At 40.4% G+C, this 125,870-nt stretch overlaps 4 protein-coding genes across 4 annotated transcripts in view; all 4 read left to right on the top strand.

The window, feature by feature from the left end:
• The first annotated feature begins 4,673 nt into the window (after positions 1-4,673).
• On the top strand, positions 4,674-72,579 carry AP-2mu (adaptor protein complex 2, mu subunit). The gene is made up of 12 exons (XM_071662986.1): positions 4,674-4,785; positions 15,844-16,030; positions 19,108-19,191; positions 19,720-19,798; positions 22,921-23,036; positions 24,704-24,806; positions 29,414-29,527; positions 30,915-31,059; positions 37,991-38,126; positions 41,573-41,670; positions 48,722-48,833; positions 72,276-72,579. The coding sequence occupies exons 2-12, from the start codon at positions 15,854-15,856 to the stop codon at positions 72,408-72,410; spliced, it is 1,299 nt and encodes a 432-aa protein (XP_071519087.1). The 5' UTR covers positions 4,674-4,785; positions 15,844-15,853; the 3' UTR covers positions 72,411-72,579.
• Positions 72,580-83,124: 10,545 nt separating this feature from the next.
• On the top strand, positions 83,125-90,179 carry Inx2 (innexin 2). Its single transcript, XM_071662984.1, has 5 exons — positions 83,125-83,623; positions 87,824-88,065; positions 88,341-88,562; positions 88,698-88,873; positions 89,011-90,179. Exons 1-5 carry the CDS (start codon positions 83,255-83,257, stop codon positions 89,088-89,090), a joined length of 1,089 nt encoding a protein of 362 aa, XP_071519085.1. The 5' UTR covers positions 83,125-83,254; the 3' UTR covers positions 89,091-90,179.
• Positions 90,180-98,747: 8,568 nt separating this feature from the next.
• On the top strand, positions 98,748-103,611 carry LOC139749249 (innexin inx2-like). The gene is made up of 5 exons (XM_071662983.1): positions 98,748-99,226; positions 100,478-100,719; positions 101,225-101,446; positions 101,801-101,976; positions 102,591-103,611. The coding sequence occupies exons 1-5, from the start codon at positions 98,858-98,860 to the stop codon at positions 102,668-102,670; spliced, it is 1,089 nt and encodes a 362-aa protein (XP_071519084.1). The 5' UTR covers positions 98,748-98,857; the 3' UTR covers positions 102,671-103,611.
• Positions 103,612-118,353: 14,742 nt separating this feature from the next.
• The window catches only part of LOC139749248 (innexin inx2-like), a 104,992-nt gene continuing 97,475 nt past the window's right edge, over positions 118,354-125,870 (top strand). The window contains exons 1-2 of the mRNA XM_071662979.1: positions 118,354-118,470; positions 123,445-124,036. The gene's annotated coding sequence lies outside the window, so the exon portion shown is untranslated. The remainder of the gene's footprint in view (positions 118,471-123,444; positions 124,037-125,870) is intronic.

Genomic DNA, 125,870 nt, shown 5'->3' with positions numbered 1-125,870 from the left:
TTTTGATTTTGTTAGGTAATCATAACTACAATAGAGCATATGAAATAATTATTATTATGTTTTGTTTTGATGCTAAATGTTTCCTTTCGTCACTAAATTATGTACAATTATTCAATTAGTTATGTACTGATTATACCATATGAAAAAGTAAATGTTTTATTTTTTTCTGCTGTAAATTGTTTTAATTTACCTTACCAATGTACAGCTTGTCGTGCATAACTATGATTAATAATATTATTTCATTATATACTTCTTACGTATGTTACCTGATGGTCACGGCTTATGTCGCTAAAGGTGGAGGAGCGTATCTCAGTTTTTTCTCATGTTGTAGGCACTTGTGTAAGCACTGTAGCAGTTCATCAAAAGTGTCCAAGAAAGTTGAAAATATTTAAACAATTCTACATCATTCCCTCTTAGTCCTTCATTCAGTATGATAAATGCTCCCAGTGTTTGTCAATTAATAGGTTGTATACAGTGGATTCTCCACTGTAGTCTTTTCTTTTTCCTTAAATACAAGAGGTACAGGGCTTTCAGACACTGCCAGCGATCCATTTCCTACTGTTGCAGGGTACACACTGGTGAGCTGTCCAGGTAGGGTCTGCCACCGGAGGTATGATGGACCGGCAGGTACCGTCATACCATCGGCACTGAACCATGGCCGGCCACGGCGAGAAACCGGAGTGTAAAAGATGTATAAACAGACCATACGGGCCAACTAAAGACTATGTGGAATAATGTACATTGCCGACTGTGGCAAACTTAAGTTGGTATCAATAACTGTTATAGTATAGGGAGCAAAGCCCTTCATTACGTTAGAAGAGTTAAAAGTCTCCATCTATTACACCACACACGATATATGAGAGGTTAGGTTCTACTCTTATCAATTTCTGCAACTTGCTATATCTGGAATTCATTGCAGTCGACATATCATTTGTTAACGACTCAGGCAAATGATAGTCATGGAACCATCACACATATACAGGAAAATTACTTGATAATTAACAAAGATAATACCATAATGCCATGTGACATTCATTTTTTCATTCATTTCAAGCTAGAACTTTCAGTTTTCTAAATTGTTTCTTACATTTTTCATATGTATATATATGTATGTGTGTGTGTGTGTGTGTATATGTGCGTATGTATGTGTATGTGTGTGTATGTGTATATGTATATATATATGTATATTATCCCTGGGGATAGGGGTGAAAGAATACTTCCAACGTATTCCTCGCGTGTCGTAGAAAGCGACTAGAGGGGACGGGAGCGGGGGGCCAGAAATCCTCCCCTCCTTGTATTAACTTTCTAAAATGGGAAACAGAAGAAGGAGTCACGCGGGGAGTGCTCATCCTCCTCGAAGGCTCAGAGTGGGGTGCCTAAATGTGTGTGGATGTAACCAAGATGTGAAAAAAGGAGAGATAGGTAGTATGTTTGAGGAAAGGAACCTGGATGTTTTGGCTCTGAGTGAAACGAAGCTCAAGGGTAAAGGGGAAGAGTGGTTTGGGAATGTCTGGGGAGTAAAGTCAGGGGTTAGTGAGAGGACAAGAGCAAGGGAAGGAGTAGCAATACTCCTGAAACAGGAGTTGTGGGCGTATGTGATAGAATGTAAGAAAGTAAATTCTCGATTAATATGGGTAAAACTGAAAGTTGATGGAGAGAGGTGGGTGATTATTGGTGCATATGCACCCGGGCATGAGAAGAAAGATCATGAGAGGCAAGTGTTTTGGGAGCAGCTGAATGAGTGTGTTAGTGGTTTTGATGCACGAGACCGGGTTATAGTGATGGGTGATTTGAATGCAAAGGTGAGTAATGTGACAGTTGAGGGAATAATTGGTATACATGGGGTGTTCAGTGTTGTAAATGGAAATGGTGAAGAGCTTGTAGATTTATGTGCTGAAAAAGGACTGATGATTGGGAATACCTGGTTTAAAAAGTGAGATATACATAAGTATACTTATGTAAGTAGGAGAGATGGCCAGAGAGCGTTATTGGATTACGTGTTAATTGACAGGCGTGCGAAAGAGAGACTTTTGGATGTTAATGTGCTGAGAGGTGCAACTGGAGGGATGTCTGATCACTATCTTGTGGAGGCTAAGGTGAAGATTTGTATGGGTTTTCAGAAAAGAAGAGTGAATGTTGGGGTGAAGAGGGTGGTGAGAGTAAGTGAGCTTGGGAAGGAGACCTGTGTGAGGAAGTACCAGGAGAGACTGAGTACAGAATGGAAAAAGGTGAGAACAATGGAAGTAAGGGGAGTGGGGGAGGAATGGGATGTATTTAGGGAATCAGTGATGGATTGCGCAAAAGATGCTTGTGGCATGAGAAGAGTGGGAGGTGGGTTGATTAGAAAGGGTAGTGAGTGGTGGGATGAAGAAGTAAGAGTATTAGTGAAAGAGAAGAGAGAGGCATTTGGACGATTTTTGCAGGAAAAAAATGCAATTGAGTGGGAGATGTATAAAAGAAAGAGACAGGAGGTCAAGAGAAAGGTGCAAGAGGTGAAAAAAAGGGCAAATGAGAGTTGGGGTGAGAGAGTATCATTAAATTTTAGGGAGAATAAAAAGATGTTCTGGAAGGAGGTAAATAAAGTGCGTAAGACAAGGGAGCAAATGGGAACTTCAGTGAAGGGCGCAAATGGGGAGGTGATAACAAGTAGTGGTGATGTGAGAAGGAGATGGAGTGAGTATTTTGAAGGTTTGCTGAATGTGTTTGATGATAGAGTGGCAGATATAGAGTGTTTTGGTCGAGGTGGTGTGCAAAGTGAGAGGGTTAGGGAAAATGATTTGGTAAACAGAGAAGAGGTAGTGAAAGCTTTGCGGAAGATGAAAGCCGGCAAGGCAGCAGGTTTGGATGGTATTGCAGTGGAATTTATTAAAAAAGGGGGTGACTGTATTGTTGACTGGTTGGTAAGGTTATTTAATGTATGTATGACTCATGGTGAGGTGCCTGAGGATTGGCGGAATGCGTGCATAGTGCCATTGTACAAAGGCAAAGGGGATAAGAGTGAGTGCTCAAATTACAGAGGTATAAGTTTGTTGAGTATTCCTGGTAAATTATATGGGAGGGTATTGATTGAGAGGGTGAAGGCATGTATAGAGCATCAGATTGGGGAAGAGCAGTGTGGTTTCAGAAGTGGTAGAGGATGTGTGGATCAGGTGTTTGCTTTGAAGAATGTATGTGAGAAATACTTAGAAAAGCAAATGGATTTGTATGTAGCATTTATGGATCTGGAGAAGGCATATGATAGAGTTGATAGAGATGCTCTGTGGAAGGTATTAAGAATATATGGTGTGGGAGGAAAGTTGTTAAAAGCAGTGAAAAGTTTTTATCGAGGATGTAAGGCATGTGTACGTGTAGGAAGAGAGGAAAGTGATTGGTTCTCAGTGAATGTAGGTTTGCGGCAGGGGTGTGTGATGTCTCCATGGTTGTTTAATTTGTTTATGGATGGGGTTGTTAGGGAGGTAAATGCAAGAGTTATGGAAAGAGGGGCAAGTATGAAGTCTGTTGGGGATGAGAGAGCTTGGGAAGTGAGTCAGTTGTTGTTCGCTGATGATACAGCGCTGGTGGCTGATTCATGTGAGAAACTGCAGAAGCTGGTGACTGAGTTTGGTAAAGGGTGTGGAAGAAGAAAGTTAAGAGTGAATGTGAATAAGAGCAAGGTTATTAGGTACAGTAGGGTTGAGGGTCAAGTCAATTGGGAGGTGAGTTTGAATGGAGAAAAACTGGAGGAAGTGTAGTGTTTTAGATATCTGGGAGTGGATCTGGCAGTGGATGGAACCATGGAAGCGGAAGTGGATCATAGGGTGGGGGAGGGGGCGAAAATTCTGGGGGCCTTGAAGAATGTGTGGAAGTCAAGAACATTATCTCGGAAAGCAAAAATGGGTATGTTTGAAGGAATAGTGGTTCCAACAATGTTGTATGGTTGCGAGGCGTGGGCTATGGATAGAGTTGTGCGCAGGAGGATGGATGTGCTGGAAATGAGATGTTTGAGGACAATGTGTGGTGTGAGGTGGTTTGATCGAGTGAGTAACGTAAGGGTAAGAGAGATGTGTGGAAATAAAAAGAGCGTGGTTGAGAGAGCAGAAGAGGGTGTTTTGAAGTGGTTTGGGCACATGGAGAGAATGAGTGAGGAAAGATTGACCAAGAGGATATATGTGTCGGAGGTTGAGGGAACGAGGAGAAGAGGGAGACCAAATTGGAGGTGGAAAGATGGAGTGAAAAAGATTTTGTGTGATCGGGGCCTGAACATGCAGGAGGGTGAAAGGAGGGCAAGGAATAGAGTGAATTGGAGCGATGTGGTATACCGGGGTTTACGTGCTGTCAGTGGATTGAATCAAGGCATGTGAAGCGTCTGGGGTAAACCATGGAAAGCTGTGTAGGTATGTATATTTGCGTGTGTGGACGTATGTATATACATGTGTGTGGGGGGGGGGTTGGGCTATTTCTTTTGTCTGTTTCCTTGCGCTACCTCGCAAACGCGGGAGACAGCGACAAAGTATAATAAAAAATAAAAAAAAATACCATAATGCGTGAGAATGACTTCTTTAAAATCATGATCAAGGTATCATTAGAATGAAAAGACAATAATATCAAAATAAGAATTTAAAGTGATGGCTTAGAAGTTTATCTATTTCTATCAAATCATCACTTATTAAGATAATTTGTTTTTTATTTACAAGAAAATGTTAAGTGGATCTTGGTTGAGGCGTGGTCGCCGCTGGTCCAAGATTGATCCGCCCCCTAGTTGACCCAGGACATGACTGTCTGACATATTTTGATCAATTAATCACGGTAAGTTGAAACCCATGGTTATGACTTTCGAGCATAGAAAAGGAAGATGCATGATTTACAATTATCGTAAGGATTTGGTAGATTTCCTTTGACAAAAGAGTAGAAAATGATTTGGGCATCGGTGTTTACATCAGTCTTGTGGAAAGGTTTGCCTTAGACTGTCATTATATTCTTAGTTAAGGGTGAGATGAAGGCGTGCAAATAATTTCTGGTAATTTGTAGGCCGATGCTGATGCAGAAAGATGAAATGTTCTTTTGTTTATACCGGTACCTCCTACTCATGAGTGGACGGGAATTTCCAGATGGCCGTGAAGGTTGTAGGGAGAGGATTTTATCATTATTACTTATTGCCAAATGGCTTAGATTTTATATGAAGCCGGCCAGGTCTTTCAAACCATTGCCTTTCCCTTCTCAGTACATTAATGCTCATTATTATGGTAATTATTAAAAGGACGCGGGATCCAGATTGGATTTATTTACATCCCATTTACAGTGGTTTTCATGATTTACTATCACGAGAAAACAGCATAATATGCCGGTTGTAATTTTTTACCCTATACTATGACAGCAAATAACTCGATGGTAAGGAGGACTTTAAAGTTAGGGTAAGTTGAGGTAGATTAACATACAAATGAGTGAAATTCTTGTAAAACCAACAGAACCCATGAAAAACTCACTTTGTAGGAAAAGGTAGTGATATATCTTAATTTTCGTTGTCACAGTAATAGTAAGGTTATTGTCGTGAGCGGTGTCCTTTCACATGAAGTATGTATACTTGAATGTAATTGTAAAATTTTACTTTAGGGTCATCACAGAAGAATCTAGGTCGAGGTAATTTAGCTCTACATTGTACTTATATATTTGGTTGTTGAGTGATTTTGTTCTATAATGCTTTTGTAGAAGGTAGGTAATGTGTCGATCAGATCTTTGTGGTGAAAATGACTGGAAAGTATCAAGTGAAAGGTAAGATGTATGCAGCATTTATGGATCTGGAGAAAGTGTATGACAGAGTTAAGTGGAATGCTTTATGTGATATGTAAGAGTGGATTGAGTGTTGAGTGAAATTTTTGGTATACATATGAGTGTAAGGCAGGGCTGTGTGATGTCACAGCGGTTTTTAATATATATATGGGTGGAGTGATAGGGGAGGTGAAAGCAAGCTAGGGTAAAGGGGTGCTGAGATGGAGTGTGGTGATGAGGTATGGTTGATGCTGTTGTTTGCTGAGTGTGAAGAGAAGTTGCAGAAGGTTTAAAGTGTGATTTATGATGTGTGTAAGCTTAGTTGATTGAAGGTAAAAGCGAGTAAAAGTAAAGTAGGTTTTGCAGAATCCTAGTGTACAAGTGTACAAAACTTTGTTTTGGATAAGGAAGGAAAAGACTGGTGGAGGTGTGAGAATTTAAGTATTTTGAAGCTATCTTAAATTAGTAAGGTGAGATGTAAGAAGAGGTAAGGTAGAGATCATTACAGGGTAAAAGAGTTGTTTGGTCCCTTAAAAGAATAATGAAGAGTAGAGGTGTAAGTATGGAAGTGAAGAAAGAATTAAGAGAGTGTAGTCCACCTAATCCAAGCTATGGAGCTGAAACATGGACATGGAATGAGTTACAGAGGTTAAGAATCCAGATTGTGGAAATAAGCTGTTTAAGTGGGGCATGTGGTATGAGTTGACAGAACGAAGAAAGAGAATGAAGGTGTATGAAAGATGTGGTATGGCAGGGAATGCAAAGTGTAGAGTGGTAGAGTAGGTAAAATGTAGTATTATGAGGTGGTTTGAGTAAATGGAAAGAATGCAAGACTGGGAGTTTACAAGGAGAGTTTATGACAGTACAGTTAAAGGGGTTGATGTGAGAGGAAGACCACCAGTGACATGGGGAAATAGAGTAGAAGAGTTCTGGGGGGAGAGAAATGATGGAAGAACATTTGGAATGGTGTATAAAAGGGAGGCATTTAAGGATGGGAATAAGGTGTGGCTACCTTCATGTTGCATTTTCCAGGGGGAATGGGCATCAGAGATATTGGTAGGCAGACAATTATACAAGTGTGCATTTTAGTCCACTTCTAACACTTAACTCACTATAGCTATTTTTCATCTTTAATTCATTATATGTGTTTAGCTACTTAGATTGGATTAGGATGTTGATTTTAAACTTATAAAATCTTGCATTACTTAGTTTGTGGAAGATTCCTAATAGTAATGACATACTTGGAAGATCTCAGATTTTATTTAGTTTACATACCTGCTTCTTAGTTTGTACTCTTCAATCTGAGTATAATTTTGCTTCTTTTCTTTTTACTGTTAATTACAAACATCTATTTTCTTCAGAGAACTGGAGGAAATTAGAAGCTCCACTTAATTTAAGTCAGAACTGCCATATATGGCTAATAAAGAAGTGTAATTTATGTAAGTATTGTTTCTGGGATAGCTATAGATAAATTATTAGAAATTTTAAATATAATAGATAATTGCTTCATTTACCTACCTTTCTCAAGTTGGGACTTTTGATTTGATAACAGGTAACAAGGAAAAAGTCCTTCATTATACACTATCATTCATTTTACATTGGAACATTATTGTCAGCATCAGGTTGGTCAGATACCATACCAACATCCCCCAATGTTCATTTTTAAGATTGATTCTTAGGGGAGAATGAATACTTCCCACGCATTCCTCATGTGTCGTAGAAGGCGACTAAAGGGGACGGGAGCAGTGGGCTAGAATCCCTCCCCTCCTTGTATTTTACTTTCCAAAAGGGGAAACAGAAGAAGGAGTCATGCGGGGAGTGCTCATCCTCCTTGAAGGCTCAGATTGGGGTGTCTAAATGTGTGTGGATCCAGCAAGTATGAGTTATGTATATGTGTGTGTATATATATATATATATATATATATATATATATATATATATATATATATATATATATATTTATTTATTTATTTTGCATTGTCGCTGTCTCCTGCGTTTGCAAGGTAGCGCAAGGAAACAGACGAAAGAAATGTCCCAACCCACCCCCATACACAATGTATATACATGCACGTCCACACACGCAAATATACATAGCTATACATCTCAATGTGCACATATATATACACACACAGACACATACATATATACCCATGCACACAATTCACACTGTCTGCCTTTTTTCATTCCCACCGCCACCTCGCCACACATGGAATACCATCCCCCTCCCCCCTCGTGTGTGAGGTAGCACTAGGAAAAGACAACAGAGGCCCCATTCGTTCACACTCAGTCTCTAGCTGTCATGCAATAATGCTCGAAACCACAGCTCCCTTTCCACATCCAGGCCCCACACAACTTTCCATGGTTTACCCCAGACGCTTCACATGCCCTGATTCAATCCACTGACAGCACGTCAACCCCGGTATACCACATCGATCCAATTCACTCTATTCCTTGCCCTCCTTTCACCCTCCTGCATGTTCAGGCCCCGATCACACAAAATCTTTTTCACTCCATCTTTCCACCTCCAATTTGGTCTCCCACTTCTCGTTCCCTCCACCTCCGACACATATATCCTCTTGGTCAATCTTTCCTCACTCATTCTCTCTCATGTGCCCAAACCATTTCAAAACACCCTCTTCTGCTCTCTCAACCACGCTCTTTTTATTTCCACACATCTTTCTTACCCTTACATTACTTACTCGATCAAACCACCTCACACCACACATTGTCCTCAAACATCTCATTTCCAGCACATCCACCCTCCTGCGCACAACCCTATCCATAGCCCATGCCTCGCAACCATACAACATTGTTGGAACCACTATTCCTTCAAACATACCCATTTTTGCTTTCCGAGATAATGTTCTTGACTTCCACACATTCTTCAAGGCTCCCAGGATTTTTGCCCCCTCCCCCACCCTATGATTCACTTCCGCTTCCATGGTTCCATCCACTGCCAGATCCACTCCCAGATATCTAAAACACTTTACTTCCTCCAGTTTTTCTCCATTCAAACTTACCTCCCAATTGACTTGACCCTCAACCCTACTGTACCTAATAACCTTGCTCTTATTCACATTTACTCTCAACTTTCTTCTTTCACACACTTTACCAAACTCAGTCACCAGCTTCTGCAGTTTCTCACATGAATCCGCCACCAGCGCTGTATCATCAGCGAACGACAACTGACTCACTTCCCAAGCTCTCTCATCCCCAACAGACTTCATACTTGCCCCTCTTTCCAAAACTCTTGTATTCACCTCCCTAACAACCCCATCCATAAACAAATTAAACAACTATGGAGACATCACACACCCCTGCCGCAAACCTACATTCACTGAGAACCAATCACTTTCCTCTCTTCCTACACGTACACATGCCTTACATCCTCGATAAAAACTTTTCACTGCTTCTAACAACTTGCCTCCCACACCATATATTCTTAATACCTTCAACAGAGCATCTCTATCAACTCTATCATATGCCTTCTCCAGATACATAAATGCTACATACAAATCCATTTGCTTTTCTAAGTATTTCTCATACATTCTTCAAAGCAAACACCTGATCCACACATCCTCTACCACTTCTAAAACCACACTGCTCTTCCTCAGTCTGATGCTCTGTACATGCCTTCACCCTCTCAATCAATACCCTCCCATATAATTTACCAGGAATACTCAACAAACTTATACCTCTGTAATTTGAGCACTCACTCTTATCCCCTTTGCCTTTGTACAATGGCACTATGCACGCATTCCGCCAATCCTCAGGCACCTCACCATGAATCATACATACATTAAATAACCTTACCAACCAGTCAACAATACAGTCACTCCCTTTTTTGATAAATTCCACTGCAATACCATCCAAACCTGCTGCCTTGCCGGCTTTCATCTTCCACAAAGCTTTTACTACCTCTTCTCTGTTTACCAAATCATTTTCCCTAACCCTCTCACTTTGCACACCACCTCTACCAAAACACCCTATATCTGCCACTCTATCATCAAACACATTCAACAAACCTTCAAATTACTCACTCCATCTCCTCACATCACCACTACTTGTTATCACCTCCCCATTTGCGCCCCTCACTGAAGTTCCCATTTGCTCCCTTGTCTTACGCACTTTATTTACCTCCTTCCAGAACATCTTTTTATTCTCCCTAAAATTTAATGATACTCTCTCACCCCAACTCTCATTTGGCCTTTTTTTCACCTCTGTTGAGGATGAGAGAGCTTGGGAAGTGAGTCAGTTGTTGTTCGCTGATGATACAGCACTGGTGGCTGATTCATGTGAGAAACTGCAGAAGCTGGTGACTGAGTTTGGTAAAGTGTGTGAAAGAAGAAAGTTAAGAGTAAATGTGAATAAGAGCAAGGTTATTAGGTACAGTAGGGTTGAGGGTCAAGTCAATTGGGAGGTGAGTTTGAATGGAGAAAAACTGGAGGAAGTGAAGTGTTTTAGATATCTGGGAGTGGATCTGGCAGCGGATGGAACCATGGAAGCGGAAGTGGATCATAGGGTGGGGGAGGGGGCGAATATTCTGGGAGCCTTGAAGAATATGTGGAAGTCGAGAACATTATCTTGGAAAGCAAAAATGGGTATGTTTGAAGGAATAGTGGTTCCAACAATGTTGTATGGTTGCGAGGCGTGGGCTATGGATAGAGTTGTGCGCAGGAGGATGGATGTGCTGGAAATGAGATGTTTGAGGACAATGTGTGGTGTGAGGTGGTTTGATCGAGTGAGTAACGTAAGGGTAAGAGAGATGTGTGGAAATAAAAAGAGCGTGGTTGAGAGAGCAGAAGAGGGTGTTTTGAAGTGGTTTGGGCACATGGAGAGAATGAGTGAGGAAAGATTGACCAAGAGGATATATGTGTCGGAGGTGGAGGGAACGAGGAGAAGAGGGAGACCAAATTGGAGGTGGAAAGATGGAGTGAAAAAGATTTTGTGTGATCGGGGCCTGAACATGCAGGAGGGTGAAAGGAGGGCAAGGAATAGAGTGAATTGGAGCGATGTGGTATACCGGGGTTGACGTGCTGTCAGTGGATTGAATCGGGGCATGTGAAGCGTCTGGGGTAAACCATGGAAAGCTGTGTAGGTATGTATATTTGCGTGTGTGGACGTATGTATATACATTTGTATGGGGGTGGGTTGGGCCATTTCTTTCGTCTGTTTCCTTGCGCTACCTCGCAAACGCGGGAGACAGCGGCAAAAAAAAAAAAAAAACATAAGTATACGAATGTAAGTAGGAGAGATGGCCAGAGAGCATTATTGGATTACGTATTAATTGATAGGCGTGCGAAAGAGAGACTTATGGATGTTAATGTGCTGAGAGGTGCAACTGGAAGGATGTCTGATCATTATCTTGTGGAGGTGAAGGTGAAGATTTGTGGAGGTTTTTCAGAAAAGAAGAGAGAATGTTGGGGTGAAGAGAGTGGTGAGAGTAAGTGAGCCTGGGAAGGAGACTTGTGTGAGGAAGTTCTGGGAGAGACTGAGTACAGAATGGAAAAAGGTGAGAACAAAGGAGGTAAGGGGAGTGGGGGAGGAATGGGATGTATTTAGGGAAACAGTGATGGCTTGCACAAAAGATGCTTGTGGCATGAGAAGCATGGGAGGTGGGCAGATTAGAAAGGGTAGTGAGTGGTGGGATGAAGTAAGATTATTAGTGAAAGAGAAGAGAGGCATTTGGACGATTTTCGCAGGGAAATAATGCAAATGACTGGGAGATGTATAAAAGAAGAGGCAGGAGGTCAAGAGAAAGGTGCAAGAGGTGAAAAAGAGGGCAAATGAGAGTTGGGGTGAGAGAGTATCATTAAATTTTAGGGAGAATAAAAAGATGTTTTGGAAGGAGGTAAATAAAGTGCGTAAGACAAGGGAACAAATGGGAACTTCAGTGAAGGGGGCTAATGGGGAGGTGATAACAAGTAGTGGTGATGTGAGAAGGAGATGGAGTGAGTATTTTGAAGGTTTGTTGAATGTGTTTGATGATTGAGTGGCAGATATAGGGTGTTTTTGGTCGAGGTGGTGTGTAAAGTGAGAGGGTTAAGGAGGATGATTTAGTAAACAGAGAAGAGGTAGTAAAAGCTTTGCAGAAGATGAAAGCCGGCAAGGCAGCGGGTTGGGATGGCATTGCAGTGGAATTTATTAAAGAAGGGGGTGACTGTATTGTTGACTGGTTGGTAAGGTTATTTAATGTATGTATGACTCATGGTGAGGTGCCTGAGGATTGGCGGAATGCTTGCATAGTGCCATTGTACAAAGGCAAAGGGGACAAAGATGAGTGCTCAAATTACAGAGGTATAAGTTTGTTGAGTATTTCTGGTAAATTCTATGGGAGGGTATTGATTGAGAGGGTGAAGGCATGTACAGAGCATCAGATTGGGGAAGAGCAGTGTGGTTTTAGAAGTGGTAGAGGATGTGTGGATCAGGTGTTTGCTTTGAAGAATGTATGTGAGAAATACTTGGAAAAGCAAATGGATTTGTATGTAGCATTTATGGATCTGGAGAAGGCATTTGATAGAGTTGATAGAGATGCTCTGTGGAAGGTATTAAGAATATATGGTGCGGGAGGCAAGTTGTTAGAAGCAGTGAAAAGTTTTTATCGAGGATATAAGGCATGTGTACGTGTAGGAAGAGAGGAAAGTGATTGGTTCTCAGTGAATGTAGGTTTGCGGCAGGGGTGTGTGATGTCTCCATGGTTGTTTAATTTGTTTATGGATGGGGTTGTTAGGGAGGTGACTGCAAGGATTTGGAAAGAGGGGCAAGTATGCAGTCTGTTGTGGATGAGAGAGCTTGGGAAGTGAGTCAGTTGTTGTTCGCTGATGATACAGCACTTGTTGCTGATTCATGTGAGAAACTGCAGAAGGTGGTGACTGAGTTTGGTAAAGTGTGTGAAAGAAGAAAGTTGAGAGTAAGTGTGAATAAGAGCAAGGTACAGTAGGGTCAATTGGGAGGTAAGTTTGAATGGAGAAAAACTGGAGGAAGTGAAGTGTTTTAGATATCTGGGAGTGGATTTGGCGGCGGATGAAACCATGGAAGCGAAAGTGAATCATAGGGTGGGGAAGGGGGCAAAAATTCTGGGAGCCTTGAAGAATGTATGGAAGTCGAGAATATTATCTCGGAAAGCAAAAATGGGTATGTTTGAAAGAATGGTGGTTCCAACAATGTTGTATGGTTGGGAGGCGTCGGCTATGGATAGAGTTGTGCGGAGGAGGGTGGATGTGCTTTAAATGAGATGTTTGAGGACAATATGTGGTGTGAGGTGGTTTGATCGATTAAGTAATGAAAGGGTAAGAGAGATGTGTGGTAATAAAAAGAGTGTGGTTGAGAGAGCAGAAGAAGGTGTTTTGAAATGGTTTGGTCACATGGAGAGAATGAGTGAGGAAAGATTGACAAAAAGGATATATATGTCAGAGTTGGAGGGAACGAGGAGAAGTGGGAGACCAAATTGGAGGTGGAAAGATGGGGTGAAAAAGATTTTGAGTGATCGAGGCCTGAACATGCAGGAGGGTGAAAGGCGTGCAAGGAATAGAGTGAATTGGAATGATGTGGCATACCGGGGTCGACATGCTGTCAATGGATTGAACCAGGGCATGTGAAGCGTCTGGGGTAAACTATGGAAAGTTGTGTGGGGCCTGGATGTGGAAAGGGAGCTGTGGTTTCGGTGCATTATTACATGACAGCTAGAGACTAAGTGTGAACGAATGGGGCCTTTGTTCTCTTCCTAGCGCTACTTCGTGCACATGAGGGGGGAGGGGTTTGTTACTTCATGTGTGGCAGGGTGGCGATGGGAATGAATAAATGCAGACAGTATGAATTATGTACATGTGTATATATGTATATGTCTTTGTGTGTATATATATGTATACTTTGATATGTATAGGTATGTATATATGCGTGTGTGGACGTGTATGTATATACATGTGTATGTGGGTCATTGGGCCATTCTTTTGTCTGTTTCCTTGCGCTACCTCACAAACGCGGGAGACAGCGACAAAGCAAAATAAATGAATAAATAAATAAATATGTCTGTGCATGTATATATATGTATACATTGAAATGTATAGGTATGTATATGTGCGTGTGTGGACGTGTATGTATATACATGTTTACGTGGGTGGGTTTGGCCATTCTTTCGTCTGTTTCCTTGCGCTACCTTGCTAACGTGGGAGACAGCGACAATGTATAATAAAAAATGATAATAAATATGTTTTTGAGGTACAGAAATACAGTGCAAATGTGCATCATAATGATTTATACATATTTGTACTACAGGTGCACCCCCACTTTTCTGGCACTCTTGGTTCCAAAGCTTTGCTGGATTAACCATTTGCCAGACCAACCGTGGTCATGTAATAATAATTCATTAACACACCTCTAACCCACTAATTATACATCTCCCATGTGTCTAAATTGTACCATGGACTGCTAGAAATTTAAATTACACAAATATTAAATGTTTGAGCACCATAAGATGGTAAGTCTGTCCTTAGATTGTTTGAATCCTGTGGGGTCTTCTTCGTCTTCTGTTAGTGTTTTCCTTGGTGTACATCATCAGAATAATGTGATTTCATCTGCATTATACACCTGCTCAGGACTGAGGTGCTCATCAGCTATGAGTTTCGCAAATTTGTCCACATAATCGGCAGCTCCTTTGTGGTTTGCAGACCGCTTTTCTCTGCACAGTTTATTCATGGAAATTCCTTGACACTTCTTGAATCTTTGAAGCCATTCACTAGTCATACTCATGTTGTAATTTAAGTTCTTTATGATGCAACTTAGCCTGGTCCATTGTCATACTACCTGACAAGTCCACTCCATCACTCTGACGCTGTAGAAACCATTCCATCATCACTCGAGCTAAGTACACTTACCATCTTTCATAGTTTTTCTAATCATCATTTGCTCCTTGGAATCGCTGTATGCAAAGAATTTCAATATTTTCTCCCTTTGCTTCTTTATATCATAAACAGTTGACCCAATACTGTAGATGTCACTCAGCATACACCCCGAAACACCATGGTCTATTTTTTCAACAGTTCTACTCTATCTGGGATTGATATGGACTGATGTTTACGTTTGACACCACGATTGACACTCTCATGTATCTTCGAAGCCATAGCTAGGGTTAAATCTAAGCAAAATAAGCTAAGAATCTCGCAGGATTTTGGTATCACCACCAACAAGTGCTGTTTAAAGAATGTAGATAAGCGTGCCCTACACACAACGCCGTATGTGGCTGCCCATTAAGCTAGTTTGGTGGCCGCGGTAATTTCAAGTTCCTTCACGTAATTTTTTCTGGACTAAAGGGGGTGCTGAACCATCAGTTGCCAGAAATTCAGTGGTGCACCTGTATTAACAGTAGTGTATAACATCTCTGGGATGATGATTGTTAATTGTTAGTCTGTATTATGATATATTCAGGGAGACTTTGTTTGGCAAAATTGGCTCATAGTTGAAAAGTTCTCATCGTAACCTTAATGCATCAACAAATAACTTGAATATTTTTCACTCATTTATAATGATTACTTGTCCTTGGGGACTGAGGAGAAAGAACACTGCCTAGGTATTCCCTGTGTGTCGTAGAAGGAAACTAAGAGTGGCAGGAATGAGTGGCTGCAAATCCTCCCTTGCTGTATTACTTTCCAAATGAAGGAACAGAGCAAGGAGCCAAGTAAGGATTTTTCCCTCTGAGGCCTAATTGTCTGTTCTTGGTGGTAACTAGCTCAAGCAGGAAATGGCGAGTGTATATGAAAAAATGATTATTGTCACAATGACTCTGAAGGATGCTGTTTGTAAGTATTAATGATTTTCATGATGACATTATTTCGAGACATAGTATAGTATCTTAAAGAATTTGCATTTCAAGGAATTTAGTTAATCATTTTGTAAATTGGTCATGCAATCTATGGACTGATAATTTTCGCTTCACAGCCAATTGATTAGTGAGGATATTGGTATGGCTGGTAATTAAAACTGTAGGTATATAAATGGAAAATTAACATTAGATGAATGAATATGTACATGAATTGGTACTATCTAATGTGCCATCTAATGACCTTGTTTTATGTATGCTGCATTTTCATTATTTATTTTCAGGGCCTCCAGGATGTTGGGTGGTCTGTTTATATATAACCATAAGGGGGAGGTGCTTATTTCTCGAGTATATCGGGATGATATTGGTCGCAATGCAGTGGATGCATTCAGAGTGAATGTGATCCATGCTCGGCAGCAAGTGCGCTCCCCAGTTACCAACATTGCACGTACTAGTTTTTTCCACATAAAGGTGAGTCTGTTGCAGGATTATAGTTTGCACCACGTGTTTGAATGTTAAACTGTTTTTATCAATTTTGAGATGTAATGTGTACATTCATGACTTTCATGTATAACTTTAAGTGAACATCATCTTAGTCTTTGATTTTCATCTGAGAAACGGGTCTAAAATTTTCACTCAACACCTGAGCATTTTGTTGCTCTGAAAATACTAGAGAGGGAGGAATAAAGTATAGATAGTTTAGAATTCTTTGATTTCACCATGTACTAAAAATTTTGTTCCACTTGATTTAAAAATGTACTTAGTGATTGCAGCATTGTTGTTGGTTAACTAGTTCAGTGCTATGATCAGAATTAATATAGCAAGTTTGAGGATTACTTATAATGGGAAGAGGCCTCAAAAAGCTTTGTACAGGGGTTATTTTCTGCAAAAACCCCATACAAAATCATATAGCAAATCACTAAACCCAGGACCCTTGCTACACCTGCCGATCCTCGCTGAAGTTTTGGTGCACTTTCTACTGCACATATCTGCTCTGTAGTGAACTTTGACTGCATAAAAAGAGGGACAGGTGGAAGTAGCTTCCTTGCAGAATTGTCAAATCACTGGGTGTGCAGTAGTAAAAAGTGCATTACTATCCAGGAATAGTGTTCACCATCTGTAATATGCAGCTACTTCATTAGATTTTGGCAGTCAGATATGGCCTTATCTTATTAAGTTTCATAGTGTTTGCTATGTGAAATTAACTCATACTTGGCTAAGCAAATGGTCTCTATTTCATAGTTATTGTAATATACTGATTTATTTCACGTAAGTGTCGTAGATGCTATCCTGACGGACTTAAGTTGTGGATGACTGTTCACTTTGTTCTTCTGTCTATTTATTTATCTATCTATCTTCAGGTACTCCCCTATGTATGGTGGTTCGTCTAACGATTTTTTTTCTTTATGATGGTGCGATAGCGATATGTGTTCAGTAGAAATCATACTTTGAATTTTGATCTTTTCCTGGGCTAGCGATATGCGGTGTGATACTCTCGTGATGCTGAACAGCTGTAGCGAGCCAAAGCTTCCAGTCATCCATGTAATTATGTATGTAAACATCCTTTACAGTGTGCTGTGTTGCCACCATTTTTTTGATTTTGTGTTTTGTACTTTTGAATCCCATCATGTTTACAAGACGCCCCTGTGTCTCCTGCTTCTGGTGTTAAGAAGAGGAAGGCAGTTACTCGAGGTGAAATTAAAGTATGAGGTGGCAAGCCAGTGATGGCCATCGCACTTGAGTTAGGACTTTAGCAATAGACCATCTCAACCATCTTAAAGGATAAGAAGCGAATCAATGATGCAGCAAAGTCTTCAGCATTGGTTAAATCTACTGTCATCATGAGGAAAAGAACTGGGCCAATTGATATGGAAAAATTCACTTATGTGGATGGAAGACCAGATACAGAAGCACTTACTGCTTAGCCTATCGATGATCCAGGCTAAGGCAAGAAGTCTTTTCAATACACTAGAATGGAGTGCCGATGATCCTACATATTTGCAAATGTTTACAGCATGTCATGGGTGGTCCTAACCCTTCAAAAGGTGTCATAATTTTCATAATGTTTAGGTTAGCAGTGAGGCAGCAAGTGCCAATACTGAGATGCAGAAGCTTTTAAGGAAGAGCTAAGCTGCCTGTGATAATTGTAGATGTGAAATGTAAGTGTTCTGAGAAGGTTTAAGGTAAGGTAGGCTAAGCTCTAATGTTCAAGAGGTTAGATATACAGTATTGAATTATTAAATGTATTTTCGACTGTGGTTTCGATGCATTACACATGACAGCTAGAGACTGAGTGTGAACGAATGTGGCCTTTTTTTTTTTTCTTTTTGTGGCGCTACCTCACTGGAGGTTGGGGGGTGGATGCTGTTTCTTGTGTGGTGGGGTGGCGACGGGAATGGATGGAGGCAGCAAGTGTGAATATGCACATGTGTATCTATGTATATATCTGTGTATATATATGTATGTATACATTGAAATGTATATGTATGTATATGTACATATGTGGGCATTTATGTATATAAATGTGCATGTGGGTGGGTTGGGCCATTCTTTGTCTGTTTCCTTGCACTACCTCTCTAATTCGGGAGATGGCGATTAGGTATAATAAAAAAAATTTCAACTTGCAATATTTTCAACTTACAGTGGGTTTATTGGAATGTAATCCCATCATAGATTTGGGAGCACCTGTATATCTCTGATGCCTGTTCCTAACTTGAACTCCCACAAGAGGGTGGCCATGGCAATAGTCTCCATGACTAGTGAGTTCCAGTGCCACTTCTTAGCATTTCGTGCCTCACCCTTGACATGCTGTTGGCAGAGGGCAACTCAAGTACAGTGTTTGTTGAGGCTCCTACCTAATGTTCCTACTGACTACTAAGTAATGCCCCTGCCTAATGTTCTTACCTACTACTATCTATTGTTTATACCTAATGCTCCTGCCTAAATCTTCATACCTAATACTCCTATCTATTGCTCCTACCACTTTTCCAAGGGGCAGGGATAGTGCACAGTGCTCACCACAGGAATATCTATAGCTACAAAGAATGAGCTGTGTGAGTTCACTGTTGTCATGTATGACAAGGAGAGATTGTAAGTTTGTGGACAGATCGCCAGTAGTTTAACTGTGAGTGTAGCAGAAAGAAAAAAGATACCTGGGTCAGAGGAATGCAACTTGACAACCACTGAAGTGCTGGCTCACTACGCAGCTGTCACTAACCCTCCTGATACTTAGGCGAGTGGTCATGGTAATAATACCAGGTTGTTAGCTGCCTACTAATTATTGTGTAGTGTAGTTCATTGTTCTGAGGTGGTGTATGCTGTCTCTTTTGTCATAGGCACATTTCTGGACACCTGTATACCTTTCTGTATCATGCAGTTCATTTCACACAGTGTAAGCAGAGTGTTTGTCTTTTAAATTTGATGGTGGTTGTATGCTTCAAGTGACTCAATGTTGTGGTTTTGTCAGCCAGACATGAAATTTTACAATGTTTTTGTTGGTTTTGCCAAGTGAATTTGTGCCATACATTTCCTATTTTGGATCATTTCAGCGTGCCAACATTTGGGTTGCTGCAGTCACCAAGCAAAATGTTAATGCCTCACAAGTGTTTGAGTTCCTCCTCAAAATGCTTGAGGTAAGATTGAACAAGTATAAAAAAATGACTTTTTTTTTTAACAAAGTTCATAGCTCTAGAATTAAAGATAACCAAGAGATGTCAAGAATTGATACAAATAAGATGCAGTAAACAAATACAGATAAACTTCACAAGGGAATGTGTTAATGAGATAGTTTATGGGGTTGGGATTTATTTTTTGAGGGAATATTTACCTAGAAAAAGAATGAATTGATTGCAGAACATATTCTGGTGTGCAGGAAGTATCCATGTGGAACATGTTCTGGTCAATAGGGAGTATCCATGCACATCATATTTTGGTCTGCAGGGAGTATCCATGTAGAACATATTCAAATGTGCAGGGACTATCTATGTAGAGCATATTCTAATCTGCAGGAAGTATCCATGCAGAACATATTCTCATCTGCAGGGAGTATCCATGCATAAAATATTATTTGGGAAAGCTGTGTTTAGCAAGGTAATGTGGGATGATTTCTTGATTAAGTTTCCAGATTTTCCCTGATTTATTATTGTTATTTATTCCAACAGGTGATGAGCAGCTATTTTGGCAAGATATCTGAAGAGAATGTGAAAAATAACTTTGTGCTTATCTATGAACTACTTGATGGTAAGTTTTTGGTGACATGGCATTTGCATAATTGGGCTTGTCAAAAGATTTGTGCATTTTTATATAGCCTTTTATCATTTCTTGTCATACAGGTTGTGCTTGAATCTGGTTTATATTTTGTGTGCATTGAATAATGTTACCCATTTAGTGAAGGGAAACATTGTTTTGATATTGTTTCTTCTGATTTTTTTTCTTTTTTACCTCCTGTACATTTATATCTGGATGACAAATTTATTATTGCTGGAGTTATTGATATGGAGCTTGGTTCCTGGATGCATTGCCATGTGAATGTTTGTTATGCATTGTTTTGAGGTTGCTCTGACTCTGGAAACCAAGATGATTATTATGGTACAGTAAAACCTCTGTTATCTGAAATGCTTAGGGACTTTGGGCATTTTAGATAAAGAAAATTCCAGTTATTTGAGTTTTATTTCTAATGATTTTGATAATTCAGAAATTGCCCATCCCTCTCTGTATGTGGGAGTTATGTTCAGCAAAGATCTCACACTAAGAGAAATCGCATATATCATTGGTGGATTCTCCTGTTACCTTCAAGTTATGTACCTTTTGATATTGAATAAACTTATCTAGGCATCCTTTACTTATTTGAAATGGCTCTGGCTCAATCACATTGTCTTCTTCTCAAGCTCTGTATAATGACAGCATTTTCTCCATCTTCTCCATAAGTAGATTTCTATTCCTTGTGGTTACATTGGTAGACATTGAAGTTGAGTGGACCACAGCACTTCAAAATTTTATTTGTATTGTTTTTCTTGCTGATTTTAGAATCACTCAGGCAGTAAGCATGCCAAAGTGCTAATACTCCTGCATCAGCTAATGTTTCTAGCCTTGATTCTGAGCTCAATGAGGTTTTCTTCTATTTAATTGCTGGTTTTGGGGATGGAGACAATTTTGTTAGACATTTGTATGCCATATTCACAGACAAACACAGAGGGATGGAGGACAACCACATTTGCAGGTATAACTGAATTGCACAAATAGCACAGATCTGCACGACATTGTTAACTGTGAGACTGACCTGCTGGCAGGAATGTTGTTGCTCCACCCGTGACCTGTGCTTTACTCTGCTAACCCTCACTAAAATTTGTGGGCACTTTCTACCGTGTGGATGCTCCCTCACCAGCATCAGTGTGTCATAAGACTTCTATTTTCATTTTTAAGGTCACAGAGTTCTTTTTTCCATTTACCTGCTGATTCTGGGGTAGGAGAATGTGTTGCTGGACTTTTGAATGCCATATTTGCAAACACAAACTCAGGAAGTTGTAGGAAAATCACAGCAGGTATAATCAAATTGCACAATGGTGGTAATTGAGAGACTGACAGTCCACTTCATTGCATGTGCAAGTCAGCACACAACAACACTATACCAGAAATACTGTGCTATAGAGCACATGGGAGATGATAAACAATTGCCAGTGCCGCAAAACATCAAGTGGTGAGTACACTAATCATTGTGGTTCACTTGGGATTTGAAATATTTTTATGTATCTTTTTTTATTTCTTATTTATTTCATATTGGAAGGTTGCCAACCTGAATTATAAAGCTTGAAGCTTGTGAACATTTCATTGCCTCAAATTATGGATAAAAGAGGTTTTCCTTTACATTGTTAACTTGTCTAGTCCATAATTTATTTTACTATTAAAATGAGGGGGGAGGGAGATGGTATTCCATGTGTGGCGAGGTGGCGATGGGAATGAATAAAGGCAGACAGTGTGAATTGTGTGCATGGGTATATATGTATGTGTTTGTGTGTGTATATATATGTGTACATTGAGATGTATAGGTATGTATATTTGCGTGTGTGGCCGTGTATGTATATACATGTGTATGGGGGTGGGTTGGGCCATTTCTTTCGTCTGTTTCCTTACGCTACCTCGCAGACGTGGGAGACAGCGACAAAGCAAAAAAAAAAAAAATAAAATTGTCGTCATAGACTACCATAAGGAATGTGGCATCCTGCTCATTGCCAGCTCTACTGGACTTGGGTAGAGGATACTGGTTTGCTTTTACCAAGTAAATTCTCTTAATGATTGCAGCATGCCAGAATGATAAGTGCAGCTTGCCTGTATAATAGGTGCAGCATGTCTGTGTGGAAGGAGTAGCTCTCCCATAAGACAAGTACAGCATGCCTGTTTGATAAGTACATCATGTCTATATGTATATAGGAATGAAGTTAATTGTAACTGTTAGACATCAGTGCATTGTTGTGTGAAGATATGTCTTCACATTTTGAGGCAGTGTGAACTTGGTTTCAAGGTCATGGTCAAGGAACTTAAGTTTTATGGAATGAGTAATTAGCCTAATACTTTTATCATTAGCAGTTTAATGTTCTAACGTGTTGGCCAAATCTCACAGCTGTGCTGGCCATTGACATTAGTTGTCTTGAAGAATTTCACCTGCGTGCTATTTGATTATGCAGGTTGTGTTGCAAAAAGTTGGATTTTATGTTGCATGGTTTATGAAGGTTTTTCATCACTAAGGATGTTACATGCTTAAGGCTCAGTGAGGCAGGTAGGTGGAAGGTAAGCCACTCTTTATGTGTTCCAATTTCTGTGTAGGAAGAGTCTTCCAGGTAATCAATCAATTAATCAATATGTAATTTATTTTCTGTTAAGGATTCTTGTTTGGATTATGAGCTTCATGGTCAGTGTACTAAAACTGACTACATAATTTTAGGCTATGAAATATCATTAATAACATAAGTTTTTCAGGAATCTTGATGCTACATTTTTTATAGCATTTTAGTAAGTTAAGAGGAACATTATGTAAGTGTAGAGTAGATAAACATTCTTCAGCTTGTTTTACCTTTGTGCAGTGTTGTCTTTTGTGTAGTACAGGGATTGAGCACTGTGGTTCTTTTGATAGTGATTTGCGTTTGAAAGGATGTTTCGTTGCATGGCTGTTTGAGCTTCAGGATGGATCTTCAGATTATCATCAGTTTGTCCTCACTGAATTGAGGGAATATTTTCATTTATTATAACATCAAGTTTGAGGTTTGAGTTTAAGATTATACAGATTTCATCCCTATGTTATGTATTGAAATGACATTGATTCACATTTTCATTTATCATTTTGTAACAAAGTATGCCCTATGTTACAGAGATCCTTGATTTTGGATATCCCCAGAACACTGACACAGGAGTTCTCAAGACATTTATTACTCAACAAGGTATCAAAACAGCCAGTAAAGAGGAGCAGTCACAGATTACTTCCCAGGTAATTTGCCTCATGCTCTCAACTGTATAGTAAAAGATTTTTACTCATAATGTGTTCATTACACTGTATTAATTACTGTTTAATGACAGTTGTAACAATGCCTAGCTTGAATTATATTATCTTTGGTCCTCTGTTGTACCTTCTTTATTTGTTTTTTCTTTCAAATGTCTTTCAAGGCCTTTTACTCTTTAAGTAACCAATTGCTTGTCTTTTCATTTATTCAGTTTTGAAGTTTTGTTTTTTCTCCCAGACCATCTGTTATTTTATAAGAATTTAGGAAGGGATTTTTGCACTAAGGTAGGTTAAGAAGTGGCACTGGAGTTCACCACTTATGGAGACTTGCTGTGGACACCCTTTTGAGGGAGTTCGTCTTGGGATTGGGCTTTAGAGATATAGATACATAGATAAATGAGTAGGTGGTTGAGAGAAAGATGTATTCTGTATTAATGTATTAGAAAAAACATATGATATAGTGGACAGGAAGTTTTTGTAAAGTTTTGAGTACATGGTGTATATGGAAGACTTATGAATGCTATTAAAATCTTTTATTCAGGAACTAGTGCGTATTTGAGTTAGTCGTTGTTTGAAGCAGATAAGGTCACATTTGGGGTCATGTAATGTCGCTGTGATTTTTTTATGTTTCTTTGGTTGGGATATTACATAAAAGTAATTAGGATGATAGTAGTATACTTTTGTATCATGATTGAAGAGAAGGGAAGTTACTCCTATGATTCCCTATTTGTAATGAACAAAGAGGGAGTTTTACACTCATGGGGCCTCTTCTCTTGAACAGTCTCTATCATGCAACCTCTTATATTTCTTTATGTTGTGTTCATTAACCAAGTTTTGTCTCTCTATTCCATTCATCTGCTATTCTCATTCTGTAGAATTACTTCTTCACATCTCTTTAACAAAATCATGTTTAGTTTCATGTTATGTCCTTTGGCAGTTTTATTTATACATTGCTTGAAGAACTGCTCAGTATGTCATCAAGTTGTTTTGTGAACTTAGAGGATGTGATGAGGCCATCCCACCCTCTTCTCTCTTTGAAAGTGGGTAAATTTAAAGCCTTTAGTCTTTCCTTGAAATTCTGCAGCCTTAAATTTGGTACCATTTTTATTGATGTCTTCTGAACCACCTCTGATTATCTCTTTTTCCTTTTTTAGCTAAGGTGACTAAACTTGAGAAGCATATTGTAGTTTTGGCCATACATGAAGGTGCCATTGCCGTGCTAGCTGAAACAAAGATGTTGGGTTCATTGTTTTGTCACTTTGGTTATATCTGGAGGTAGTGGATGCAGAAAGTACATAATTTTGAAAGATATGGATGGTCACTGTTTATTTTCCTTTTGAATGGTAAAGAATTAGAAGTTATGCATCTGTTGAAGGTAATTAGGAGTGAAATCTAGGAAGTGATAAAGCTAAAGTTGAGAACAAAGACTTGAAAGGAAGAAAAATTGAATGTGTATTGAACTTTTTGGTAAACTGAAATGATGTGAGAAGAGTGTGCAAGAAAATTACATGAGAAAATAATTCCAACTATGATTGATTAAAGATAAGAGCAGTAGAGATAGATACCTCTTGAAGTATAGGAGAACTGGTAAAGTGTTTTGGTGATTATTTAGGTATACAAATTTTGGACTTGTGCTGACATGATTTTTACAACAGGTGACAGGACAGATTGGATGGCGCAGAGAGGGCATCAAATACCGACGCAATGAACTCTTCCTTGATGTTATTGAATATGTTAACTTGCTGATGTCTCCTCAAGGTAAGAGTTCCTCAGATTTGCTCTGGTTTTGTTTTAGAGAAATTTCTTTCCTCTTTCAGCAATATGACAGAGTTGCATTCACTTACCTCCAACCCATGTGTTAATGTTTGGCCTGACTTTGTTCTGGCTAGGTCTCCTTTCTCTGGCCATGAATGTACTTGCTGCTAAAGGGTGAGATAGCTTTCTGGAAGTTATCATGTTTGTATTTCTGTGTTCTCATAGGCATATCAAATGAACTTAGTCTCAGTAAAACAGCTGTGTGCATATTGAAAAATTTAGGAACTGCCTTTATTGGTGTGAATGACATTGTTTTTTCTGCCACATTAGACATAAATAAGTAAACCAAGAGGCTCATTGAAGGCTCAGGATGAGGTTGAGGTTTATGAAAAGAAGGGATAAATATGATTATGTTTAGTGAGGGAAACATGATTATTTTGGCTCTGAATTTTTTTTTTTTTTTTTTTGAAGTTGAGATGACACAGGCAGCTGAGGCCCTAATCAAGGCTATCCCATTAATGCTATATCTTTATTTATTTAATTTATTATACTTGATTGCTGTCTGCCATGTCAGTGAGGTAGCACCAGGAAACTGACCAAGAATGACCCATCCACTCATGTACAAATACATATACATAAACACCCATATACACTCTTTATTTTTTTTTATATTATTATACTTAGTCGCTGTCTCCTGCATTAGCAAGGTAGCGCAAGGAAACAGACAAAAGAACAGCCCAACCCACCCACATACACATGTATATACATAAATGCCTGCACATGCACTTATACATACCTATACATTTCAACGTATACATACATATACATACATTGACATATACATATATACACGTACATATTCATACTTGCTGCCTTCACCTATTCCCGTCGCCAACTCGCCACACATGGGATAGCACCCCCCTCCCCTTTTGCACATGTGAGGTAGCGCTAGGAAAAGACAACAGAGGCCACATTTGCTCACACCTAGTCTCTAGCTGTCATGTATAATGCACTGAAACCACAGCTCCCTCTCCACATCCAGGCCCCACCAAACTTTCCGTGGTTTACCCCAGATGCTTCACATGCCCTGGTTCAATCCATTCCCAGCATATCGACCCCGGTATACCACATTGTCCCAGTTCACTTTATTCCTTGCATGCGTTTCACCCTCCTGTATGCTCAGGCCCTGATCGCTCAAAATCTTTTTCACTCCATCCTTCCACCTTATACATAGATATACACATCAGCATATACACGTATACATACATACACATACATATATACATATGCACATATTCATACTTATTGCCTTCATCCATTCCTAGTGCTATGTTGCCCCACAGGAAACTGCATCGCTTCTCCCTGCTTCAGTGAGGTAGTGCCAGGAAAACCGACAAAAAAAGGCCGCACTCATTCACACTCAGTCTCTAGCTGTCATGGGTAATGCACCGAAACCACAGCTCCCTGTCCACATCCAGGCCTCACAGTCCTTTCCATGGTTTGCCCCAGATGATTCACATGCCCTGGTTCAATCCATTGACAACCTGTCAATTCCAGTATACCACATTGTTCCAGTTCACTCTGTTTCTTGCATGCCTCTCACCCTCTTTATGTTCAGACCACAGTTACTCAGAATCTTTTTCACTCCATCCTTCCACCTCCAATTTGGTCTTCTTCTTGTTCCCTCTACCTTTGACACGTATATCCTCATTGTCAACCTTTCCTTGCCCATTCTCTCCATATGTCCACACCATTTCAGGACACCCTCTTCTGCTCTTTCAACCACACACTTTTTATTTCCACACATCTCTCTTACCCTTTCATTACTTATTTGATCAAACCACCTCACACCACATATTGTCCTCAGACATTTAATTTCCAACACATCCACCTTCTTCTGTACAACCCTATCCATAGCCCATGCCTCGCAACCATATGATATTGTTGGAACTACCATTCCTTCGAACATACTCATGTTTGTTCTCCGAGATATCTTTCTCTCCTCCCACACATTCTTCATTGCTTCCAGAACCTTTGCCCCCTTCCCCACCCTGTGACTCACCTCCCCCTCCATGGTTCCACTCACTGCTAAGTCCACTCCCAGATATCTAAAACAATTCACTTCCTTCAATTTTTCTACTTTTATACTTACATCCCAATTAATCTTGCTCTTATTAACATTCACTCTCAACTTTCTCCTTTCACACGCTTTTCCAAACTCAGTCACCAACTTCTGCAGTTCCTCATTCAAATCAGCCTCCAGTGCTGTATCATAGGTGAACAACAACTGACTTGCTTCCCAGGCCCTCTCATCCCCAACAGACTGTATACTTGCCCCTTTCTCCAAAATTCTTGCATTTACCTCCCCAACCACCCCATCCATAAACACATTAAACAACCATGGGGACATCACGCACCCCTGCCGCAAAGCAACATTCACTGGGAACCAATCACTTTCCTCTTTTCCTACTCATACACATGCTGTACATCCATGGTAAGGACATTTCACTGCTTCTAGCAACTTACCTCCCACACCATATACTCTTAAAACCTTACACAAAGCATCTTTATCAACCCATATCATATACCTTCTCCAGATCCATAAAGGCTACATACAAAACCATCTGTTTTTCTAAATATTTCTCACATACATTCTTCAAAGCAAACACCTGATCCACACATCCTCTACCACTTCTGAAACCACACTGCTCTTCCCCAATCTGATGCTTTGTACATACCTTGACCCTCTCAATCAATACCCTCCCATATAATTTCCCAGGAATACTCAACAAACTTATACCTCTGTAATTTGAATACTCTCCATTATCCCCTTTGCCTTTGTACAGTGGCACTATGCATGCATTCCGCCAATCTTCAGGCACTGCCATGAACCATACATACATCGAATATCCTCACCAACCAATCAACAACATAGTCACCCCCTTTTTTAATAAATTCCACAGCAATACCCTTGAAACCTCTTTCCAAAACATCTTTTTATTCTCCCTAAAATTTAATGATACTTGCTCACACCAACTCTCATTTGCCCTCTTTTTCACCTCTTGCACCTTTCTCTTGACCTCTTGCTGCTTTCTTTTATACATCTCCCAGTCATTTGCACTACTTCCCTGCAAAAATAGTCCAAACACCTCTCTCTTCTCTTTCACTAACAATCTTCTTCATCCCTCTACTCACAACCATTTCTAATCTGCCCACCTCCCCCACATTTCTCATGCCACATGCATCTTTTGCACAAGCCATCACTGCTTCCCTAAATTCATCCAATTCCTCCCCCACTCCCCTCTTGTCATTTGCTCTCACCTTTTGTCTTTCTACTCTCAATCTTTCCTGGTACTTCCTCACACAAGTCTCCTTTCCCAGCTCACTCACTCTCACCACTCTCTTCTCCCATACTTTATATCTTCTTTTCTGAAAACCTCTACAGATCTTCACCTTCGCCTCCACAAGATAATGATCAGACATCCCTCCAGCTGCCCCCTCAGCACATTAAGATCCAAAAGTCCCTCTTTTACAAGCCTATCAATTAACACTTAATCCAACAACACCCTTTGACCCTCTCTCCTACTCACATACTTATACTTATGTATATCTCTCTTTTTACACCAGGTATTCCTAATCACCAGTCCTTAGGGCCTCAGTTGCCTGTGTTGTTTCAGCTAATATAAAAAAAAGAAAAAAGAATTATATTCTTCCAGTCTTTTACCTATACTTCTGTATTACTAATCATGTTGGAAATGAAAAATTGCATCATTTTATGCCTATGTTGAGGTGACACAAGTTGAAGACTGTCTGTCAGAACAAGGATGAGTATGTTTTGACAGTGTTGTATGAATGTGACTTAAGTCATGAATGCTAATAAAGGAAGAGAGTGAATGTGTTAGAAATTAAATGCTTCAGGAAGATATGTGGTTTGAGGTGATTCATCGGGAATGACACACGAAAAGGTGTGGTACTAAGCGCAGTCTGATTATATGGGCTGACCATGGTGTGCTGAAATGATTCACACATGAATGGGTGAAGGAAAGTGTTCTAGGAGTATACATGTGTTGGAATGGATGGAACAAGGGGAAGAGGAAGATCAAGGTTGGAGTGAAGGATGCTTTAGGGTATTGGGGCCTGATCATTCAGAAGGACAAGTGACATGCATAGTATAAATTGGATTTTTAGGGTATTGAGGAAGCAACAAGCTGTCATTGGGCTGAAGGGAGACATTTAAAACTTTCATTGCATTCCAGAGTAGTCTGTAGGCCTTGACTGTGGATGTTATGCTCTGGTTTTGTTACATTATTCATGATATTATTCATGATAGCTGGAGTTTAGATGTGTGTGGGAAAGGCAGGTAGATGAATTATATTTGTCATGTTTAAGTTCAGCTTCATAGGCATTGTGGTATAGTTGAGCATGCTTCTGATATGTTTTTCAAAGTGCAGACATTTGTCTTTAATAGAACCAATTTCTGACTACAAATACAAGATTTTCAGCTGTACATGTTAAGTATCACTGAATATACAGGCCAAGAACACCATTCATATGTTTTTCTTTGCCTGTCTTTAATCCACATGTTTATTAATGCCAGATTTGATCTTCAGGTCAGGTTTTGTCAGCTCATGTGGCAGGAAAGGTAGTTATGAAGAGTTACCTGTCTGGCATGCCAGAGTGCAAGTTTGGTATCAATGACAAAATTGTCATGGATGCTAAGAAAGGTAAGTGGATCCCTGGCATTGTTTTCTTAGCTATCTCTTAGTTGCAGCACCTATGACTAGGAAGTCTCACTCTAATGTATGGAAAGGTGTGTATTAAAAGAATGCTGGTGAGTTTGTAGATTATAGAGACACTAATAGGTTCAAATGTGTCATGAGAAGAGTTTATGTAATTAGAAATGAAAAAGTGTGTGCGCATACTTACATTAAAAAGACATAGTAAATGTATACAAGGTTAAAAGATGGGGAGACATGAGTGTAAAACTATTTTCCTGTTGCACACAAATAGTAATCACACACACCAGTTTGGGTCAGGTACTTATTTATCCGACAGGCCCAAGTGGAGGATGAATAGGTGAGTTGGTTTGTGGGCCAATGGCCTGACTCAGGATTTGAACCTGGGGAGACTGACCTCTGTATCGGCGATGCTAACTGCTACATGAGTTTATGTGAGCAATACAGACAACAAGGGGCTTGATGGGCCCACGACTAAGGTTGTCTGGTAAAAGAAAAAACTATTTTGATTAAAGAAAATGGTAAAAGAAAAAACTATTCTAATTAAAGAAAATGTAATTCCTCACGTAATTTTTTTTTAAGCTATTACTGACTCCCCGTTGGTGCACATTAGCCCTCTAGTGTCCCCGTTACCTCTGTCATTTATACAGTTTCTTCTGGTGTTTTTCTCAGAGCATACCCAAGTTTATAAAATATTTGTCTGAGCAACTTTTGTAGGTATTTTTAGTCTTAGCATTCACTACGTCTGATGGTGCTCAACACACCTGTAGGAAAAGGAAAAGAAGTTTTTCCCACATCAGTACCACTTCTTTTGACATTGAGTTTTATTCCATTTGTACTGGTAACTGTATTTCTTTTGTATTTCGAAAAGATGTGTGTGATTTACCTTATCAAACTTGTTCAGAATTTTGAACTATTTCACATAACTTTTTTTTTGTATTGTATGGGAGGGAATTATATGCTCGTGAGGCCCTAGACACTGAATATTCTGTACTATCATATAACTCATTCTGTTCCATTCATCCACCACTCTTATACCATGAAAATACTTCTATACATCTTTTAGAGTAAGTTTCTGGATGCTTCGTCCCTGCATGTCTCAAAGAACTGGTCACTGTCCACATCATTGATTAGTTTTTAAGACTTAAAGGTTTTTATCAGGTGTATGTGTGTATGTGTCTACTTGTGATCTTTTTTTTTTGTGCAAGCACTGGCATCCATGTGCAAACTTACTTGGGCAAGAGTTCATGCTTAATCATATCATACCTGTCATAATTTAGTTCTTCTTTCTGACTATTTTTACTTCATCTGTCTGGATTTTTAACCAGGTTTTTTTAAACATTGTTATATGACATAATTATCTTGGCTGTTATAGGTTCATCTGATGAATCGCAAAGATCTGGAAAAACAAGCATTGCAATCGATGACTGTCAGTTCCATCAGTGTGTTAAACTGTCAAAGTTTGAAACAGAGCACTCAATATCTTTTGTTCCCCCAGATGGGGAATTTGAACTCATGAGGTAAGTGACAGTAAAACTCAGAATATTGTACTTGGACTATATAAAGATCAGATTACCATGAATATGACCGGTTAGGACACTTTCAGGCATGAAATGAGTGAATTGCAAACATTTTAGCTTCTCAGTGATATAGATTTGTATGCAACACAATGTTAGATTGGCATCCTTGGTTGCCGGTAGAAGCACTTTCATCTTAAAAGTTTATAGAGACAACTTTATTTCCTGTAAAGCCCCACTTTTGTGTTGAAAAAAGTTAGAAAATTGAATATCTTGCCTTGTCCAGGCAAGCATATTTGTATGAATTATGAAAGAAACTTAAAATCATGATTAAGATAGATGCTACCACACTTACCTCAGGATACAGAGAATAAGTGAGGAGCACTGCTTGACATCGACACCACCTGTACTCTTTCATAGATAGTTCTCCTTCACTTTTGGTATCTAGCTCACCCATAGTAAGTTCTTAGTTGATAACTAGTTGTAATGTCAGATCTAACCTCTAGTTTAGAGGGAGTCTGATGTTTCCTGTATGTGTGGCCAGGGTATTGATAACTCACTGAACCCATTTGTGTTGTAATTCTTGGATATAGAATTCATATTCATTGAATATATAGAGAAGGGTGGATTTGTTGAAAATCGAATGTTTGAGGACAGTATGCGATATGAGTTGAATTGATCGAATACAAATGATGGGGAAGAGAGAGATGTGGTAGTAAGAAGAGTATGTTTGAGGGTTCGCTGAAATGGTTGGACATTTGGAGAGAATAAGTAAGGAGAGGCTAAATAAGAAGGTATACATGTCAGAAGTTGAGGGAACAGGGAGAAGGAGGAACTGAGAAGGAGTTGTAAGGATGGAGTGAAAAAAGCTTTAAGTGATTGAGGCCTGAACATGCAGGAGGATATGAGATATGCATGGGATGGAGTGATATGGTGTATTGGGAAGACATGTCTAGTAGATTGGACCTGGGCATGTGAAGCAGTTAGGGGAAACCAAGGAAACATTTGTAGGGCTTGGCTGTGGATTGGGGAGCCTTTGATTTTGGTGCACTACACTTGAAAGCGGGAGAGTGGATATGAGTGAATGAGCCCATTCTTCATCTGTAATTGGCACTACCTTGCTAAGCAAGAAATGATGCACAGTAGCTAGATAAACTCCTCCTTGCTAAGCTGGATCATCATTTTTTTTTTAATTTTCCAAAAACAAAGCAATAGAAAAATTTCATATGTGTACTAATGAAAGCCAGAGAATCAAAAATTGCTGACATAGGTGGTGGTTTTTGACACATCTTAAATGCTAGGAATTGATTCTGCTCTGGGTAGTTCCGTTAGACCTGCACTTTGCCTACTTTCAAAGTCTGATGTACTGAGAAAGTTAAGATGGCTGAACTTTGTTACCAACCATTCCCATCTACAAAAGGGTGCATGTATATGATGAAAATATATTCCTGCCCATGTCTGTCTCCCTTTTTGTGTTGATATTGTGCTGATTAAGGGCACTTCATATATCCCTTACTTCTGCAGTCTGCCTTTCCTCTCTCTGCTTTCTACTGTTCTGCTGTTAAGCTTCTTGACTAGCTTATCTGCTATTCATTATGTATGACCATACCATCCTAAAAAGACTTATAGCCCTGTGCCTTTTATAATGACTTCCTCCAAAACACAGTCCCACATCATGATTCATTCTGTCTATCCTTCTAAATTCAACTCTGTTGCCCAATTTTTTGCTTTTGTAACCTATATATACTTGGGTTTCACAGCCAGACATCAGTGTTGGGACCAGTATTTCTTCATGCCTGCTTCAAGTACACTTTACTGTGAATTTAGTGTTGTTCACTGGAGCTTTCAGTTTCACTGGAGCTTTCTACTTTGTCTTCAAGTTTTCCTCTGTTCTAATCAGTAGTCAGAATGATATGTTTCTCTTTTGTAAGAGATGGGCTATATACTTTTGAGTGAAAATTTATTATTATATTTTTTTTATTTTGCTTTGTCGCTGTCTCCTGCGTTTGCGAGGTAGCGCAAGTAAACAGACGAAAGAAATGGCCCAACCCACCCCCATACTCATGTCTATACATACACGTCCACACATGCAAATATACATACCTATACATCTCAATGTACACATATATATACACACACAGACACATACATGTATAGACATGCACACAATTCACACTGTCTGCCTTTATTCATTCCCATCGCCACCTCGCCACACATGGAATACCATCCCCCTCCCCCCTCATGTGTGCAAGGTAGCGCTAGGAAAAGACAACAAAGGCCCCATTCGTTCACACTCAGTCTCTAGCTGTCATGCAATAATGCCCGAAACCACAGCTCCCTTTCTACATCCAGGCCCCACACAACTTTCCATGGTTTACCCCAGACGCTTCACATGCCCTGATTCAATCCACTGACAGCATGTCAACCACGGTATACCACATCGATCCAATTCACTCTATTCCTTGCCCGCCTTTCACCCTCCTGCATGTTCAGGCCCCGATCACTCAAAATCTTTTTCACTCCATCTTTCCACCTCCAATTTGGTCTCCCACTTCTCCTCGTTCCCTCCACCTCCGACACATATATCCTCTTGGTCAGTCTTTCCACACTCATTCTCTCCATGTGCCCAAACCATTTAAAAACACCCTCTTCTGCTCTCTCAACCACGCTCTTTTTATTTCCACACATCTCTCTTACCCATACATTACTTACTCGATCAAACCACCTCACACCACACATTGTCCTCAAACATCTCATTTCCAGCACATCCACCCTCCTGCGCACAACTCTATCCATAGCCCACGCCTCGCAACCATACAACATTGTTGGAACCACTATTCCTTCAAACATACCCATTTTTGCTTTCCGAGCTAATGTTCTCGACTTCCACACATTCTTCAAGGCTCCCAGGATTTTTGCCCCCTCCCCCACCCTATGATTCACTTCCGCTTCCATGGTTCCATCTGCTGCCAGATCCACTCCCAGATATCTAAAACACTTTACTTCCTCCAGTTTTTCTCCATTCAAACTTACCTCCCAATTGACTTGACCCTCAACCCTACTGTACCTAATAACCTCGCTCTTATTCACATTTACTTTTAACTTTCTTCTTTCACACACTTTACCAAACTCCGTCACCAGTTTTTGCAGTTTCTCACATGAATCAGCCACCAGCGCTGTATCATCAGCGAACAACAACTGACTCGCTTCCCAAGCTCTCTCATCCACAACAGACTTCATACTTGCCCCTCTTTCCAAAACTCTTGCATTCACCTCCCTAACAACCCCATCCATAAACAGATTAAACAACCATGGAGACATCACACACCCCTGCCGCAAACCTACATTCACTGAGAACCAATCACTTTCCTCTCTTTCTACATGCACACATGCCTTACATCCTCGATAAAAATTTTTCACTGCTTCTAACAACTTGCCTCCCACACCATATATTCTTAATACCTTCCACAGAGCATCTCTATCAACTCTATCATATGCCTTCTCCAGATCCATAAATGGTACATACAAATCCATTTGCTTTTCAAAGTGAAAATTTATGATGTAAAAAAGAGGATTTCTCACCCCCAGTAAGTTAAGTAACCCAAAATGAATTGGTTAGAGTACATGTCCATGGAGCAAATCTTAGAAAAATAGCTTAGCATGTCAGATTCTTAGCCAGAGAATTTATGATAGGTCAGTGGATGAGTGTCAAGTGATAGAATGTCACGGGGAAAAATTCTTTGTAAAAAACATTAGTCTGCCTTCCACTCAAGTATTTCCTTTTATATCCAAGACTGAGTGAAACTCCATTTTAATCTTTTTATTTTGAAGCAGTTGGTGCCCATGCACCTGGGCATGAGAAGAAAGATCATGAAAGGCAAGTGTTTTGGTAGCAGCTGAGTGAGTGTGTTAATAGTTTTGATGCATGAGACCGGGTTATAGTGATGGGTGATTTGAATGCAAAGATGAGTAATGTGGCAGTTTAGGGAATAATTGGTGTACATGGGGTGTTCAGTGTTTTAAATGGAAATGATGAAGAGCTTGTAGATTTGTTTGCTGAAAAAGGACTGGTGATTGGGAATACCTGGTTTTAAAAGAGAGACATGCATAAGTATACGTATGTAAGTAGGAGAGATGGCCAGAGAGCGTTATTGGATTATGTGTTAATTGATAGGCTCGTGAAAGAGAGACTTTTGGATGTTAATGTGCTGAGAGGTGCAACTGGAGGGATGTCTGATCATTATCTTGTGTAGGTGAAGGTGAAGATTTGTAGAGGTTTTCAGAAAAGAAGAGAGAATGTTGGGTGAAGAGAGTGGTGAGAGTAAGTGAGCTTGGGAAGGAGACTTGTGTGAGGAAGTACCAGGAGAGACTGGAGAGACTGGGTGCAGAATGGAAAAAGGTGAGAGCAAAGGATACAAGGGGAGTGGGTGAGGAATGGGATGTATTTAGGGAAGAAGTGATGACTTGCGCAGAAGATGCTTGTAGCATGAAAAGCGTGTGAGGTGGGCAGATTAGAAAGGGTAGTGAGTGGTGGGATGAAGAAGTAAGATTGTTAGTGAAAGAGAAGAAAGAGGCATTTTGATGATTTTGCAGGGAAATAGTGCAAATGACAGGGAGATGTATAAAAGAAAGAGGCAGGAGGTCAAGAGAAAGGTGCAAGAGGTGAAAAAGAGGGCAAATGAGAGTTGGGGTGAGTTAGTATCATTAAATTTTAGGGAGAATAAAAAGATGTTTTGGGAAGAGGTAAATAAAGTGTGTAATATGAGAACAAATGGGAACATCGGTTAAGGGGGCTAATGGGGAGGTAATAACAGGTAAGTGGTGATGTGAGGAGATGGAATGAGTATTTTGAAGGTTTGTTGAATGTGTTTGATGATAGAGTGGCAGATATAGGGTGTTTTGGTCGAGGTGGTGTGCGAAGTGAGAGAGGTTGGGAGAATGATTTGGTAAACAGAGAAGTAGTAGTAAAAGCTTTGCGGAAGATGAAAGCTGGCAAGGCGGTGGGTTTGGATGGTATTGCAGTGGAATTTGTTAGAAAAGGGGGTGACTGTGTTGTTGACTGGTTGGTAAAGATATGTAATGTATGACTCATGGTGAATGACTCATGGTGAGGTGCCTGGGGATTGGCGGAATGCATGCATAGTGCCATTGTACAAAAGCAAAGGGGATAAAGGTGAATGTTCAAATTACATAGGTATAAGTTTGTTGAGTATTCCTGGGAAATTATATTGGAGGGTATTGATTGAGAGGGTGAAGGCATGTACAGAGCATCAGATTGGGGAAGAGCAGTGTGGTTTCAGAAGTGGTAGAGGATGTGTGGATCAGGTGTTTGCTTTGAAGAATGTATGTGAGAAATACTTAGAAAAGCAATTGGAGTTGTAGGCATATGATAAGAGTTGATAGAGATGCTTTGTGGAAGGTATTAAGAATATATGGTGTGGGATGCAAGTTGCTTGAAGCAGTGAAAAGTTTTTATCGAGGATGTAAGGCAGGTATACGAGTAGGAAGAGAGGAAAGTGATTGGTTCTCAGTGGATGTCGGTTTGCGGCAGGGATGCGTGATGTCTCCATGGTTGTTTAATTTGTTTATGGATGGGTTTGTTAGGGAGGTGAATGGAAGAGTTTTGGAGAGAGGGGGCAAGTTTGCAGTCTGTTGTGGATGTGGGGGCTTGGGAAGTGAGTTAGTTGTTCGCTGATGATGCAGCTCTGGTGGCTGATTCGGGTGAGATACTACAGAACCTGGTGATTGAATTTGGTAAAGTGTGTGAAAGAAGAAAGTTGAAAGTAAATGTGATTAAGATCAAGGTTATTAGGTACAATTGCGAGGTAAGTTTGAATGGAGAAAAACTGGAAGTGAAGTGTTTTAGATATCTGGGAGTGGATTTGGCAGTGGATGGAACCATTGAAGCGGAAGTGAGTCAAAGGGTGGGGGAGGGGGCAAAAGTTCTGGGAGCGTTGAAAAATGTGTGAAAGGTGAGAGCATTATCTGGGAAAGCAAAAATGGGTATGTTTGAAGGAATAGTGGTTCCACCAATGTTATGGTTGCGAGGCATGGGCTATAGATAGGGTTGTGTGGAGGAGGGTGGATGTGTTGGAAATGAGATGTTTGAGGACAATATGTGGTGTGAGGCAGTTTGATTGAGTAAGTAATGAAAGGGTAAGAGAGATGTGTGGTAATAAAAAGAGTGTAGTTGAGAGAGCAGAAGAGGATGTTTTGAAATGGTTTGGTCTCATGGAGAGAATGAGTGAGGAAAGATTGACAAAGAGGATATATATCAGAGGTGGAGGGAACGAGGAGAAGTGGTAGACCACATTGGAGATGGAAGGATGGAGTGAAAAAGATTTTGAGCGATCGGGGCCTGAACATGCAGGAGGGTAAAAGGCATTCAAGGAATAGAGTGAATTGGAACGATGTGCAGTCGGTAGATTGAATCAGGGCATGTGAAGCGTCTGGGGTAAACCATGGAACGTTTTGTGGGGCCTGGATGTGGAAAGGGAGCTGTGGTTTCAGTGCATTATACATGACAGCTAGAGACTGAGTGTGAACGAATGTGGCCTTTGTTGTCTTTTCCTAGTGCTACCTCACGTGCATGTGGGGGGATGGGGTTGTCATTTCATGTGTGGTGGGGTGGCGACAGGAATGAATAAAAGTAGCAATTATGAATTATGTACATGTGTATATATGTATATGTCTGTATGTATACATATGTATACGTTGAAATGTATGGATATGTATATGTGCGTGTGGACGTGTATGTATATACATGTGTATGTGGATGGGTTGGGTCATTCTTTTGTCTGTTTTCTTGCGTGACCTTGCTAATGCGGGAGACAGTGACAAAATTTAATAAAGATATAAATAGATATAATTTTGAAGCAGTCCACTGCAGTCCATCCTTTATTAAGACTACATTTTATTGGCATTTTCTCAAAAGGTACCGTACAACAAAAGACATCTCCTTGCCATTCAGGGTTATCCCTTTGGTACGTGAGGTTGGACGCACAAAAATGGAAGTGAAGGTTGTCATTAAGAGCAACTTCAAGCCCTCACTGTTGGCACAGAAAATAGAGGTAGGTTTGGTAAGGAATTATAGTTTAGCTTGTACACTCCATCTCTTACTGATGTTTTGATTTTGGTGACTACACAGTGTGCAAGCCTCTGTTGTTGATAAAACTCAGTTTAAAAAGGCAAGCTTTTAAAAGATTGAAATTTTTGCTTACATTGCCTGATTATTGCTGTCCAGTAAATCCCAGCCATGATCTTTCATGCTTTTCATGAGTAGGCCTCAGTTTTCAAACACTTTTTTTGCCATCTATTTTTTTCTGTTAATACATACTTTACTAATCTAACCTTTTAAAGATTTCTGTTTTCAGATGTTAGTGTTCAGTCAGAAAATGTTATTGATGTACATTTTGGGTATTTTTCTCACTAGTTGTTAGTATATGTAGGCACATATGCTCTGGGATAAGTGGAGACTTGTAGTGGCCACCTCATTGATGGAATTTTATGCAGGGAACAGGTTTCAGAAGTATAGTTAGATAGATAGTTATTACACAGTTCCCCCTTTTCAAAAATTGGTTGAACTAGGTAGTAGTTGGTAGGCAGTCAATGACCATGGAGGTGTATTACCAGTCAACCCGCCTAGGTATTGGGAGGATTAGTGATCGCTGCTTAGTGAGCCAGAACTTTAGTTGTCAAGTTGCTCTCCTCTGACCCAGGTAGCTGTCTTTTCTTTCTGCCTCTCCCACATGTGGACTGCTGGCATTCTGTCCACAAACATACAAGCTACCCTTGTCATACATTCACCTGATAACACTTAACTCGTACAACTTATTCTTTGTGACTAGATATTCCTGTGGTGAGCACCATGCACTAGCCATGCCTTTTGGCACAGTGGTGAAGCAGTAGATAGAAACAGTAGGTAGGAACATTTAGGCAGGAGTATTAGGTAGAAACTTTTGGTAGTAGTACTCGGTAGGAGCATTAGGTAGTAGTAGCCAGTAGGAACATTAGGTATGAGCCTCTGCATGCACTGCACTAGAGTTGCCCTCTGCCAGTGGTCTGTTAAGGGTGAGTCACTAAAGGCTAAGAAGCGCCACTGGACTTTACTGGTTATGAAGACTTTATTGCCATTGCTGCCACCTTGAGGGAGTTCCAATTGGAACAGACATCAGAGATATAGATAGATAGGTAATAAATTGGTTGATGCAGCCCTCATTATTTGGTTTTTCACTTTTTTATTTAATGATTGATTGAACATGCTCAGCTGTTCAAACATGTTTTGAATGATTATTAAGGGAAGATTTAAGATGGGTATGTTTGAAGGAATAGTAGTTCCAACAATATTATGTGGTTGTGAGGCAATGTGTTGGAAATGAAATGTTTGAGAGCAATATGTGGTGTGAGGTAGTTTGATCGAGTAAGTAATGAAAGGGTAAGAGATATGTGTGGAAATAAACAGTATGGCTGAAAGAGCAGAAGAGGGCTTGTTGAAATGGTTTAGACATATGGAGAGAATGAATGAGGAAAGGTTGACAAAGAGGATATATGTGACAGGTTAAGGGAAAAAAGGAAAGTGGGAGACTAAATTGGAGGTTGAAGGATGGATTGGAAAAGATTTTGAGCAATTGGGGCCTGAACATACAGGAGGGTGAGAGGCATGCAAGGAATAGTGAATTGGAACGATGTGGTATACTAGGGTGGATGTGCTGTCAATGCACAGAGCCAGGGCATGTGAAACATCTGGTGTAAACCATGGAAAGGTCTGTGGGGCCTGGATGTGGATAGCTGTGGTTTCAGTGCATTACACATGACAGCTAGAGACTGAGTGCATGTATATGTTGATATGAATATATAAATGTCTGTGTATGGGCATTTATGTATATATATATATAAACCCCTGGGGATAGGGGAGAAAGAATACTTCCCACTTATTCCCTGCGTGTCGTAGAAGGCGACTAAAAGGGAAGGGAGCGGGGGGTTGGAAATCCTCCCCTCTTGTGTTTTTTTTTTTTTTTCCAAAAGAAGGAACAGAGAAGGGGGCCAGATGAGGATATTCCCTCAAAGGCCCAGTCCTCTGTTCTTAACGCTACCTCGCTAATGCGGGAAATGGCGAATAGTAAAATATAAGAATGAAGATATATATTTTTATACATATTTGCCTTTTCCTGCATTAGTGAGGTAGCATTAAGAACAGAGGGCTGAGCCTAAGAGGAAATATCCTCACTTGGGCCCCTTCTCTGTTACCTTTGGAAAAATTATAACGAGGGGAGGATTCCCAGCCCCCCGCTCCCTCCTCTTTTAGTTGCCTTTTGCAGCACACAGGGAATACGTGGAAAGTATTCTTCTCGCTGGAGGGAGGGGATGCTATTTCATGTGTGGCGGGGTGGCGAGGGGAATGGATGAAGGTAGTAAGTATGAATATGTACATGTGTATATATGTATATGTCTGTGTACATATATGTATGCATATGTGCATGTATGGGTGTTTATGTATATATATGTGTATATGAGTGGTTGGGCCATTCTTCGTTTGTTTTCTTCTTTGTTACATATACTTTAAATGTATGCATTATTCTCTCTTGGTTCATTTTTAGACACTATCATCAGACAGCAGCACACATAAAATCTTATCAGGTCCTTCAAAAGTTATCTTATACCCTATTTTGGAAGCTTCTCATATAGTTTCCAGAAGATTCTCCACAAAGACCCCAGTAGATTCTTGTTCCTCTAGCAGATTTTTATTGTTGCTCTTAGTAGAGTCCCTTGAGAACTTTTGGTAAATTTTTTTTTTTTTTTTTTTTTCCCCCCCAAAAAAGAAGGAACAGAGAAGAGGTCCAGGTGAGGATATTCCCTCAAAGGCCCAGTCCTCTGTTCTTAACGCTACCTCGCTATCGCGGGAAATAGCGAATAGTATGAAAAAAAAAAAAAACTAAGCAGACTCCTCAGAGTTCTTCAAGAAGGTTACTGTGAGACTGTAGTAGATTCCTTTTATTACTTTCTGTAAAGTGCTTTGGTTGTTTGGAGTAAATTCTTATTGTTAGTTCTAGCAGGCCTTGCTGAGTACTTTTAGCAGATTCGTCCTGTTGCTCCCAATAGACTGGTTTGAGTGTTTAGATGAAACTCTTATTATTCTTAGCAGACCCTGTTGAGTGCTTTTAGCAGCTTCTTCAGGTTACTCTTCTTGATATGCCCAGTATACTACTTTGTTTCCAGTAGGTTCGTCTTTGTTTTTGTGGCAGTCTCATCTGTGTTCCTCCTGAAGGTTCCTCAGAATGTTGACTTCACAAACTGTGGAATGCTGTTGGATGAGCATGGTGTTTTGGAATGTTTTGGTTTGAATGTAATGGTTTAGGTAATATATTGATGAAAAAGTACTTTTAAAGCCTGTAAATGTCAGATTATTATAAACAAGTTTGTTATAATACAGGAAGAAGACTCCTGTAGCAGATCTAGTTTTTTAACAGAATTATCTTTTCTGCTCTTGACTATTTAGAGATGATTTTTTCTTTATCAGGTGCGGATTCCAACTCCTCTCAACACATCAGGCGTCCAACTAATATGTATGAAAGGGAAAGCCAAGTATAAAGCATCAGAAAATGCTATTGTGTGGAAGTAAGTGATTCAGTTTGTATAATCACTATGTTTTTCCTGAGCTTGATCTGCTTTTTCATAAGAGTCTTTAATAAGCTCCATGTTTCATACTGTAACTGCTCAAGGATAATTATAAAAAAAATACTGTAGAAATTTGATACATTCTTGTTGGTATGTACACAGCCAGTTTTCTCTAAAGTTTTGGCAGTTTGACAGTTTGCACATGGAAGGCATCCTACCTAGACAGTGACCATCCCTCCCTGAGATGGCTGGCCTGTGAAATTCACTTATCAGGAAGTTGGAAAATGTGTTATTGTGTCAAGTGCTGAACAGCAGCAGAAACTAGCATTTGAAATGTCAGTGATGTAAATCTGTTTGTGGAACAAGGTTGTAAGCCACTGTCTTGCAACCCTCTTACACATTTAGAACAGCTAGTAGGCTTTGTGAGACTTAGCACTGCAGATAGTTCCCACAGTAATAGAAATTTAAGTATTTGATTAATGAAAATGTGTTGACAATATGAGCCAAGATGTGCTTCTTGGAGAAAAGAACTTGGCCTAGACGTTTACTTCTGCTTTTTAGTAAGCTGCTTTTCAGGTGTACTAACTGCCCAGAGATTTTATGTTTAGATTGGCCAGGTATCTGATATCAGATGGCAAGGGCAGGGCAATAAACTTTTTTCACTGACTGACCTCTTTTGTAGTTGGTGAATCATGCCTAAAATAACTTGCAGAGCTGTTCTGACCTATAGGTGTTAATGTTTGTGTAAATACTTATATGTTATGTTTTCAGAAGACCTTTGGTTGTGTTTGTTTTTTCATTTCAGTTGTACTTTTCTATTTGAGCAGTTATCTTTCTCTTCCTCACATATCTCAATATAACTCAGATGTTTTTTCTAAGTGTTATGACCTGTCCCTTTTTAAAAGGTAGGGTTTTCCTCCTCAAAAAATCTTCAATTATTCTTACTCTCTTGCCTTTGGCAAAAATGAAAAGCTTGCACACCAATGAAGCAAGTATTACTTAGTTTCATTGAGAAAGAGAATGAAATAGTATAAGAATTCTTTTGGAGTCATACATAAGTGGAGTAGTAAAAGGACAGCAGCATGAAAATACTAAAGCAGGTACTGAGATGGTGACCCAAACAGGGTGTGTCAGAATGGTTTGAATTGTGTATATGGACATGAGTGAAGAAAGAATGACAAAGAGATTGAATATGTAAGAAGTGGAGGAGGCAAAGGGAGGAGGAAGACTGAGGAAGTAATGGAAGGATGGAGTGAAGAAGGCGTTGGGGGTAGCGGGACTTGAACATTCAAGATGGTGATAGGGATGCATTGGCTAGCAAAAATTAGATAATTTTGGTGTGTGGGGTAGGTGTTGTGCTATCATTGGGTTTAACCAGTTTGTTCACTTCCTCCTGAGGCTACCTTATTAAGATAGGAAATGCAGTTAGGTATATAAAATCTTTATTATATCATTATTGTTTTTTTTTTTTCCAAAGGAAGGAACAGAGAAGGGGGCTGGATGAGGATGTTTCCTCAGAGGCCCAGTCCTCTGTTCTTAACGCTACCTCGCTGACGCGGGAAATGGCGAATAGTATGAAAGAAAAAGATTCTTTTTTTTTTTTTGTCGCTGTCTCCCGCGTTTGCGAGGTAGCGCAAGGAAACAGACGAAAGAAATGGCCCAACCCACCCCCATACACATGTATATACATACGTCCACACACGCAAATATACATACCTACACAGCTTTCCATGGTTTACCCCAGATGCTTCACATGCCCTGATTCAATCCACTGACAGCACGTCAACCCCGGTATACCACATCGATCCAATTCACTCTATTCCTTGCCCTCCTTTCACCCTCCTGCATGTTCAGGCCCCGATCACACAAAATCTTTTTCACTTCATCTTTCCACCTCCAATTTGGTCTCCCACTTCTCCTCGTTCCCTCCACCTCTGACACATATATCCTCTTGGTCAATCTTTCCTCACTCATTCTCTCCATGTGCCCAAACCATTTCAAAACACCCTCTTCTGCTCTCTCAACCACGCTCTTTTTATTTCCACACATCTCTCATACCTTTACCACACATTGTCCTCAGACATCTCATCTCCAGCACATTATTTGTATTTATTATACTTGATCGCTGTTTCCTGTGTCAGCAAGGTAGTGCCTGGAAACAGGCAAAGAATGGCCCATCCACTCATATACATATATATCTAGGGAGGTGAATGTAAGAGTTTTGGAGAGAAGTGCAAGTATGCATTTTATTGTAGATGAGAGGGCTTGGAAAGTGAGTCAGTTGTTGTTCACTGATGATACAGCAGTGGTGGCTGATTCGGGTGAGAAACTGCAGAAGCTGGTGACTGAGTTTGGTAAAGTGTGTGAAAGAAGAAAGCTGAGAGTAAATGTGAATAAGAGCAAGGTTATTAGGTTCACTAGGGTTGAGGGACAAGTCAGTTGGGAGGTAAGTTTGAATGGAGAAAAACTTGAAGAAGTAAAGTGTTTTAGATATCTGGGCATGGATTTAGCAGCGGATGGAACCATGGATGCGGAAGTGAGTCACAGGTTGGGGGGGGGTCTAGGAGCATTGAAGAACGTGTGGAAGGCGAGAACATTATTTCAGAGAGCAAAAATGGGTATGTTTGAAGGAATAGTGGTTCCAACGATGGTATATGGTTGTGAGGCATGGGCTATAGATAGGGTTGTGTGGAGGAGGATGAATGTGTTGGAAATGAGATGTGTGAGGACAATATGTGGTGTGAGGTGGTTTGATCGAGTAAGTAATGAAAGGGAAAGAGAGATGTGTGGTAATAAAAAGAGTGGTTGAGAGAGCAGAGGAGGGTGTATTGAAATGGTTTGGTCACATGGAGAGAATGAGTGAGGGAAGATTGACAAAAGAGGATATATGTGTCAGAGGTGGAGGGAACGAGGAGTGGGAGACCAAACTGGAGGTGGAAAGATGGAGTGAAAAAGATTTTGAGCAATCGGGGCCTGAGCATACAGGAGGGTGAAAGGCATGCAAGGAATAGACTGAAGTGGAACAATGTGGTATGCCGGGGTGGATGTGCTGTCAACTGATTGAACCAGGGCATGTGAAGCATTTGGGGTAAATCATGGAAAGTTTTGTGGAGCCTGGATGTGGAAAGGGAGCTGTGGTTTTGGTGCATTACACATGACAGGTAGAGACTGAGTGTGAACAAATGTGGCCTTTGTTGTCTTTTCCTAGTGCTACCTCATGTGCACGCTGGGGGAGAGGGGTGCCATTTCATGTGTGGTGGGGTGGCGACGGGAATGGATGAAATCAGCAAGTATGAATGTGTACATGTGTATATATGTATACATATATGGATATGTCTGTGTAAATATGTATACATATATGGATATGTCTGTGTATATACACATGTATGTACATAAACACCCACACATGCACATATAATATATTCCTATACATTTCAGCATATACATACATAGACATATACACATATACATAGACATATACTCATGTACATATTCATAATTGCTGCTTTTATTCATCCCTGTCACCACCCTGCCACTCATGAAATTGCACACACACACCGCGAGTGTGCGAGGTAGCGCTAGGAAAAGACAACAAAGGCCACATTCGTTCACACTCAGTCTCTTGCTGTCATGTGTAATGCACTGAAACCACAGCTCCCTTTCCACATCCAGGCCCCACAAAACTTTCCATGATTTACCCCAAATGCTTCACATGCCCTGGTTCAATCCATTGACAGCACGTTGTCCCCATTATACCACATCGTTCCAATTCACTCTATTCCTTGCACGCCTTTCACCCTCCTGTATGTTCAGGCCCCGATTGCTCAAAATCTTTTTCACTCCATCGTTCCACCTCCAATTTGGTCTCCCACTTCTCATTCCCTCCACCTCTGACACATATATCCTTTTTTGTCAATCTTTCCTCACTCATTCTCTCCATGTGACCAAACCATTTCAATGTACTCTCTTCTGCTCTCTCACCCACACTCTTTTTAATACCACTTATCTCTCTTAACTTTTTATTATTGACTCGATCAAACCACCTCACACCGCATAGTCCTCAAACATCTCATTTCCAACACATCCACCCTCCTTTGCACAACCCTATCTATAGCCCATGCCTCGCAATCATATAATACCATTATTGGAACTACTATTCCTTCAAACATGCCCATTTTTGCTCTCCAAGATAATGTTCTCGCCTTCCACACATTCTGCAACACTCTCAGAACCTTTGCTTCCTCCCCCACCCTGTGGCTCTCTTCCGCTTCCATGTTCCATCTGCTGCTAAATCCACTCCCAGATATCTAAAACACTTCACTTCATCAAGTTTTTTCCATTCAAACTTGCCTCTTAATTGACCTCAACCCTACTGAACCTAATGACCTTGCTCTTATTCATATTTACTCTCAAATTTCTTCTTTCACAAACTTTACCAAACTCAGTCACCAGCTTCTGCAGTTTCTCACCCAAATCAGCCACCAGCACTGTCATCAGCGAACAACAACTGACTCGCTTCCCAAGCCCTGTCCTCCACAACAGACTGCATACTTGCCCCTTTCCAAAACTCTTGCATTCACCTCCCTAACAACCCCATCCATAAACAAATTAAACAACCATGGAGACATCATGCACCCTGCCACAAACCAACATTCACTGGGAACCAATCACTTTCCTCTCTTCCTTTTTCTTTCTTTCTTTTAAACTATTCGCCATTTCCCGCATTAGCGAGGTAGCATTAAGAACAGAGGACTGGGCCTTTGAGGGAATACCCTCACCTGGCCCAATTCTCTGTTCCCTCTTATGGAAAATTAAACTGCAGAAGCTGGTGACTGAGTTTGGTAAAGTGTGTGGAAGAAGAAAGTTAAGAGTAAATGTGAATAAGAGCAAGGTTATTAGGTACAGTAGGGTTGAGGGTCAAGTCAATTGGGAGGTGAGTTTGAATGGAGAAAAACTGGAGGAAGTGAAGTGATTTAGATATCTGGGAGTGGATCTGGCAGCGGATGGAACCATGGAAGCGGAAGTGGATCATAGGGTGGGGGAGGGGGCGAAAATTCTGGGGGCCTTGAAGAATGTGTGGAAGTCGAGAACATTATCTCGGAAAGCAAAAATGGGTATGTTTGAAGGAATAGTCGTTCCAACAATGTTGTATGGTTGCGAGGCGTGGGCTATGGATAGAGTTGTGCGCAGGAGGATGGATGTGCTGGAAATGAGATGTTTGAGGACAATGTGTGGTGTGAGGTGGTTTGATCGAGTGAGTAACGTAAGGGTAAGAGAGATGTGTGGAAATAAAAAGAGCGTGGTTGAGAGAGCAGAAGAGGGTGTTTTGAAGTGGTTTGGGCACATGGAGAGGATGAGTGAGGAAAGATTGACCAAGAGGATATATGTGTCGGAGGTGGAGGGAGCAAGGAGAAGAGGGAGACCAAATTGGAGGTGGAAAGATGGAGTGAAAAAGATTTTGTGTGATCGGGGCCTGAACATGCAGGAGGGTGAAAGGAGGGCAAGGAATAGAGTGAATTGGAGCGATGTGGTATACCGGGGTTGACGTGCTGTCAGTGGATTGAATCAAGGCATGTGAAGCGTCTGGGGTAAACCATGGAAAGCTGTGTAGGTATGTATATTTGCGTGTGTGGACGTATGTATATACATGTGTATGGGGGGGGTTGGGCCATTTCTTTCGTCTGTTTCCTTGCGCTACCTTGCAAACGCGGGAGACAGCGACAAAGTATAAAAAAAAAAAAAATTATTATTATTATTATTATTATTATTATTATTATTATTATTAGTATTATGATTATAAGTGACATATAACTTATGTTGGAAAGAGGGGCAAGTATGAAGTCTGTTGTGGATGAGAGAGCTTGGGAAGTGAGTCAGTTGTTGTTCGCTGATGATACAGCGCTGGTGGCTGATTCATGTGAGAAACTGCAGAAGCTGGTGACTGAGTTTGGTAAAGTGTGTGAAAGAAGAAAGTTAAGAGTAAATGTGAATAAGAGCAAGGTTATTAGGTACAGTAGGGTTGAGGGTCAAGTCAATTGGGAGGTAAGTTTGAATGGAGAAAAACTGGAGGAAGTAAAGTGTTTTAGATATCTGGGAGTGGATCTGGCAGTGGATGGAACCATGGAAGTGGAAGTGGATCATAGGGTGGGGGAGGGGGCGAAAATCGTGGGAGCCTTGAAGAATGTGTGGAAGTCGAGAACATTATCTCGGAAAGCAAAAATGGGTATGTTTGAAGGAATAGTGGTTCCAACAATGTTGTATGGTTGCGAGGCGTGGGCTATGGATAGAGTTGTGCGCAGGAGGATGGATGTGCTGGAAATGAGATGTTTGAGGACAATGTGTGGTGTGAGGTGGTTTGATCGAGTATGTAACGTAAGGGTAAGAGAGATGTGTGGAAATAAAAAGAGCATGGTTGAGAGAGCAGAAGAGGGTGTTTTGAAATGGTTTGGGCACATGGAGAGAAGGAGTGAGGAAAGATTGACCAAGAGGATATATGTGTCGGAGGTGGAGGGAACGAGGAGAAGTGGGAGACCAAATTGGAGGTGGAAAGATGGAGTGAAAAAGATTTTGTGTGATCGGGGCCTGAACATGCAGGAGGGTGAAAGGAGGGCAAGGAATAGAGTGAATTGGATCGATGTGGTATACCGGGGTTGACGTGCTGTCAGTGGATTGAATCAGGGCATGTGAAGCGTCTGGGGTAAACCATGGAAAGCTGTGTAGGTATGTATATTTGCGTGTGTGGACGTGAATGTATATACATGTGTATGGGGGTGGGTTGGGCCATTTCTTTCGTCTGTTTCCTTGCGCTACCTCACAAACGCGGGAGACAGTGACAAAGCAAAAAAAAAAATAACTTTCATTGTTTATTTATTAAATTTTTTAATGTCTAGTATAAAATACTTCATGGCAGTCAACATTCAGAAATGTTGAGTAGATTTGAATTCAAGACATTGTTACTAATGGTGCCGAGCATTGTGTAAGAGTAGTCAAGAAGGTGAAGTTATTAAGGAGAAAATTTTGTATTATCAGCTATTTTGCTTTTTGCCTTCAGGATAAAGCGAATGGGTGGAATGAAGGAATCTCAAATTTCTGCTGAAATAGAGTTGCTGCAAACAGATACTAAGAAAAAGTGGACCAGACCTCCTATCTCAATGAATTTCGAGGTAAGAGCTTTTATTTAGCTGAATATCTGCATGGCAAGCATATATTACCTTTGAAACTTATGTTCACGTTTTAAGGTTTTAGTTAGATGTGGGAGTACTTAAGTCTTGTGTAATGTCCCCATGGCAATTTTGTTTTTATGATGAAGCATTATGTGAAATGGGCTAATATGACTTGTTTAAACCATAATGTCCTTGGAGTATAAACCATATTATGACAGAATGGAGGAATAGTAACAGCTGTTATGTTTAGATAATGCAATCTGTTGTAACAGTGTCGGCATATGAGGTGTGTAGAATGTTTAAGAATTTTAAGTAAGTGTCCTTGGATATGTTTAGAATAAATGTGAATTTTATGAATAATTTTTGTTTGAAAGACATTGACTTTGTCACTGTAATATGTTGAATAATGAAGGATTTAAAATGAATAGGCTTGGGTATTTGGATGTAGTGTAAGAGAATGTAGGTGGGAAGACACAAGGTAAGTTTATAATAAAGTGAGAAAGAAGAGGGGCTTAAGATTCTTTATTAATTGGAAAAAGTTTTGTATGAATTGCTAGAAGACTCCTTGATGGAATGTATTTTCCAAGTTTTCTTTATGGATGTAAAACTTTCCCTTTGTTATGTTTACCACATTACTAGAACACTGCAGAACTCACTGGTGTGCAAGTTTTCATGGAATTATGAGAATGAGTATGGTAAATTTAAAATTAAGTCAAGAAAGTTTGATAAAAGTTACTTGGATGAACATTTGGTGAGATGGTGCTCCCCTTGTAGAACTTGTATTACATAGATTGCTGTTGAAGCTTTATGACAGATTAGTTTGAACTTTGAAAGGATTGAGATCATTAGTGTCTGTTCACCTTTTTTTTGATGCCTCTCCCGACTGGAACTCCCTCAAGGGGTTGGCCATGGCAATAGAATCTCCGTAACTAGTAAACTCCAGTGCAGCTTCTTAGCCTTTAGTGCCTCACCTTAATAGGCTACTGCCAGAGGGCAACTCCATTGCAGGGTTTGGAGAGGCTCCAACGTATTGTTGTTACAGACTACTACATAATGCTCTTGCCTAATTTTCCTACCTAATACTTCTACCTGATGCTCCTGCTTGAATATTCCTACTACTTCCTCCATCTACTGCTCCTACTGTTTTGCCAAAAAGCAGATCTAGTGCAGGAAAATCTAGAGTGTCGAAGAATGAGCTGTGTGAGTTACATAATGTCAAGTGTTGTGCATGACAAGATGTATGTTTCTGGACAAAATGCCAGTGGTCCATATGTAGGTGAGGCAGAAAGAAAAGACAGCTACCTGGATCAGACAAGAGCAGCTTGATAGCCTCTGAAGTGCTGGCTCACTATGCAGCTGTCACTAGCGCAACTGATACCCAGGTGGGTAGTACTGGTTATATGCCTCTCTTGTTGTTGGCTGCCTACCAACCACTACCCACTAAATCAATAGTGTTTCAGTTGATATTGACATATGTGTACAAAAAAGGTTATGTCATGAGTATACTTAGAGAGGATTATATTGTTCAGAATGAGGATATGTAAGCAGTAATCATAGCTTTTTTGACATTGTCTGTTTAGTAGAAACTCCAGGACGTGACTTCTAATTTCTAATAAGAATTTCTTTGGATTGTAGAGGAGTAATGTGTTGTTAAATGCATTTTTCATTTGCAATCATTAGCTTCTATGACAAGAAATTTAACTGTGAAACTCTGCAACAAATGAGTCTCTCAGTGCCTTAGCACACTGGCCCATCTTTACTAAGTCAATCAAATATGATTAATGTTGTACAAAAATCTATAATTATAGTTTTACTGTAATTGTTATAGATTAGTGTGAAAAATTATAATGACATCTTCTATGTGTATTTTAACTTTTTTTCTCTTGGAAAAACTCCTTTTCTGTTAGGTGACTTGCATCGATTGTATATTGTCATTGCCCTTCTTGATACTTGAATAGCATGTGGTTTCAGGATGTCCCATCATATGATGTCTGTTTAGCCACCTTATTATTATGCATCTTTGCTTTTTCTTTTTATATTACTGTCCTGCTTCGGAGGAGTGGGTTTATACATGATTGCATATATCTGTTTGCCTCTTTGTTTCTTTGAACCATTTTGTTTTTAAAATTTTCAGAAACAATGTAACACGGGATCTTTTATTTTCATGTCGCCTTTGCTTAACTTGCTGAGTTTAGTGAGGCAAATTTTTTTTTTTTAATTTTCCAAAAGAAGGAACAGAGAATTGGGCCAGGTGAGGGTATTCCCTCAAGGCCCAGTCCTCTGTTCTTAACGCTACCTCGCTAATGCGGGAAATGGCGAATAGTTTGAAAGAAAGAAAAGAAGAAAGAAATGTAGGAAGCACTGTAAACCAAATTACTTTTTTGAAAGCCATGGAATTTCATTTTACATATGGGAAGCTATTTATATTTTCGGATATAAACCAAACTGTGTCACATTATTCTGAAAATGTTCTACTTACGGTAAACACTGTCCTAAAAAAAATGCTAAAGATGTCTTAGCAACCATACAATAACATAAGCTCTTAAGATTTGTTTTGTATGTTTTGCATGGCATTTGGGGATTATAGTACAGCAGTTTTATTGTGGTGAGAGTAGTGTGCTTATGGTGAGCACAGGTAAAAAAAAAAATTGTTAGGTTTCTCAGCAGCATACAGCAAAGGATCATAAAGTTTGGTATGTAGCCTTAGCATGACATTTTATGTTAGCATGAAAAATGTATTGCATCATGTAAAGAATATATTACACTCATAGTAAGTGCTGTCACCAGAGTTTGGGTGACTTTCTTAGAAGCCATGCAATAGCAAGTTTTTTAATGTGGTGTATCTTTTAGTGCACCAAGTTTTAGAGCTAGTTAAAACTGAGGTGTGACACATGTAAGCACTTAAGAGCATGGTAACCTCTGACTTGAGTGAGGAGGTGGGTATTAGAAAGCTGATAGCGTAGTTTTTGTTCAGTTTTAGTTTAACTGTATAATTCTTTTAGTATGGGGCTAGAAGTCCTCCCCTTCTATGTTTTTGCTTTCTTGGGGTAGGTGCAGAGGAGGGAGCCAAGTGCAAATATTGGGGTTTAATTCTGCTCTTCCTGACATTATCTCTCTTGGGAAAGAATCGAGTCTTAAGTGCAGTGTTATATTTTATTATATACTTGATTGCCGTTTCTTGCATCAGCGAGGTAGCGCCAGGAAATAGATGAAGAATAATCCACCCACTCGTATACACACACAAATATATATTCTTTTTATACTGTTTGCCATTTTCCGCTTTAGCGAGGTAGCGTTAAGAACAGAGGACTGAGCCTTTGAGGGAATATCCTCACTTTGCCCCCTTCTCTGTCCCTTCTTTTGGAAAATTACAAACGAGAAGGGAGGATTTCCAGCCCCCTGCTCCCTCCCCTTTTTGTCGCCCTTTATGACACGCAGGGAATAGGTGGGAAGTTTCTTTCTCCCCTATCCCCAGGGATATATATATATAAATGCTCATACATGCACATATATATACATACATATACATATCAATATGTACATACATGCTCAGACACATATATATATTTTTTTTATTTTTTATTTTGCTTTGTCGCAGTCTCCCGCGTTAGCGAGGTAGCGCAAGGAAACAGACGAAAGAATGGCCCAACCCGCCCACATACACATGTATATACATACACGTCCACACACGCAAATATACATACCTATACATCTCAGTGTACACATACATATACACACACAGACATATATATATATACACATGTACATAATTCATACTGTCTGCCTTTATTTGTTCCCATCGCCACCCCGCCACACATGGAATAACAACCTCCTCCCCCCTCGTGTGTGAGGTAGCGCTAGGAAAAGACACCAAAGGCCCCATTCGTTCACACTCAGTCTCTAGCTGTCATGTAATAATATACCGAAACCACAGCTCCCTTTCCACATCCAGGCCCCACAGAACTTTCCATGGTTTACCCCAGACGCTTCACATGCCCTGGTTCAATCCATTGACAGCACGTCGACCCCGGTATACCACATCGTTCCAATTCACTCTGTTCCTTGCACGCCTTTCACCCTCCTGCATGTTCAGGCCCCGATCACTCAAAATATTTTTCACTCCATCTTTCCACCTCCAATTTGGTCTCCCACTTCTCCTCGTTCCCTACACCTCTGACACATATATCCTCTTGGTCAATCTTTCCTCACTCATTCTCTCCATGTGACCAATCATTTCAAAACACCCTCTTCTGCTCTCTCAACCACACTCTTTATTTCCACACATCTCTCTCGCCCTTACATTACTTACTCGATCAAACCACCTCACACCACATATTGTCCTCAAAATCTCATTTCCAGCACATCCACCCTCCTGCGCACAACTCTATCCATAGCCCACGCCTCGCAACCATACAACATTGTTGGAACCACTATTCCTTCAAACATACCCATTTTTGCTTTCCGAGATAATGTTCTCGACTTCCAAACATTCTTCAAGGCTCCCAGAATTTTCACCCCCTCCCCCACCCTATGATTCACTTCCACTTCCATGGTTCCATCCACTGCCAGATCCACTCCCAGATATCTAAAACACTTCCTCCAGTTTTTCTCCATTCAAACTTACCTCCCAATTGACTTGACCCTCAACCCTACTGTACCTAATAACCTTGCTCTTATTCACATTTACTCTTAAATTTCTTCTTTCACACACTTTACCAAACTCAGTCACCAGCTTCTGCAGTTTCTCACATGAATCAGCCACCAGCGCTGTATCATCAGCGAACAACAACTGACTCACTTCCCAAGCTCTCTCATCCCCAACAGACTGCATACTTGCCCCACTTTCCAAAACTCATGCATTCACCTCCCTAACAACCCCATCCATAAACAAATTAAACAACCATGGAGACATCACACACCCCTGCCACGAACCAATCTTTTTCCTCTCTTCCTACACGTACACATGCCTTACATCCTCGATAAAAACTTTTCACTGCTTCTAACAACTTGCCTCCCACACCATATATTCTTAATACCTTCCACAGAGCATCTATATCAACTCTATCATATGCCTTCTCCAGATCCATAAATGGTACATACAAATCCATTTGCTTTTCTAAGTATTTCTCAAGATACATTCTTCAAAGCAAACACCTGATCCACATATCCTCTACCACTTCTGAAACCACACTGCTCTTCCCCAATCTGATGCTCTGTACATGCCTTCACCCTCTCAATCAATACCCTCCCATAGAATTTACCAGGAATACTCAACAAACTTATACCTCTGTAATTTGAGCACTCACTCTTATCCCCTTTGCCTTTGTACAATGGCACTATGCAAGCATTCCGCCAATCCTCAGGCACCTCACCATGAATCATACATACATTAAATAACCTTAGCAACCAGTCAACAATACAGTCACCCCCTTTTTTAATAAATTCCACTGCAATACCATCCAAACCTGCTGCCTTGCCGGCTTTCATCTTCCGCAAAGCTTTTACTACCTCTTCTCTGTTTAGCAAATCATTTTCCCTAACCCTCTCACTTTGCACACCACCTCGACCAAAAACACCCTATATCTGGCACTCTATCATCACACACATTCAACAAACCTTCAAAATATCCACTCCATCTCCTCACATCACCACTACTTGTTATCACCTCCCCATTAGCCCTCTTCACTAAAGTTCCCATTTGCTCCCTTGTCTTACGCACTTTATTTACCTCCTTCCAAAACATCTTTTTATTCTCCCTAAAATTTAATGATACTCTCTCACCCCAACTCTCATTTGCCCTCTTTTTCACCTCTTGCACCTTTCTCTTGACCTCCTGCCTCTTTCTTTTATACATCTCCCACTCATTTGCATTTTTTCCCTGCAAAAATCGTCCAAATGCCTCTCTCTCCTCTTTCACTAATAATCTTACTTCTTCATCCCACCACTCAATACCCTTTCTAATCAACCCACTTCCTACACTTCTCATGCCACAAGCATCTTTTGCGCAAGCCATCACTGCTTCCCTAAATACATCCCATTCCTCCCCCACTCCCCTTACCTACTTTGTTCTCACCTTTTTCCATTCTGTACTCAGTCTCTTCTGGTACTTCCTCACACAAGTCTCCTTCCCAAGCTCACTTCCTCTCACCACTCTCTTCACCCCAACATTCTCTCTTCTTTTCTGAAAACCCCTACAAATCTTCACCTTCACCTCCACAAGATAAATGATCAGACATCCCTCCAGTTGCAACTCTCAGCACATTAACATCCAAAAGTATCTTTCGTGCACCTATCAATTAACACGTAATCCAATAAAGCTCTCTGGCCATCTCTCCTACTTACATACGTATACTTATGTATATCTCGCTTTTTAAACCAGGTATTCCCAATCACCAGTCCTTTTTCAGCACATAAATCTACAAGCTCTTCACCATTTCCATTTACAACACTGAACACCCCACGTATACCAATTATTCCCTCAACTGCCACATTACTCACCTTTGTATTCAAATCACCCATCACCATAACCCGGTCTTGTGCATCAAAACCACTAACACACTCATTCAGCTGCTCCCAACACATTTGCCTCTCATGATCGTTCTTCTCATGCCCAGGTGCATATGCACCAGTAATCACCCATCTCTCTCCATCAACTTTCAGTTTTGCCCATATCAATCTAGAATTTACTTTCTTACATTATATCACATACTCCCACCACTCCTGTTTCAGGAGTAGTGCTACTCGTTCCATTGCTCTTGTCCTCTCACAAACCCCTGACTTTACTCCCAAGACATTCCCAAACCACTCTTCCCCTTTACCCTTGAGCTTCGTTTCACTAAGAGCCAAAACATTCAGGTTCCTTTCCTCAAACATACTACCTATCTCTCCTTTTTTCTCATCTTGGTTACATCCACACACATTTAGACACCCCAATCTGAGCCTTCGAGGAGGATGAGCACTCCCTGCATGACTCCTTCTTCTGTTTCCCCTTTTAGAAAGTTAAAAAATTTCTCCCCTGTCCCCTATATATATATATATTTTTTCTGCTTTGTCGCTGTCTCCCGCGTTTGCGAGGTAGCGCAAGGAAACAGATGAAAGAAATGGCCCAACCCACCCCCATACACGTGTATATACATACACGTCCACACACGCAAATATACATACCTACACAGCTTTCCATGGTTTATCCCAGACGCTTCACATGCCCTGATTCAATCCACTGACAGCACGTCAACCCCGGTATACCACATCGATCCAATTCACTCTATTCCTTGCCCTCCTTTCACCCTCCTGCATGTTCAGGCCCTGATCACACAAAATCTTTTTCACTCCATCTTTCCACCTCCAATTTGGTCTCCCACTTCTCCTTGTTCCCTCCACCTCCGACACATATGTCCTCTTGGTCAATCTTTCCTCACTCATTCTCTCCATGTGCCCAAAAAATTTCAAAACACCCTCTTCTGCTCTCTCAACCACGCTCTTTTTATTTCCACACATCTCTCTTACCCTTACATTACTTACTTGATCAAACCACCTCACACCACACATTGTCCTCAAACATCTCATTTCCAGCACATCCACCCTCCTGCGCACAACTCTATCCATAGCCCACGCCTCGCAACCATACAACATTGTTGGAACCACTATTCCTTCAAACATACCCATTTTTGCTTTCCGAGATAATGTTCTCCACTTCCACACATTCTTCAAGGCTCCCAGGATTTTCGCCCCCTCCCCCACCCTATGATTCACTTCCGCTTCCATGGTTCCATCCGCTGCCAGATCCTTTCCCAGATATCTAAAACACTTTACTTCCTCCAGTTTTTCTCCATTCACACTTACATCCCAATTGACTTGACCCTCAACCCTACTGTACCTAATAACCTTGCTCTTATTCACATTTACTTTTAACTTTCTTCTTTCACACACTTTACCAAACTCAGTCACCAGCTTCTGCAGTTTCTCACATGAATCAGCCACCAGCGCTGTATCATCAGCGAACAACAACTGATTCACTTCCCAAGCTCTCTCATCCACAACAGACTTCATACTTGCCCCTCTTTCCAAAACACTTGCATTCACCTCCCTAACAACCCCATCCATAAACAAATTAAACAACCATGGAGACATCACACACCCCTGCCGCAAACCTACATTCACTGAGAACCAATCACTTTCCTCTCTTCCTACACGTACACATGCCTTACATCCTCGATAAAAACTTTTCACTGCTTCTAACAACTTGCCTCCCACACCATATATTCTTAATACCTTCCACAGAGCATCTCTATCAACTCTATCATATGCCTTCTCCAGATCCATAAAGGCTACATACAAATCCATTTGCTTTAAGTATTTCTCGCATACATTCTTCAAAGCAAACACCTGATCCACACATCCTCTACCACTTCTGAAACCACACTGCTCTTCCCCAATCTGATGCTCTGTACATGCCTTCACCCTCTCAATCAATACCCTCCCATATATATATATCTTTTCTTTCTTTCAAACTATATATATATATATATATATATATATATATATATATATATATATATATATATATATATATATATATATGGTGTGGGAGGAAAGTTGTTAGAAGCAGTGAAAAGTTTTTATCGAGGATGTAAGGCATGTGTACGTGTAGGAAGAGAGGAAAGTGATTGGTTCTCAGTGAATGTAGGTTTGCGGCAGGGGTGTGTGATGTCTCCATGGTTGTTTAATTTGTTTATGGATGGGGTTGTCAGGGAGGTAAATGCAAGAGTTTTGGAAAGAGGGGCAAGTATGAAGTCTGTTGGGGATGAGAGAGCTTGGGAAGTGAGTCAGTTGTTGTTTGCTGATGATACAGCGCTGGTGGCTGATTCATGTGAGAAACTGCAGAAGCTGGTGACTGAGTTTGGTAAAGTGTGTGGAAGAAGAAAGTTAAGAGTAAATGTGAATAAGATCAAGGTTATTAGGTACAGTAGGGTTGAGGGTCAAGTCAATTGGGAGGTAAGTTTGAATGGAGAAAAACTGGAGGAAGTGAAGTGTTTTAGATATCTGGGAGTGGATCTGGCAGCGGATGGAACCATGGAAGCGGAAGTGGATCATAGGGTGGGGGAGGGGGCGAAAATTCTGGGGGCCTTGAAGAATGTGTGGAAGTCGAGAACATTATCTCGGAAAGCAAAATTGGGTATGTTTGAAGGAATAGTGGTTCCAACAATGTTGTATGGTTGCGAGGCGTGGGCTATGGATAGAGTTGTGCGCAGGAGGATGGATGTGCTGGAAATGAGATGTTTGAGGACAATGTGTGGTGTGAGGTGGTTTGATCGAGTGAGTAACGTAAGGGTAAGAGAGATGTGTGGAAATAAAATGAGCGTGGTTGAGAGAGCAGAAGAGGGTGTTTTGAAGTGGTTTGGGCACATGGAGAGAATGAGTGAGGAAAGATTGACCAAGAGGATATATGTGTCGGAGGTGGAGGGAACGAGGAGAAGAGGGAGACCAAATTGGAGGTGGAAAGATGGAGTGAAAAAGATTTTGTGTGATCGGGGCCTGAACATGCAGGAGGGTGAAAGGAGGGCAAGGAATAGAGTGAATTGGAGCGATGTGGTATACCGGGGTTGACGTGCTGTCAGTGGATTGAATCAAGGCATGTGAAGCGTCTGGGGTAAACCATGGAAAGCTGTGTAGGTGTGTATATTTGCGTGTGTGGACGTATGTATATACATGTGTATGGGGGTGGGTTGGGCCATTTCTTTCGTCTGTTTCCTTGCGCTACCTCGCAAACGCGGGAGCCAGCGACAAAGTATAATAAAAAAAAAATATATATATATATATATATATATATATATATATATATATATATATATATATATATATATATATATATATATTTCCCTGGGGATAGGGGAGAAAGAATACTTCCCACGTATTCCCTGCGTGTCGTAGAAGGCGACTAAAAGGGAAGGGAGCGGGGGCTGGAAATGCTCCCCTCTCGTTTTTTTTTTTTTTTTTTTTTTTTTCAATTTTTTTTTTTTTTTTTTTTTCTTCAAAAAGAAGTAACAGAGAAGAGGTCCAGGTGAGGATATTCCCTCAAAGGCCCAGTCCTCTGTTCTTAACGCTACCTCGCTATCGCGGGAAATAGCGAATAGTATATATATATAATTTTTTTTTTCAAACTATTCGCCATTTCCTGCGTTAGCGAGGTAGCGTTAAGAACAGAGGACTGGGCCTTTGAGGGAATATCCTCACATGGCCCCCTTCTCTGTTCCTTCTTTTGGAAAATTAAGAAAAAAATGAGAGGGGAGGATTTCCAGCCCCCCGCTCCCTCCCCTTTTATTCGCCTTCTACGACACGCAGGGAATATGTGGGAAGTATTCTTTCTCCCTATATATCCCCTATATATTATTATTATTATTATTATTATTATTTTGCTTTGTCGTTTTCTCCTGCGCCTGCGAGGTAGCGTAAGGAAACAGACGAAAGAAATGGCCCAACCCACTCCCACACACACACGTCCACACACGCAAACATACACACCCACGCATCCCAACGTACACACATATATACACACACAGACATACACATATACACACATGCACACAATTCACACTGTCTGCCCCTACTCACCCCCATCGCCACCCCGCCACACACGGAATAACATCCCCCTCCCCCTTCATGTGCGCGAGGCAGCGCCAGGAAAAGACAACAAAGGCCCCATTCGCTCACATTCAGTCTCCAGCTGTCATGCAACAATGCCCGAAACCACAGCTCCCTTTCCACATCCAGACCCCACAGAACTTTCCATGGTTTACCCCAGGTGCTTCACATGCCCCGTTTCAATCAATTGACAGCACGTCGACCCCAATATACCACATCAATCCAATTCACTGTATTCCTTGCCCGTGTTTCACCCTCCTGCATGTTCAGGCCCCGATCACTCAAAGTCTTTTTCACACCATCTTTCCACCTCCAATTTGGTCTCCCACTTCTCCTCGTTCCCTCCACCTCCAACACATATATCCTCTTGGTCAATCTTTCCTCACTCATTCTCTCCATGTGCCCAAACCATTTCAAAACACCCTCTTCTGCTCTCTCAACCACGCTCTTTTTATTTCCACACATCTCTCTTACCCTTACATTACTTACTGGATCAAACCACTTCACACCACAAATTGTCCTCAAACATCTCATTTCCAGCACATCCACCCTCCTGCGCATAACTCTATCCATAGCCCACGCCTCGCAACCGTAAAACATTGTTGGAACCACTATTCCTTCAAACATAGCCATTTTTGCTTTCGGAGATAATGTTCTCGACTTCCACACATTCTTCAAGGCTCCCAGGATTTTCGCCCCCTCCCCCACCCTATGATTTACTTTCGCTTCCATGGTTCCATCCGCTGCCAGATCCACTCCCAGATATCTAAAACACTTTACTTCCTCCAGTTTTTCTCCATTCAAATTACCTCCCAATTGACATGACCTCAACCCTACTGTACATATATATACTAGTTTGGGTAAAGTGTGTGAAGAAGAAGTTAAGAGTAAATGTGAATAAGCGCAAGGTTATAGGTACAGTAGGGTTGGAGGGTCAATTCAATCGGTGAGGCTGAGTTTTGAATGGGAGAAAACTGGAGGAAGTGAAGTGTTTTTGAAATCTGGGGAGGATCTGGCAGCGGAATTTGGGGGAACCATGGAAGCGGAAGTGGATCATAGGGTGGGGGAAGGGCGAAAATTCTGGGGGAGCCTTGAAGAATGTGTGGAAGTCGACGAACATTATCTGGAAAGCAAATATGAGGTATGTTTGAAGGATAGTGGTTCCAACAATGTCTGTATGGTTGTTTCCGAGGAGTTGGACTATGTGATAGAGTGTGCGCAGGAGGATGGATGTGCTGGAAATGAGAGGTTGGAGGACATTGTGTGGTGTGAGGTGGTTTGATCGATTAAGTAACGTACGGGTAAGAGAGATGTGTGGAAATAAAATGAGCGTGGTTGAGAGAGCAGAAGAGGGTGTTTTGAAGTGGTTTGGGCACATGGAGAGAATGAGTGAGGAAAGATTGACCAAGAGGATATATGTGTCGGAGGTGGAGGGAACGAGGAGAAGAGGGAGACCAAATTGGAGGTGGAAAGATGGAGTGAAAAAGATTTTGTGTGATCGGGGCCTGAACATGCAGGAGGGTGAAAGGAGGGCAAGGAATAGAGTGAATTGGAGCGATGTGGTATACCGGGGTTGACGTGCTGTCAGTGGATTGAATCAAGGCATGTGAAGCGTCTGGGGTAAACCATGGAAAGCTGTGTAGGTGTGTATATTTGCGTGTGTGGACGTATGTATATACATGTGTATGGGGGGGGGTTGGGCCATTTCTTTCGTCTGTTTCCTTGCGCTACCTCGCAAACGCGGGAGCCAGCGACAAAGTATAATAAAAAAAAAAATATATATATATATATATATATATGAGAGGGGAGGATTTCCAGCCCCCCGCTCCCTCCCCTTTTATTCGCCTTCTATGACACGCAGGGAATATGTGGGAAGTATTCTTTCTCCCTATATATCCCCTATATATTATTATTATTATTATTATTACTATTTTGCTTTGTCGTTTTCTCCTGCGCCTGCGAGGTAGCGTAAGGAAACAGACGAAAGAAATGGCCCAACCCACTCCCACACACACACGTCCACACACGCAAACATACACACCCACGCATCCCAACGTACACACATATATACACACACAGACATACACATATACACACATGCACACAATTCACACTGTCTGCCCCTACTCACCCCCATCGCCACCCCGCCACACACGGAATAACATCCCCCTCCCCCTTCATGTGCGCGAGGCAGCGCCAGGAAAAGACAACAAAGGCCCCATTCGCTCACATTCAGTCTCCAGCTGTCATGCAACAATGCCCGAAACCACAGCTCCCTTTCCACATCCAGACCCCACAGAACTTTCCATGGTTTACCCCAGGTGCTTCACATGCCCCGTTTCAATCAATTGACAGCACGTCGACCCCAATATACCACATCAATCCAATTCACTGTATTCCTTGCCCGTGTTTCACCCTCCTGCATGTTCAGGCCCCGATCACTCAAAGTCTTTTTCACACCATCTTTCCACCTCCAATTTGGTCTCCCACTTCTCCTCGTTCCCTCCACCTCCAACACATATATCCTCTTGGTCAATCTTTCCTCACTCATTCTCTCCATGTGCCCAAACCATTTCAAAACACCCTCTTCTGCTCTCTCAACCACGCTCTTTTTATTTCCACACATCTCTCTTACCCTTACATTACTTACTGGATCAAACCACTTCACACCACAAATTGTCCTCAAACATCTCATTTCCAGCACATCCACCCTCCTGCGCATAACTCTATCCATAGCCCACGCCTCGCAACCGTAAAACATTGTTGGAACCACTATTCCTTCAAACATAGCCATTTTTGCTTTCGGAGATAATGTTCTCGACTTCCACACATTCTTCAAGGCTCCCAGGATTTTCGCCCCCTCCCCCACCCTATGATTTACTTTCGCTTCCATGGTTCCATCCGCTGCCAGATCCACTCCCAGATATCTAAAACACTTTACTTCCTCCAGTTTTTCTCCATTCAAACTTACCTCCCAATTGACTTGACCCTCAACCCTACTGTACATATATATACTGAGTTTGGTAAAGTGTGTGAAAGAAGAAAGTTAAGAGTAAATGTGAATAAGAGCAAGGTTATTAGGTACAGTAGGGTTGAGGGTCAATTCAATCGGGAGGTGAGTTTGAATGGAGAAAAACTGGAGGAAGTGAAGTGTTTTAGATATCTGGGAGTGGATCTGGCAGCGGATGGAACCATGGAAGCGAAAGTAAATCATAGGGTGGGGGAGGGGGCGAAAATCCTGGGAGCCTTGAAGAATGTGTGGAAGTCGAGAACATTATCTCCGAAAGCAAAAATGGCTATGTTTGAAGGAATAGTGGTTCCAACAATGTTTTACGGTTGCGAGGCGTGGGCTATGGATAGAGTTATGCGCAGGAGGGTGGATGTGCTGGAAATGAGATGTTTGAGGACAATTTGTGGTGTGAAGTGGTTTGATCCAGTAAGTAATGTAAGGGTAAGAGAGATGTGTGGAAATAAAAAGAGCGTGGTTGAGAGAGCAGAAGAGGGTGTTTTGAAATGGTTTGGTCACATGGAGAGAATGAGTGAGGAAAGATTGACCAAGAGGATATATGTGTCGGAGGTGGAGGGAACGAGAAGAGGGAGACCAAATTGGAGGTGGAAAGATGGAGTGAAAAAGATTTTGTGTGATCGGGGCCTGAACATGCAGGAGGGTGAAAGGAGGGCAAGGAATAGAGTGAATTGGATCGATGTGGTATACCGGGGTTGACGTGCTGTCAGTGGATTGAATCAAGGCATGTGAAGCGTCTGGGGTAAACCATGGAAAGCTGTGTAGGTATGTATATTTGCTTGTGTGGACGTATGTATATACATGTGTATGGGGGGGGTTGGGCCATTTCTTTCGTCTGTTTCCTTGCGCTACCTCGCAAACGCGGGAGACAGCGACAAAGTATAATAAAAAAAAAAAATTATATATATATATATATATATATATTTTTTTTTTTTTTTTTTTTTTATATACTTTGTCGCTGTGTCCCGCGTTTGCGAGGTAGCGCAAGGAAACAGACGAAAGAAATGGCCCAACCCCCCCCCATACACATGTACATACACACGTCCACACACGCAAATATACATACCTACACAGCTTTCCATGGTTTACCCCAGACGCTTCACATGCCTTGCTTCAATCCACTGACAGCACGTCAACCCCTGTATACCACATGACTCCAATTCACTCTATTTCTTGCCCTCCTTTCACCCTCCTGCATGTTCAGGCCCCGATCACACAAAATCTTTTTCACTCCATCTTTCCACCTCCAATTTGGTCTCCCTCTTCTCCTCGTTCCCTCCACCTCCGACACATATATCCTCTTGGTCAATCTCTCCTCACTCATTCTCTCCATGTGCCCAAACCATTTCAAAACACCCTCTTCTGCTCTCTCAACCACGCTCTTTTTATTTCCACACATCTCTCTTACCCTTACGTTACTTACTCGATCAAACCACCTCACACCACACATTGTCCTCAAACATCTCATTTCCAGCACATCCATCCTCCTGCGCACATCTCTATCCATAGCCCACGCCTCGCAACCATACAGCATTGTTGGAACCACTATTCCCTCAAACATACCCATTTTTGCTTTCCGAGATAATGTTCTCGACTTCCACACATTTTTCAAGGCTCCCAAAATTTTCGCCCCCTCCCCCACCCTATGATCCACTTCCGCTTCCATGGTTCCATCCGCTGACAGATCCACTCCCAGATATCTAAAACACTTCACTTCCTCCAGTTTTTCTCCATTCAAACTCACCTCCCAATTGACTTGACCCTCACCCCTACTGTACCTAATAACCTTGCTCTTATTCACATTTACTCTCAACTTTCTTCTTCCACACACTTTACCAAACTCAGTCACCAGCTTCTGCAGTTTCTCACATGAATCAGCCACCAGCGCTGTATCATCAGCGAACAACAATTGACTCACTTCCCAAGCTCTCTCATCCCCAACAGACTTCATACTTGCCCCTCTTTCCAGGACTCTTGCATTTACCTCCTTTACAACCCCATCCATAAACAAATTAAACAACCATGGAGACATCACACACCCCTGCCGCAAACCTACATTCACTGAGAACCAATCACTTTCCTCTCTTCCTACACGTACACATGCCTTACATCCTCGATAAAAACTTTTCACTGCTTCTAACAACTTGCCTCCCACACCATATATTCTTAATACCTTCCACAGAGCATCTCTATCAACTCTATCATATGCCTTCTCCAGATCCATAAATGCTACATACAAATCCATTTGCTTTTCTAAGTATTTCTCACATACACTCTTCAAAGCAAACACCTGATCCACACATCCTCTACCACTTCTGAAACCGCACTGCTCTTCCCCAATCTGATGCTCTGTACATGCCTTCACCCTCTCAATCAATACCCTCCCATATAATTTACCAGGAATACTCAACAAACTTATACCTCTATAATTTGAGCACTCACTCTTATCCCCTTTGCCTTTGTACAATGGCACTATGCACGCATTCCGCCAATCCTCAGGCACCTCACCATGAGTCATACATACATTAAATAACCTTACCAACCAGTCAACAATACAGTCACCCCCTTTCTTAATAAATTCCACTGCAATACCATCCAAACCTGCTGCCTTGCCGGCTTTCATCTTCCGCAAAGCTTTTACTACCTCTTCTCTGTTTACCAAATCATTTTCCCTAACCCTCTCACTTTGCACACCACCTCGACCAAAACACCCTATATCTGCCACTCTGTCATCAGACACATTCAACAAACCTTCAAAATACTCATTCCATCTCCTTCTCACATCACCGCTACTTGTTATATATATACTTGTTATATATATATATATATTTATATATACTAAGAGTATAAGTGTGTCGGAGGTGGAGGGAACGAGGAGAAGTGGGAGACCAAATTGGAGGTGGAAAGATGGAGTGAAAAAGATTTTGTGTGATCGGGGCCTGAACATGCAGGAGGGTGAAAGGAGGGCAAGGAATAGAGTGAATTGGATCGATGTGGTATACCGAGGTTGACGTGCTGTCAGTGGATTGAATCAGGGCATGTGAAGCGTCTGGGGTAAACCATGGAAAGCTGTGTAGGTATGTATATTTGCGTGTGTGGACGTATGTATATACATGTGTATGGGGGTGGGTTCGGCCATTTCTTTCGTCTGTTTCCTTGCACTACCTCGCAAACGCAGGAGACAGCGACAAAGCAAAAAAAATATATATATATATATATATATATATATATATATATATATATATATATATATATATATATATATATATATAATATTATCCCTGGGGTTAGGGGAGAAAGAATACTTCCCACGTATTCCCTGCATGTCGTAGAAGGTGACTAAAAGGGAAGGGAGCGGGGGGCTGGAAATCCTCCCCTCTCATTTTTTTTTTTAATTTTCCAAAAGAAGGAACAGAGAAGGGGGCCAGGTGAGGATATTCCCTCAAAGGCCTAGTCCTCTGTTCTTAACGCTACCTCGCTAATGCGGGAAATGGCGAATAGTATGAAAGAAAAGAAAGAAAATATATATATATATATATATATATATATATATATATATATATATATATATATATATATATCTTTCTTTCAAACTATTCGCCATTTCCTGCATTAGCAAGGTAGCATTAAGAACAGAGGACTGGGCCTCTGAGGGAATATCCTCACCTGGCCTCGTTCTCTGTTCCTTCTTTTGGAAAATTAAAAAAAAACGAGAGGGGAGGATTTCCAGCCCCCCGCTCCCTCCCCTTTTAGTCGCCTGCTATGACACGCAGGGAATACGTGGGAAGTATTCTTTCTCCCCTATCCCCAGGGATAATATATATATTTTTATTTTTTTTTTTTTAAATTGCATTGCCGCTGTCTCCCATGTTAGCGAGGTAGCACAAGGAAACAGACAAAAGAATGGCCCAACCCACCCACATACACATGTATATACATACACGTCCACACATGCAAATGTACATACCTATACATCTCAACGTATACATATATATACACACGCAGGCATATACATATATACCCATGTACATAATTCATACTGTCTACCTTTATTCATTCCCATCGCTACCCTGCCACACATGAAATAACAACCCCCTCCCCCTTCATGTGTGCGAGGTAGCGCTAGGAAAAGACAGCAAAGGCCACATTCCTTCACACTCAGTCTCTAGCCATCGTGTAATAATGCACCGAAACCACAGCTCCCTTTCCACATCCAGGCCCCACAGAACTTTCCATAGTTTATCCCAGATACTTCACATGCCCTGGTTCAATCCATTGACAGCATGTCAATCCAGGTATACCACATCATTCCAATTCACTCTATTCCTTGCACGTCTTTCACCCTCCTGTATGTTCAGGCCCGATTGCTCAAAATCTTTTTCACTGCATCCTTCCACCTCCAATTTGGTCTCCCGCTTCTCCTTCTTCCCTCCACCTCTGACACACTTATACTCTTAGTAAATTTTTCCTCATTCTCTACATGTGTCCAGACCATTTTAACACCCACTTCTCCTCTCTCAACCACACACTTTTTATTACCACACCTCTGTCTTACCCTTTCATTACTTACTCGATCAAACTACCTCACACCACATATTGTCCTCAAACATTTCGTTTCCAACACATCCACTCTCCTCTGCACAGCCTTATCTATAGCCCATTCCTTGCATCCATATAACGTTTTTGGAACCACTTTTCCTTCAAACATACCCATTTTTGTTCTCTGAGATAACATTCTCGCCTTCTTCACACTTTTCAACGCTCCCAGAACCTTCCCTCCCTCCTCCACCCTGTGACTCGCCTCCGCTTTCATGGTTTCATCTGCTGCTAAGTCCACTCCCAGATATTTAAAACACCTCACTTCCTCCAGTTTTTCTCCGTTCAAACTTACCTCCCAATTTGCTTGTCCCACAACCCTAAGCGGTCGTCCTCAAAACGGTTTATAAGATAAGATATGAATAGTAATTAGATGATGTAGTTAGGAATATACATGAAGGGAAGAGTTTCTTTAATGGGTAATACAGCCATTTACATGAAAAAAATGTTTGAAAGGATGTAAACTTTTCTGTTACCCATTTGGATAGGTAATCATAGAAAAGATGCTGCTAAAATGCTGTTTACAGAAATTTATGTTCTTAAAAGTATGTAAGAGACATTAGAAATGCACGATTGAGTATTAAAGATTGAAAAATTATGATAAGTTGTAATGGTAGGAAAGATATATTTAGATGATAGGCTGTTGGTAAAAGAATTGGTAAATGAAGAACTTGGAATGATGATCGGGATATGGATATACCGAACAAGTCAGAATCGTACCAGAACATGCTTACTGATGATGCCAGAGTTGACAGAAACATGAACAGGGGTCAAAAAATGTTGCAAAGAGACTTTTAGAAAAATTGAGCAGTTCAGTTTTGACCACCATATGTGAAAAATGACATGAATGGAATAGAATACATTGGTGAGCTATCATGATGATTTACACTGTGACTGAGAAGCAAATCCCATCAGAGCTGGCTATACAACATAATTAAACTTAATTAGCATAGAAAAAACAAGATTAAGAAATGACTTAATACAGGTAATGAGAATTATCAAAGCTTTATTAATCTCATTCTGTGTAGGTACTAAAGGCAAGATGTGTCTGATGTCACTTGAAGTAATGGTTATAAACTTGTGGGCACATGATTTACTTTGAATGAGGCAAAGCCTTTCAACTCAGTTGCTAGTTTATAGAATAATATGCTTATAAGCTTAGTTACAGATACTTAGCTTCACATCTGTAGCTTATATTTATGCATCACTAGTTATATATGCAGTGTATAGCTATATTGCTTGAGTCTTTCTTTTTTGCTCTTACCAGACTAATCTGTAGGTGTCTGATTTCTTCTATTACAACCAACCTTAGAAGGACCAAATGGTCGGATGCTATGTGAAAAGATCCCTGCCTAGTGCACTAGTGAGTAATAACACCAAAGTGAAGTGTTGTTATGGGGGAATATTTCATCAATGTGCAACATGTTAGAATGAGATAGCCACAGCTTTAATCAACCAATAAAGCATAAGATGTTTGGAAAACCCTAGAAAAACTGGTAAATTTAAGATATAGAAAGTTAGTATTGCTTGGGAAGGACAGTGTAAGGAGATTTGGTATGATGAAGGTTTTGTTTAATGTAAAGAAATTATTAGTGTCCTAGAAGATTTTGGAAGCTAGGATGATGCTGTTCGCTGATAATTATTTATAGCCAAGTGAATGAAAGAAATCCAAACTGTGCTGAAGAATGAAACTGTATTAGAAGAAATTGAGTAACAAGATAAAGCAAGATTTTTTTTTCAGATGTAATTGTCTAGGTAACCATTGTTGGATGCTACTGAAGTCTGTGTTGTTTAACAGTACAGTGAGTAGTGGAGTGCAGGCACGTGAAATGAATTTTGAGAGTTGCAGAGTGTAGTAATTAGATGGATTGAGGAATTAGTTTATCACAAAGAGCTGAAGTTTAGTAAAAGTAATGGTAGATAATGGAAGCAGGAGTACTGAGGTACTAGGAAGACATAGAAGGACTGACTTAAGTAATGAGTTTGAGTGAGGCAAGTAGAAGTCAGATGGTGGCATTAGGTAATGACTGACTTAAGTAATGAGTTTAAGTGAGGCAAGTAGAAGCCAGAGGGTGACATTAGGTTATGTAGCAAGACAAGGCGAGAAATCAAGTCTTAAGAATATGTGGTTGAAGGAATTATTGAAATATACTGTGATATAGTATGTGCAGGAGGTTTGCATGTGGTAGTATGGATGACCATTGTGGCCCCTTTGACTATTGTCCTCTTGCTTTGACACTTCCATTTCCAAAGTCTTTGAATCCCTCCTCAACTTCAAACACCTTGAAAATCAGTCTTCTCTCTCATCACCTTAAAGTGAGATCCACTGGTGATATTTTTGCCTATCTTACTAATGCCCTTGACATACCTAAGGCTTTTCACAGGGTGTGGCATTGGGGGTCTCATTTATGAGCTCCCCTCTTTTGGTTTCCCTCCCTCACTTTGCTCTTTCATAACTAGCTTCCTCTCTGGCTGGTTTATCTCTGTGGTTGTTGATAGATCAGCCTCCCCCCCTTTTCTCCATCATCAGCAGTGTCCCTCAAGGTTCTGTCTTGTCCCCTCCACTTTTTCTCCTTTTTTTCAACTATTTCCTGTTTACAAATAATCCATTGCACTTGTATCCTTCAGTTCTGCTATCTCTTCTCTCACTCGATCTGTATCTTGTCTTGGCACAGCCTCCTCAATAAACTCAGAGTTGGACAGGATATCTTGGTGGGGTACACTAAATCTTGTTACATTTAATGCCTCCAAGACCCAGTTTTTACCAATCTCTCAGTTGAAACTCCTCACAACTCTTTTCTCTCCTTTGCCGGTTCTGTAATCCACATTTTGACTCAATGAACGTACTTGGCATTACTGAATCATCCACTCTTTCTTGGAAACCCCACATTATTGGAATAGCTAAGTTTGCCTTTAAGAAACTGGGTGTCCTGTATAGATGTCGAGACTTCTTTTCTTCTGGACAGTTGCTCCGTTTATACAAGGGATTGATTTGTCCTTGTATGAGTTACTGCTCTCCTATTTAGGGTGGTTCTAGCTCTGCATCCATGCTTGACAGAGTTGAGTCAAAAGCAGTCTGACATATAAACTGTCCCAGACTAACTTCCACACTTGACCTGCTTGCTTTACTTTGCAGTGTTGGTTCATTTTCCCTCTTCTGTAGGTATTACTTTGGTTTTTGCTCCTAGCAAGTGCCGTCATCACTTGCTAGACCACGCAATATTCAGCAAGCTGCTGCATCACGTGATTATTGTGTGGCCATCAGCTGCTCAAGGGTGGGCCATTTGGATACCTGCTTCTTTCCCAACATGTCAGTGCTTTGAAACTCTGTCTCCTCTCATGTCTTTCCCAATAACTATGACCTGGCACATTTCAAAAGACAGGTTTTTAACTTTCTCAAAAATTCATAATTACTTTCCCTTGTCTTGATGTGGACTTTCGTCCCTGACTGGAGGCTTCAACATAAAAAAAAAAAAAGTCAAAGAACTGTTGCTGTAGTATTATGTTCATGTTATATTGAATTTAGTTTTAAGAACTGTAGCCATAATATTTGGGCTTATTTTAGATTTATAATGTGGCACTATATGAGAAACTCAAATGTTAAGATTTGATTTCATGATAAAGATATATGTATCCTTTGCAGTAATGAAAAACTTGTGAAATTAAAAATGTCTAATTTTGAATAATAGAACCTGTTAAGTTTGGTTTTCGAGTACTGGAAACCTTCTCTGTTATAGTCAGGTCAGCCAGTTTTTGTATTATTTTACCTCTTCAGACCCCACATAGATATGCATAAATGATATGCACCTGGCACACATGACGTATTTTGAGGTCACAGTTTTAGTTGTCTTAAATATGCATTTTCACTTAAGTAGAGTATGACCATTTCACAAAGGAGCAAAAATTGAAAAAGCAACAGATACAACTGTGATATTAAGACCTTGCATAGAAGAACCTGAATACTAAAAAGGTAGGCCATATTTGACAGTAATCTCAAAGACAGAGGAATGGATCATATCAGAAGAATTACTCCATTTGAACTGAAATTTTATGTCTGTAGTATGTTACCTTCATCAGCATTCAAAGCCAGGGGGTAGTGCATGTATATCACAAATATTTTTGTAGTTGACCATTTCCACTGCTTCATCTTACATGTGTTAGAGAGTTCTTTGCATTGGATACGATAAAGGTTAAAGAGAACTTAGTTATGAATTTGCTTGCAATAAGAATTTTAAGTCTAACTCAAGAAATATATATGCAAGGGTTAAAATACATGGGAAGTAGGATTGAAGAAAAAGTTAACAAGGATCAGTAAAAAGAAGAGAATAAAAAGTTTATATTCCCATATCAGTCTTTCTTTCCTAAACTTTGCTTTTTTCATTTCAGCAACTCTAAGCTTTGCTTCTAGGGTTTTGGACCTAGATGTGGGAATTGTTGGAAACCAAATGTATGAGGGTTTCAGATGTGACCATCATGCTTTGAATGCAGGAAGGGAAACAGAGTGAAGGTTAAATATAATTACATTGTAATGTAGATTAAATTAATCTGCAAATGCAGTGCTGTTCTTTGCAAAGAAAAGGTTTATTGTCTAGAATGATGTCATTGATTCCACTGTGTTTTCTTTATTCTCTTTCTCACCAGTGCACAGTGTAGTTTGCATACAGATTGAGACTGTGATGAAAATTTCTTTACTCTCTGCACAAACTTTTCCCCCCATTTGACTGAGATTTTTTTTGTTTTACTAGGATCATTCCAAAGAACTAGCAGTTTTTTAATATATGATGAGGATCATGCTTGTGTTGTATGCAAAGGAATAGCAATTATTTTAATATTTGATGCAATTGATGTTGAATTAAAGCTTGCTTATTATTTTATCATGTATGGTTTTATGACAGTCCCTAGTGCCACAAGTCATTTGTAGCATGTGCCCAAAATAATGATAGTGTAGTTGGTGTAAATGTAGAAATGTTCTCGCATCTCTCCTCACTCTAGGTAATTGCCAGCACTACCTTGTGGAACACAAAGGGCTACAGAGAATAATGGTGATGTAATTGGTTTTCATTCTATTGCTAGTGCTACAGCATTTATATTCAATGTCGGAAAGGAGCAAGCTAAAAAGTTGCTCACAGTACTTTTGAATTATTTTGCTAATATGAAGTATTTTTTTTCCTCCCCAAAAGGTGCCGTTTGCTCCATCAGGCTTCAAGGTTCGCTACCTGAAGGTGTTTGAATCGAAGCTTAACTACTCTGACCATGACGTAATCAAATGGGTTCGTTACATCGGCCGTTCGGGACTCTACGAGACCAGATGCTAATGCCTTGTAACTCATTTCATATGAGTGTTTTTACTCATGGCATAACAGTATTGTTCTTAATGTCTGATATGTAAAGATATGATTCAGGGGAAATTTCCTAGACTGGCCTTATTTTCTTGATGAAATATATTACTATGAAGTTGCTTTGAATAAATGATGTAAGATGAAGTAAGAACTAATTTTAAAGTGACCAGGTATTTATGAGAAAACAGTAGGAAAGTTGTATATATATAAACGAATATATATATATATATATATATATATATATATATATATATATATATATATATATATATATATATATATATATACATATATATATATATATATATATATATATATTTTTTTTTTTCATACTATCCGCCATTTCCCGCGACAGCGAGGTAGCGTTAAGAACAGAGGACTGGGCCTTTGAGGAAATATCCTCACCTGGCCCTCTTCTCTGTTCCTTCTTTTGAAAAATTAAAAAAAAAAAAAATATATATATATAAACGAATATATATATATATATATATATATATATATATATATATATATATATATATATATATATATATATATATTTTTTTTTTCATACTATTCGCCATTTCCCGCGATAACGAGGTAGCGTTAAGAACAGAGGACTGGGCCTTTGAGGGAATACCCTCACCTGGCCCCCTTCTCTGTTCCTTCTTTTGGAAAATTAAAATAAAAAATGAGAGGGGAGGATTTCCAGCCCCCCGCTCCCTTCCCTTTTAGTCGCCTTCTACGACACGCAGGGAATATGTGGGAAGTATTCTTTCTCCCCTATCCCCAGGGATAATATATATATATATATATATATATATATATATATATATATATATATATATATATATATATCCCTGGGGATAGGGGAGAAAGAATACTTCCCACGTATTCCCTGCGTGTCGTAGAAGGCGACTAAAAGGGGAGGGAGCGGGGGGCTGGAAATCTTCCCCTCTCTTTTTATATATATATATATATATATATATATATATATATATATATATATATATATATATCCCTTGGGATAGGGGAGAAAGAATACTTCCCACGTATTCCCTGCGTGTCGTAGAAGGCGACTAAAAGGGGAGGGAGCGGGGGGCTGGAAATCTTCCCCTCTCTTTTTTTTTTTTTTAATTTTCCAAAACAAGGAACAGAGAAGGGGGCCAGGTGAGGATATTCCCTCCAAGGCCCAGTCCTCTGTTCTTAACGCTACCTCGCTAACGCGGGAAATGGCGAATAGTTTGAAAGAAAAGAAAATATATATATATATATATATATATATATATATATATATATATATATATATATATATATATATATATATATATATATATGGTACATGGTTACACCTCAAGTGATAAATCAACTTTGCTGAGGCTGGAACATCAGCAGTGTAAAAAATGAGTACAGTCTCGTTTAGGAACTTGATACCTCAAATGAGTCCATTGCTTCTACTTGAAGTGCAGCATTGAAGCTGCAGGAACCTCGTGAAAGGAGTCCTGAGGTTATATATTTGTATATATTAATATTATTATTATTATACAAACCAAGGACACAGTTTATGGTGCATCTGCAACTTTAAGGCTGCATTCGATGGAGGAGCAGGGAAATAATGGCTTGGTTTGAATTGAGGTCCTTGAAGAGACTCTGTCCATTGACAATGATATAGCCTTGGCTTAGGTGACTACTTGCTTCTGGTGTAGCCACATGAAAGTGGGTTTCTGGCAGTATATATGTATGTATATGCTCCCAGTATATAGGTGAGTTATCAGATTGTTTAAATATAATGGATGTGAAAGGTTTTAGTGACATTCCCATTTTGGATGCCAGCAGTTATGCAGCCTGCACTTACATCACCCAGTGCTTACTCTAGTGAAGGATGATTCTTATCTTGCCGACGATACTTAGTGTAACTATTAATTGGTAAGAAGAGATCAGTTGTGTTCATGGATTGATATTACAGTAATATTGAAATTAGTTTGCAGATATAAGAATTTGTTTCTGTGTTGCATGTATATAATATTTTGAAGTCTGTTTAGTAATTAAATTTTATTTGTCTGTAGGTTTATATTCTATTTTACCATTATAGTTTAGACATAGTGACTTTTTATAATGAATGACATTCCTTGTTCTTGTTTGTATTTTGTTGTTGCATCGCTCCATTTCCTTCTGATAGAGTACTACAGACTTACTGTTAAAATGCAGGGAATCTTTATCTTCCATTGTTAATCATTATGTTGAACTTTTCACTTGGAGAGCTGATAAAGTCTGAGGGTTGGCCAATGGTAATAGTAAATCCTTGGAGCAGTGTAAAGCTCTTATTTGTTCATAGTCAACACTAGACAACTGAGTTTGAAATTACATTAAGCTGCAGTACCTGGTTATCAGCATTAAGGCTACTTACAACTTGGCAAAAAAAATTTCACTATGATCAGATGCTTTCTTAGTCATAGGACTACTCTAACCCTTGAGTTGTTGCATGGACTTATAACTTTTTAACCATTGGAATTAAAAGTTACCTCCCTTTTCCTTTCCTTGGGAGTTATGGCACCTTGGTTGAGCTTACACCAGAGTAACTGCCTTGCTTAGCATGGAGTGAGGTATCATTAACCATAACTCAGCCTGTTATGAAGTGGAAGTTTTGACTACCATTATTTGACCCTATTTTGTTGGCCAGGCAATTATCGTTTATTTCTGATTTTTCTTCTGTGTTGATAGGATTTTAAAATCTTTTTCTCTGGTTTATGAGTAATTAACTCTGATTCTGATTGGTTGTAATTGATGCACTATGGGTATATATTTGAGTGAATTGAGTGGATATAGATATTGTAATTGACATTTTAATCTTGAAAATTTTGTCCCATCATATTCAGTCATACAAGGCCCTATTTTATAGGAAATGCAAAGTTGCATGGTTCTTGCCTGGTCAGCATGAATTTTGCAGTAATGTTGAGTTCCGATCGGCCGATGTTGTGCACCCATTTGATGACGTCGTGGTGCAGGTTTGTAATGGCAATTTATACCTAAGCTATCCCAATACACAAGCATGGGTTAGCATTGCCTGACTACAGCTGATAATGTTATGTAACCATCTGCCTCAGATGCTGCTGCTGCTACTGCTGGTATAGCTGTAGACAACAAATGTACTCATGAAGTCACTCATGTCTTTTATTATGACCTTTATGGGTGTGTTGAAATCTGCCTTACCGTAAAGAAAGATATTTGCAGTATATTAAAGATGTTGAGGGTATTTAGGTGCCTGTTTAGCAATATTAATTATAGCTGATACAGGTATTGAAAGAAATTGATATGAGAATGCTTGTGAGGACTTATTTCAAAGAATTTGGGGTATAAAGTACTGAATGGGCTACCTCCATCTAATTGCCTAAATTCTGCATCACATCCAGTTATATTGTCAAAAAGTGGAGACCCTCTTACCATGATCAGTTGTCAATGGTATATTCAATCTAAATGTATCTAGATGGAAATACCTTTGTCCAATTTACATGGGTTGAACAAATGTAAGTACCTTTTATGGAATTAATTTTGTAGAATTCGGGGTTCCCAACCTCACAGACTAATGATTGAGGAGAAAGTTTCCAAATTGCCTGGGGTTAGGCCTGCTACCATATGACAATTGATTTATAATGAGGACTTCACGTGTGAAGTCACTGGACAGTAAATGATTAGTTTCAAGTTCTTGTTGCATATGGATGTGATACTGACAAGTTCAGTAATGTAATGGCAGTGAAAAACCTTGTGGAGACAGAGAAGATTGGTACCTTGTGTCTGTTAGAATAACTGGGTTTGGAGAACAGTGAATGACACCTTGTGTAGAACATGAAATTTAAATGCAAAAAAATGTTTGTAGTTGCATACATGTAAATTGAAGTAAATTCTTATTATGAGAAGGTATTATTGAATGAACACGATCGTTACATTTTGTGTAGGCAAGGGGAAAGAGAGATAAAATATGAATGCTGAAGGGATAAATGAAATAAAGGAAAACTGGTGTGGCTAAATGAATGCAGAACTTAAGGAGCCTGCTATATTCATGCCATTGATGCATAATTTTGGAAGAAAACTGGTTGTTAATTAGCAAGCATAAGTGGTCATCTAAGTAATGTTCTTTTGAAAAGAGAAGTTGTTAACTGAAGTTGGTCAGAAAAAGGAATAATGTGATTTTGGGAAAATCTTTTACTGAGATAAGGAACTGAACAGTGACATCAAATGTAGGACATAATTGCAAATGAGAAAATTTCAGCTATATAACTACATCTAGCTGTTTCTCATGATATGCTTGTGAATAATATTTGGCGGATGGCCTGTAGTTTATTCGATCTTGTGTTTAAGCAAACTTGCAAGCAGGCATGTGAAGGAAGAGATGCAAGACTAACATGTAGTCACGATTTTTTTCCTGTGTAAGACTAACAATGTAGCCACAAATTTTTTTTTTTTTTTTTTTGTCTCCAACGTAGTTTTCCACATACAGTAAGTAAATGTGCTCATTGCTTTTACATTTGCCTGTCCTTAGCAGAATGCTTACAGACTAACCTTAATAAGTATGTATATGCAACCTAACTTATCCTAGAATTACGTATGCGTATCACTTTTCATTTGCAATTAATGTCCTTGTACTGGGTTTGCAAATCTTGTTCAGTAGAAAACTCCGATTCCCGCCACTGTTCTCTACGGCCGAGAATGAGGTCGCGATATGTTTATAAGGTTTTCCATTTAGGTTGATTTTCTAAATTAAAAACTTCATTCGTTTCTTTGCGGTGAAGAGGTGGAAAAATCCTTCTAGAAAGCTATTCCGGATGGGAAGTTAAAGGAAATGGTGGTTGGTCCCTCTGGCGGGTGTAAATAATTTCAGTATTTATTAGTGACACTAGGTCCCCATCCCTTTCGGTGGTATTGAATGGAGTGGATGGATTGTTTACATAAGATGTAGCTACTAATGTCACCTTAGGAAGTAGTTTTCTCAGAAATATATCTGAATTACCGACAGCTTTTGTCAAATATTTCTGAACTACCGGCAGCTGTATCATGCTTTTACCTTTCACGCAGAAGTTCCAAGTTCAGGCTCAGCTGCTACTTTGAGTAAGAGGGATGACCACAACAAACAGCATAGTACCATTACTAACGATACGTATAGTGCCAGAAGAACAAAAGGATTACAAACGTTAGGAAGGCAACTGACGACTACCAAACATGAGTGACTGCCGCCATAGACCATGGTCTAGGTTGGCCATTCAAGGTGAGGTTACGAACTTTTACTTGTCTCGATCAGTTACACGGAAAAACGCGCCTGTAAAGCTGGTAGACTTACATTTTTAGAATTTAACTATATCCACTGTATAGCATGGCCTAGTTTGGGTATGAGTTGGGTGGCCTGAAAAAAAAAATTGTATGAGCGGTCAAGAGGGTAAATTTGCACTTGATTATTGGGCAACATAAATCGCGGCGAAATTAGCTATCAAACACTTAAAAGTCACAACAAATTAGCATACATATACGTAGTCAGTCTACGGATCATAGTGGAAAGGTGTCCTGTTAATGAAATCTACAGATATGAATGCTATTCCGATTTTTCTTGTTCAGGTGATCGTGGGGAAGGATGAAAAGAAAAACTTCCTAGCGTTGTTTTCGTTGTCTGTGTTTACCCTAAGGATGTATATAATCCCATGTCACGTCATGCGGAAAAAATAATTCCCTGTTATAAAGAGCTGGAAGGTTTATTATACTGACGGTACAAGTGAAGCATGAGGCAGGTCCGGCCAGGTGCATAAGCTGGCCGACGGGCGGACGTGAGGATTAGCACTTGATCAACCCATGCACCTCCGGCTCTCATTCTTTCTTTACATATCTGAACCATTTGTCGTTGATTGATTGCCACAAAAAATGTTAAAAGATATACCCACGTATCCATTTCCAGTCTCTACATCTGTTATAACTTCATAAACACACGCATTCTCAGTCGTCCACAAATAAATACTCCCACCTACACTCGGTCACTTTTCACACACACCAGTGACTATAAACACCCTTGTCCTCAGCAAAGACATGCCTTTAAACGTCAAAAACACACACACACACACATTAAGCACCATGTTTAAACTCCACGTATTATACAAACAGAGGTAATGGTCATGAAGCAATGTTGACATGTCGAACGTGCTCTGTTAGTACCATGAACCAGGCGTGCTTCAAGGGAAGCATGCATCTTGGGTTCCGTTATATACTGTCATTCCCAGCGTTGCTCATTTCGCCTTGCACAGCTTTAAAACCTACCCACCCACCGGGATAACTGCAGTTAACAAAATTAATGAGACGACTACAGATAAATATATTATAATCTAGACAAGGAGTTGAAAATGTAAATTAATTTAAGCAAGGTGTTCCTGCTTGCGTATGCAGAAAAAATATTATGGAGAGAATTGATAACAGTACGTTTGAAAGAAATGTTTTAAATAAATTTCGTCACAGAAACAAAAAGCGATTAACTAGAATTTGACAGCACATTCAATCCGAAATTTAAGGTCGTTGAAATACCAGATGCCATCCGTAGAATGTCCTGCATAGTACTTGCATTCAGCAAAGGACGCTCGAGATAAAGCCGTCAAGCATTAGTCTACTGTTCTGAAGAACAAGACAAAAAAAGGTGGCCCCCAAAATTTCCTTCAACCCGAGCGGGCGCTTCATGAGAACGGCCAGCATTTGTTCAAGATTTGATGAAAATTTACTGTTGACAAGCTTTTTCAGCAATGTTACTAGATTAATACACTTTATACGCCTTTCTGTTCTTGTTAAAGTAAATCCACTGTTTGGTATGACTGTGAAAAGTTGAATTATACTTATGATTCCTGTTCATCTTTTGAATGAAGTATTTTATTCAACCCTCACGCCGACAACTACTTTAAATACTTATTGTATGCTATGTAGTACCATGTTACTAATTCACCTATGTGCGGTTCTTCACAATATGTCAAGTTTCATTTGACTGTCAAACAGAGACCCATATTACGATCACTGGAACCTCATTGTGGATTTTTTAATACTGTAATACTAATATCGTTTTGGAATTAGAATTCTTATTAACTTTGTTTTGGCAGTATGACATTAGGAGACCAAAATATTAGAACGTTCTGGAGAAACTACTTAAAAAATATTTGTTGTTGCGAATGATAGTTCTTCATCACGAGAAGGTCGTTAAACGAATTACATACTATACCTAAACTTTTTTATCTATACAAATAGGACTGAGCAGTTGCTACAAAATAAAACTGTAGCTGGGAACGAGTCTCGCTTTACTCTCTTAGATTTCCTGTTTCCTTTGCAAGTTTAATGTCAGAAATTACAGTTACAGGAAGGTCACAGCGTACAGTACTTTAGGTTAATATATCGTAATTCTGGTATCCAGTTCAGTTAATTTTATGTATAGTCTCCGTTTTTGATTCTGGAGCGATTGCTTTAAACACTAAGATTTTTAAGATGTTAGAAATAAGATTCTGTCTCTATGATACTTATGCTATCAGGATGTTGCTGGGGCAGTTTAGCTTTATTTATGTTAAGGGTCCGTCACGAATGAATTTTGAAGCAAAGGACTGGTTTTCACATCAAACTGGGAGTTATCGAACTGCTTTGAACTCAACTGTCACATAAGCATGCAGAGACAGTAGATGACAGTAAACTTACAAATGAACCTCCCAAAATGTGAGAGTAGTATTCCATACAAGGACGGATCAGTCCTCTATGTAAATGGATCAACTGTTCCGAAACGAATAAAAGCTAGTTTATGATACCAGCACATTTTCTAAACCGCAAATGTTGACCATTCAATTACAAACCAAATGAATATTAAAGACATTCATCTGAACGCCATAATGTAAGACGTAAGATTTATCACATGCAAATAGTTCTTTTTCACTCTATAGGGACTCCTGCTTTGACTTAAGGAATCTTCCTCCAGGATGCAAGTTATGTTTTACAAAACTGACATTTCATTTCCATAGAACACTGTTGTGGATTGAACTTGCAGACTATTTCAGATGTACTGAGGTACTATTTTCGTACGCTGAGAAAAATAATCAATTTGATCATCATCAACAAAGGGCCATCAAGTCATAATCAGTATGAAATATCAAATTTAAAGATGTCAATTAAACAAACATTGAATAATGTTGAGATTTACAATCAGCTAAAATAACTCATTAATGGTGCACATAGTTTCCGCTGTTTGGAAAAGCCCCTGCTTGGCTTCTCTTCTATTTCTTTTTTTTTGAGATATCAGCTTATGCTAAAACTTTATTAACTTTTAATTTGTCTCCTGGGACAAATGTTCTTATCTATGACTAAGACATCCGGTTAAAGTGCAAATGACATATTTCACTTAACGCACGTTTTTCAGAACTATGGCATACCTCTTATCTTCCTTATATATGCCCTTGCAGTCTTAAAGAAAATGCAAATTGAATATTCTGGTAAGGCTATTGTAAATGCAACATAAATGTGGTTATAGTAACCGACTATTGTACTATAAAAAAAACAACACATTACTGGATCACCTGCCAGTAAAACCCCTTGCAGGCTTGATTTTCATATTCCCGAAAATCGAACCGCTGATTAAACTGTATCTAGATCCAGACTATCCCTTCTGTGAAACTAGACCACATAACTATCATCAGGACTACGTTCTTTAACCTCTCGTAGGAACACACCCTCTCACCTCCTGTAGGACCTAACCTATCTGGCCTTCGTAAGGCTAAATCCATATGTTCTTTCGAAGGACTATATATTCTAGCCCTCTGATATCTTGCAACACTTGACCGTTAGATCTGATTCTCTACGACATAGTTTCTTATTGTATGTCTCGAACTAACCTCTCGTAGGATTTGCATGGCTGACGGACCCGGCAGGAGTGAAAGTTGGATTCGCTTGGTTGGTCCGAGACAAAGGTCACTCACTTGGACCGCTTCTCCTGCGTGGTCCTAAACCCAACCAAATCACTATAAGTAAACAAATGGTCAAGACAGCATGATCAAGTGATGGTGATAATGACATGGATATGGTAATACCGCAACAATATGAAAACTTGCAACAGGAACAAGTAAAACCACACCTCATATTAATCTGCAATAACTACAACCATTTTTACTTTACCTTTTACTCCCGCAGAAAATAAAAGCAACTAATATTGATAACGATTAAAAATAACGTAGTAAAGCACTATGTCGTCACTGTTATTGTCATTAACATTACAAACTATTAAGCTATGAATTACTGAAAATTTTTGCAAGCGACTGAGTGTTTTTCATCACAACAGCATCCTTAACATCTTAAACTTTTTGAACTATGCTTTATACATCTTTATCTTTCCGTGTATGCCTCAGTGACACATGTTGCTTGGTGCATATCAAACTCACTAGCAACAATACTATAGAGCTGGAAAACTGAACCATACATAATTAGGTAACTTAGTTTTTTAACCCCTTGAACACGGTAGTACGACCACTGAACATGACCTTTGACCACGCTGTAATGTCCTTGAGCATGACGATACGACCCATGAGCACGGTACAAACCTTGAGCATCACAATACGAACCCTGGACACGACGGTACGACCCTTGTATTATTATCTACAGTTACCTTAAGATCATAGCGTCGTACTTAAGGATGTGATCGTTGTGCTAAAGAGGTTAGTACTGAGTCTAATGTTCATGTTCTTTGTGTATCTGTAGGAACAACAGTCGCCACCCTAGTGTAGACAAAGCAACAGCACTCGAAGCTTACTGGAATAAGTTTGTTATACACGACAGGAGAACCAGGGGTGACTAGCAAAATGAAGAACATGTATACAAGTTACAGGTGTTGTAAGGATGGATGCCATTACATTAATTTGGAAGGAAAAGACGATGCCGGCTGGAATACGTTTTTAATGGAGAATGGTTGTATTCTTACGCATCAAGGGCCGTAAACTTATTCGACTTGTGCATGAATGGCATCTCATTAAGAAAATGCAAACATGTTTTCGAAAATGGACAAAATTTCGATTAAAATATGCAAGACAACTAGGCATGCGAATCAAATCATTCTAATGATAACAATATTGATAAATAATGATAATAATAATAATAATAATGTGTATTTTTCATATCGTGGGAAAAGGATACGTTCTTATGTTGCATTCAAGTTATCAGAAAATACAGGACAAAGTAGATGGAGCGGGAGTAAGGTCGTGAATTACACTTAAGCAAGCCTAATGGCGATGAAGTGTTGCCATACCCGTCCCTTCACTTATGTATTATCTTATCTCACGTATATACTACTTTGGTGATTCCAATACACTCAGTGTGATAACGAATCATGACTAACCAGGCATATGTTCTATGAAAGTTGTTGAATATATGGAACATATGGTAATAAAACCCCTACCGGCTTGTCCAGGATATGCCACTGGGCGCCACCCGTAGAGAAGATGGTTGTCATACACAGTATGTAACTTCCTCCTTATGTCGTGTCTTTTACTACCTTGCATGCTGGCAGATCTATGAACATCAGACCAAGACACGGCTACAATTCCTGCAGAACCTGCATTTAAAGGCAACATTCCTCTGTTATATAGTTGCTACATTGGGCCGGCAGACCGTGTTCTTCCGAGGTTTCGGGAACGGCCCTGATGGGTTAAGGGAGGCCGTGCGAGGCTAGAACAGCTGACCAGCTGACGGGAGTGTGGCATCAACCCTGACGGGGTGCAGTTGTAGTGCAGCGCTCCGCTCCGTAATAGTGACATATATATACTTACTGGTACTTTGAGCGTAATACTACAGAAACCAACAAGATGTATGATGTTTTTGGCTCCATTCGGGGTCTATTGAAGATAGACTCCGTCAGTATAGACAATAACATTTTCCGGTTGCACTACAAGGGGACAATGTTCTTGTTGGTGGCGTTCAGTTTATTGATAACGCAGAAACAATACTTCGGCGATCCCATCGACTGTATAGTGGAAGGAGTCGACAGCGGTATCATGGATACCTACTGCTGGATCCACTCTACCTTCACCATTCCTGCCTTAACTGGAGCTAAGGTGGGTGAAGAGGTCCCTCACCCGGGCGTAGCATCTCGTGACAAACATGGCCCAGACGACCAATATACGACTCGGCATCATAAGTACTACCAGTGGGTTACGCTCTTCCTGTACCTTCAGGTGAGTTCCCTAGGTATTTTAACGTTTGTAGGAAACATAGAAATTGGCTGGTTCAGAGGCGGCATACTGCTGGTTGTGGTATTGTCGCCATCTCTCTCTTGGGGTGTGTTTGGATTGCACAGTAGTGGGCAATTATTTCTTGATGATTTCATGCAATATTGCACATTAATTGAAATTGACAAACTGAAAGATTTGCTGTACTTGGTGATTCATTATTCAACGGTTACATAATGTGTCCAATTTCGGAGTGATTTTATTTAGGAAATTCCGTTATCCTAGTTAGAAATTTGTAGTTTAATTAGTGATTGTAAGTCATTTTGTGTCTAGAATTTACTTGTGAAAATATCCTGGTTAAGGTAGGTACAGTTATGACAGGCCATGTCTGTAATCAAGTATGTTATTTACAGCATTCATCTTGAAACTGATACTAAAAGTTTTATTGTACATAGAGGGTAAGTTATACGAAATTAATAGATGGTTATGTCGGATCAATACCTACAAGGTATTTAACGTATGCTAGTGCATAGGTGCACCTTATTTGCATTGGGGTTCGTAATATTGTGGAGTGCCTTTGTATTGGAAGTACAAAAATTCCTTGGGTTAAGAAAACGTTAAGCTTATTTGAAAACTTCTCGTTTATATAGTATGAACATGAAGGCGAAAACGCTAAACTTGGATCAAATCTAACTCAGCAGTACTCAAATTAATGTACTCGTCAGTTATCCTGGTTAGATTGAAACGCTTATACTATTTCGTTATTTAATAGTATGCTCTAAATATTTTTAGATTTTTTCATTTGTAGTTCATAAGTGTTTTGAGAAATTTAGATTATGATGACGCGTGTGAACTTTATTTGTTCACACTTTGAAAACGAGGAGGATCCTAGAGGTCGATCCCGGAATGCATGCCACTCTGGTTGCAATTGTATTTCCCCAGTGTAGGTAAAAAGAAAAGATGCCCGTCAGTTATAGTTCTTCATATTGGATTATTCACTCCTGTCTTTGAATGTTACTAGTTTATCTCTATAGGTTAGTTTCTTAGGGGATGCCAGCCGATTATACTGCACCAATTTGTGTATGCCTGCCTCATTTATTGAGTAAGCCTTTCGTATTAGACAAAACAAGCTCATGGACATATAAGCGTGTTTTGTTCAGTAGGTATGGAAAAGTATCGTATTTGAGTATTGTGTTGTGTATTACGTGTGGTCTTGCTGTAACAATGTCTTTTTTACATTATATACGGAAATATAGTAATTGAAAGTGTATTCCCTTGCGCATTAATCTCGAGAGGGTTTTTGTTTCACTATGTATGCACATGGTGGTGTAAACACAAAGAAAATTTTATTTTCCCACATAAGTTTGCGTGTTTAGTGTAATTTAGGTCACTTAGTAGAGGTAAAGATGAATACTTATTTATATGCTTTAATGTACGTATGCAAACTGCAAGTGAGCATGTTAGTCACTTTTGGGTGCTTGGATAAGTTTGTATACATTTGATGCAGGTTTAATAATCTTTAACTGCCAATGTGACAACTGATGTTTCCTGTGATCAGTCATCAACATTTGTATTTGTTTATATGTGTATTTATACTAGTACACAATGTTGTTCGTAAACGCTGTTTGTGTATGTGGTAAGGCACTCTTGCCTACTCAGGACTGACTGATTTGCACGCACATTTTCTTGCGTTTTCATTTATTTCCATGTTATATATTTTAATTGATGGGATGCATCAGTGGTAGTGTACTTCGTTTGTATGGTACAAAGTGGAGGGGCTGAAAGAGAATTGGTTTCAAAGGTTGTAGAAAAATTGAACTATTTGGAAGTTTTCCGTATTGATCAGAATACCGGATGCCGAAGAATGTTGTAATACTAGCACAGTGCAAAGATTACTTTTTAGTTTATTAGAAAATGATTAGTACTTCTGAAATTAAAGAACAAGTGGTTTGGCAGCAGCTGTGTATGGAGGTATATTCTTAACGTTGTCAGCTCTGGAACCAGCATCCACTGACTCCGACGCGACTATTGTTCAGAATGCTCATATGGGATGGGAAGTCATGTATTATAGATATATTTGTCTACGTATGTGCAGTGCTGATGATTAGCTTCTTGAATAGTGTGATATATTCAGAGAAAGGCAAGTCGTAATTAGGAATATTCAGCAACTGATTTAGGCCCATTGGAGCAATAGATTCACTGAGAAAACTGACAAACGTGCTTACAGAAGCAGATCTTAATGACTGCTAACTGAGGTTACCTTCCCTTTCTTTCCAAACCGAACTTAATTCATTTTTTTTATTATAGGAAAGGTTTTGCTTTTATTGTATACATTAAAAGCGTGGCCTTCACGAATAACTAGAGATGTATGATTCGTGAGTTCGTGAAGTATAGTCTTAAATATTTAAGAGTTACGTATGTGGGGACATGTTATCCTTAGGTAAAACTGAACCAGCGTGACCTTTTCATTAGTCCTTTTTTTTTTCTTACCCTGAAAACCATACATGACTTGTAGGACTTTCAGCCAAGTTATGGAAGGGGGACAGAAGACTCCTTTGTTAGCTAACTATCCTATGGCTGGCTTTGTAATGCCTTCATATATATAGCCCCACTCTGAGTTGGAATATTTTCGGCCTTTGGCTGCAGGTAAAGCGGTTATTTGATTATCATATACAATAATTTTTCATGACTTCGGGCGGCGTTGCACCAAGATCGAATGATTTTATGGGTTAGGTCAAAGGCCATGTTCTCTACATCCGTATCTTAGTGTATACCTTGGATACTGCATGCTGATGGTGCTTTGCTGCATGTCCTGAGTCCATCATCATTGCATCCTACTGACCCAGCTTAGGGTTTATGGCATTTGCTGACTGAAATTTTTCTCACAGAATCATTAATATAACCATTGGTTAAATTAGAATGAGGTAAAACTCCATATCTTGTTCAGTCTAGGAAAACTGGCGCAAGAAAGCATCATCGAAAATTTCTCCACCACGCTTTCCTGCTCAGACCAGATCAAAAACTTGGTCAGTTGAGAACTGCTATTGTGTTGGTGTCAGTAGCACTGGATGTTATACGTTTAGAACTCCAGAAGACTATCGTCAGTCCAGGATGAATGTTGCCATATAAAATCTGATGATTGTCGAGATGTGCTACACGGTAATTGTGTTATAATAGATAAAAAAGTACCGGTTGTGTTTTTATAAAGCATAATAGTGTAACCATAGTGGCCATTATTTTATGTAAGTAGATTACACAGCATTTTTCCAATTGGAAACAAGCTGATGATAGTATGTAAAAGGACTTGGCGTGTTGAAGAATTATGGAAGTACGCTGGATGACTTTTTTTTTTTTTGTCAAGCTGGTAACAGTACTGGTAAAGGAAATTCAACGAAAACTTTAAAGCAAAAGCAATGAGGCAGTGTCTTGTATCTCTGAAGGAATATTAACCGTCAGAGGCTAACAATGGCGACACACGGCTACCTAATAACTAAACCTCTACCATGTTAAATCCTGTTGGTTGGAGAACTGTGTAAGATTTATTGCTTTAGATTTAAGGCTTGTCGTGTGTGTGAATATTCAACTTGTAGGAAATTGTCAGTTCGCTGCTTGCAAGTAGTAGAAACTACAACTTTTCAGGTAGAGAACGGGAATCTAGCAAGATACATATCGACAGTATTTAGTAAATATATAATATACCCAAATAAAATTCTGGAGGGTACGTTGGCCTTTAAGCCCCTGCAGCCTTAAACAGCCTCCTGATAAGATAGGTGAAAATAATTTTATGCCACATATCGAGCAAAAATAATTTTATGCCACATATCGAGCTGTAGAGGGAGATGATCCACTGAGAGTACGTATGATAAGGTCTGGGAGAAAACTGATTTCCACTGGTAGCTTCTGGCGTGTACTACACAGAATTTGGGTATGACTCGCTATCATTGTTAAATATTTACAATTCTCTCATCTTGGGTAAAAGGTGACCTGTACTGAAGGGATGTTTAGTCTTGAATGATCTTTAGCTTATTTACTCATATGTATCCGTGGTAGTGGGTAGTTTCAGCTTTTTTCTTGCTTATTAGACTGAATTATTTTTTGGAATGTCTGCTGTGGTTTGACACATTGCTTTAAGTTTTGATGGCGACATGAATACTGTTAACGTTCATGTATAGTTTGTGACAAAAGTATATTTTTCTTCCATGTTAGGCCATTATGTTCTACATCCCCCGGTACCTGTGGAAGATATGGGAAGGCGGCAAGGTCAAGATGTTGGTGATGCAGCTTAACTCTCCCATCCTAGACGACGAGGTGAAACGGGACAGGAAGGCCATGTTGGTTGACTACTTCAGCGTCAACCTTCACAACCACAATTTTTATGCATTTAGGTTCTTTGTGTGTGAGGTACTAAACTTCGTGAATGTTATCGGCCAGATCTACTTCACCGACAGGTTAGCTTGGGATATGATATAGTTTATCATTATTAAACGGCGATTGACTTATTTCAAGGAAGTTAAGTTGTTTTTTTGTGTAATTAGTAGTAAACATTTTCTGGTTTCTCTGCAGTAATTATCTTGGAAAGTAACAGTTTGTAATTAACAGAATTTTCATTGAGGGAGGAATATCTTTCTTTGTTCTGTATATAGTAGAAAACACGAACTTTGAATATAATTTTCAAGTGTTTGACATTTGTCGTGTTTATTTGTTTGAAATTATATTTCCAAAGATTCTTGGGTTACGAGTTCACGACCTATGGCACTCGTGTCATTGAATTCAGTGAGCAAGAGCTGGGCTCCCGGCACGATCCGATGGATGAGGTATTCCCCAAGGTAGCCAAATGCACCTTCCACAAGTATGGTGCTTCAGGCACAGTCGAGAGGCATGACGGTCTGTGTGTGCTGCCTCTCAACATCTTCAATGAGAAGATCTACATCTTCCTGTGGTTTTGGTAAGACCTTTGATGTATTTTTATTACATGTTAGATTCTTGCATTTGTGTGCTTTGGTACTAGAACTCTACCAAAATTTCAGATTATATGCCTTACGAAAAGTTTAATGTGCTATAAACATTGTATTATGTGCAGGTTCATCATCGTAGCTGTGATATCCGGGGTTGGTCTTCTTTATCGCTTGGCCACCTTCACCCCAGCCTTCCGACAGATCCTTCTTCGCACTCGCTCCCGCCTTGCTTCTTCCGATAATGTGGAAGCTATCTCCCGGAAGTGTCAGATTGGCGACTGGTTCGTTCTTTATCAGTTAGGTGAGTTGCCACTTGCTGCGTTTTGATGATTCTTGGCTACGTTTCATAGTTGACTTATTTTAGCTGGTATTTGTGGTAAGACCTAACATAGATTTAAATTTAATGTGTATTTGAAAGTTGCTCTGCCTTTGTTACAGCAAAGAACATGGATCCCTTGATCTACAAGGAGTTCATCACTGATCTGGCTAACAAACTTCAAGGAAAGGGCCCTGTCTAAAGTATTCCTACCGTGAATACCACAGTAGGCACACCCTAGAGCTTACCTGTAGATTTGTCTAAAGTGACAGTGAACCATGACAAGGGGAACTGCCAACCGGACGTGGGACCCCTAAAAGATCCCTTTCATGGATTCTGAGGATGCCAAATTTGCTCATGGCTTATGTATAGATCTTTGATGTTTGTGTTGTGGAAGAGGAAATGAATTTTTGATATTTTGTTCACAAATCTGTAAATGGTGCATGATAAGTATTTGAAATACTCAGGAAGGTGCACATTATTGCCGAAGGTAGTCACAAAATATTTCTCAGTAATTGACGTCTCAAAGCTCTGATCTCTTCCATTTATGTTCTTTTCGTTATATTTATTTTTTGCATTTGTAATTGATATTGTTATGGCGAGATAAGCAATATGCAGACTTTTATTAAGCATTCCCTGTATAGCAATATATATATATATATTTTTTTTTTTTTATTTGTGGGGGTTTGTGTGCGGGTAGAAATGATAACAGCACTGGGAGAATACCATTGCTTACTGGGTTTAATTCACTTCATGGTCTTCCATATTCCTTCCACAGTGATTTTTTTTTTTTTTTTTTTTTTTTTTTTTTGTAGATTGGCTTTTGCGAGTCCTGAGTGAAGGTAGTTGAACTCTTACCGCACGTAATAAAGCGAGCCATCTTAAGTCAGGATTGCCATTTGCCAGTCTAGTCAACCAGCTCTTTCATTTCAAAACAAGAGTTCCTCTCAGCCGTACAGTGTGTTCCCTAGTAATGCTGGTTTTGTGGGACCAATTGTTGTAGCAAATAGTTTAGAAATTATTTCTACTTAGTAAGATAGTTGTGATGGCCATTATTATATAAGGATTAGTTTATTTAAAAGACTGTCAAGAACGCAAGGATTTAACCATATTGGACGCATGTAAATTATATTTTTTAGACATTTTGTTGAGTGGAAGTGTATATGACGCACTTTTCATGTAATTATAAGTTTTTACGTGCAGCTATATGTAGGTAGGGCACTAAGTTGACCATGCTCGTGCCTTATGTATATGGTTTGTATAAATGATCCCCAAATAAAAACATCCCGTACTAATGTTTTTCCTTTACCTAAAGTAAGTGACGGCAAGTCCAACTACGCAGCAATTGTTATCGTTGTTGAAATTATGGATGAAATAGTGATTTTTAACGGATTTGTATTTGTTACAGGATTATAAAATCAAGCAAGGAGAAACTACATTATATATGCTTTCAAAGACGGTGATTTTTTTGATTTTGAGGGCAAAGTGTGTGGTGTAAGAAGTGGAGTACTGGGCGCTGGCTAAATGACGCACATAAGGTAAACTAAAGTGTTTTTCCATGTGTTGTCCACACGAGATATCAGCCAGGGTAAGTCAAAATGGTTTTGAGAAATTGTGATTTTTCACTGATATTGAAAATAGCTTAAAATTCATGTACTACATCTGTGATTATATGGTGCCAAACTATACTAAATTCGATGAACATATGACAACTGCAGTCAAAATGTTGATCGATACTATCATGATTTTCCAGGCAATTGTTACTGTGGTTTGTGTTGCATTCCTGTGGCATTCGTGACTACCATTGTGTGTGTAATTAGAAACTGATCACATCAAAACCTTGCATAAGCCCTCGTGTCATAGTGACCACTTTGTAAGTTGTGTTCTGTTCCCCTATCCCTGAGGATAGGGGGGAAAGAGTACTTCCCATGCATTCCTCACGTGTCGTAGAAGGCAACTAAAGGGAACGGGAGCGGGGGGCTGGAAACCCTCCCCTCCTTGTATCTTAACTTTCTAAAAGGGGAAACAGGAGTCACGCGGGGAATGCTCATCCTCCTCGAAGGCTCAGATTGGGGTGTCTAAATGTGAGTGGATGTAACCAAGATGAGAAAAAAGGAGAGATAGGTAGTATGTTTGAGGAAAGGAACCTGGATGTTTGGCTCTTGAGTGAAACGAAGCTCAAGGGTAAAGGGGAAGAGTGGTTTGGGAATGTCTTGGTAGTAAAGTCAGGGGTTAGTGAGAGGACAAGAGCAAGGGAAGGAGTAGCACTACTGAAACAGGCGTGGTGGGAGTATGTGATAAAGAGTGTAAGAAAGTAAACTCTAGATTGATATGGATAAAACTGAAAGTGGATGGAGAGAGATGGGTGATTATTGGTGCATATGCACCTGAGCATAAGAAAGATCATGAGGCAAGTGTTTTGGGAGCAGCTGAGTGAGTGTGTTAGTAGTTTTGATGCAGGAGACTGGTTATAGTGGTGGGTGATTTGAATGCAAAGGTGAGTAATGTGGCAGTTGAGGGAATAATTGGTGTTCATGGGGTGTTCAGTGTTGTAAATGGAAATGGTGAAGAGCTTGTAGATTTATGTGCTGAAAAAGGACTGGTGATTGGGAATACCTGGTTTATATAGAGAGATATACATAAGTATACGTATGTAAGTAAGAGAGATGGCCAGAGAGCGTTATTGGATTACGTGTTAATTGATAGGCGCGCGAAAGAGAGACTTTTGGATGTTAATGTGCTGAGAGGTGCAACTGGAGGGAAGTCTGATCATTATCTTGTGGAGGCGAAGGTGAAGATTTGTAGAGGTTTTCAGAAAAGAAAGAGAATGTTGGGGTGAAGAGAGTGGTGAGAGAAAGTGAGCTTGGGAAGGAGACTTGTGTGTGGAAGTACCAGGAGAGACTGAATACAGAATGGAAAAAGGACGAAAGGGGAGTGGGGGAGGAATGGGATGTGTATATGTCTGTGTGTATATATATGTATACGTTGAGATGTATAGGTATGTATATATGGATAGGTAGCGCAGGGAAACAGACGAAAGAAGCTCAACCCACACATATGCAATGGGTGCATATATACACGCCCACACTCGCACATATACATACCTATCCATTTCAAATGTATACATACATATGCATACACAGATAAATACATATATACACATGTATATATTCATACTTGCTGCCCTCAGCCATTCCCGTCACCACCCCGTGACACATGAGATGGCACCCCCCTTCCCCCGCCCGCGCGCGAGGTAGCGCTAGGAAAAGACAACAAAGGCCACATTCGTTCACACTCAGTCTCTAGCTGTCATGTGTAATGCACCGGAACCACAGCTCCTTTTCCACATCTAGGCCCCACAAAAACTTTCCATGGTTTACCGAAGACACTTCACATGCCATGGTTCAATCCATTGACAGCACGTCGACCCCGGTGTACCACATCGCTCCAATTCACTCTATTCCTTGCACACCTTCCACCCTCCTGCATGTTCAGGCCCCGATCGCTCAAAATCTTTTTCACTCCATCCTTTCACCTCCAATTTGATCTCCCACTTCTCCTCGTTCCCTCCAACTCTGACACTTATATCCTCTTTGTCAGTCTTTCTTCACTCATTCTAAGTGACCAGACCATTTCAACACACCCTCTTCTGCTCTCTCAACCACTTTCTTTTTGTTACCACACATTTCTCTTACCCTTTCATTACTTACTCGATCAAACCGCCTCACACCACATATTGTCCTCAAACATCTCATTTCCAACACATCCACCCTCCTCCACACACACACACACACACACACACACATATATATATATATATATATATATATATATATATATATATATATATATATATACACACATGAATGAAGTAGTTAGTTTGTAAACTTATTCTTTCTCTATGTGCTATTGCTTATCTGATTATCAGGTTTGTGCTGATTTTGTGTGTGTGTGTGTGTGTGCACACGTGTAAACTAGAGATGGCTACTAAACAATCCAACGCAAGTTATATCGGAGCGGCATGAGTCTAGATGCCTGAATTACATTTTATATCCTAGGCTGACAGGATGGCGTTTTACTATGGTTCACTCCACACTATCAGATACTACAGCTGTGATTCAAATTCACAAATGATTCGGCTACTGAGGAGAGACAATGGAAATGAATAACGTTACAACTGTCGGTGTTGTCTGATGAATTGATCAAATTTGGGTCTGTTCCAAACTTAGTAAATAGGCTTAACATACGGCCGTCACAAGTCTAACTCACTGACTAACACAAATGGACATATGAAAATAAATGCTTTGGAAAAAAAAATGGCAAAATATTAAAATGTTGAGAGGTAATCACAAAAAAAGATAAATCTTTTTGATTGTTTGTACAATATTATGTTGTTTGATCCTGATATTAACTTATGACTCCCGTCTGCTGATAACAACGAAAATACATCATATCACAAGGTCAACACGTTTGTCTTTATGTTGACTAAAAATTTTATGCTTAAAGTTTCATGTCTTCTGCTTTCAATTTTCTACATTTTTTTTCAGATTCTCTCATTTCATTTTTGTATTAACTTTCCTTTGTGGAACTATATCATATTTATTTGTATAAGTGAATAAGGCGTATCCTGTAGATATGTGATTACTGAACATATTTTCGAAAGTCACAAAGATATAAGGGCAAACAATGATAAAATAATTAACCAATTTACTAATCACTAGCAACATACAACATCTACCACGATATCCTGCAGCACTGCAAATGCTACACACGTGTCGGCTTCTAGCAGTTTCGTGTCGTCTGTAAATTTGACCATATTCCTGCTATCTTCCCACTTCCCTTTTTTTCTTTTTTATCTTTTTCTCACTGCACTCCTAACGACCCTCCAACAAACCCTTCCCAAACTCCACACCTCAACAAAGCACTGATCCTTTAGTCATATCGTCTTTCCCTGCGGCCGTTCAGACACACATCCCCCGGGTTGGCCGAGAACAAAGTATCATTTTAATGCTCCACGTACGATATAAAATATAGTTCAATGACTTTAATTGTTGACAGCCATTAATCCCACCCCCTGCCCCCAGCTACAAGGAAAAAAAAGTTGCCATCTGCCTCCAGCAGAAGAATGCATTTCAACGGCGTTGTAACATGTAGTGGAGACAACCTCCTGGGGATGTTATTATAAACTACCTTGATGTGTAATTGCCTCCAATGTCCACGAGGATCAAACTTGTGCTTATTAATATGTGTTATGTAATGAATGACGGACTTGTGGGAATGTTAGCGGTTCCATAGGATCCATGCTAGACTTAATAACCCACATTCCAAGTCAATAACATAAATACACAGGTAAAGCTATACAGCAACCTCTTCATATCCTTAATGAAGTCAAACTGGAACATACTCCTTAAGTTGGGTCAGAACATCTACAGAAGCGCAAAGAACTAATAGAGAAGGTCCGGAACACAGCATCAAAGTATTACGAGAACGGAGTTTCAGGGAAAGGCTAGAAGCCTTAAATCTAACCATTATGGAAGAGAAAAGAGTGGGTGATGATCTGATCATAACGTGTTTTTAAACTAGTCTGATGGTGTCAGAGTGAACAGTTATCGTAAGATGCAATACAAGAAAAAGCGATACAAGAAATAGCAGAGTCCACAAGATGAAGGTAAGAAGAAACTTGTTAGTCAAGATGTAAAGTCGTAGTTTTATACCATAAGATCACTGAGTGATTGTAGTAAAGATGAAATTGTGAATGTGGTGAACAGCATACATCAGTTTATATGATACAATATCAAGTGGATGGAACCCCACCAGAGCAGAAGTACCTCCCCGTATAGTACAAATAGGTAATTGTATGTAGTGGAAGAAGTACATGCGTCTCACACAATGTCTATATTGAAGAAAAATGGGAAACCTGCAGGGGCCAAGAAAGTTGTATATTTGAAACTAGAATATAATGAAAAGCTTCCTTGCTTTAAATAGTAGCGTACGTAATTCTATAATGGTTTCGTTGAGCCGACAGATAACGTATAATGACGAATAGAGTATAATCATGAAATATTCATTTATATTGCAGTGTAAATTTTTCTTACCTTTTCCCTAGTAAAAAGTGTTATTTTATAAGTGATTATGCCGAAAAAGTACAGAAAATGGCTATTATTCCCTTGATACTGGTTTTGTGATCAGGACTGATATTTTGAAGTTTACATATTTTTCAGAACATTGCGAATAGATTCAGTGCTGAGTAGCTGACATACAACTTTCTAGAAGTTTGCAGTAATGTAAATAGTTGTCAGAGGAGGAGGAAGACGTTGTAGATCCAATTTCAGAGTTGCGGCTGAGGAGAGAAACCCATACTTCCCCAATCAAACATACCTCAACGACTTGATCAGAGATCTTGGTCTCACAAAGTCCAGTGCAGAGCTTTTGACGTCTGGGCTCAAGCGGTGGAACCTGTTGGATGAAAGTGTGCAGATCGCAGATCAGAGGAAGCGTCACCTAGGTTTTTCCAGCTTCTTAACCCGTTAAGATGGGCTCCGCTTCTGCCACAATGTAACCGGTCTGTTCCAGGCAATAGGAATCGCCTTCAACCCGAGCGAGTGGCGCCTCTATATTGACAGCTCTCCCAGGAGCCTCAAAGCCGTGCTGCTCCATACGGGAACAAGTACCCGTCTCTTCCCCTGGCTCACTCGGTGCACCTCAAAGAACAATACAACACTGTTAAGACTTTGCCAGACGCCTTAAAGTATGATGAGTACAGCTGGCAGGTTTTAGCAAGTTTTCCAGCTATCTTTGCCTTCGGGACAGCAGGGACACTGCGGCGCACTACCACAGGCGGGACTGGCCATAGCGGACCGAATTCTATGTGAGGATGAAGAACGTCAAATGCGAGCCACTGGTGGATCCCGGAAGGTGTTAGTGCCACCACTGCACATAACATTAGGCCTTATGAAACAATTTGTCGCGGCTCTAGATAGGGAGTCTGCAGCCTTCAAGTACCTTCAAGACTTCTTCCCTAAGTTGTCTGAGGCAAAGGTCAAAGCCGGTGTCTTCGTGGGACCACAGATAAAGAAGATCCTGGAGTGCAAGGAATTCCCAAGAAGCTCACTAGGAAGGAGGAAGCAGCTTGGTACAGCTTTGTCACAGTGAGTCGTGGTTTCCTGGACAATCACAAGGCCGAACACTATGTGGAGCTGGTTGAGACTATGGCGAAGAACTACGGCAAAATGGGCTGCAGGATGTTCCTCAGATACCATATCCTTGACCCTCATCTTGATAAATTCTAGAACATGGGAGCGCATTCGGAGGAGCAAGGCGAGCGCTTCCACTAGGATATACTGGACTTTGAAAACCGCTACTCAGGAACGTATAACGAGAACATGATGGCAGATCATATCTGGCGTCTGAGTCATATAAATGATTTACAGGACAATCGTAAGTCTCGAAAAACTACTCACTTCTAAATCTTTGTGATCACTTTTGTTTAACATTAGCGTAAATACATGTTAATTTTTATTCGTACATTTTCTGACTTAATGAATAAAAATGTACAAATTCGCCCGTTGTCCAACTGGAAATGGGTAGATTTCCTGGTCACAAAGAAAAGTTTGAAGGTAGTGATTACCTTTTTGTCTACTTTTTACGCATAAGCAATTAGAAAATATCACTTACTACCCAGGAATAAAAATTGCGTTACACGGTGTTATAGAACGTAATGGTCCTAAAGTAATATCCAGACCCCATACTTTTACTCAGCATGAAAAAAGATATGAATACTTGTATTAGATCACCTCTTCACATTTTCTTTACTACATCAAACAGATTAAAGTCGTTTAGTTGGCTTTTATAAGACTTATTTTCCAGTCCGGGAGTCATTTTGGTAGCTCGATGCTCATGTTGTCTTTTTTTGAGGGGGACCAAAACTGAACACATTATTGAAAGTAAGGATTCGCTAGTAAATTGTAAAGAGTAAGCTTGATTTACCTGGACTTAAATATGAAAGCCCTACATATAAATCCCAGAATTTTGTTCGCTCATTTTCACTGTTTACTTGTTTTTAGGTCACTCAGATTATTACGACTATGTGTTTTTCCAATTTACCTTTAGTTCAAAAGAAATCATACATTAGCTTTCCTTTACATTTTAACTGCTGATATGTAAAACTTTGCGCTTATCGATATCAAAATTCATTTGCCATCTATGATCCAGTCCATCAGTTTGTTATGTCAGTTTGAGGCTTTGTATCATCCGCCAATTTTGATATCTTACAGCGCAGTCCATTATCAATACCATTAGTACATTCATTTATGAAAAAGAGAATGGTCCTATGATTGATCCCTGTGACACTCCACTTATTACGTCTAACTATTCTGAGGACTGACCGTTACGACCAGTCAACTAATTTCCTACCCACCTGAGTACAACTTCGGCAATATCATGTGACTTCACATTTTCTAGCAACCTTTGATGCGGAACTTTATCAAATGCATTCTGAAGACTTAGATAGATGACATCAACTGTATTACTTTTATCATACATGGTGAATATATCAATAAGAAAATTAAGCAGGTATGTCAGACATGAGCGATTTCGTCGAAAACCAGGTAGGGAATCGTTTTTTAAGTGATGGTCCTCATGGTTTACAATTCCGTCTCGAATGATGATTTCCATAAGTTTTCCAACTACAGACGTCAAGATAATAATTGGGAGATAATTTCAAGATAAATGATCATATGATCTTGGAGAGAAGAAAAAGAGTTGGCTATAGGTCAGAACTCTCAAGAACGCTACTGATGATGGAAGATGGAGAAAGTTCTCCATCAAGGACTGCTGCACTGGGCCGACCAAAGAGGAAGCTATGCAGGAGGAAACAAGAGAGATGCAGAATAAGCCAAAAGAAGAAAGTTTAGAAAGCAAAGGTTTGTGTCAGGGTCTGTCATCTAGTACGTATGGAGAGCGACACGACAAAAGTTTCACGAACATCCTGAGAGAGGAGGAGAGGCGAGTCATACTACAGATCACCAGTGCATCTTGAACCGTGAAAGTTGCTTCGGTGATGAAAAAATGTAATGGGATCTGTTTAAGACAGTGAAAGTCAAGGAGAGTCTGAAAGACTAGGCAGAAACCGGAAGCGAGAGAAACAAAACAATAGTTAAAAGAGTTAGAATGGTCTTCTAACTCAGGAGTTAGCTGCAACAAGTTATGCTTCCAAGAAGCATGTAATGGTAGTGACTGTATACATCACGCATATACATCAGTGATGTTTTGTGAAAAAATATAAAAATCATACCAGTTCTATCTCGGTCACCATTGTATGAACAAAACTATTATATCTGTGAGCGGAATACAGGTGGTTGCTCTCATGTGGCACCAGGATGACTGTACTGTAGTGGCCAGCAGCTTGTAGTCTGGTTTTCTTATATTATTTCATTTATAAATTCGTCATTAGTAAAACTAAAATTTCTTTGGGTAGTTAAGGGTTGCAAGAAGAAAAGAATCAAACAATATTCTGATTTTCAAAATGACTTTTGGAAATCACTAATAAAGCTTTTTAAATCTAAATAATCTCGAGATCACCACTGGAAAGTCCCCAGTGGGACTCCCCTGCTGATGGGTGAGGGGAATATAGATACCGTAGAAGCGTCGCCAACAAGGAGGGTGTGTGGCGACCTGCTTAACCCTGGTCATGTTCTTTTCAACTATCAAAATAAGATCAGACTCAAGGACTACAAATATTTATACTTCATTACACCAAATTCATGTTGTCTATATACAATTTTCTTCACTAAATATAAATCACGAAGGAGTAACTAAGTGTTCACAGAATTTTATGGTGTTTCCGGTGAGCATAAGAGTAGTTGCAGGGGCGAGCGCGGCAGGAGTGCCAGGCTGGCGACGGCAGCAGACGGGATTCGGTCGTCGTTCTGATCACTTGATCACCAGAGTCAGGCCAGCAGGACCGCCACCATGCATGACGTGTTCTCTGGTATACGGAACCTGCTCAAGGTGGATTCTGTCCACATCGACAATAACGTATTCCGGTTACATTACAAGGCGACCATGTTCATCATGGTGGCGTTCAGCTTACTGTTAACACAGAAGCAATATTTCGGCGACCCCATCGACTGTATCGTGGATAAAGTCGAACCCAAGATTATGGACACATTTTGCTGGATCCACAGTACCTATACTATACCCAGCTTGACTGGTGCCCAGATTGGTAGTGAAGTTGCTCACCCGGGGGTCGCCCCAGAAACCATCCCCGGCCACAGTGACAAACATGAGGTCAAACATCACAAGTATTACCAGTGGATCACCCTCTTCTTGTATCTACAGGTGAGTATTAATTCTTCATTGATATTTTTAATTTGGCCCGATAGTTAGGGGCGGCATTTTATTGATATATTTTTTGTACTGAATGGTTGTTAACAAGTGATGATCAAGAATACGTAAGAAAGTGGTAAGTTGATGAAATGGTTTTAGAATAAATTTGTTGATTGGTTACGTGGGTTTTATGCCCATCCTCTGCCAAAGTCACTGATGCCGTCAGTTTTAGGTGATCAACAACAGTTGATAACATTTGAACATCTTCCGAAGGTTGTGGAAGAGAATCCTTACGTCATACTCACCCTCACTCCTTTATGGCCTTTGCTTCCAGCATTTGCTGGAAAACGAGGAAGTAACAAATTTTGTCGGATTTGATGACATCATCACAGACTTTTATCATGAGGGGAATACATCTGTTAGGTTCTGGTGCAGCCATTTTTGCGGTATATATTTACCTAATTCATTCTATTTCTTTTTTCTTCTTGAAGTCCTCCAGTCATGAAGAGCTAAGATCGTCTAAATGTAAATAACGAGGTTTTCTAAAAAAGATAATAATTCATGTTTCAGGTTTGGTGTGATGATGTCACATGACGTACTTGTTTACCGGTAGATATCCTCCCTCAGGGCAGGACATGTTGGTGTCATTAGTTGACTTGTCACAGCTACGGTACTACTCACTCAACTCTGAAACTATGACAACATAACAATGCCGCGACCTCGAGGCCTGTACTTTGAATCACGGCTGAGGTAGTTAAGTTTCTTATATGTACGATATTAACATGTTTGGAAGACATGTGTTATATTAGGCTCACGTTACCTTTCCTAGAGAGAGAGAGAGAGAGAGAGAGAGAGAGAGAGAGAGAGAGAGAGAGAGAGAGAGAGAGAGAGAGAGAGAGAGAGAGAGGTCAAGCGTCGATCGGAAGATCACACGGTAAACACGTGAAAAAAGATAAAAAGTTCAACGGAAACGACACAGAGGTGGGCATGGGCGAGGGAGTGGCAGTGTGGCCAACACAACCCGGAGTTAGTCGATACTTAACGTGGGACAATCAAAAGCAATGTGGGAGAAGACCTTAACGTGGGATGTGGGATGGGACTGACGTTGTGTTCAATAGCTGATGGAACCCTTGTGGTTGAGGTATTGATGTATATTATCGACAGATGTTGATATATCCTTCCTTCAAAACAATAAAATGTAGTCATGTCTGTAGTTAACTTGTCGGGAGGACGGTGATGGTACATGGAGACCTTATCTTGCAGGCAATCTTCTTTTATCTGCCACGTTATCTGTGGAAGATGTGGGAAGGAGGCAAGGTCAAGATGTTAGTCTCCCAGCTGGATTCTCCCATCGTGGACGACGAAGCTAAGGAGGCACGCAAAGCCATACTGACTGACTACTTCACTCGCAACCTTCACAACCACAACGCCTACGCTTTTAGATATTTTGCCTGTGAGGTCCTCAACTTCATCAACGTCATCGGCCAGATTTACTTCATTGACAGGTGCGTATGATGGACCTATGGGTCAGGTCTGCCCGCTATACTGGGGTCATTATAGTCTCTGCTGATGTCATGCCTTCCTTGTATTCCTGAAGGCACTGGAACTTCAGAAGTCTATATAACTGCCTTTCCACCTCGGAGCCGCAGTGGAGTTATCATACGTGTTCCTTGATATATTATCTGATCTGTGGCTTCCGGTTTTATCTTCGTTATAAGCTCTCTCGTTGTATGGTGTCCAAACTCTTCTCTCTTCATGATCTTCGTCGGTTTTAGTACAACTATTTTCTTCTATTTTCCTCCTCAGTCCTTCGGCAGGATACATCACAAGTACTAGTATTCTTCGAACAATACTTTCTGCTATCTAATTCTTTTAATGTTTGTCTGGCCTGAAGTTTAAGGAGTGACAATAGGTGGTGTGTACATTATGTCTGCTTTTTGTTTACGCAATAATCAGTAAACGGTAGCAGTAAAATAACATTGGCAATAACATCATCATTTCACTTGGCAGATTCTTGGGTTACCAGTTTACTACTTATGGGTCACGAGTGGTTGCTTTCAGCGAACAAGAGTTCGGTTCCCGGCACGATCCGATGGATGAAGTGTTCCCCAAGGTGACCAAATGTACCTTCCATAAGTTTGGCGCCAGTGGAAGTAAGGAGAAGTTTGATGGCCTCTGTGTTTTGCCACTAAATATCGTCAGCGAGAAAATCTTCATATTCCTTTGGTTTTGGTGAGTTTTTAAGTCTGTATTATGCACACACACACACACACACACACACACACACACACACACACACATATATATATATATATATATATATATATATATATATATATATATATATATATATAACCAACTTCCACTCCTGCTGGGTATCTTTTCTCGTCTAACAGTCAGTTTATTGATGACGAGATGTACATAACAACATCGTATGGTATTTAACTTATCATATCTCATTAAGTTCCAAAGAATCACCTTTCCACTCTTGTAATGTATTTCCAATCTCTGTTTGTTTACTGAGTTTGGATTATTGAAACAGTTTACTTCATACATTATCAAAATGATTTTGATGTCTGGCGTCAGGTTAATCATTGTGGCTATGATCTCTGGCTTGGGTCTCATATATCGTATGACCACATTCACACCATGGATGAGGAGGATGCTACTGCGCACCAAGTCTCGTCTTGTGTCCGCCATCACCGTGGAATCCATCGTTCGCAAGTGTCAGGTCGGGGACTGGTTTCTTCTTTTTCAATTAGGTAAGTTTGGTTTCCGTCGTTGGTTCAGTAGGCAAACTTCCTCACGTTAGTTAAGCTTCAGGGATATTAACTGCCAAGGGCTTTATGGCCTTTTGGTTAAGTTATAATTACCAAAAGGAGAATTCCTTTTTCGGGGCCGAACATGATTAAGAAAACATAGAATCTCACTATGTAGATGACCCATGTCTCATTATATTCGTTACCGTTACAAAAAAGTTATGCCTAGTTTTCTTTTTTTTCTGTAAATGTCAGAAAAATTATGATGAATTTCATATAACTGAAGATTAAAAAGATACTGATATATACATATATATATATATATATATATATATATATATATATATATATATATATATATATATATATATATTGGAAAGGATCACAATTTTGCGTGTGATCAAGATATTCCTATGAGTCCACGCAGAAAATGAAACACGAAAAGTTCCCAATTGCACTTTCGTGTAATAATCACATCATCAGGGGAGACACAAGAGAGAAATATAACAGTCAGTTGATATACATCGAAAAGACGAAGCTGGGACGCCATTTGGTAAACATGTGATTGTCCAAACAATCACATGTTTATATATACGTATATTGTCATATATTTCCAGGAAAGAACATGGACGCATTGATCTACAAGGAGTTCATGGAAGAATTGGCCCGAGACCTTCAGACGAAAGAAACACAGTAGAGATCTGACAGTTAGTCAGTCAGGTGGAACTATATAACAACAGCAGCTTCTCAGCAGACAAATTGTTATTACGTTGTGTCTCCGACACCCAGCAGGGAATGGAGCTGAGAGTTGACACATCGCTTCTGAAAATACATTCGAAAATTATAAGAGGAGTAGAAATGATCGATGTGTGTGTGTGTGTGTGTGTGTGTGTGTGTGTGTGTGTGTGTGTGTGTGTGTTACGGTGTAGATAACGGAACTTTGACGATAACCAGAATACTGTTATCAACTTCAGCCTCATAATAATTCAAATTTCTCGAGTTTCCTTAAGACCCTCCAATTATATTTGTATAACTTTAAAAGCTGTTTATATTTTGTGTTAGGCAACTTATCTGTACATCTTAAACCGAAATATTCATGATGCTGCCATTTCATCAGAGAATGATTACCCTGATATCAACTGTACCGAAGAATAGCAGACTAAGGTCAGGCAGGCACCAGCCACTCACAATGTCTGTTATGTACAAGTTTTCACGACTATGTCCACTGTATGATGTGATGTCATGAATATGTCCACTGTATGATGTGATGTCATGAATATGTCCACTGTATGATGTGATGCCATGAGTATGTCCACTGTATGATGTGATGTCATGAGTATGTCCACTGTATGATGTGACGTCATGAGTATGTCCACTGTATAATGTGATGTCATGAGTATGTACACTCTATAATGTGATGTCATGAGTATATCCACTGTATGATGTGATGTCATGAGTATGTCCACTGTATGATGTGATGTCATGAGTATGTCCACTGTATAATGTGATGTCATGAGTATGTCCACTGTATGATGCGATGTCTTTCTGTAATCTGTATTTTTTTCCACTGTTTATATAAGTTAATAAAATGCATTGTATATATTTTTTTCTAAATAAACGATATATGAAACATTAAGATTACATCATTCTGAGTTTCAGTACATTTATTGCAATGGAATGTTTGCTTCCTGTTCCTTGTTTTCGCCGAGTTTTGTGTGATTATTTATAAAAAGCTAAGATAACTTGTAGCAATCAGGCATGTTTATGTTTTACGATTTCTGGCTTAACGAGAAGTCAGAAGGCGATTAATTGCAACAACAACAACATTTATCAGATGAAGTACAACACACCATAAACAACTAATTATTATCAGCGGTAATACACTCACTGTGACTTAAGCACCAGCCTGTGCCAGTAACGGCACCCTGGGTACACATTTCAGACCTGTGTCAGTAATTGCACTCCAAGAAAAGTGGCACTTGTCGCCTGCCACACACACACACACACACACACACACACACACACACACACTCCTCAGTGGTGGTTGACACCTGTCGTGTCACCGTAACCATCATTCAGGAACCGACAAACAAAGAGCCTTATCCTGGACCCAGTGTTGTCAGCAGGGGTGACGCAAGGTCTCGCTCACAAAGGCTCTGTCGCTACACTGTGTGGGAGACGTAGATGTGTTGAGCAATGTGGTGGCAGTCATGTGTGAGATGATCATAAACATGATGAGAAAATAATCACACCATTGTTGAGGTTCTGGATTAGATCCTAACTCTCTCTTGTGGTTCCACCTCTGGTCACGTTACATGTAAGGGTAAAGGTGGGCATCGCTTATCTAGTCTGTACGAATTTCACCTACTAGGGTCATTAAGGCCATGAATATTAAGTTGTAGGCGCTGATTTAAAAAACTGACCTCCTTCAGTTATTAAAGATACCTATAACACCAAAGTCGCTCTCACTGAATACCTATATAACTTGTGATGGTCATGTGTGAGTGTGAGCACATGACCTTTCCTTCTTGGGGACTCACAGGTAGAGCCTTCGAATTTAAGTCCAGTTCATTGGTTGGTCTGCATCTTGAGTACTGTATTCAGTTTGGTCACACTACCTAACAAAAATAAAAGACATAGAATGAAGAGAATACAGCGCTGAGCGACCAAGATGATTCCCGGACTGAGAAACAAATCTTACAAGATCAGATTAAACGACTTGAATCTATTTAGCCTAGAAAAGAAAGGTTAAGAAGTGATGTGATATAGGTATTTAAAATGATCAAAGGCTTCAATAATCTTGATCTATCAAGGCTTCAATAATCTTGATCTATCAAGTTACTTAAGACATGATTCGTCTGATCTAAGTCATAGTGATGGATACTACTAACTCGAGAACAATTTATCATACTACTAACTCGAGAACAAACAATTTATCACGAGTGAGTTTAAATATTTTTTCCTCAACAAGATTGTCATCATATGGAACAATCTGCCAGTTACAGTGGTTGAAAGCAGTTCTATGGACATGTTTAAGAATAGACTAGAAGATTTCGTTTCAAGTCGAAGACCATCATTTGGATCTGCATTGTCAAAATGACGATTAGCAGGTAATCCTCTTTGAGTTATCTGTATAACTTTTAACTTTTACCACATTAATCTGTGAGTGTCTGATATCTTCCACGACCACAGGCAGCCTCCAGACCACCTAAAGGTCTGTTGTTTGAATTTCTTGCATTACTGGCACTGGTTGGGTGTGTGTGACCGGGGTGCCAGTATTGTCCCATGTGTAACAGTTGCGTAAGGAGCACTTGGTTAGATGTGTATGGACGGTGATGTTCAAGATCTGGCTTTATATGATTCTTTACTACAACCGTATAGTGCGATCGTCACATGTAGGGTATTTTTCATTTTCTCCTTCGATTTCGCGTCATAACTTTAACAGACGAGGACGAGGTAAGAACGTCTAATCTCTGACTGCGTCTCGACACTAAGGTTCAGCGCGTTATCTGTGTGACAGGATATTCGTAGCTGATGACGACAGAGAATCCTCGAGCTGTAACTACAGCCTAGCCTATCCTGCACTCGGGTATAGCTAACCATAGGGCACCTACGTCAGATATCTTGTTAACTGTAGCCACACACACACACACACACACACACACACACACACAAGCCTCGTGTTGCAGCGGTTAGCGTTACTGACCATCATGGGCCGCCTAGGATCAAATCAACTTAGGTTCGAATCCTGATCACGGTGGTCGGTCCACAGTCCACCCAGCTGTTCATCCTTCCCAAGGGACTGGTCGATAAAACAGGTGTCTGGCTCATGTTAGGGTGTGTATAGGGGGAACCGCAGGGTTGCCCTAACACTCAACTACAATGGAAGACGAAAATTTCGTGGAAAGATTATGATATTAGTTTTGCTCTCCAGTATTAATATGAAAAAGGGAAGGGTGTTATTCTTCTCTACCTCTGACCTCTGCGTTGTCAGGCTGGAAATACAGATAATACAGTGATAAAGGAATATTGTCGAAGATTTACAATGAAGGTACACAGCTCTTGCTATCTGGAATGTGAAAGCGTCACTGATAACGAGAGACGCAAGTTATAGGCGAGAGGAAGGAGCCTCCAGTGATGCTGCAGGTGTTGGTAGGATGAGGATGGCGTGACCCTTCGGGTCATCTGTGACCAAGGTCATGATCCCTGTAATCTCAACAATGTGACTTCCAGTAGTGCGTGTGGTTCAGCGTGATGCAATTGCACTGACGGAAGGCGCTAGCTTGCCAATACGAGAAACGGCGATTATATATTTATATATATATATATATATATATATATATATATATATATATATATATATATCATATATTTTATTTATTTATTTTGCTTTGTCGCTGTCTCCCGCATTAGCGGGGTAGCGTAAGGAAACAGACGAAAGAAAGTCCCAATCCACCCACATACACATGTATATACATACACGTCCACATACAGCACATACACATATCTATACATCTCATGTATACATGAGATGTATATATATATATATATATATATATATATATATATATATATATATATATATATATATATATATCATACTCTCGCAGTCTCCCGCGTTAGCAAGGAAACAGACGAAAGAATGGCCCAACCCGCCCACATACACATATATATACATAAACGCCCACACACGCACATATACATACCTATACATTTCAACGTATACATACATACTCAGACATATACATATATGCACATGTATATATTCATACTTGCTGCCTTCATCCATTCTCGTCGCCACCCCGCCACACATGAAATGGCACCCCCCTCCCCCCGCTCGCGTGTGAGGAAGCGCTAGGAAAAGACAACTAAGGCCACATTCGTTCACACTCAGTCTCTAGCTGTCATGTGTAACGCACCGAATCCACAGCTCCCTTTCCACATCCAGGCCCCACAAAACTTTCCATGTTTACCACAGACGCTTCACATGCCCTGGTTCAATCTATTGACAGCACGTCTTTCACCTTCCTGCATGTTCAGGCCTCGATCGATCAAAATCTTTTTCACTCCATCCTTCCAGCTCCAATTTGGTCTCCCACTTCTCGTTCCCTCCACCTCTGACACATATATCCTCTTTGTCAGTCTTTCCTCATTCATTCTCTCCATATGTCCAAACCATTTCAACACACCCTCTTCTGCTCTCTCAACCACACTCAATATTTCCACACATCTGTCTTACCCTTTCACTACCTACTTGATCAAACCACCTGACACCACATATTGTCCTCAAACATTTCATTTGCAACACATCCACCCTCCTCCGTACATGCCTCGCATCCATGTGTTATTTTTAAAACTACTATCAGTTTATCAATTCATGATGACCTGAGGACCTCTCTAAGAAAGAATCCTGGTGTTACCCAGATTTTCCTATACATGTATATGTATATGTATATGTATATGTATATACATGTGTATGTGGGTGGACTGGGCTATTCTTTCGTCTGTTTCCTTGCGCTATCTCGCTAACGCGGGAGACAGCTACAAAGCAAAATAAATAATATATATATATATATATATATATATATATATATATATATATATATATATATATATATATATTTATACTAATCGCCATTTCCAGCGTTAGCAAGGTAGCGTTAAGAACAGAGGACTGGGCCTTAGAGGGAATATCCTCACCTGGCCCCCTTCTCTGTTCCTTCCTTTGGAAAATTAAAAAAAAAGAGAGGGGAGGATTTCCAGCCCCCTGCTCCCTCCCCTTTTAGTCGCCTTCTACGACACGCAGGGAATACGTGGGAAGTATTCTTTCTCCCCTATCCCCAGGGATAATATATATATAAAGATCTATTTATCTAAAGCATATATCCGTGTGTTTAAGAATTTCAAAATTCCAATAAATTTGTTAACGACGGACACGAAACTGTTGTTTGCCGTTAAGTGACAGCGTCTCCAACCTAACGATACATACAAGCCTCTCAATGTGAGCGCCATCGATGACTGTTATGTATGGACGAAGTATTTGAGTACGTCCACAACATACTTCCCGGGGGAGAGGGAGGTAGAGCAGGAGCGGAGGAGAGGGCACAAAAAGCCTTCACACCATGGCATTTCCAGGACGTCCACAAATCACGAGGCCAGAATCTTCACACACACACACACACACACACACACACACACACACACACACACACATACGATCACCCCTCCACTTCACGAACACCTAAAATGCGTTTCACAAAGAACGTTGCCAATACTACCAGCTCCACGCCGCCGTCAACCGCCATCTACCCTAAACCAACTAACACGTACGTATGTACGTACATACATGTCCCCCTCCCGCCAGAGGCCACCGCTTACCGCGCGCGCTACACACTTCCGGTGATTTCCGCGCCGCCCGGAACACCGTCACGTGACGCTGGCTGCCTCGCGCGCCTCCCTCCTCACCTGCCGGCTCATTCCCACAGCACAACTCACTGGCGCCACCGGTGTTATCGCTGGGAGGACTTTTGGCCAAACTAGAGCAGCCTCAGAATACTATGACAATCCTAAACAACACTGACAGCCCTAGCAACACTAGGACAGCCCAAGCAACACTAAGGCAGGCCTAGCAAAACTAAGACAACCCCATTAGCACTACTGCAGTCTTAGGATCACTCTGGCCGTCCTAGCAACACTAGGAGAACCCTAATAACACGAGCAAAGCGTTGAGAACAATAGCATTTTCACTATGATGGCCCTGTCAATACATCAGTCAATGATAAGCTTGCTTCACCAGTGCATTACATGCTTCTACAATACGGCGGGACTCTTAACTAACCTGCTAACTTTACCGCCGTGACATCGTACAACAATCACCTGCTTCCACAGAAATTCACATGGGTATTAACTTATAATTTTATTCAACTGATTATATTCTATGTTTCGAGAGTGAAGGGAACAATAGCTTGGGGTAGGTAGAGTCAGGTAATGAGCGTACAGGGGGTACAACTGCTGGGGGATGTGGAGGCAAGCGGATGATTTACAGTGTGTGCAAAACTGGCGGTAGATAGGGGCAAGCATGGAGCATACAGTCAAGGGCGTATCTAGGGGAAATAACGCCTATGGCAAACACTGAAATTGCGCCCCAGGCTTGATTAAAAATGTACATACAGTGGATGTACATAAAATATACATATATATATATATATATATATATATATATATATATATATATATATATATATATATATATATATACAGTGTAATTATAAATTGTTGAAGATTTAGACCAAACTAAAGTTATATAACCTCTTAAAGACTTAAAGACTTATTTGATCAAAATTGTAATATAGAAGCGGTAATGCAATTGATAGTAGCAAAATATTACTGTAGTTGAAAAGTAGGCGTTTCTTTTTTTTTTATCTCACAAAATTAAACCGTTAAGAATGTCAGTCTGGCAGCATATGTCAAAAAACAAACCTGTTGAGTGGCGCCCCCTTCAAGTGGCGCTCAGGGCACCTGCCCTACCTACCATATCCTAGATACGCCACTGCATTCAGTACCACAACACATCGATATTGGAAGGTAACAAGCGGCCCCAGGGAGCCCTGGTCCCGTTCAAAACAAGGGAAAGAGCATAAATTTCAATAGAAGAGCGTAGCATAGCACGGCGCAGGGTACACTAGTGAGGAAAACAAAATATCATCGTGATCTCGTGTAACAACATAAATGATTTTTGGTTTAGACGATGTCAAAATTTTCGACTGCTGGTTATAACAACGTTGACAGCCTTAATGACCTTGGACTAATGATAGGCCTAATGCCCAAATAACGAAAATAAAGATTATTGTAATACATTCCTGAAATAAAGAACATCAGGAGCTATGACATACAAGGCCCACAACCAAACATAAATGAAAATAACACATGAAGAGACAGATAGTTTTGATGAACTCCTCCTCCAATCAATCTATTAGTTTATATAGACTAGGTTAAGTTAGGTCAGGTTAGATTATTTTAGATTAGGGATAAAGTATAACCTAATCTAACAATCTAACACAACCTAACCTAGACTAGAAAAAAACGTCAAGGTGAGGGAAGGACGAGTTTTCACTCTATCCATAATGTCATACGTATGTGCCTGTATGTCTATAGGCATGTATGTCTATACGTAACACTGATCTGAGTCAAGACGAAAATAAATGAGTTCAGCAATAGTGGTGGTGGTGGCGGGTTACAGTGGTGGCGGGGGAGTGGCAGACATTCCTCACATGCAGACGTGACTGAGGCCGGTCACCTTCCCCCGGCCCAGCGCCTTTAACCCCCCCCCCCCCTCTCCCATTCGCCTCACCCCGAACTCACACACCAAACTCTCCTGTAGTTCCCCCCTTGCCCTTACCACCTGTCCACCACTTATAATTCAACACCTGATATATTTTCGCCTGACAACAGCATGTGGGCCGGTAATGAAATGTATTACGTTAGATGTGGAAACATCATCATCATCAGTATAGCGAGGCAGCGCGTCACGCCGCCGGCCAACCTTGACTGCCCGGCAGCGTCGTCCCAAGACACTGACTAGCCAGGCCTCCCTCACCCGCCAGCCCGCCCGGACCAACACCACACACGAACTCATACATCACAAATAGAAAAGAAACCAAGGCTGGAGTTGGGAGGTGTGTGTGAGAAGCGCGTATGAGTGAGACGATGAACGATGTTCAGGAAAATTACTGAAACTGAATTTAAAATTGTAATAACTTTAAAAGTTAGAATATGCAGAAGGTAAAGGCGTTACATGTGACACCCACCCTACTCAAATTTTGTCTTTCTTGTTGGAGGCCACAAAACAGCACATACGGTCTGCAACTTATCCTCAACTCCTGAAGAATGTGTTCAAGATCCTTCACTTGCTGGATATATCGTTAAGTGGACAACCTTAATGACTCAAACTAACAGTCGTTAGCCCTAAAGGACAAACAACCAACCAACCATCCTTGTCGCAATAAATCTCACAAAATCTACAGTCAATCATTATTGGCTATTCATGCTACATGTCAACCAATAGCTGCTTCAGTACTTCTGTGATCTCTGGTCTTTATGCTGATCAACTACCAGGGTCATTAAGGTCGTCAACGTCATCTACCAACCACAATATCTTTAAATTCTTCTTAAGGTGTTGAGGATAATTCTGAGACCTCATACACCCTAATTACGTACATGGCCGTGTGTGTGTGTGTGTGTGTGTGTGTGTGTGTGTGTGTGTGTGTGTGTGTGTGTGGGATTTTTCATATATTCTTTGGATTCAGTGGTTGTCGACTATTGTGTGATCATTATGCTCGAACCTTAAAATTGTTTGTTAGAAATACAACAGAAGTTACACACACACACACACACACACACACACACATTTATATATTTATTTATTATATTTTGTCGCTGTCCCCCGCTTTAGCCAAGTAGCAGAAGGAAACAGACAAAAGAATGGCCCAACCCACCCACACACACTTGTATATACATACATACACGTCCACACACGCACATATACATACCTATACATTTCAACGTATACATATATATACATACACAGACATATACATATATATACACATGTATATAATTCATACTTGCTGCCTTTATTCACTCCCGTCGCCACCCCGCCACATATGGAATGACAAACCCCTCCCCCTCACATGCGCGCGAGGTAGCCCTAGGAAAAGACAACAAAGGCCACATTTGTTCACACTCAGTCTCTAGCTGTCATGTATAATACACCGAAACCACACCTCCCATTCCACATCCAGGCCCCACAAAACTTTCCATGGTATACCCCAGACGCTTCACATGCCCTGGTTCGATCCACTGACAGCACGTCGACCCCGGTATACCACATCGTTCCAATTCACTCTATTCCTTGAATGCCTTTCACCCTCCTGCATGTTCACGTCCTGATCGCTCAAAATCTTTTTGACTCCATCCTTCCACCTCCAATTTGGTCTCACACTTCTCGTTCCCTCCACCTCTGACATATACATCCTCTTTGTCAATCTTTCCTCACTCATTCTCTCCATGTGACCATACCATTTCAAAACACCCTCTTCTGCTCTCTCAACCAAACTTTTTTATGTCCACACATCTCTTTTATCCTTTCATTACTTACTCGATCAAACCACCTCACACCACATATTGTCCTCAAACATCTCATTTCCAACATATCCACCCTCCTCCGCACAACTCTATCTATAGCCCACGTCTCGCAACCATATAACATTGTTGGAACCACTGTTCCTTCAAACATACCCATTTTTGCTTTCCGAGATAATGTTCTCGCCTTCTACACACTTTTCAACGCTCCTAGAACTTTCGCCCCCTCCCCGATACATGCACATAAACATATACATATACATACACATAAATATACATATACATATATACACATATAGATATTCATACTTACTTGCCTTCATTCATTCCTTGTGCCATCCAGCCCCACAGGAAACAGCATCGCTACCCCCTGCATCAGCGAGGTAGCGCCAGGAAAACAAACGCAATAGGCCACATTTGTTCACAGTCTCTAGCTGTCATGTGTATTGCACCGAAATCAAAACTCCCTATCCACATCCAGGCCCCACAGACCTTTCCATTGTTTACCTAAGGCGTTTCACATGCCCTGATTCAGTCCACTGACAGCACGTCGACCACGGTATACCACATCGTTCCAATTCTCTCCATTCCTTGAACGCCTCTCATCCTCCTGTATGTTCAGGCCCCGATCGCTCAAAATCTTTTTCACTCCATTCTTCCACCTCCAATTTGGTCTCCCGATTCTCCTTGTTCCTTCCACCTCAGGCACATACATCCTCTTTGTCAATCTTTCCTCACTCATTCTCTCCATGTGCCCAAACCATTTCAAAACACCCTCTTCTGCTCTCTCAACCACACTCATTATTTCCACACATCTCTTTTACCCTTACATTACTTACTCGGTCTAACCATCTCACACCAGATATTGTCCTAAAACATTATGTTTCCAACACATCCACCCTCCTCCGCACAACCCTATCTATAGCTCACGCCTCGCAACCATATAACATTGTTGGAACCACTATTCCTTCAAACATACCCATTTTTGCTTTCCTAGAGAACTTTCTCTCCTTCCACACATTCTTCGTCGCTCCTAGAACCTTCGCCCCCTCCTCCATCCTGTGACTCACTTCCATGGTTCCATCCACTGCTAAATCCACTCCCAGATATCTAAACACTCCTCCAATTTTTCTCCATTCAAACTTACATCGCAATCAACTTGTCCCTCAAACCTACTGAACCTAATTTATATATATATATATATATATATATATATATATATATATATATATATATATATTTTTTTTTTTTTTTTTTTTTTTGCTTTGTCGCTGTCTCCTGCGTTTGCGAGGTAGCGCAAGGAAACAGACGAAAGAAATGGCCCAACCCACCCCCATACACATGCCTTGATTCAATCCACTGGGGATAGGGGAGAGAGAATACTGCCCATGAATTTCTTGCGTGTCGCAGAGGGAAAATAACAGGGCGGGAGCGGGTGGCTGGAAATCCTCCCTTCCTGTATCACTCTCCAAGAGAAGGAACAGAGCAAGGAGCCAAGTAAGGATTTCTCCCTCAGAGTTCAGTTATTTACTCTCGATGCTACATCGCTCATGAGGGAAATGGCGAGCACATATGATATATATATATATATATATATATATATATATATATATATATATATATATATATATATATATATATATAAACAGCCTAAGGTCAACAACCAATACACGCGCCAAAACAAGGTACTACGGCTACATATGCCAGCACTACGCAACAGCCAATGAGCACGCCCGCGTCCATACAGGTATTACTCACTATCACACGGCTGCTTATAACTGTTTCCATCTGTTCTACTGAACTCTCCACACGCCCTTGATGATTTGATGGATTCAAATATAACTGTCGAGACGGATAATAGAGTGTCGAGCGCTCTTGTACAATTATATTATCTTGATAGAATAATTATACGAAAGCGCCCGACACTTCGCATTTTTCGTTTCCATGTGGTTTTGGGCCATTTCTTTCGTCTGTTTCCTTGCGCTACCTCGCAAACGCGGGAGACAGCGACAAAGTATAAAAAAAAAAAAAAAAAAAAAAAAAAAAAACTAAGTCAAGTGAAGATGACTTACCCTTTTATTTAGCTTTGTACCACAAATAGTCTTGAGCTGTGTGGATCTGGGTGTGAGGAGCACGTCATGGTAATGTACTGTGAAACACAGCATCGGATGCAGCATGTCAGCTGATGGGGTGCGGCCGTACCCGAGCAAAGCGTCTCACACACACACAATACGCACAATTGCTGGCTACTCCTCCCTCCCTCCCTGGCTATTTTGCATGCTCAACCTCACATTGTGATTGAAATACTATCGTTAAGTACGTTTGTAGAGGATTCACTAGGATTAGTCTCACATGAGACTCTGTCTTATGGCAATATCATAATTTGCAACTGGTATAGATTATTTCTGCTTGCTTATCTGTCGCAATTAAGGATAGAATATCTATCCCAAAGGTACATATTTAGAAGGCAAAGATAAAACATGAAAGAAGTCGAAAAGTTTAGAGAAGGAAATATGGGGGATACTTAAGAGGAAAATAGTAACAGTCTACCGGCGGATGTAATATCATACCATGAGCTGTTTCTTAATTTCATATAATTTACGAAATATTCGTGTGCTTGAAATACTATAGTTTGCTAAATTAGACTTGAGAGACAAAGCACTTGGGTAGTACATTACAAAGTGTACTCATAATGTCATTGTAATAATGGTAACTAATTTAAAATATATATATGAAACGACTGATGAGTGAATAAATAGAATTAAACCAAGAATAAACAATGTTCATTCTTTACAAACTGAAGTCCGATAAAATTTCTATATTTCTTTAATGGCTGTTGTACGTTTGCGTTTATTGAATTACTTTGTCATTTTGCTGCAGGATGTAGCGAGAGAGGCTGTTTATGACAGTGATGGAGGATAATTGATTGACTGGTAGATAAAATGCGAATGACTGACGAGTAGGGACGGTATCTCGGGTGAACATGACAAGGGTGATGTTATACCTGGATGATACGCATGAACGAACATGACTGTTAGTAATACTGTTAACACAAGTATTACGTCCATGACAACACTTGCTGCAGGTACAGACAAGACACGATGAACGATCGTCTGAGCTGCATGTATCTTGTAAACAAGACGATGATACATAGTTATGTATCTTGAAAACAAGATGATGATACAGTTATGTATCTTGAAAACAAGACGATGATACATAGTTATGTATCTTGTAAACAAGACGATGATACATAGTTATGTATCTTGTAAACAAGACGATGATACATAGATAGTTATGTATCTTGTAAACAAGATGTACATAGATAGTTATGCATCTTGTAAACAAGTTGTACATAGATAGTTATGTATGATGATACATAGGTAATTATGTATCTGGCCGGGCGGGGGAGGTTGGATCATAATACATAATAGTATTGTAGAAATTATTCTGATACATGAGATGATCTTAAGATTAGAAATGTAAATGAAAAAGCGAGAAGGAGGAGACACGAACGTTACGGAGGGAGGAGTACTGCCTGACTGTCAAGGGAAGAGAAGCGAGGGACATCGACGAAGGTGTGCAGAGTGATCTTGTGGTTGGCTGAGACGTTGGCCGCCTGCGTCAGTAGCGGCTGCCCTGTGCCACTCTCACGCTTGGGAGAGAACGGAACAGTTCGGTGAAATGAAGATTTCGTGAAGTTAGATCATCAGATAAAGAACATTTGAAGACAGAAGTTTGAGATTCCCAGAAAATAATGATGAATGAATCACAAATAAAGTAAACTGTAGTCTGCAATGAAATGATAAAGGAGAGTTGAATTACGAATAAAGGAAGTCACAGAAGGGATTTGATAAGGCAATTATGTCGTGGACAAATGAAGAAAACTGTCTGTATCAAATAATAATGTTTGTTAAAACTGAAGCGATGGAAAATGATGGTATGAGTGACGTGGACACAGCTGCAGGTAGGTCAGGCAGGAGGTCGCCCGCTAAGTTATCATATAAGGCAGAAGACATGACATGAAGGCGAGCTGGGCAGAGTGACAACCAAAAGGTGGCCTGCTGCTCAGTAACGATGTGAAGTGACGTGTGTGTGTGTGTGTGTGTGTGTGTGTGTGTGTGTCAGCCAGAAGGAACAGTCAGGTGCCAAATGACAAGATAAAAGAAGAATTATACCAGCATAAATGTTATGACTGCTAGCCAAGCGTTCTTATGAGAGGACTGAGATGGGTCCACATAAATGTTCTACTGAAGACCTAGTTCATAAAAGATGGATTTATGACGACAATATGGTATTCAAACTAAGTTATGCATTTAGATAAGTAGTGAAATATTTGAAAAATAAAGGAAACTTCATGAATGGATGAAGAAGAGTTTTCACATAATCTTGACTGGAAAGAAGTTTGGGAATCTCTGTCTGATTGTGTGTAGTGTTAGAGAACTTAATGTTGTTAAAGGTTTTGTATTAGACGTTCTTCCTGTATGAGACTACATGGTTGTGACTGAGTCAACTGGAATGATACAAGGAGTCCGTCCATCAAGGTTGTATGATGTCAACATTGTTGTATGAGGTTTTCATATCAACTTTCACCCAAGATAAGAAGAATGACGCACAACAGCAAGTGTATCAATTCAGAATGGAAACTCCTTTAATTACTGTTTGCACATGATGCCGTTTTGTTAGCTGAATAATAGAAAGAGTTATGTGGAATGGTAACTGACTTCGGTGATGAACAGAGGAGGAGGAAGGTGAAAATAAATACAAGTATAGGAGAGGTTCAGACAATTGAGTGGGAAAGGCAATGTACGGCCAACAGCACAAAGTAGAAATTGGTGAGTTTGGTGTAGTGGTGATGAGTAAGATTGATGAGTTTGGAGTTGAGGTGTGGTGGTGATGAGTAAGATTGATGAGTTTGGAGTTGAGGTGTGGTGGTGATGAGTAAAGGTGATGAATTTGGTTTTGAGGTGTGATGGTGACGAGTAAGACTGATGAGTTTGGAGCTGAGGTGTGGTGGTGATGAGTAAGGGTGAGACTGAGGAAGCTGAAGCTGGGATTAGGTGCCCATCAATGAAAAGACAGTAGAGGTGAGTGACAGCCCTGGCCTTGGGAGTGGGAGAGAGTGCCAGAAGGTTACATGCTGCAATGTTGACTCAACTACCATATGGGTCTGGTGATGAAACATTATTGACCCGACATCTAAATATATCTAAGGACTGATTGTTACAGTCTGTTCTCTTCTAAAGTATTAACTGGAATTAAGAAAACGAGATGCCTAAAGAAAGAAAACGTGAGAAATATATACTTAATGAAGAATCTATTCATAAAACACGTGGATGAAAACGAAGAGTCTCAAGGTATGACACACGACTGGGTGGTTAAGATCATACAGTCAGGGTACGAGGAGAGCTGATGAACGGAGTGAACTGCTTACGGCTGCGGGTATGACTGATGAGCACGCAACAGGAACCGTCTTCCTCTGTCATGGAGACAGTTCGTGTGTGACGTGTTGCTGTGTCACTGCCGCCACAATCCTCCCTCACTTGACTATGTATAAAAGTGGAAAATTGTGAAGTTTTTACATTGGTGTGAAAACCATATTTACCTCAACAATGTAAACAGGAGAGAAGAATGCATGTGTCGGAATCATCAGGTTGTTTGTGCTTTTATCAATACATATGAATGTGAACACATTAAATGTGAACACATTAAATGTGAACACATTAAATGTGAACACATTAAATGTAAAACACAATCATACGTTTTGGTTCTTTGTGTTGGGGATTAGTGTGTACGGTGTTGGCCACTGTTTGTTTATAAATGTAGGGGGTTTGTTTGTAGTGGTGGGGATTGTCTATAGCTGTGGGGACTTTACATTGGTGGGGGTTTGTTTACAATGGAAGAGGTTTGTCTATAATGGTAAGGGTGTGATTACAGAGGTGGAGTTTTATTTATAGTGTTATGGGTTTGTTTATAGATGTTGGGGATTTGTTTATAACGGTGGGGTTTCTGTTATAGTTGTGGAGTATGTGTGTACTGCGGTTGTTTGTGCTTATAATAGTAAGGTTAGTGTTTACAATGGCGGGTGTTGGTATCTATACAAGCAAAAGTTTGTTTGCATAGCGTTGTTGGAGGGGAGGGGGGGGGGGGTTGGAATTAGTGAGAACTGGTTTCGTGAGTCACACCTGGTGGTGGTGGTGGTGGTGAGGCAGATTACCGTGCATTGTGGTGGGAGACTGAGGGGCGGTGGTGGGTGAGCCTTCTGCCGGCCGGAAACCGTCAGTGTTGGCTGGCGGGTGTCCCGCTCCTGATGTTCTCAACTCCATCATCCAGTTCCCTGACGAGGCAGCAGTTTGTGAGGTGCTCCTACGCTTGGCTCAGAGTTCTGGCTTGGTGGAGGTGTGGCTAGAGTGGTGCAGGAGGAGGCGTGCGTGTGTGTCTGCAGGGTGTCACGCCAGACACCATGAGCTCCAGACACTCTACCTGGATGATGCAACCTTGAGCCTCGTGGATCCGTCTGGTGCCGCTGGCCTGGACTCCTGCAACTGCTCCATCGTGAGAGGGACACGCCACTGTCTGTCTGTGTTGCCCCAGAACATGATCGTGACGAGAACTGCAGCAGGACTTTGACCCCCCCCCCCCGTAACCCGGGGCTCAGCACATCCCCCCTTCCTCCTCCAGCTCCACTGAGAGAAAATTAGTTTTCGATTCTGATTTGCGATCGGTTCCCCCTACGTACGACAACGCTGAGCGAAACTTGCTGAGGTGAACGTTGGTAGAGGCGGCCTCCTGCCTGACAGGAAACGTGATCAAACTTCCATCACAACAGTGACCAAGTCTACACTACTCAACACGGACTGTCAACATCTCTTATATCCTGAACTGAGACGGGAAGTCTATACAAATGAAATGTTCCCACGGATGAAATACAGTAAGATCCATACGAACAAGTGTGGCAGATAAACTGTAACTAGTACACGTGTTTGAGCAGGTGTGTACACCCCTTAACACCTGTTTGGCTGGGGTGACTAAGAGGTGAGGGTTCAGTGTTAGGGAACTGTTGATGTGAGTGAGTGTGGGTGGCGGAACCGAGGAGAACTAGTCCTCTGTAGTGTAACTAGACAACACCAACAGGATCCCTCGGTGAGGATCAACTCCCATCACAGAGAACACATTTCCATTGGAACAAATTGTCCTGGACTGTAAGGAAGGCAGCAGGAGACTAGATCATTTGCTTTGGAAGCTAGTGTGTGAGGGAGGTGACGAGTGCACATGCATGTACGTACACGCCTGGTGAGGGGAGGCGTGACGTTGTCTTCCCGTAACATGATCACCTCCTGGTAAGGCCCTGGTTCCCTCCTTTCCTTCACGTCTACACAAGCTGACTGACGAAGCACATGATGTGAAAGGAATTCGTCTGGCCCTGCAGGAGTCAGCAGTAGCGTAGCTCACCGGAACATGAACGAACATTTGACGACGGATGTGTTTTACGAATGTGTCCCTGACGGTTAGTGCTTTTTAAACACGATTTTCTTTTCCTAGTGTGCGGTCAGCTGGAGGGGAGATATAGTGAGACCAATAAACCGGTCGATCTCTCGCGAGATACACCCGACCCACGACCCATACTTCCGACACACACACACTGTCGTCCATCATAAAATTAAAGTTATGTTAGTTTCTCAACCTTGATGTCCGTCGCCTCACTCTCAGGGATTACATCTTCAGAATAACGTCAATTTTTACGTCTTTTCGTTACGTCAATTGGGAGGTAAGTTTGAATGGAGAAAAACTGGAGGAAGTAAAGTATTTTAGATATCTGGGAGTGGATCTGGCAGCGGATGGAACCATGGAAGCGGAAGTGGATCATAGGGTGGGGGAGGGGGCGAAAATCCTGGGAGCCTTGAAGAATGTGTGGAAGTCGAGAACATTATCTCGGAAAGCAAAAATGAGTATGTTTGAAGGAATAGTGGTTCCAACAATGTTGTATGGTTGCGAGGCGTGGGCTATGGATAGAGGTGTGCGCAGAAGGATGGATGTGCTGGAAATGAGATGTTTGAGGACAATGTGTGGTGTGAGGTGGTTTGATCGTGTAAGTAACGTAAGGGTAAGAGAGATGTGTGGAAATAAAAAGAGCGTGGTTGAGAGAGCAGAAGAGGGTGTTTTGAAATGGTTTGGGCACATGGAGAGAATGAGTGAGGAAAGATTGACCAAGAGGATATATGTGTCGGAGGTGGAGGGAACGAGGAGAAGTGGGAGACCAAATTGGAGGTGGAAAGATGGAGTGAAAAAGATTTTGTGTGATCGGGGCCTGAACATGCAGGAGGGTGAAAGGAGGGCAAGGAATAGAGTGAATTGGATCGATGTGGTATACCGGGGTTGACGTGCTGTCAGTCGATTGAATCAGGGCATGTGAAGCGTCTGGGGTAAACCATGGAAAGCTGTGTAGGTATGTATATTTGCGTGTGTGGACGTATGTATATACATGTGTATGGGGGTGGGTTGGGCCATTTCTTTCGTCTGTTTCCTTGCGCTACCTCGCAAACGCGGGAGACAGCGACAAAGCAAAAAAAAAAAAGAAAATATATATATATATATATATATATATATATATATATATATATATATATATATATATATATTATTTTTTTTTATTTTCTATTATACTTTGTCGCTGTCTCCCGCGTTTGCGAGGTAGCGCAAGGAAACAGACGAAAGAAATGGCCCAACCCCCCCATACACATGTATATACATACGTCCACACACGCAAATATACATACCTACACAGCTTTCCATGGTTTACCCAAACGCTTCACATGCCTTGATTCAATCCACTGACAGCACGTCAACCCCGGTATACCACATCGCTCCAATTCACTCTATTCCTTGCCCTCCTTTCACCCTCCTGCATGTTCAGGCCCCGATCACACAAAATCTTTTTCACTCCATCTTTCCACCTCTAATTTGGTCTCCCTCTTCTCCTCGTTCCCTCCACCTCCGACACATATATCCTCTTGGTCAATCTTTCCTCACTCATTCTCTCCATGTGCCCAAACCACTTCAAAACACCCTCTTCTGCTCTCTCAACCACGCTCTTTTTATTTCCACACATCTCTCTTACCCTTACGTTACTCACTCGATCAAACCACCTCACACCACACATTGTCCTCAAACATCTCATTTCCAGCACATCCATCCTCCTGCGCACAACTCTATCCATAGCCCACGCCTCGCAACCATACAACTTTGTTGGAACCACTATTCCTTCAAACATACCCATTTTTGCTTTCCGAGATAATGTTCTCGACTTCCACACATTCTTCAAGGCCCCCAGAATTTTCGCCCCCTCCCCCACCCTATGATCCACTTCCGCTTCCATGGTTCCATCCGCTGCCAGATCCACTCCCAGAAGATCTAAAACACTTCACTTCCTCCAGTTTTTCTCCATTCAAACTCACCTCCCAACTGACTTGACCCTACACCCTACTGTACCTAATAACCTTGCTCTTATTCACATTTACTCTTAACTTTCTTCTTTCACACACTTTACCAAACTCAGTCACCAGCTTCTGCAGTTTCTCACATGAATCAGCCACCAGCGCTGTATCATCAGCGAACAACAACTGACTCACTTCCCAAGCTCTCTCATCCCCAACAGACTTCATACTTGCCCCTCTTTCCAAAACTCTTGCATTCACCTCCCTAACAACCCCATCCATAAACAAATTAAACAACCATATATATATATATATATATATATATATATATATATATATATTGTTTACGCTTGTGGTGTTATTTGTTTATATACGTGTTTTGTATTTTGGGGGAGCTGTGAGTAGAGGTTACTGAAGTGTGAGGTCAGCTTTTAATTCATACTTGGGAGTTGGTTGTTAGTTACGGAGTGGTTTGGGTGCAAGGGAAGGAGCGCCGTTGTACAGAATATATATGGCCATTACCCCCCCCCCCCCCCCCCCCCCCCGATGAGGTTACACCGCACGTGAAAAGCCACCTTTGGCGAGGCTTTACCATTAGGAGCACAATCTCGTTAAAGAACTTCTCATTTTAAAGGAGTTTACATGTCCCTGCTACTAAAGAAGTGCATGAACTTTGGAAAGATGTTCTGAGTAATACTTGGGACTCTTTTAATAGAGTGCAAGGAATAGAGTAAATTGGAACGATGTGGTATACCGGGGTCGACGTGCTGTCAATGGATTGAACCAGGGCATGTGAAGTGTATGGGGTAAACCATGGAAAGTTTTGTGGGGCCTGGATGTGGAAATGGAGCTGTGATTTCGGTGCATTATTACATGACAGCTAGAGACTGAGTGTGAACGAATGTGGCCTTTGTTATCTTTTCCTAGCGCTACCTTGCGCGCGTGCGGTGGGAGGGGGGTGTCATTTTATGTGTGACTGGGTGGCGACGGAGTGAATAAAAGCAGCAAGTATGAATTATATCCATGTGTATGTATGTATATGTCTGTGTATGTATATATACGTATACATTGAAATGCATAGGTATGTATATGTGCGTGTGTGGACGTGTATGTATATACATGTGATTGGGGGTGGGTTGGGCCATTCTTTCGTCTGTTTCCTCGCGCTACCTCGCTAAAGCGGGAGACAGCGACAAAGTATAATATATGGTACCAAGAATAACATCATGGTAAGAACAGTTACATTGTTGAAGTAACTGTCACATCATAGTAACACTTTACATTATGGGACCAACAATTACATGGGAGTAACAACATTTACTCTGTGGAACTAACTACAACCTCGTAGTAACGACATTTACACTGTGGAACTAACTACATCATAGTAACAACAATTACATTGTGGGATAAATAATCAAACTAGGAACACATCCCCAGCTTTCATGTAAGATATGTGACACTCCTGAGTGGGCATGGATCGTCAGTTATATAAATCGGTCAAAAGTTGGTTGGTTACTTGGGCTTTAATTAAGTGCCAGGGTTCATTATGGCCGCCAACGTTGTAATGACAACCAACTGAAAATTCTTGAAGACCTAATTCACGTCTTCAAGATAAATCTAATACCATACCAGCTCTAACTACATATATGGCCTTTAATGGGGGTAAAATATTGCTAATAAAGTAAAAACATTTCGTTTCTTGTACTTTGATGATACAAACTTTTATGTAACCGACAACAAAACTTTGGTGATTGTTATCTGTTGATTTTTTGTTTTAGTCTAGATTTCAAATTCAAGTGAAAGTTGTTTTAGTAGATGGTAGATGATGACCAGATGATAGTAAGACTAACAGATGGTTGGTTCCCCTGAGTGGTATAACTGATGACATAATGATTAACAGGTATTTCCCCAGTGTTGTATAACCGACTAATACACCGTACCTAACACAAAGGAAGCTGATACTAATATACAATCACTCTCGGTGATAATGATCTTGATAAGCAAGCCAGACTACTAACAATTTTCATTGGTGAGGAGCAGCTGGGTACTGTACGACATGTTCTACCCATATCCACCAGGATAATACACAGACAACAACGTCATGTGTCTTGTGGAGCATAATAAATGTACGACTAAGGATATTACCAGTCCGAAGTGATGACAACAACGTTAATATTTATAACTCTGACAAGAAAGACATAAAGCAGGAATCAGACAACATAATGAACAAGATATGATCGAGATGACTTAGGAAACATTTAAGGTAAAGTAATACCAAAGTAAAGACTGAAGCTTCAATTACAGCTTGACACATAAATCTTTACCAAATAGAAACAGTGAAACTTCGTCTGAACTTGAATGCACTTCTAACACGGTGGACCAGCCCACAAGAAGCATAAACATGACATCTTGATCCGTCAAACATCGTTTTCCTCCTGGTTAGCAATGCTGACATAAAGAACACACCAAGTTATCAACTTCTTCCCTAACTGGTGAGTACTCTTACTATTAATCTTATTCCATGTATGGGGTTTGCAGTGATAAACTTTTATTCTCATAAATGGATGATTTTACATTTCACTACATACATTTTTTCACAATGTTCACACAAAGTGTCCGTTCTTCACGCAGACTTAGGGTACTTCATATGCCTAGTTATAAGTGATCCTAATATTGGCCTCTAATGAAAATTTATCATGTTCCCTCAAACGATCACGAATGCATTGTTCTGACATTCTGGAAAATGTGGTGTTTATGTTATTATATGATAAATCTCTTACGTGCAGGAAAAAGTTGCTCATGCAGAATAATCTCTGGAAATCTGTCATTCTTTCTCTTACTTTCACGGTTAATTTGGTTATGTTTAATTAAAAGCCAATTTCTCATTACTTTCCAACTGTGGTCACCATAACTTGTAGTATAATTCCATCAAATTGGAACGATGACGTGATTGCAGAATCAATAATAATGGTCGCCGGAGGACAACACATATCCAAGATCTAACCTTGAAAAAAAAACAAAAAAACTTTAATACTGATCATTTGTTTTGGACGCTGGAGTCTTGTGTGTGATTAACATTTGTGTTGCCTTCTCTTTCAGCTTTGTATACTTGACCATGTCCTTCCTTACTCCTCTATCTGTACACACACACTCACACACACACACACACACACACACACACACACACACACACACACTCACACACACACACACATCCCTCCAAGCCTAGGCCAGTTGTCCACTTGTCGACCAGCCCAGAGAGAAAGATGAATACCTGGGATGGATGTACGTCGACTTCCACGCCAAGAATTCGAACTTTTGCGGGCCCGTAGTGACTCATGGTCAATAACGCTAACCACTACACTACTTGAGACCTGTGTGTGTGTGTGTGTGTGTGATGAAACCTTCGGATCCAAATTAATTCATTTGTTGGACAGACTGAGCATCAACCAGAGGGTAATCCTTGGGTAGAGTTCCTCGATGTTGTTTTGTTACCATGAGTAGTGGGGTTCCCGGGGGTTCTCATCTCCTGTCAACAAAGTCTTGCACTTCTCATTAAGCCCCAGGCAGCCTCATGCTTTTAGTGCCACTTTTCATACATCGCTCCTTTTTAGGTTCCATTAAGGCCAGGCCCCAGTAAGGACTCCTTCCCCGTAAATAAACGCTTCGACACACACACACACACACACAAAAAAAAAAAAAAAGAAACAGAACTGAGTGAATTATATCGGTAAAAAGAATTTCGCTCAACGATATTTTTTGCTGAAGCCATCACAATGGAGAAAGGCATTGGTAAAACATGAAACATTACGCATGATAATGATGATGATAATAATAATAATAATAATGATAATAATGATAATAATAATGATATTAATAATAAAGAAATGGCATTAGCTTGACCCGAATATGATTACGTAATTAGGCATTAGCCAGGACAGAATATAATTGGTTAAAAGTTCATTTTCTGAAGATATCTGGCAGTTTGGTCAAAATAATTCATCATAAAACAATCTTCTTGGTTGACTGTCTGAGGCCTTGGTTGACTGTGTCTAGAACCTTGGTTGACTGTGTCTGGGGCCTTGGTTGACTGTGTTTGAGGCCTTGGTTGACTGTCTAGGGCCTTGGTTGACTTTCTGGGGCCATGGTTGACTGTGTCTGGGGCCTTGGTTGACCGTCTGGGGTTTTGGTTGACTGTGTCTGGGGCCTTGGTTGACTGTCTGGGGTCTTGGTTGACTGTCTGGGGCATTGGCTGACTGTCTGGGGTCTTGGTTGACTGTGTCTGGGGCCTTGGTTGACTGTCTAGGGCCTTGGTTGACTGTGTCT

The sequence above is a fragment of the Panulirus ornatus genome, chromosome 6 (genome assembly GCF_036320965.1).
Source record: "Panulirus ornatus isolate Po-2019 chromosome 6, ASM3632096v1, whole genome shotgun sequence".
NCBI classification, from domain to species: Eukaryota; Metazoa; Arthropoda; class Malacostraca; order Decapoda; family Palinuridae; genus Panulirus; species Panulirus ornatus.
Note: the sequence above shows the minus strand (reverse complement) of the source record. Positions and strands in the feature narration are given on the sequence as shown.

Excerpts from the sequence above, each read along its gene's own strand:
- AP-2mu (XM_071662986.1), top strand. The coding sequence starts at position 15,854 with ATGTTGGGTGGTCTGTTTATATATAACCATAAGGGGGAGGTGCTTATT. Across the intron at positions 24,807-29,413 it reads CTTGCTGATGTCTCCTCAAG|GTCAGGTTTTGTCAGCTCAT; the intron begins GTAAGAGTTCCT and ends TTTGATCTTCAG. Across the intron at positions 48,834-72,275 it reads CTATCTCAATGAATTTCGAG|GTGCCGTTTGCTCCATCAGG; the intron begins GTAAGAGCTTTT and ends CCTCCCCAAAAG.
- Inx2 (XM_071662984.1), top strand. The coding sequence starts at position 83,255 with ATGTATGATGTTTTTGGCTCCATTCGGGGTCTATTGAAGATAGACTCC. Across the intron at positions 83,624-87,823 it reads CGCTCTTCCTGTACCTTCAG|GCCATTATGTTCTACATCCC; the intron begins GTGAGTTCCCTA and ends CTTCCATGTTAG. Across the intron at positions 88,874-89,010 it reads GTTCGTTCTTTATCAGTTAG|CAAAGAACATGGATCCCTTG; the intron begins GTGAGTTGCCAC and ends CCTTTGTTACAG.
- LOC139749249 (XM_071662983.1), top strand. The coding sequence starts at position 98,858 with ATGCATGACGTGTTCTCTGGTATACGGAACCTGCTCAAGGTGGATTCT. Across the intron at positions 99,227-100,477 it reads CCCTCTTCTTGTATCTACAG|GCAATCTTCTTTTATCTGCC; the intron begins GTGAGTATTAAT and ends CTTATCTTGCAG. Across the intron at positions 100,720-101,224 it reads CAGATTTACTTCATTGACAG|ATTCTTGGGTTACCAGTTTA; the intron begins GTGCGTATGATG and ends TTCACTTGGCAG.